Source organism: Astyanax mexicanus, chromosome 14, assembly GCF_023375975.1.
Source record: "Astyanax mexicanus isolate ESR-SI-001 chromosome 14, AstMex3_surface, whole genome shotgun sequence".
Lineage (NCBI taxonomy): Eukaryota > Metazoa > Chordata > Actinopteri > Characiformes > Acestrorhamphidae > Astyanax > Astyanax mexicanus.
In genome coordinates this window covers 20,500,585-20,644,763 of record NC_064421.1, presented here as the reverse complement: position 1 = coordinate 20,644,763, position 144,179 = coordinate 20,500,585, and the positions used below count along the sequence as shown (strand labels likewise).

General features: G+C 37.9%; 2 protein-coding genes and 1 long non-coding RNA gene across 8 annotated transcripts in view; 1 reads left to right on the top strand and 2 right to left on the bottom strand.

Annotated features, from left to right (window-relative positions):
• Positions 1–52,050: 52,050 nt before the first annotated feature.
• On the top strand, positions 52,051–53,009 carry LOC111188837 (uncharacterized). Its single transcript, XR_002648622.2, has 2 exons — positions 52,051–52,327; positions 52,912–53,009. It is a non-coding gene; the product is annotated as an uncharacterized LOC111188837 (long non-coding RNA).
• Positions 53,010–59,644: 6,635 nt separating this feature from the next.
• Positions 59,645–137,606, bottom strand: col12a1a (collagen, type XII, alpha 1a). 6 transcript variants are annotated; one of them, XM_007253820.4, is made up of 68 exons: positions 137,462–137,606; positions 135,868–135,973; positions 131,188–131,304; positions 130,947–131,087; positions 130,651–130,707; positions 128,909–129,172; positions 128,505–128,669; positions 128,185–128,358; positions 127,451–127,741; positions 126,215–126,817; positions 125,083–125,361; positions 124,287–124,559; positions 123,348–123,617; positions 115,720–115,989; positions 113,539–113,805; positions 112,875–113,067; positions 112,621–112,745; positions 108,335–108,484; positions 108,118–108,237; positions 107,698–107,862; positions 106,321–106,461; positions 105,569–105,711; positions 104,030–104,159; positions 102,223–102,368; positions 101,569–101,698; positions 101,323–101,459; positions 98,332–98,461; positions 97,970–98,109; positions 97,739–97,871; positions 97,496–97,519; positions 97,265–97,404; positions 95,011–95,140; positions 94,641–94,780; positions 94,376–94,505; positions 91,677–91,816; positions 91,303–91,432; positions 89,944–90,086; positions 88,538–88,667; positions 88,302–88,444; positions 87,988–88,117; positions 86,576–86,695; positions 86,329–86,475; positions 85,666–85,782; positions 85,370–85,522; positions 85,222–85,296; positions 84,927–85,066; positions 84,711–84,834; positions 84,259–84,402; positions 83,955–84,119; positions 83,809–83,847; positions 83,524–83,662; positions 81,807–81,949; positions 81,455–81,564; positions 77,465–77,623; positions 75,769–75,846; positions 72,210–72,296; positions 71,732–71,785; positions 71,394–71,489; positions 71,037–71,090; positions 70,310–70,363; positions 70,012–70,065; positions 69,460–69,531; positions 69,251–69,286; positions 69,077–69,143; positions 68,767–68,949; positions 67,141–67,218; positions 62,184–62,354; positions 59,645–61,461 (listed from the first exon to the last, which is right to left on the bottom strand). In XM_007253820.4, the coding sequence occupies exons 2-68, from the start codon at positions 135,935–135,937 to the stop codon at positions 61,451–61,453; spliced, it is 9,474 nt and encodes a 3,157-aa protein (XP_007253882.3). In that variant the 5' UTR covers positions 135,938–135,973; positions 137,462–137,606; the 3' UTR covers positions 59,645–61,450. The 6 variants fall into 6 exon arrangements, with proteins under 6 accessions (XP_007253882.3, XP_007253880.3, XP_015462505.3 ...); XM_007253818.4 differs by having other exon boundaries at positions 59,645–60,501; positions 137,462–137,605; XM_015607019.3 differs by lacking the exon at positions 97,496–97,519 and having other exon boundaries at positions 59,645–60,501; positions 137,462–137,605.
• Positions 137,607–140,655: 3,049 nt separating this feature from the next.
• LOC103047401 (cytochrome c oxidase subunit 7A2, mitochondrial) overlaps positions 140,656–144,179 on the bottom strand; it is a 4,046-nt gene continuing 522 nt past the window's right edge. The window contains exons 2-4 of the mRNA XM_007253823.4: positions 142,632–142,721; positions 141,326–141,410; positions 140,656–140,846 (exon numbers count right to left, since the gene is read on the bottom strand). Of these exons, the coding sequence (XP_007253885.2) occupies positions 140,788–140,846; positions 141,326–141,410; positions 142,632–142,721 (234 nt within the window). The 3' untranslated portion in view covers positions 140,656–140,787. The remainder of the gene's footprint in view (positions 140,847–141,325; positions 141,411–142,631; positions 142,722–144,179) is intronic.

Sequence of the window (144,179 nt, the reverse complement as noted above, 5' to 3'; positions counted from 1 at the left end):
GCACCATAGTAAACAGAAAGCTTTCTGTGTCTCACAATAATTGTATAACATGATTTGTGCATTTTAATCAGATGTTGTCATATGGCAATACAAAAATAAAAAAAAGGCAGTTTTGAAGCATAATTTCTCGGGGGTTTCTAATCAATTCAGCAATCTATACAACTGATTAACATCTGGAGTGGATTACTTATAAAAGATGACTGTACTTGCTATCCAAATTTATAGAAGGCCAGTGATTATTAATTTGGACTTGAAGCATGAACCTTCAGTCTGCTATGTCTAGTCTGGTGCATTCTGGTCTGAGTAACCTAGAATAAATGGAAAAAATATTAGCTTTCAGACTCCTCTGTCCCCAAGGTTTCAGAAAAATAATGGCAGATGAAGATCAGACATTCACCCAGTGACGTCCTGATTGTCCCTAGAACAGCATGAGACCATGGCTAGGGGGAAAACAGAAATGCCATTAACTGTTCTGCACGCAGAACTGAGACCTTCACAACTTTTCCAGAAATACCATCATTCATAGCTAATAAAACGGACATAGATGGATTGTTTCATGCTTCATTGACTTGACATATCAATCTTTTTTTCCCCCAGCAGACATATGGGCTTCTTCCCAAGTCTGCATGCTATTCCAACTGTTTGTTATTCAGCTTATTGCTTTTCAAGGCAGAAAATAGTGGGATGAGACAGTCTGTTTGATTGCAGGGTAAGTAATCACTTAATAGTCCTTGAATAATTGCCACTATTCATTCTGAGCCTTGTGAAAAGTTGAGGTAAGAAAGAAGTTTGCTCCATATGCACGTAGGGATAAAAAACATAATTATGCAATAGCCAGAGCGTTTGCATGGAAGGAATAGGATTTATTTTCTCTTATTTTGATCACCCAATTTATCTAATTCTATCTAACAACTACAGGGCTGAGGACCACACACATACACACGTATGCATGCACACACATGTACGCACATAGGCCATAATGGGTTCCTTGGCTTTTGTTTCAGTCCCTTCCAGGCCTTTAATATATAGAAGATATTCCCTGGAAGACCTAGTACAAATATGGATATATTTATCTACATCTGGCCTGCGTTAGAACCCAAGACACAGGAGATTCTGCATTCCATTAACAATTTTCTACTTAAAAAGAAAGAAAAAAGAAAATCTTCCATATTCAGTTCAAAAGTGAATTGGCAGTCCTATACCACTTACTGAAACCAAAATTTTGGAAGTGATTTGGGAATAAGATTAGACTCAACATCTATTTTGGGTGAGTGAAATGTAAGAGTTGGTTCTGCCTTTGTTAAACAGATTGCAGTTTAATAGAGGATCTCAGGGTTTTGGATTAAATTAGGGTATTTTATGACAGTATTAACATCAGAAAGCAACTCTGCCTCCATGAAATTCAAGCAGCTTGTAAAAAGAGGTAAAACAGTTTGGTTTGTCTTTTAAAAAAGAAATGCTGCATTCTTTTACAGCTGACCTGTCCTTGTTCTGCCTTGAAATTTTGTTTTCAGTAGATTATAGAAGTTTTATCCTACATAATCGTTATACCTAATGAGACTCCCTGGTCTGAATGGTCTAAACTGTGGGCTTGGGTCTGAATTAGACAGCTGGGCTCGGGATGAAAGGTCGATGATTTATCTTCTGCACCAGCAGGAAGTGGGGGTATTGATGGAACAGTGCATTCTTCTTCCTCCACTTCCATGGCTGTGGTCACCTTGAGAAAGGCACCTAACCCACAACTGCTCCCTGGACACTGAGACAATGGGTTTTCCATCCACCAAGTTTTTGCAAATTTTGAAAATGCACATAAAAAGCCTGAAAAAACAACTAAATTCTGAAAACACACAAATGTTACAAAGGAGTTTTACACTAAAACAAAGTGAAAAGAGTGATGGAAACAGTTTTTAGTTTAGTTTAGTTTAGAAGATTTATTCATTTCATTATAAACAAAATACAATTTTACAGAAAAAGAAATATACAAATCACAAATAAAATGAAAGGCAGCAGAAAGAAGAAAAAAAATATCTGCCCCTTTTATCCCAAAAATATTTAAGAACAATAGTAAATTTTGAAAAAACAAAACAAAAAACAAACAAACAAAAAAAATAGACAAAAAACATAAAATCCTTCTCAAACAATTTATATAGTTACACATTATACTATTTCAACTAGAAAAAAAAGACTGTCTCTATGAGCAATCTGATCAGGACACACAGCTTTTTAAGGTTGCTTTACACAAATTTCAGATTCTCACTGCTCTTTTCGAACTGTCCATTACATTTGCACTCCCAAATGTATAATAGGTGCTGTCACAGTGGCGTAAGGATTATAGAAATTATTTGGTGGGCCACTGCTTGTTCTATCTTTAATCTAATCTAATCCTTTCTGCTGAAATTCTGTAATTGAGTGTAATGTTTGCCAAATATTTGAATGAAAATTGGACCATAGCACACATTTACACACATGCAAAATGAATAATCTTTAAAATTGATGATAAACTCTGACTTTACGCATTTTGACACACAATGTGTTGTATACTACATGAGATAATGTTTTAGCCAAACATCTGTAAATCTTGTACAAAACATTATAAACACATTTGTGGCTACTAATAGGTAAACTGCATACAATCAGACAGTGGAAGGAGGCCAAAACCAACCAACCAACCAACCAAAGCGGCAGTAAAACACAGTTTGGCCAGGGTGCCATGTCTTATTTTTCATTTTTTGGACAGACAGCTGCAAACATCAGAATGTGTGCTTTGGCCCTTAGCTGTAATTACTTTTAAGCTTGAGCTGCCTTTCACTTTGAAATATTCCTCTCTCTCTCTCTCTCTCTCTTTTGAAGTGATCTAACAGGCACTCACTGGGTTTGCCACTGTGTGTCACTGTGGATCTGAAAACTGCCTCTCAGCTATGAGGGGTGTGGAAGGCAGAGATGCCAAGTTGTCCATTCACATGAAATCTCTCTCTTTCCCTCCCCCATTGTTCGTAACTCATATCTTAAGTCTTTCAGTCACAGGGTCAGTGCACGTGGTGAATGCTCTTTTTTCACTACTACACCTAAACATGTGGTAAACTCCACAAAACCTAATATCTCTCACAAGTGATCAATCAGACTAAGACTCTAATATTTGTACAATGAACAAGTTAAATGGAAGTAGAGGTGGGTGGATTACAGGAACAGGGCTTTCCTCTTTCTCTCTCAGCATTTACAGCTGAGGTACCCCAGAGTAAAGCACACAACCCCTAATTGCTCTCTGGGCTGCCCACTGCTACAGGTGTGAATTCTCTTAGGTTATTCTCCATTTGGGTGAAAGTTAGTGGGAGTGGGAAACCATATCACAAGAAAAATAATAATAATATTCTGCAAAGCTGCAAGAGTGGATATTTACATTTATGCAGAATAAGTAGGATGATAAACATTTTCCTTATGATTTTTTTTATTTCTCTTAAATATATAGAATAAAATATATAAAATATTTAGTTTTCTTAAAAGATCTCATTCCTTCGTTTTTCATTCATTTTAAAATGTGTAGTTGTGGTCTCTAGTATGAATTAATGCTATGTGAGTTTTTTGGGGGGAAAAAGTGCTCTGGTGTTTCTGTATAGCCCTGCTTTATTTTACTGAATTAGTAGTCTCTGAAGAAAGACAGGATTTCGGCTCTTGCTCATGAATATTCATACATGCAAACATATTGCCTCTGATTGGCTAACAGCAGTGCAGCAGAGAACGCTACTTACCTTACCCCCACAGTCAGTTTTACAGCTCTAAAACTCATAGAGATGTAAAGATATAGCACTGAGTGCTAGGTAAAATTAACCCTTAAACTCCCAGAGGCCGAGGGGCCCTTCACCCATGTCCCCCCTGCGCTGTTTGTGGGCGGTCCTGAGCTAAGGTAGGCGAGGCTATGAACTCACGAGTTGATGTTTACTGCAAACAATAGAGGCTGAAGAACAGTTTTCATGTGCAGCATCATATACAACTCAGAGAGACCTGTAGTATTTCACAAAGAACAAGAAAAAGTAGATTTTAGCAGAAGGAGACCTTTAAATGAGTCAAATGTTTTTTTGTTCTCCCCACTCATGTTTTATCCACCTGGATTCCCACTTTAAATGGGAAATGTGTGTGTGTTTGTGTGTTCTCACTGCTATGGATAGGTTAAATACTGAGGTCAAATTCAGTTTTACTGCTCTGTAATAGCTGCAAAAGTGTGTTTCTAATTTTGGGGCACACTAGCTAGTTTCTTCAGTTGCCTGTGTTTCTAGCCTTGAGAGGAAGAGTGTGAACTATCGATGCACAGAAAAATACATAAATAGGCAAGTTATTGAAAAAAAGCATGCAGAAATAAAATAGTCCCAGGCGTGTTATTCGATTACACGCATTCTTTATCATTCGCTCCCACAAGGCGGAAATAATAGCACAACTGTTGGAAAATGCTGGGTGTCTAAAAGCTATTTTGCTGTCTCATTCTATGGCCTGGAGAAAGTGATGTGAAGGTCTGAAATGCGTCCTTTCTGGCTCTGATAAACGTGCAGTGTCCAACTGCTTAACGAGACTTCATGACTCATATTTATGAGAGGCACTCTGTGATCTGTAGCCTAAGCTGTTGGGTCCATGTGTTGCTCTGTGGTACATGGTGTACAAGCATAATCATTTGGCCAACTTTTAAAGATGGTGATTGCACCTAGATCATCGGTCTGACACAAGTTAATCTTTGTCTCATTTGTCAAATGAGAGCATTTTTCCAGACTTTTGTTGACTCTTTTCAATAGTTTTCAGACAGATATTTTTGGATTTCTTTTTTAAGATTAGTGAGGATTAATCTGCGCTCAGCAGTGGAGGTCTATCAGTACATTTGCAACTGTTGAGTTCAACAGTGCAAAAGTTATTCCATACAGTTGAGGAGTATTAGAAATGAGCAATGGAGCAATGTGTCCCAGAGAAATGTGCCTGATCTCCAGAGAAATGATAAAACGGCTAGATGTTTTTGTCCTCAAGGTACTTACTTCTCGAAGATAACTCACTCAGAAGGAAGAACACTGTCATAACTGTCATATTTTCCACAATATATGAACAAAATGATGGGCTCAAGATTTAAATACTAGGCATACCACTGACATGGTATAGAGTCTGAACAAACTGTACACCAGCAAGGATGGTGTGTTTAACAGGGCTGTGTATTGATAGTGAAAGCAAAGTATAAGCAATATTTAATCAAATTTTAGAACAAGGGAATCTGAAGAGACAACGTAAGCCACTGTTTGCCACAAATCTGTATGTAATTGTTAAAGATGTATCTTGTGTTTTGGCACACAAGCACAACCGTTGTAACATTTAGACTCTGAATGGGTTGTATGATGTATATTTTATAAGGATATATTTTATAAGGATCTGGAGGAAAAAAATGTACTTCAGAAATAAACAGAATAATTATGGTAAAGTCTGCACATGTAGCAGACTGCACATCTAGTAAATTATCTAAATATTCTTGAGCTAAACAAGTTGTCTTTTCTCAGCGGGAGCCAATATGTCTCTGGCTTACGAATAAAAGAACTCTCAGTTCATTTATTAAAATCTGACAACTCTTACTTTCTACTATCTTCTGCTCCTTGTTTAATATTCAAATAATGATATGATACAATTTAACTCGTTACATAAACATTTCTTCACTTGCAATCCCCGAAAATAAGCCTGCTGTAAAAGGAAAAGGAGGAAAAAGAAGCAGAGAAGAACAAAAGCAGTTGCTTTTGGCTCCAGAGATCTGTTACAGTTCAATCAATCACTTCGCTTTAGGACTATTGAAAACCACAGACTCATTTTCTCTGGTTTGGAACTGAGAAACAAAGTGTTCATTGATGATCTCCCAGCATATTTATCCAAACTTCAAACTCCCCAAACATAACTGGCTCATTTAAAAGCAATAGAAAAATCAGACTTCTTATTAATTACGCTGTCAGTTGCTGTTTTTTCAGTTGCACAGGTACAGGTGATGGCACGGTGACAAGTTATCCAGCTATCTGGAAAGATATTTTATGCTTTAGTAATTGACATAAGAATTACACAAAAACTAAAAAAAAGAACTGATTCAGACTGAAAATCTTTTCAAACATAAATGCACTTCACGCGATAGAGAATTACAGTGGTGGATAGTTTAGCCTATCATGGAGTGACTCATTACATTACATTTGGAAGACGCTTTTGTCCAAAGTGAAGTACAAAAGTAATAGAAGTTAAAGGTAAAACATCTTCAGATAGGGCCGAAAGGAGGTCAAAGGGAAATAATGGGATAGAGGAGTGAAGGAGGGGAAGGAGGAAATGAGTTTAGAAGTAGTGTGTTAGTTAGAGGTGTTAAGAGAGTAAGTGCTCTTTGAAGAGCTCTGTCTTCAGGAGTTTCTTAAAGATAGCGAGAGATTCTCCTGATCTGGTAGTGGAAGGTAGTTTGTTCCACCATTGGGGAACTCTGTATGAGAACAGTCTGGATTGCTTTGTGTGAATGTTTGTTTGGTAAAGCGAGGCGACGTTCACTGGAGGAGCGCAGTGGCCGGGAGGTAGCATAAGCCTTTAGGAGTGATCAGTGCAGGTAGGAAGGAGCTGTTCTGTCATCACCTGTCATCACCACAGAACTGAACCCCCACCCCACCCACCACTCACCCAACACACTCACACAAAACTAAACTGTACACCCCCCCCCCTTTACACTCACAAGAACTGAACTTCACCCACACACACACCCAGTCAGCACACAGAGGCTGACATGACTTTATTTGCTGCACTCTTATAAACTATAACCTCAGTAACTGCTGTGATTATATATGTTCTATATGTTACAGTATGTCACACATCTCTGCACCTTATCCCCACTATACACTTATTATACCGTATCGGTACTGCACTGTCCTGTCTTTAAATTGTCTCGTCCTTTGTATTTATTGTATTTATTGTTATTTAGTGTTATAATTTTATAATTTTATGTTGCACTGTCGTCACTCCTGCACTTTATGTTGTCTATTGCTTGTTGTTCTATGTTGCACCATGGTTCCGGAGGAACGTAATTTCATCACACTGTGTACCTGTACTCAGATGTAATGACAATAAAAGCCTCTTGACTTGACTTGACTTGATATACACACACCTACCTCAGCTCCGGTGGGGCTTGTTAATGGACTGATTAGTCAGATGGTGTGTGTTAGAGGTCAGGGAAACGTTAAAATGTGCAGAGTAGGGGGTACTCCAGGACCAGGTATGGGAACCACTTAGATGGTCACAAGACATCACATCACATCACATATGGGACCATTTGAGACTTTAAGCTCCACCTTTAAATTACATCACTGGGACGCTTTTGTGTGTTAAATATTCTCAAAGTTGCTCCTAATTGGTGCATGTAAATAACTCCATCTCTAAAATCATGCTAATCTTAAAACATCAGCATAAAAAGGACCATGTGGAGTTGTGAGTAATTAAAACAAGACCTTAAATTTTGCAATAATCAAGGCAGAGAGAGAGGCCAGTAGACAAAAACTGCAATAATTGAAGGCAGGGTGGATCATTTGGGTAGGCTCAGAAAACAGAGTTAATGTACTATAAATTATCAAAACAACAACAACAGGCAAACACACATAATTCTTATAACTCTTGTTAGCGTGAGTGTGACAGCAATTGCTATATATCGTAGCTGTTTGGTTATCAACTAAGGAACAGGAGAGTATTTGTTTAAAGGATTAATATGTATTTAATTTTACTGAACTGTACTGTATTAAATTAAAGTGATCAGGATGTGTCATCAGATATTACGGAATCATGTTAAGTTACAGTGAGGAAATCGGTCTGTATTTTTGGCCTCTGATCCCACTCACTCCCTATGCAAGGTTTGTAACATAATATATGCTGCATTCTTCTAAAAACCTCTCCATTCCCAGACAAAGAGTAAAACACAAGTAAATACAGACAATGTGTTTTACACATGGAGATTGCTTGGAGCCCAGAAGGACTACAAGACAGATGCCTAATTGGTCATTTTCTCCTGAACAGTAAAACACTGAGCTTCAGATAGGGTTAGCGGACCTTAGCTTGATAATTCATCACAACCACAGGCAGGAACACATTTATTTTAACATTTGATTATCATATTATATTTAGTGAACAGGCCACACCACTCTATTACTGTATTGCCAGCGACCTGCATGAGTTCCTGAACTCATCTTGCACTGGTTCATGTTGGTTCAGTGTCCTCAATCTGGCAATGCTCCAAAATCATGTGGAATAAATGACACTTTATTTAGACTTCTACTGAAACTGAAGAAAGACTTTTCCTTCTCATGCAAAGCTGCCATTTTGGAGATGCATATATTTGCATGGCAGCGATGATATACTTGTAAATCTGCTCAGTCCAGTGGTGTAAACTAAACAGCCTGTTCTGTAATCTATGCAATAAAAGGCACTGTTTAGCGTGTGTAGTATATTTTCCTATAAACAGAAACTGTTTTGCTTTTATAAACAAATGTAAAGTTGTGCCTCGCTAGCGACAGATTTGTGGTTCATGTTGAATGCTGTACAAACTTAAAGTGGCCACATGATTGTGTTGTCACTGAGTTCATGCTGTAGAGAAATGCTGCCAAAATAATCCCTGGCTTTCAGGCTCCATATTTCATATTCTCCTTCATGATATGATGTGTTTCCCTCTATTGTTTTCCCTGTGGGGAAAGAATTAGCATCCAGGCTAACTCTGTTGAGTCTGGCTGTGGTTCAAGAACACGTGCAGAAAGAAACCTGTCTTTTGTAAGGTGTTAACGCTGTGACAGCTCATTCACCAGAGAGCGATTGGACATGCCAGTTACTCTACCGCTGCCAGAGGCTATTACAGAAGACAGTGCAGACAAATATTGACCCAAATTATTTACCCTCTTGATGTTTTTTTTTAACACATGGGTCATTATGACAGGAATTCTTTAGTGTTAAAGTAAAAGTGTCCAACAGGGAAATAATTTGATGCATTACAGTTATTCATTCACAGTTGGCTACTTCTTCTCTTTCTCCGCTGGGCCTTTGGTCATAGAATGTTTCTATTGGAGAGACAGCAAAGAAGGAGCAGAACCACAAATAAGCAGCAACACAAGAGGGACACATGGCTTACACTATATTTCATAATGTGACAAATTAAGCGTGAACAGATTCGTCCAACTATTTGGCAGAGCGGCCCAAAGAAGAATTTCCAGCCTGCTGTAAATATTCTTAAAATGTCTGGAAAGTTAACTTTTCATTGTAGCAAACTTGAATTATGTTTGTTTACTTTTCCTGTGGTCTGTAAAAACGTCCAGTCTGCTACCTGACTGTACCACTTAATACCGTTATAATTCCACAAATTCCCCAGTAATGTAATAAAACCAAGAAGTGTAATATAGTTATGCACTTAACTATCAGTAATCTAATACCTTATTATATATCATGTTTTAGGTTGATGTGTAATATATACACTACATATATTAGTGCTGGCGATATGGGAAAAATCATATATCACGGTATGTTTTTTTTTAATATCAAGATAACGATATATATGATTATATACCACATTTGAGTATGTTTTCAATTATTCTTTGAAAAATATGACAAAATAATATAATTGCTTACTTTTTTTTTCAACTTTATTTCAAAGTGCAATTAAACCAAACTTTCACAAATGAGAATTACTACCTTTTAGTGCAGCAATATATATATATATATATGTATTAAATGAAAAAGTTGATGCAGTAGTTTTTTTTTTTCAAAATAACAGGTATTTAAATTGAGTTATCAAAATAAACTATTAACAATTAACAATTTTTTTAAAGTGTCCGTCAAATAATGAAAAGCAGAGTCATGTTGCAAAACCACATTATAAATATATATATATATATATATATATATATATATATATATATATATATATATATATATATATATATCAATTATATGGAATGTATTATATTTTCTGAGGCTGTTCAATTTAATTACACTACTAGGTCTTTATTGGGAGTTAGAAAAAAAAAATCAAGGATGTAAATTTTCACAAATGCTCAGTAAACTGTGTGATATTTCAAAATGGCTAGGTATTGAGATTATAAATCTTCATATCCACTTTGTCCAGTGTAGGGTTACGTGGCAGTAGGGACAGCAAAGATGCCCAGACATTGCCGTCATCCCCAGGTGTTTCCAGTCTAGATATAAATAGGAGATTGTAGGTTATAGGAGATAATTACTACAACAGGTTGTGGATCTTCCCTGGGTTCTTTGGTTGCTGCCGGAACAGACACCAACAAGCATTTGGCCAAGGCTGCATACAGCTGCTTCCACAACGGAGGTCCTGAATAAGCTCCATTTGGACTTAATGTCCTCAAACTCCTTCGAAATATGGAAGAAGCTTTCTTGGAGATGAAATAATGTCAGACAGAGAGTCCTCAGCCAGCTATTCCCAGAAGGCTGATATTACTTATTTGGTCACTTGTCTGCAGTTATTACCCCACACCTGGCTCCAGGGGTAGGTACTGTCCTGTACTACCAGCATGCTTGGTGGCCGTTTATTGTTTCTTAAGGTTATTTGGGGAGGTTGTGTTGTTTTCTAGGGGATTTTATGTATTGTATGGGTTTATTTGCTTTGTGTGGTGTTGGTGATGAGGGTGCATAAGAGTCTCTATCAGTGGGCCTCCATTTTAAGAAAGAACCACTGCTCGGTGTGGTTATTCCTCTCTCTCTCTCTCTCCCTCTCTCTCTCTCTCTCTCTCTCTGTGTTAAAATAATGATTCTGAACAGGACTAAAGATTGGCCCAATTTGTCCACTCCCAGCAACACTGTATTAGTCTTTTTTGTAAGTATGTTTTTAGATTTTGTTAGTTAAGATCTTCACCCCAGGCCTGTTTGCTAGGGGATACTACCCCCCAGGAATGTATATATAGCTCCTGATATCCTAAAAATAGAGCAATCATTAGACCAATCAAGCCCTTCGCCAACATGACAAGGCCCATATCCATTTTCTGACAAAAACTAAATATACACCTATCTTACATTATTTAATCTCAGCCCAACTTTTTGTCATTATACCCTACAAAGGACATTCTGGTATTAATTCTTTGATTGTTTTATTGGCATGACCCATTGCTACGACCCCAAACTATTATTACAAAACAGCATATTGTATATGTTCCTGCTTGAGCAAGGCCAACAAAAAGTCATTAAATGTTATTATTTTTCCATTTACTGGCAAAAAGACAGTAAAGTAACCTTTGCACACAACAAAGAGAATAGTGTCCACTAAATAACGCCAGATTCAGTAAAAGCAACCCAAGACGCAAATTACAATTTGAAACCTAATTGAGGAGAACATCTTGCACAATCTATTCCACACAAAATCACAAAAATCCCTTGGATTGCTATGATCATTAAACAGAGCTTGGGTAAATGTGGAAACAGGAATCTCTGGCATATGCCGGCCGTAATAAATTCTCTTGCCACAAGCATAAACTATAATATCATTAGTCACATAAGGAGTGAGTGGGGACAGGGCACAATCAGCTAATGTTTACGCTCCGACAAAATGATAAGAATGAAGTTTGACACGTCGACAGAACCAGGCACAGACCTCAATCACGTTTCCAATTATGGCATAAAATCAGAAACAACACAGTCCCCTTCTCTTAATGCTTAATGCAAATACTGGCATTCTTGATTATAGAGCGGGCCTACATGAAAGACTGCCGTAGTAGAAGTAATTTTAATGCCCCTTGCATGTGTACTCCTAACAGTAGCCTACATAGTATAATCACACTCAAATCACTTGTTTAATCAATGGCTTTTTAAATCAAATACATATGTTGATACCATTAGGTTGGGAGGAAAAATCAGGCTGTGTTTGTATTGCATAGAATTCTACAACAGTTATTTAATCATATATTTGTTTTCTCTGGCCTGATTAAAAAAACTGCCAGGTCGCCGAGTGGTCCAGCGGTCTAAAGCGCTACCACCATAAGTGGGAGGTCACAGGTTCGAACCCCGCTTATGCAGCTTTGCCATCAAGCTGCCGGCGCTCAGAGGGAGCACAATTGACCTCGCTCCCTCTGGTGGGTAGATGGCGCTCTCTCCCCACATCACTTCTAAGGTGATGTCTGCAGCACAGGGCGTCTGTGAGCTGATGTATCGGAACCGAGTCACCGCGCTTTCCTCCGAGCGCGCTGTGATGCTGCTCGGCAATGCTGCATCAGCAGCAGCTCGAAAAGAAGCGGTGGCTGGCTTCACATGTGTCGGAGGAAGCATGTGTTAGTCTTCACCCTCCTGTTGTGTTGGGCCATTACTAGTGATAGGGAGAGTCCTAATGAGTGGTTTGGGTAATTGGCTGTGTAAATTAGGGAGAAAATTAGAAAAATTTGAAATAAAATTATATAAATAAAAAAAACTGCCAGACAAAGAGAAACACAAATAGACAACATAAAGCAACCCAGAGTACAAATTCAATAATCAAATACTGCATGTCCAAAAGTCCAAAAGGCAAAAAAACTGAGAGACAAAACAGGATCAAAAAACAGAGACAGGTTAACAATAAAAGACACTTGGCATGCAATGGGTGTAGTTGGCAATACTTCACAAAATCAGAATGATGCAACCTGGTTTATAAACACAGAAGGTAATTGAGACACAGAAAGAATTCTGCTCCAGAGACTTTGTTTAACTACATAAACTGGCTAATCTGATGTCTTGATGTCCATTATGCCAATAAAATAGAAGGCCAGACTACAAAACTCTCTTACCTTGGCAAGATTTCTTACGTTTCACAGCCATAAGCTGCTTCCTTAAAATTGTTTCTTTGAAAGAGAAAATGAAGATTCATAAAGAAGCCAGCATATTACAATTATCAACTAGAATCAGCATTATCTGATAACTGCTTAGATGTTGGAAAATATAAGAGGTATGTTTGCATGGATATCAAAACTTTACTTTTACTTTTTAAAAGTAGAATCTATTCAGGTATCTCAATTAAATCAGCTGCTTCAAGTTGACTAGATTTTAGATATGTTATTACTAGGTATTATAATTTCTCCATAAAAACACATACAAAGTTTAATAACCAATATTGTCCTATTTTTAGTATGAGCTCTTTATGTTAACGGCAGCACTGAATAATTCAGAAGTCACTTCCTTGCTGTGTGCTTGCAGTGTATTTTCACTCCAACAGAATAACACTGCTTCCATCTTTTTTCACAAATAACCAAGAGTACTCCGCTTGACACACACACACACACACACACACACACACAACTTTTCCAAAAGCTACAGCTCAGTGACGCTAGGAGTGGGTGGTGGAGCAGAGCAGAGGATGGACACTACGCTACGGGAGGAATGTCCTCTGAGAGAAGTGTGAAATGCAGACATCCAGACTTACATCTAATTTGACCTTCATTTCTCGTAACAGCGTCGTAGTCATGGAACTTACACATTGCCTAGGGAAAGACATTTGCATTTTTGAGGGGGAATGACTAAAGTGTCGAGCTATTCCCATTCATGAGGCCTGGTGGACAATTTGGACAAAGTCCATTCACTTTTATGGTCCTGCAGATGTGTCCAGTTCTGTCTGGGGGTGTTGTAAATATGTTCTTTGATGACGCCGTTGGGCTCCAGGGTCTAGTGACCTACCAATGATCTTTGAACATGAAACATGGGACATGAAAGGACTCAAAAAACAACTCCTGTGGTTTAAAAATTAAAGCAGCAGTTCCATATTTTCTTCAAGATTGAAACGTTTCTAAATTGGAAAAGGATCAAATATTAGAATTAATAGTATCAGTGTCCTGCCATGCCTATACCTGAAATGCCTTATATATTCAATATGAAAACAGTGTGATCTGGTACATTTGTTGGGTTGGCTCCGCCCCTGTCTCCAATGTACGACAGAATCTGCAGAGCCCAGATGTATCAAGTCCTGGGCCGATGACGAGGCCTACGCCAAATACTCTACCAGAAGAGACTGTCTCTATGTAACCTCTTTATAATATGTATCTTTGCTTTGCTAAAAAATGTTAAAACATTAAATAGTTCAACTAACAACATTTCTTCTGGAGTCGTAATAGTAAAATTACTGTTCCCCACAACCTGACTGGTAAAATTCATACATAAGGCACACCAGATTAAAAGGCACATAGACTATTTTAAGTGCGAGTTAAGTTAAGTGTGAAAAATACAGTATGTAAGTTTAAAATGTAACTGTTCACAGTTCTTATCTATGCTCGTGTTTCTACCCACTGATCATTCTTAAAGTAAGTCATTAAGTGTTAAGTGTTATTTTCTTTTCAAAGCAATTTACTGCAAACAGTGTAGAGACCCTTCGTTTGAAGTGAGATTTAAAACATTAACAGTGAAAGCAATTGGACAATATAGTATAACTTTATAAGGAAACCACACCAAAACAGATAATAAGCTGCTTTTACTTGCATTAAGGCAATATAAGAACAAAAGGCTGATAAATAATAAAACAAGCAGCACCTTTAAAGCTACAGACAAAATCATGAATGTACATATCTCCACAAGTTTGCCACAGGTGCGTACTACCAAAAATGTATGCTAATAATAAATGATAATTGGGCTGTGACTTTTTTCAGACGTCTTTAAATCTCATACGTCCATGAAGGAACAACAGCAAAGGCTAGTAAAGTGTTTACAGAGGCTCCAGAACACTGCTGTTAATTGTTTCCAGTGAAGACTACAATAAATTCCTAATTCCTTCCAGACTTTTGCTAGGATTTTTTATTACATGCTTTAAGCCGTTCCACTAAAAGTCCTAGGACGTATTTCTCAAAAAAGATTAAGCCTAGTCTTTGACTAAATTGAAATGACAAGCAGCAATCTCTATCAGAAGTCATGTTTAATATTTTCATGGCCAAACCATACCTTTGGGATTGTGGTAAGTTATCGGGCCAGATGATAGGCCACTGTGCAAAATAACAACAGCCCACAACTCACGCATACTTCATTAATCCATAATATGTCTGCATGGACTTTTTCAACTCGGAAAGCTAATTCCCGTCTGAATGATGTCATGCTTTGTGCCAGGAAACCCACTCAATCAAAGTGATAAAGAAATAAAGCTGTTTCTAAATTGAATCAGCTGTAATCCCCATCTGCCAGGATCATCAATGAAGGGTACAGGGGTGTCTGAACAGATGCAGCAGGATGATCTCAGCACAAATAAAAATGTGTGAACACAGCGAATCGGAGAAGAATCCAGTCTTGCCCACGTGCTCTCCCACTAGCAGGACTCTTGCTCTCTGGTGGATCTGTGGGAGTGTGGTGATGTGGTGAGCGGGACCACAGTGGTGTAGGCAATAGGTTAGATCTTTGCCAAAGGTGTAATCTATTTGGCAGATGGTCCCGCAGCCACACCACCACACACTTACTCATCACAGCCCAGAACTGAACCCTCTAATATACGTGGGTGCTTAGAGCATCTCAATGAAAGTGATTTCCAGCCTGCACAAGTCCGTCAGTGATTACTTTTGCAGCGAACAGCCGCTGGTGGCCCGATTAACCGAACTGAACAGAACTGAACAGAACAGGGAAGCCTGGAGGAAGTGATTTTAACATCTACTAGAGTCTAATCCTATTTAAGTGAAAGAATAGGTCAGCTGCCTTCAATTATGGTATCAGCGTGGATTTGATTGACACAATGTAGAAGCAGTGACACAATTCAGAAGCAGTGAATTTCCATCATGACATTTTTTCCGAACATGGAAAACTGAGGCCCTCAAAAATAATGAACACTTCCTGTACGTGAGAGTTTAGTTTCACTGAAATCAGTAGTGATTGTGCATTGTGCTCAGTTTTTGATTAAACTATGCTCACAGGGCTCAGAAGAGCAAATTTTAAAGCCATCAAGTGTATTCTCATGTCAATCACCACCATTACAAAGAACACTCCCAAACTGTCCCAGCACACTTCAAAAACAAGGAGCTGTGGTTAAACTAAAGCCAAGAGATTTTGCTGAAGACCAAATCAGGGGAAAAACATCTGTCAGAAAAATTTTCCTGTTTTTTGACCACTATTGTGTGAACAGATCTCTGGGTTCCTTTCAAGATTAAACACATATGCTGCTACAAAAGCATGCAGTGCTGTGAAAACAGCACCCTAGCTTTATAATTAGATAAATATGGATTCGGCTGTAAAAATGCCAATATAATAAAAAAATCAATACAAAACATTACTGTTATTTATGTGTTTATGTGTGTTCATACACAGTAAAATCAGTGTAAACATTTTTAACAACTCTCAGTGTTCTTACAGCTAAAATACAGCTCCCCGCAGAGTTCAAATTCAACTCCCAATAGTTTATTCTGTCTCTTTGTTTCAAGGAATTTCGGGGTTTATGTTGTTTGTGGAGTTATGACTCATTTGTAGCACTGATTGAACATTATTCACCTTCTTGTTGTTGCGCTAAAAGTCGAATAAGAGTCTCCACGAAAGTGCTGGTGTATTATATGTGTATTTACATTGTCTTGTCATTGTCTTCACGGTCTCTCTTGTTCTGAATAACGAATCCATATGGTGCTGAATTAACTGTACAATATTGCCTTTTGTGATACAGTTTAACACTGTAGTGACTGGAACCATTTAACACTGTCAGTTTTACTCTCTATCTAATACCTGGTATAGATAATGGCTGCTTTTTTTGTTGTTGTTAAATCAGGTGTGCTGCACAACTTGTTGTGGTACTTGCTAATTATAGTATACATATCTATCACAATACTGGAATTATCTGCTAAAAAAGCAATAAAAAACAGTCATTTTATTATTAGAAGTTCAAAGCATTACATGTATTGAAATTAAATAGGTTTAGATTTAGCTGCTTTTACAGGACATATGAGAAACTCCCTGTGAAATAAAAGAAAATACTGTCAGAACAGCCGCCTAGTAGTTAAGGATCCATGCTTGCCGAGCTTTCCATTATATTATTGATTATTTTAAGCACTAAAATATATCATTTTGATACACAATGATTCTGTTACTCCAGCAAAGCAATTTTATAACATCTGGGTGTAATTTTATATCAAATATATTCTTGTACATTCCATCCAAAATGCCTAAGGCACCATCTGGTGAAAATTATCACATGAGTAAAACTGAAATGACAACTTTAGTGCAAAGCAGACATGATTTATCTTTTTCGCTATTTCCATACAAGAGCGTACTGCACCTCTCTTTACTCCGAAAATGTTTGCAAAGCAACAGATGGACCCAGACAGTGCGTCTCCCCAGTTCTGTTTTCCCTCATGTTTCTATGCTTCTAGGTGATGCTGTTTTCACAACACAAAAATCACCTGGAAATCTCATCAGGGCATGTTGATCTTGGATATTTATTCATTTACCTTCCAGAACTTTCCTACCACTTTGGCACTCAGGCAATGGCAGACTCACCACAAGAGGAAATCTTTGATATAATAACTCATTTCCGTCCAGTTTTTTCTATATGAAGTAATAACTTGACATTACTTCAAATAAGATGTTTTCAACAGAAAGTAAAAAATATTACAAAACTGATGATTTATCTCTTTTAAAATGTTCAGAGACAGGAAATTAGACAATTATTTTAACATAATGACTGTGAAATTGAAAAAGACTGCTTCATAAAAGTATATAGTTGCCCCTAAACTTGGAAATATTGCAAACCTACATCATAAAGCAGATTCTGAGAATTATTTTGTTTTACTTAGGAATGAAAATCATCTCATAATGATTTATTACGCAATAGCAAATGGTTACAATTTTTTTTTGTCTAGTTGTAAGTAGTTCTTCCGAGTAAAGGTCACATGTGGAGATTCTAAACCATGTCTGGATATCAACCTTCTCCTAATGTGAATTAGAGTTACACTGATGAAATGTTATCACAGGGGATGATTTGGAACACCCACACCTGTATATGTTGTGAGGCGTTACCTTGTTAGTGAGGCTGAAGAGTTGCCAGTGTGCTCATGGCAAAGCAATGTGAAGAATTATTGGAATTTGAGCGAGGTCTGATAGTGGGTGCCATGGATAGATGGAACCTTCCATTTCTAAAGTTTTGTGGAAATTTTGCATTCTTTAAGTCCCACTTTCACGTGTGTACTTGTAATATATAATAGATGACCTAACGACCCACAGTATACAGCCCAATGATCAGAACTGTGTGTGAGAACAGACAAGCAGCTCTGGCAGAAATCAAATCCACATTTAATGCAGGTTTAATATCAGATTAGTGAATTGATCTTTATCTTCCAGGGGACGTAGCAAGTCACGCGATACGATATTAGCTCCTGTTCCACGACATCTGGCAAGTCAGAGTGTTCCTCTACTGGAGATCATCACATTTTAATTTTGGAATAATCTAAAACAGTAACTGCACATGCAGGCTATATCCTGTCTTATGCATGTTCCACTGAATACTTGCCCATCCCTCACCCAACCTCTATTCTTCTCTTTATTCTTCTCAGAGTTGATTTTTACAGGATGTTCTGTTTCTTATCATTCACATTTTATCCCATAGTAGGTTTAATCCCTGTCCCTTATATGTTTACAGTAGATTTATTTTTCTACTGCATAAAATTACAGACATAATCGGTGTTGATCTGTACATTTTAGGATGTCTTTGCTGTTATAATTGTTTGTGGATGAGTAGAGATCTTTATGATATGTTCTTAGCAGTCTTTTTATACTGAGTACAGCAGTAGTATGTAATTTTTTGCAGTTTATAGTGACATGATCTTAATTCTTTACAGATAATTAATGCATTTGGAACACTTTTGACTGTTAATTTAGGTTTTTAAGTTTTTCATAGCAGGGGTAACAGACAATTACTATTTGTTACAGATATTTTCATAACATTACTACTTTTTATGCACATTTTTAACAGTATTTGTGGTGTTTTGTTTGTTGGCCTTTGCATTTGAGATATTATTTATTTATTTTTTTTTTTTTTTTACAGTGTAACCCAATGGTCCTGGGAACTGGACCATTAACTTGCTCATAAAGTTCTTTGCTCTTTTCCCTTACACAGGGTACAGTCCACCTCGAAAAAAACCAAAACAAAAAACAAACACACACAAATGGCAGCTGATGCACAGATTTAAACATAACAGCACTATTAAACCCAATACATTAATTAGAACCACGTGAGCACAGTGAATGTAACTAGTGATGAAGTCAGGGCTGAGTGTGAGCAGATCCAAAATGGAGCAGGAAAGACCAGGCTGGAGGGAAGCCAAAGAGGATGGGAGTCTTGGGGATCGTAGCCAGACCGATGTGGTCATGATAATTGTGTACCAGACTTTTGGTTCAGAGACACGTTTTAAAATCAGACACCTTTGTACCGTGCTCTAAGCAACAGCAATTAAAACACTTCCTTTCTGGATAATTCGTCCCTCAGCTCCCAGCAAACAGTGGCTAATTTATGAGGTTCTAACAGAGCTTGTATAGTGTTTTATGTATTGTCTCTGTCTGCAATCTGTTGTTTCAGCAGGCCCTTAACCTAACATGGCCTTTCTGAGCAACAAATAAACAAGGGCACTTCTGCCTTTAATTTTCCCAATTATGTCGGAGGAAAGCACACCGGCAGTGTGATTCTCTCCAGACAAACAGTGGTAAATAATGACAAATATTTGCGTAATTACTTTAATGTCAGGAACAGAACCCCTAAACTGTCTCAGGTGTGCGCCACTTCACAAACCCATCCCACGTGCTCGTAACTGTGAGCGACTGTGAAATACGGGTTCTGACTTGAGTTCACTGGTAAAGTGAAGTATGACAAAGTCAAATCTCAGTCTACTGAGCACCACCAGGTGTTTCTGGATGTTCTTTGGCTAGGGTTTCAGGAATGACTCTCGCTTACATTCCTTACGGCTGAAAAAGGGGTCGGAAAAATAAGGGGGGTTAGGGGGGATGAGACCCCTGATACAGGAAAGCCAGTGGATTACTCACTGCTTGGAACACAGTGGGAGAACCAGGCTTTATTTTCCAGCACCCACATTTCAAAAGGACAATGTCAATCTAAAAATCATAGAACATGTTCTCAAAGGACTACTGTTTAGCTCTGTTTGGATCTATATTAAAAGGTGTAAAACTGTATAAGTAAGGTATATAGCATAACTTTAAATATCTAATTATTCATTAAAATGAGCTGATTCCTTTCATTTTTATTTGACTTCAGGTATATTGCAGCTAAGGACAATGACTCTATTGAGTGTTTTTTTTTTTTTTTGTTAAAAAGGATAAGCAGGAAAAAGGAAACGCTGGGCTCAGTTAATCAAGAACAGTACATACTGTTTTAAGGAAAATATGCTCTGTAATACTAAAAACGTTTAAAGTAACATTTTTAAAGCACGATAAACACTCAAAAAAGAAGACTTTATACTACTACTATATCATATTTTCCAGCTTAATCAGAGCAAGCAAGATATCAGACAGGATGGACAACGAAAAGGTAGACAATTCTAGTGAAAATTGGCATTGATGAAAACATGGTTGACCTAGCTGTCCTATTATAAAAACAGCTAACAGGCTATTGGCCTTGTACAAACAATATTTATCTCCACATATTTAGGATGGTCAGGACATGATCTTAGTCTGGCTATCAGCAGCATGCCATCAAGTTTTATTATCCTAACCCAATAAGAGTATTGGCACCGGGCTGAGGTGGGCCATGTAACTTAGGCTAAAGTTGCTGTCTCACTTCACCACAAACGCCCTGAGATTGTCTCCACAGGAAACAGTTCTTGTTGTTGGATTTATTGTCAAATGTCGGACGTTTACATTAACTTTTCACTTATCATGGATGTAAACGTCTAACAATCACACTGATATTGGGTTTTTATTGATTTTTTTTTAAACTGTTTTTTTTACAAAGCTGAATGAGTGAACACCACACACTCAATAAAATGTTTTTTTTTTTTTTTTTGAAGGCTTTCTGAAGTCGACACATGATCAAATTTGTACAAACTGGATCAAAAACTATATGCACACACTTATACTATTAATTTAATCAAAACTTGGATCCATGTGAAGAAGTAATTAGGCTAAAATCTATCACCTATCATCTATAATCTATTGACGGTTTGGCATCAGCAGCCAGAATCCGAGTGAGAGCAACTGACGTTGCTCTCTCTCAGGGTTTCTTTTGTAGAGGAAAGTCTTTTTTTTATTTTTTAATCTTTAAGATTTTTTCACAATTGGTTTAACTGAAGGCACATCGAGATTGCTCATTGCTATGTTACACCCCACCTAAAATACATTTTCATGCCTTACACTTGCATTGTTTAAAAAGCAACAGAGCTTGCAAACATGTCTAGGCAGATGGGTGTGGTGGTCTCGAAATGAGGTGTGTTCAGGTACATTTCAGGCTTATTCATATCTTGGCGCAACTGACTAAAGTAAACCTAGGCAGACGTTAACAGTCAGACGTTCATTGCTATCTTGGCAGTGGATTCTCGACAGCCATGTGCACAACCTGCATACACCCTAAACTTTTAGGCACACATGGACACACAGAAGTGCACAAACCCACTTTTACTTCAGCAATAAACAGAATGAACGAGCATGAACAAGCAGGTTTGTTTTCTCTGCTGGGAAGAATTGGACATGATCAGGTAGTTGCGCCACTCATATAGCAATGCGCACCTGGCACTTAAGAGAATGGCAATGGTGAATCAGCGTGTTACGCCCAAAACACACCTATGCATCAGCATGTTACACCCAAAACACACCTATGGTGAATTAAGAGAATTAGAACATGCCTTTTGCTTGTTTAGAGCCGATAGCAAATACACACCAACCTAAATCAAGATGAGCAGCAGTTCTTGGCTTATGGCTCGCCTATACATCGCTAAAATAGGGCCCATGGTGTGTGTTGTACATACATTATACCCCTAAAAAGAACATGTCAAATAAATGACTAAAAGTCCAGTATTGTCACAACATTCACTGCCAAAATGAGTGTGTTTAAACTTCTATCCGCAACTGTATTAAAGTATAGTTTTTTTTTCCACTGCCAGGTTTTGTTTTAATACTCACCACAGCTCACGAAGTGTAGAGTAATAATGTGTAAGCAGCACGTGTCTCATGTTATCACTCTCATTAATAATCTGTCCTCCTTCACATATCAGTCTGTGTCCACAGCCACTTTTCACTTCACTAAAAGGAGGATATGCTATATACTGATGAGGTGGAACAGATGGATGACTCGCTCTCGTGTGGTTAATCATCAAGCAGTCTTAACCCAATGGTTTCCCGATGCTCGTGTTCATCTGTTACTTCTGGCAACTGATTACCTTCCACAACAAAAGGTCTCATACTTTACACTCATGGCAGACTGTGTTCAGGACCAACTCTAACTGAGAGTAGAAAAGTGGGTGTTCTTAGGGCAGAGGTTTTGAGCTCAGTAAACCTAAATACTAAAACGTTTTTTATGTCCAATAAAATAATCTGTATAATACCACTTTAGAATGACCCTTTTCTAACATACAGTAGCTTATACTACGTGTGAGTATGTCTAACATATCTAACAACTGAGGCATCTTTCATCACGTGCTTTCATTCCCTCAGTTGAAAGGAAAAAATTTAAGAAAAAAAAAACTTCACTTGGATGGTCAATTGTAAATGCCTCACAGACATTTAACTAACATTCAACTAAATGTCTATTAAATGCAACTTAACTCTAAGCTGCATATAAACTATTATCTATCAAATGTAACTCTACACCTATTAGGATTAAGTTTAGTGTGAAATTCAAGGTTTAATTAAAGTCTACAGTTAGAGTAAGGTTTTAGGTAAGGTCAAGCTTAGGGTTAGGTAAAGAGTTCGATTCCATAGAGATTTTTTACATTTCAGCTGCCTATTTATATCTGGCATTAGCATGCATTTTATATCCAGATTAGAGCTGGGTGATATGACTAAAAGAAATGCCGATATATGATACAGTACGATTATGATAAAAACCTTAACACTATATTATTATAAAGAATTACACACATGACACATTCACATGTTGGAATTAAATCTAATATGAGCTCCAAAATAAGAGGCACATGTAAAGGATGCAAAGTACATGCCAGGTGTAAACAGGCCCAATATGAAAGTTAATAACTGCATGATGATTCGCTTTGTGTCTTAAGTGTGTATTTCAAACAGCAGTTTAATTGAGTAAAGGATTCTTTGAACTGAATTATTATTGCAATATCTTAACGCTGTTAATTTTTAACGGTACACTGAGACTTAAGACCAAAATGTGTTAATAAACAAAATCTGGTATTTGACAACAATCAGAAAACAGCCAGAAATTACTCAGAATCAGCCACCACTTTTTTACGCTTTGCTTCACTGCTTCTCTGAATGAGAAAATGAACTGTGTTAGACACGGCCACCCTGAAGGAAAGATTGCCACACGAGTCAAGTCTGTCTGGGCCATAATTCAAAGATCTTTGACTTTCCTCCAACCGCTGTTAATGAACATCTGCCTGCTGATACTGAAGGATTATCAATGGTGCATGTAGCCCAAGCACAGTGCTCCATGTGAAACAGCTCTCTAGCTAAATACTCAATTCAGTGTGCGCTAATGTTCTGGTTCAGGTTTCAATCATTCATGTTTCTCCACAAACTGGACATGCTAAATAAAGGCACAGTTTAACATGATATATTGGGACTAGATAAAAGGAAAGTCTATGTGTATCATCATCTTTGAATCAAAACCAAAAAAATATAGAAAAAAAATACAATCTTAGCAAGGAATATTCTCCTAAATAGTTTATAAAGTAGTAGTCAAAAGTGTTTATTTTTTTACTACATTGCATATGAATGTGAAGTCAGACTTTACAATAAGGAATAATGTAAGAACTTAAAATTGTAAAACAAACCAAAATACTCTGTGAAGCATTTAGGTGGCTCTTATCTGGGGTGCCGTTAACTTGTGTTTTTTGAAGGCTGGGAACTTATCCTGTGCAACATAGGTAACTCTTGGTCTTCCTTATGGCCGGTTTTGATGAGAGCCAGTTTCATCATAATGTTTTTGATGGTCTTTGTGACTGCAACTGAGGATACTCTTGAAGTTCTTGAATTTTTTTTTGTATTGACTGACCTTCATTTCATAATTTTTTGCCTTTAATTAGTAGTTCTTGCCAAAATAGGGATTAGAACATTACTCAAATAGCGTTATTCACTGTATTTACCAACTCTACTTCTTCACAACTTTACAACTAATGCTCTCAAACATATTAAGAGAGAATGAATGAAAGTAATTAACTCTTAACAGGTTCAGCACAGCTGTTAACTGAAAACCATTCCAGGAGACTCTACCTCATAAATCTTACTGGAAAAAAAAATACCAAGAAGTGCAAAGCTGTCCCCTAAGAAAGAGGTGCCTACTTTTATATTATAATTCCATGTTTTTCTTCATAGATTGGATGACTTTAATATTAATCTAAAAACATAAAAATAATGAGAAAATTTTAAATTTAAGGTGTGCCTAAACTTTGACTTGAACTGTATGTTTAATATTTCTCATGTTGAGATTATTAAAGAGATATTATAAGAATGCCGTCCTAACTAACTACCCTCCTCATACTTGTATAATTGAGTTGCTAAAAGTGTCTCAATGTAAAATAGTAGATAATTGTGTCACACATTTGTTTATAGTCATTTTTGTCAAGCTTTTGTCAAGTTTTAAAATATGAGGAATAATTGGTTTGATTGTAGATGCTACGCAACTTTAAGTTACAACAGAGACATCTAACAGTCTGTTAATTAGTTTGGGTACTTAAAACGTTAAGCGTGACATCACAGCGTCTCAGTCCTATTGGTTATTTGAAACCGCTGAACCTGTGGCAGACAGGGCTAACAATATTTTTCTCTAAAAACTGGTTTAATATTATTGAAAACAGTGGTTCTAAATTGTGAAAGGTGTATTATTTATGCCTTATATATTTAAGAGGCTTAAAAGCAGTAGCTGTCCTTCTCTCTCATGTTGTTCTTCCAGGCAGTAAGCTCCCCACCCCCAGGCACATGTGGTCTGAATTAAATTACTGGCAAGAGGGCTAATCTGGAATCTTCCTCTGCTGCCCAAGCAGACTTTCACTCATCCACTGCAGACTGATCTTTGTGGAAAATCTGTGTCCGTTTGTGCTGCTGAAATACTCAGACTGAAAGCTGCTCAATGCCATACTCAGAAAAATATCTTAGTAACATTATTTCTGTTAGGAGCTGTTAAGAGCTCAACTCATTCATTTGTGAAAGTGTTTTGAGCAGGAAGTTCTGATCCAGTCAAACACGATAAACATCTATTTAAATAAAATCCCACAGCACACAAGTGCACTCTGGCAATCCCTAAAAAGGCAGCATTCTGTGGAGCTCAGCGAACTTCATACTCATTCCCTATTACTGTCCTTGTTGCGTTGTTAAACAGCTCAGGTTTACTGTTTGACATCTTTCAGCAAACTGTGTATAATTATCACTGAAAAATGAGACAGAATCTGGCACAACCAGCAACATTTTATTACACTTAAACATCTAAAACATCTACTGTTCTACATTAAAAAAACGTAAATGCCATGCTTTTCTTGTGTGTATTTTAACGTCTTTTATAGATGTTGCAAGAAAAGACTGGGTTTGAACCTAGTAAATTGTATGTAAGTACACTACACAGAGAAAAAGAAATATACTAAAGTAACTGAGTGATAATTTTTCTCTTTTACACAAACAGTTGTGTAGGGGTGTATGGAAATGTCTTGAAAAAAGTATATTGCGCTTTTTAATGACCCCCCCACCCCAAACTGTGTTTGTACATATACTGTAAATTACTGCATACTTATATATTCACAATACATATATAACTATAGCACCTAACATTTTATACATTTATTTATTATTTATTTGGGCAATTATCTAACCAATTGTGTGGTGGCCCAGCAGTTGGAGCACCAGGCCATCAATGACAAGTTTGTGGGTTTGATATCTGGGTTTGTCAGGCTGTCACTGTTAGGCCCTTGATCAAATCCCTTTACCTTCAATGGCTCCCCACCACTCCAGGCATGTGTTCTTACAAAATCACTGTGTGTGTCTTCTAAGTGTACTCACTAGTGTATGTGTGTGTGTTTACAGCACAGATGGGTTAAAGGCAGAGGCCACATTATATCTGTGCCCAGCACAAGTACGCTGTATATGGTTGTATAGTTTATAAATATACTGACCAGCAGCTTCAGGGAAAGTTCAAATTAACCATCAGAGAGAGGAAAAACGTAATCTCAGTGATTTTGAGTGTGGCTATCGCATTGCTCAGCCGCCACAGTGCAGTATTAGCATCACAACCGAGCCAGTGACCTGTCTAACCCAGCACTGCTACTATTAGCCATTTGTCAACAGGCCATGTTCCTCGGGCCCCTTCACATCTAAACACTGGTAAATAATGGTCTACATGTTAAGGCTCTGAAGATCGAGAGTTGAGTGCTTTAACAGGCAGGGTCACATTAAATGCTACATGATACATAATAAAGTTAATATTTTATGATTCAAAATACACTCTAAAAACAGAGGTACGATAAGAGTACTTTTTTGTACTCAAAGGTACACTCTTCATAATTGTACCCTCAAAGGTATAATATTGGTCTTTTCAGGGTCAGATGTGTTTCCTCTGAAGAACAAAGTCATTCCTAACAGCAATAAGCACAGATTTGTACCATTTAACCAGCCAAAAGGTACATTCAGTATTCTGTATCACTGTACTAAAAAAAATATATTTTAATTGCACATTTTCTATTTAAAAGACAGACAATTTTGGATCATCAAGTTCTTGACACATATTCAGTTGATGATAATGTTTAGAATCTTCATAATCTTTATTGGTACAATATACATGGGTACAAAAAAGGACTTTCACTGAAAGGTACTTTTTTGTACCTCAATATAAGGTACAGCCCCAGCGACAAGCTTTGTACTCTTTTAATTACAAATCTGTACTTACCGTATTTTTCGGACTATAAGGCGCACTTAAAAACTTTTAATTTTCACAAAAATTGACAGTGCGTCTTATAATACGGTGCGCCTTTTGTATGGATTTTACTCGTCAGGTTGTAAGGAGCAGTAAACACACACTCCGTGCAGCGTTATAGAGAGTTTCAGTGCTATACAGAGTCCAGAGCCGTGCAGCTCCGAGGCTGAGCAGCAATAGCATTAGCTAGATGCTAACCGCTAAGCTAGTTAGCTTATTCACTGAGATCAGTATTATCTAAATTTTACTCGTCAGGTTGTAAGGAGCAGTAAACACACACTCCGTGCAGCGTTATACAGAGTTTCAGTACTATACAGAGTCCAGAGCCGTGCAGCTCCGAGGCTGGAGCAGCAAATAGCATTAGCTAGCTTATTCACTGTTCAGAGATCAGTATTATCTAAATTTTACCCGTCAGGTGTAAGGAGCAGTAAACACACACTCCGTGCAGAGCCGTGCTGCTCCGAGGCTGGAGCAGCAATAGCATTAGCTAGATGCTAACCGCTTAGCTAGCTAGCTTTTTCACTGTTCAGAGATCAGTATTTTCTAAATTTAGCACTTTTAATACTGCTGGAGCAGTATTATTAGAGTTAGATGCTAATCGCTAAGCGTTCACCGTTCAGAGGTGAGTTATCGGCCTGTAAGTCTGTGCTGCTTTGCCTGGCTAGCATTAGCTAGATGCTAAGCGCTAACTCTCTCAGAGGTGAGTTTTATCAGCCTGTAATCTGCTTGTTTACCGTGTTAAAACAAGCTACGGGGGACGAATCGCTAGCTAATATCTCACTGTCTTACCAGAACACGCAGGATTACTCAGTGTAACGCTGTCGTTTAAGTTTGGGTTAACTTTACTAGTTTAGGTGACTAGCTAGCGTGCTAGCGGATAGCTATGCTAACGCTGGTGCAGCAAGCCTTAGTGGACATCTGGAAATCTAAGCTTACTGTAAATAAACTGAAGCACGTTACTCACCCAAATAAACAGTTTTCAGGAGAGGAATCTGTGTAGATTAATATCCAGCACTCGTTTGACTTTGAAAGAGCTAGATTTGTATACGGAGACGCTCCACCGGCAAGCGACCACCCCCGGTGGGTGAAGGGAAACATGGCGCCACCCCTGTTCACTTTGATATAGGCACCCTTTCTAGTGTCACTTAACGCGCCTTATAATGCGATGCGCCCTATGTATGGAAAAATAGCAGAAAATAGGCGTTCTTTGATAGTGCGTCTTATAATACGGTGCGCCTTATAGTCCGAAAAATACGGTAATTTTCTTAGTGTGTAAAGAGCATGCATATTGTTGAAATGTTGTGGTAAGACTAGGCCTGCATGTGTTTTCTTTTCTTGTTTCCCAAGTATACTATCAGACTAATGAATTTTTGACCATTTGACACAAAGCCCACATACTGTAATGTACAAATGTGGTGCTTAAAAGTTTGTGAACCGTCTAGAATGTTCTATATTTCTGCATAAATATGAACTAAAACATAATCAGAATTGTAATATGAAATATTGCATCATTTTCTTCAATAAATAAATGAATAAATTACCAAAGTATAACATTTTGTCTCAATCATTTAACTGGGTTTTCTCTAACTATTTTTATCAGATATTTCTATGAATATCTGATAGTGTTTTAGGTTTATGCAGAAATATAGGAAATTATAAAGGGTTCTCAAACTTTCAAGCACCGCTGCATGTGTTCTCATCAGTGCTACATTTAATGTCATTTTCCTGGCCAGAATATATAAGCACTACTTTTGTAGATTTCTCCATGCCTGTAACCTTATACGTCCACTTTAGCAATCAGGGCTGAGACTAATTTAATCTGATGGAGCTCCTTCATTGGCTATGTTAGTTACTGTGTTTCCACTGTTAGCATTACTTTACATCTCCTTACATCTCCACAACATATGGCAGCATTTACTGTAGATATTTATGTCCTGTGGGTTAAAGATAAAAGTATCCTATCCAAATATTTACACAAAAACATTAAAATTATGTTAAAAACCTCACTAGCAATCATGGTGATAAAGTATGAACTTAGCACTGTTGCTGTGGGTTGTGGATATTTCAAGCAAATTCACACCAAATAATATCCCTGTTTCATATCAACAATCATTTTTGCTTCACTGACTTATCAGGATATTGTAAACTGAGCACCAAAAATAGACCTACTAAAGCTGGCTAGACTTATAAAGTTTGGATTTTACTGGGTTTTCATCAGAGAAGCTGGTTGGCACTAACCTATTTTTGAGGATTATGAGTTTCCCCTCTAAACATTATAAGAAAATCTGAATCAGGGGAGAAATAAAAGTCCCTTGTTTCTCACAGGATGGCATGGAATGAAGTAGTCAGCTGGCCATGAGCTGACCCAGCAATGCCATCTAAGGACATGGCTGCTTAACAGCCTCTTACACTCTCCTCTCTTCCCACAGAGTTCAAACTCATAAAAAAAAAAATAAAAAAAAAAAAACACTGCCAGATATTCACACTAATTTTAGAATAACTGATATGACTAAACATTTCCATGATGGGAAAAAGAGAGACAGAATTTTGATATCAGTGAGTAATAAATGTTCCTATTTAACTTTATAATTGACGTGAGTGGGCCATGTCCGACTATTTTGGTAGATGCAGTAAATAAATAAATAAAATAAATATTTTCACCCCTTTTTTAACATTTGTGTACTTATCTTATACATCACCATACATAACAGTTATTTAATTTGAATGAATTCACTCATGAAGATGTTTTTTATTAAATAACCACTCCTTGCAACTGTTCTAAGTAAGAGCCAGCTAATAGAGAATGTGCTGAAAAGGTTAACCTGGAACATTTTAGGAACATTCTGAAAATGTATGATGTAATAAAGGTCTGCTTCACATCATTATTAGAATGTTTCTGATATAATGTCCCCAGCTAGAGAAATAGTAACATTTAGGAAATGTTAAAAGAAGCAGTCCCAACACTAAATACACTAACAGAACATTCTAAAAATGTTAAATAAGAACAAGAACATCCAGAAAACCTGACAGATTGCATGTTCTAAAACTGTTAACCTTGTAAATAACCAAAAATAGTTAATTGGGAGTTTGTTAAATAATTGGGCAGGTCAACTATAGCCAGCCAAGGGTTTCCATTCAAGTGTTTCTAGAAAGCTTTGCACAATTATAAAAGTTTGGCAAGAAAAATGCAGTTATTTGAGGACACTTTATATGATGTTTTAAAAAAAGGAAATTGGAGAGATTTAACTCAGCCTTTGCTTTCAGAAAAAATATCTATACAGCCATTTGCAGAAGTTTTATAGCTGCAGATCCGAGATGCTGGACACCAATGATGTTCACTGCACATCTGGGAGCACAAACACACCAGACAGTTCTGAGACAGCAAAGAAGTGTAATGTTTAAAGTCATTTTTTGCATGTAGCAATATCCTTCACCTCGTTTTATGTTGATTTATATTTTTTTGAAAATTTGGGTGTTCTTTTTTTCAGTCTTTTTTTCTAAATTTACAGAACACTACTTTTACTAACGTTTTTGGTGCAACTAATAGTTATTTGGTGAACTGAGGCCGGGACTGATTGAAAAAATAAGTGAGAGAACCATAAACATCTAAATATGGTAACACATACTAAATCTGACTAAATCTGTATTACAGTTCTCAGAGATTGCACGCTGTCTCAAATTAAACTCAATTAAACACATCCACGGGTTTCTGGCAGCATTCATGTGCATCAACCCTTGAGCAACTTGTCCAATCTGGAGATGATTTATCATGTTTTAGATCTATACAGGAGAAACTGCAGACATTCTCATAGTCTGGGACTAAGTAACTAGGAATATGGAAAGGCCTGACCAAATCTAAGGGATTTTTTCTGGCCTTATAGTATAACATTGTGTGGAAAAGCATCAGGCCTGAGGAATGTGGACAGTCTGTGGAGCTTCAAAGAGATCTAAGCAGAAGTAAAGAGTGGAGCCCTGTGGTTTGTAAACAAATAGCATGAGGGTTTCCTATCCTCATCGCCTTTGCTCTTCAGAGGGTGGGCACTTTATTTTTCCACTGAAGGAAAACCTCACTTGTCAGAAGCACTGCCTGTTAGAGGAACAGGGTTTGAGCATAATTACTGCTGGAAAGTTCACAGGCTCCCTGAATTGGCGTTGTGTGTATATTCCGCAACCTCTAATTACATTATTAATCATGTATATGTTTGACTGAGGCCTGCTAAATTATCTACAGCTGAATAGTACTGTGCGTGGCCTACATTATGACATATTACAACAGCAATGATTGATCATTGGTTTTGATTAGATTCACAGGGGTCATAAACAGTTAAACCAATATGTGTATTGTTCAATAAGTGCATACTAAAAGAAAAAACTCAATAGTCTATAACAGAAGTACAAAAAAATGGAGGTGGCCATGCTGCTCTCTGGACCAGAAAGATGTTTCTTTCTCCTTTTCCATTCTCGCAACTCAGTGAAAAACAACACCAGAAAAGAGCAGGAGAGTTAGCACCTTTACTTCAGCTATTAAATTGTAGCCATAGTCCCGTTTAAACAAAGAGAGAAAGAAATGACTGCCTGATGAGCAGTGGTTCCCTCTTTAAATGGCAGCCCACCGGTTGAGACCAAACTAAACAAACAAATAAAAACCACCCAATATAACCACAACCAATATAAACCCCCCAATAACCATAACAAAGAGACAAAGGTGACTGGGAGATGCCTGAAAGCTAATAACCTCACCCCAGTTTTCCCTCATACTCGGAAGTGACACTACATGCCACTAACTGATGTGGACTATGTTTGCTGTGAGTTAAATTTAAAGAATCTGTGGAAAAAAAACTAAAAAAAAAAAAACTAATAAATTATATATATATATATATATATATATATACAAAATATTACTTAAAACTAAAACTAAAAAGTCCTAATAAACAGTATGAATATTTCATTACTAACTTAATTTTTTTCAACTTTATAATTATTCTATTAATATTTAATGCAATGGTGTTCATTACCTCTAACAGGTAGTGGTTTAGATAGGATAATTCACTTATTTTTCATAAACAAAATACATGTTCAAACTTTTTTCAATGGTTCACTACTTTATTACTTTAGAAAGACCAACATAAAAAAAATAGTTTTACATAACATTTAAAAAATAACATTGCAATTTTGTTTTAGTTTTTGTTTTTGCAGGGGGTGGTTGCAAATATGTAAAATGAATCATTTTTATATTAAGACAAGCAGAAGATTAAGGCAAGCAGAAGAAGTTTTGTACTGAAAAAATACTTTTAACTATTTTTCCTAGATCTTCAAACTTTAAAACAGGTCTATTTGACCCATAATATAACAGGAGGCTTAAGAAAGCACTGCACTTTTTCTATTTCAACACTGTTGCTTTTTCGTTTTTTGATACCTGGCTTAAAAATTTTAGGAAAGTTTTCCATACACTAATACACGACTTCAGTTTAGCTTTCTTCCATATATGGACATCAGTGTGACACTTTTATTTATAGCTAACTTTAGAAATTTTATAGATGCCACCAAAAGGTCATTGCATAACACTTTCATAACCTCTTTTTTAACGTTTAATAGAGCTACAAAAATGATCCAGTTACTGAAAAAACACACGGTGGACACATTCATAGCCATGCTGGGAAATGTTTTCTTTCATTGCTTCTGCTCTGCATTTCTTTGTGATGGACATGACAGAACAAAATAATAATTATAAAAATCACTTTACTTATTCAGAATGAATATCAGAATGATAAATATAAGAGCTTATAAAGGAGCCTATAAAGAAATAAAACCATAAAGAATTTTTTTTTTTTTAAATAATATTGTTTTTGTCATGGCATTTCTTTTTTTAACGGTTCTAAGATCTGATATGCCAGAAATGACCTCCAAAATATACTTTAATATAATAAACAATCACACTAACATGCCAAAAGTCATGGGACTAGTCTGGGGACACTAAGAATTACACCTCAATAGGAAACAATTTGTTTGGTGTTTGGTACTAATGTGTAATCTGCAATCTGGGAGTCTATATTGTTTTGTTTGTTAAATTAAAACACTAAATCCAATTAACTAAAATAAGTATATTTTATTTTTTAAGTCTATTGGATCTGAAGCCTCTGCTTAACAACTTTTTATTTTATATTTGATATTGACCTTTTTGTTCACACCCCTCCCTAAACACTAAAATAAACATGAAAAAAGGGTTCTAAATTACATACAATTAGTAAAACTAAGCTCTTCTAATTTGCCTCTCTGGCTCTAGTTTTTTTTCTTTCAGTGCAGTGGGCGGAGGCAAGGTATTGTTTTTTTGGCTTATAAACTTTTGGCTCTTTGGAGTCTATTCTGAATAAAAACAGGTCTCAATTAGTGTTATGTGCAACAAAAGATTTGAAAAAACAAGAAAATACATAATGTCCATTGTAATGGACGCAGGGTCTAAAAGGGTTAAAATGTATGACAATTTTTGACTCATCTGAAAATTTAAATATGTATTTTCTATATTTTGCAATATATAAAGACAGTTCTTTTGACCTTTTGGTCATAAGTATTAATATTTGTATGTATATTTGCCATCTGGTCATTCATACCACCAATCAGTCTGAAGTTTTGTACTCTTTCAGTTCCTGACCATTTCATCCTTGCAGAACGTGCAGTATCTGTGCTAGCTTGGATGGGTTCTTTTATGAATGACTTACTATACAGGTGTTTTCCCCTGGGTTTAGCTAGTCTTCGTTCCAAGTCTCTCCAATAACACTACTTTTAACTGAGCCCCTGGATATTGTATTAAAGTGAAAATACTTCTGGCTGTAGATAATGCAGCTCTGCAGGTGGTGCAGATGTTTAAATGCTGCTGAGAAAGGAAACACAGGGTTAGCACCATTAAAAGGTCATTGATTTTGTCAAATGTTATCTGCAACCTATTAGTTCACACTTCATAAAAAACAACATGTGAAGCAGCTGTACAGTGTTTCGGTTATACACTTCCACATATAGAAGTGAAAAAATAAAATAAAATGTAAAATATTTTAAAAAGAAAATACAGCAGGTACTATATATAATACTTTGCACCACTATGTTAAAATTATTCAGCGTAAATCAGTTTACCATCTGTTAAGCAAAAGGTCTGAGTGTAATCTAACTCTACCCTGAAATGAATCATCTTTACTGAAAGTGTGCGCTCATGTTTGTGCGTTTTGTTCCGTAGGAAAGTGCAGGGTTGTTGTCTGCACAGGGGCCACAATCTGTACTATTCCACTCAGCAATTCCAGGATAAAGGGACCATTTCTTAGACCTGTGCCAGAGTCATGATGACAAAAGCATTTGAGCATCTGTCTGATCCAGTACTGTGCAGGATAATTATCAATGTCATTTCTTAGTTATTTTTAGTTTCTTTAAAAAAGATTGATCATGGAATGGAATGATTATTATCTTAAACTATGTGACTGTTATTACATTCAGGATTCTTTAAGTAATAATACACTTCAAGCTATAATGTGAGATACTGACAATGATGCACTGCAAAGACCAGAACACCTGTTTCAACATCACATTATAGCATTCATTTCTAGTGCATTATTGCGATTATACCACAGTTCCAACGCTTATGATAGTTTTCTCTCCTTATTATCTTAAAATCTATTTGTTTATTAACTGGTAAAATAGTTCCAATATGTCATGCACACCACAGCTAAAACATCTTAACTAGAATCAGTAATTCAGTTGTAGTAGTTAAGGAACAGCAGGTAATTATCATTGTTACATGCAACAGCTGATTTTACAGATTTTTTTTTTTTAAAGTTCAGCTTTTAGCTGGCAATGATCGTAGAACAAAATGTTTTCTTTGTTAAAAATACTATACTATTTAAAAAAAAATAAAGTTTTTAACTGCAAGAAATGAACTGAAAAAAGTGATTTTTTGCAGGGCACTGAGTGGTCCAGTGGTCTAAAGCGCTGCCACTATGAGCGGGAGGTCGCATGTTCGAACCCTCGCTCATGAAGCTTTGCCATCAAGCTGCCGGCGCTCAGAGGGAGCACAATTGGCCCTGCTCCCTCCAGGTGGGTAGATGGCGCTCTCATCCCACATCACTCCTAAGGTGATGTCCGCAGCACAGGGCGTCTGTGAGCTGATCTACCGGAGACGAGCCGCTGCGCTTTCCTCCGAGCGCGCTGTGATCAGTAGGGGTGTCACGATCTCGATATTTTATCGAAATCGAATCGAAATGAGGTCATGGTCTCGAGTATCGAAGTCAAAAAGAGGATCGACGATCCCTCCCGCGCGCGCTACGCAAATGGCGCGGCACCAACACAGCGCATCCTATTCATTTAATAGCGCAGCCCCGCCCTCAGTTCTGCTGTGTGAGAGACAGCTGCCTTTCAACCACGGAGGAGAAACTGAAAACGGATTTATAGAAATATAGACAGGGCTCTCAAGTTTTGAGTGTCGGCGGGAGTGTGATCACTGTTTTTTATCTGTCCAACGGGGGAGGGGGGGCGGGGGTTGGGCGCGCAGGTTTTGTATCTGTATCTAACGGAGGGGTGGGTGCGCGCAGGTGAGAGCGTGTGAACTCGCTGAAATGCGTGTGTCAGTGTGACTTGAGAACACTGACTATAGATCACAGTGAGGTGGATTAAAAATCTTAAACTTATAATTGACTACACCTGTTGCTTTCCATTGAATTAAAAAAACATCTTTCTCTCAGATAAAGTAAACACAAGCGTGTTTCTGACTAAAATAAAAGCTTTTCAGGAGAGATATAAGTTATGTGTAAATATTTATAAGACAATACCTGACAAAATCTGTTTTAATGACGTTAATAAACATCACTGTGACAGCGCTAGTCACAGTTTCACATCACTTATCTAACCAGCCTGTACTGATTTCTGCCCCCCAATAATGCTTTCAATAACCTCTAATAGCCTTTAATAGTCTTCAGTAGCCTTTAAAAGACTTACCTGGCGGCCGTGGTGTGTCCACTAAACTCCGTAGTTATAAACATCCTGAGGTTAGCAGCGCGCTAACTGACCTGTTTATAATGTAATCCGAGCAGTGACTCCGTGTCGGCTGTTCTAACCTGCTGCTGTTAGCTGCTTGGGCTGAAAGATGAACTGTAGTGAGCTGTATTATCCGGTTAGTGGGGTTAAAACCTTTATTTGTTTACAGAAACAGTAAAAACGGACTGGCTGAGCTCTGTAGCCCGTGGCTGGGCTGTACTGAAGTAGTGAGCTGCGACTGCAGCTCCGACTAGTGGTTGGATGAAGAACTGCAGCTTCATGTAACGTTAAGTGAGCAGTTTCACCATCCATCCACACACAGCTCTGATAAACTGCTTGTTTTAATAGTGCACACTGTTGCTACCAAAATAAGTCACTAGATGGCATTACCATATATATCTTAATAAATAATAATAATATTTATAATATTTATAATAATAATAATAATAAATATATTTAAATTTTATGAGGCATAAAATAATAACAAGAAAAAAAAACAAGAAAATCGAGAATCGAATCGAATCGTGACCCTCAAATCGAAAATGAAATCGAATCGAGGATTTAGAGAATCGTGACACCCCTAGTGATCAGTAATGCTGCATCGGCAGCAGCTCGAAAAGAAATGGTGGCTGACTTCACATGTATCAGAGGAAGCATGTGTCAGTCATCACCCTCCTGGTGTGTTGGGGCATTACTAGTGATAGAGGGGGGGCCTAGTGAGTGGGTTGGGTAATTGGCCGTGTAAATTGGGTAGAAAATGGGAACATTTTGAAATAAAATTATTAAAAATAAATAAATAAATAAAAAAATCTTCTCTGCTGCCAAAAAGTTAACATCTTTTACTGAAATTTTCTAGCACCCTTCGAAAATGTATGCTATTTTAAAGTACATTGAAACAAAAATAAATGTAAAAACAAAATCTGGCACCCCTGTTTCTGTTTTTTAAACTGTGTTAAATATTAAAAGCTTTCTTTTATATGAAGCTGAATATTGTGTCGGTTGGACACAATTTGTATTGCTTTTATTTGAACCCCATCACCTCTATTTTGCTAGAAACAAAACTGAGTATGGGATCAGTGTCAATATGTCAATAGTAGAGAGTACTGGAAACTCCACTCAAGCAGAAGTAAAGAGGAAAAAAAGACGTATAACGATGAAAAACTATCCCAGGACAAATATAAATATTCAGAGTTCCATCTCAGTGATTTCTTACAATGCCTCTAGACTGGTTCCACACATAAATATACTCCAGTGGTTCCTGCAGTAGTTTGCAAAGCCTTGCCAATTTCTAGGCCTTCTGGCATTCCCTAACTATATTTCGAGCTTCCTGGTTTCTTCATGCTATTAATCCTCATAATTCTGTGTACTGCTTTGTCTGCTTGTTTTGCTTGGCTGTCTAGAGATAGGCTCTTGTTTACCCTGCCTGCTGGTAATACAAATTCAGCAAATATATACATGAACTATTGCTTAGAACAACAACTGTAGAAAAATATGAACATTGTTTAGAAGAGGAGCCACCAGAGATCTAGCTCCTCTGCTTGCTGGCTGCAGTATCGATGATGAAGTCACACTCATACAGCTTCTTTCTAGACATCCAAGGATGCTTTTCTATCACATTCCACACTTTATCAATTAAACTCAGCACTTAGACACCCGAGAACAGCATACTCAACCGACAACGAGCGTCCACCTGGAGGACAGCATTGGGCCCTAGAACATTGACCCAGGGTAGGATAGATAGATAGGCATTGACCTATTCCACATCTGGGCATACAGTCATACACATCCATACCTACACCCCACACACATCAGGGCAATGCAAAGTGTACAAAAAATCTTAGATCATTTATAGAATCCAAGTTACCATGTTTTTGGAAACTCATGCAGACACAGGGAGAACAAGACAACTCCACCTAGATTTGGCCTTGAACCCAGGACCCCAGCGCTGGGAAGAGAATGTGCTAATTTTTGCATTCTGGCTCCAGTTCTTATCATGGTGGAGTTAGATGTTACTCCCTTGGCTGAGACAACAACCAATGGCACAGTGGATATGATATACTTCTTATTGCTCAGTGTACCCCTGTTCTTTCTGCTGAATCAGCTGCAGTACCCATTTTGTTGTTCAGTAACTTTGACCCTGTTGTGCATTTAACTCTGAACTCTAAATTCTTCCCTATACATCAGTGCTAATTTTTGATAAATGTTCCCTTGTCAGACGTCTTAGTTACGCTTCCTAATTGTGTTCCTGTTCCAGACCATTTGGCTGTAGTTTCCATATACAGTCTGATCCAGTTCCTAGTCTGAGTTAAGCCATGTCTGGTTGTTGAGGGGTTGGATCTTCCCTTGGCTCAATATTTCTGTTGATTTTTTTTTCTACAGTTCCTATCATGGTTCCTCCAGTTCCTCCAACTGGCGTTACTTTAGCTCCTCGCTCTCAGCTGATCCGGTGCTCTAACCCCTAGTGCTCCCACATCTGAGGAATTCCTTGCAAAAAGACTTGCGTGTTAGCCTGCCAGTGCCAGTGGCACTGTTAGCATGTGAATGTCCTTAAAACACAAAATGTGAAAGAGCTGTTGTGTGTTTGTCTGTGCAAACTGATTCAGAAAAAAACGGAGCTAAACTTTTGCAGACAAATGGAGCAAATGGATTGCTGAAATTCAAAGGGCCAATTGGAATCCAGGCACCGGTTCATGTATGCTTTTAGGCTTTACTAAGAGCAGTGGTTCTCAAACATGGTCTTGGAGTAGCACTGCTCAGCAGGTTTCAACAAAATACAGTACAGCTGATTCATCTAACAAACTATCTGACTTTTTGAGATGACTTGGGTGAGTTACAGCAGTGAAACCACAATACATCTGCATTTACATTTGCAGGTCTCAAAGTGACAAGTAATCATTTATTTTTTATTGGAGGATGCGATATGTAGACAAGATTTTGCGGACAACAACATGGCGGCAGAGCAACAAGCAACTAATCGAGTAGTATTCCAGGATCAGGATTGAGAAGCTCTGAAATTAGGTACATATTCGATGTCCACTGACCATTAGATCTTTGTCCATTTTGATGGATTGCTGTCAGACCTGACTTTGAGCTTAAAATTACTTATTTCATTGCCGGTTTGGCTGTTTCCTCTAAGAAACACATATTGTGAATGTTTTGCCACTCTTTCAATTCCATTCCAATGCCTCTATGCAGTTATTTCAACATAGAACTCCCTGGGCCCCTATAGTTGTCCAACCCCTTGTTCCATTCCTCCAGTCTCTTTCACAACAATGTGGTTTTCTTCTGCTTCCTTCTTTTCCGTCCTAATTATTGCTACACATTCCTCTTTAAGGTCTTATTAAGTTATAGTATTAAAATCACAGCAATATTTTAGTATAACAGTTTATTGCTCTCACATTTTTTGTTTTCCTTTCGAAGACTTTGACCATTCTGTCCAGCTTAACCATCATTCCAAAAAAAGCCCAAATGGAGCAACTCTGAGATAAAATTTATTGCATCTGAGACAGATCTCAGTAAATACGCTCATGAAATGATTCATGTTAGCCCTAATCTCTCTGATTTTATTAGGCTACCTCAGGGTATGCTTACATGTTGGGTAAAAGAATGATTTACAGCCTTTTTTGGGAATCTTCCATACTGCCCCTTTTTGATCCAGACCTATGCAATTCACAGTTTTCCACTTCATCCCTTTTTTCAGAGAATGTTTGCTCTTTGAAATACACAACATGTGTAAATGGGGTTTTAAGCCCCTATAAAATAGATAAAGAAGAGTCTTTATTTGTTTACTAAGCTTAATCCAGTAATTTACATAATTCAGTGGTTTTGTTTAAATTGTAAGTGTTCTGACCATGCCTATTATGTACATGCATGTAAAACATCCAACAATATATTTTTTTTAAATATAAATTTAGCTAACCTGTGGCTAATTTACGATCATATTCCTAGCTTACTGATATGGATAGAAAAGTACCACAGAACTCATGGTAGCAGTTTTGCCAGTAGTTGAAGTGAAGCATGACTACTACAGTGTGAACACAGTTAAAAAGATACTTTGTCAGAAGAAAAAAATATGGTTGCACTTTTTAACACAATTTACACCACTGCCTTTTTCATCTTTTCTGTGGTAAGTATATAACCACAATCTCCTTCACTGTTGTCATGTTTGCAGTCAGAAACCTCTCTTGTGAATGTATTACTTAAAATGTATGCCCACATTAGGGACACACAGAAGAAAGTTTTGTGAAAACATTAGCTTTAAATATAGCCTGACTATATAACTGACACGGCCCTAAGAGCAATAATAGTTTGGAAACTTTAAATGGCCCAACCATTTGAATTATCTTCATTAACTCCAAACTTTTTTTAGTTTATAAATTCAGAAATTGTGTTAAAGTCAGTTAGTTAATATTTCTGTATTATATATATTGTCATATAAATTGTTTAAATAAATTGAGTAAGGGCTTGCTTAATGGTCAAACTGCAAACTATATACAAATTTGACATGACCGACATGATCCAAATAATAATAAACATAATGACATTTGTTTACAATATTTTATGCGCTTTGGGGTCAAAACAGAAATTATTACTCATGAAGAAAGGATGAGTTTTCTCTCACCATGTAAGTTGGGATCAGCACAACATTAAATAATGATTTGACACATTAATTTATGTTGTCACAATTGCTAACAAATTTTGATGTACATAACTGAATCAAACTATTTAAAGCTATACTGGATTAGGAAGGGTGCTACAAATTAAAAAATCAACCACATTATGTAAAAGCAGGGTCGTCTGAGCAAGAAACACAGGGAGGCAGCACAGCTCTTTTTTGTACTGCTCAGCTGCACTCAGAATTAGTCTTATTGTACACTTATGTAAGACGTACGGTCCAAACAGCATGGCCAGAGGCCAGGATAGCCCTTACATGGAAGCCCGGCTGCTGACTCACTGGATTACATTGAGAATGAACAGCTTGAGTCATGTGGCGGGAGAAGGGGAGAGATCTTTAACACTGATATCATCCAAATCAAGCATGTGCAGTAAAATAATCTAACCATCAATCTTTGTGGTCACGAACCTTTAGAAAGACATTTCCAAAGACTTACAGCTGCTTCCTGTCTTCAAAGCGAGACGGACATTTTCATCAATATTCAATCACCAGAATCAAGACTAACTTAGGCTGTGTTCAGACTGCCAGCCCAAATCCAAATTCTGCTGTATCCAAAGTGTATGGAATTTGGATGATTTGGATGAAACATTTGAAATGCGATTACCATCAGATTTGTAAAGATGTGTTTCAGTTCGAATGCTCTGGCTGCTGGTTAATTATTGGCGCCAGCCTCGCTGCCAAAGCAACCCACGCAGATAGGATTGCGATGTCCAGAAACACAAATCCAATTTGATCACTTTCAAATACCAGTACAGACAGTTCTCAACAGATCTGATTTGGAAGACAAATCTGATTTGCCTGCAGTCTGAACAAAGCCTAATACTACTGTGCTGAACCCCTGTAAGATGTTTAAACAGTAATACAACACAAGAGTCTGTCCTTCCATCTTCCAGTGGAAATACTTGACTAGTCAAACGTGTAATTTGTGGTATATATTTTTTTTTTTGGGTGCCTAGGAGGGTAACAGCTATATTGATATAATGGTGACTTCTAATTCCTTACACCTGAATATAAAAAGAGCACCGCTATGGTCGGACTGTTTTTACAGGTTTTCTTACTGCAGAGACCTTGCATGAACCTGGCAAAAAGGCTTCTGTTCAGTAGTTCAGTAGAATTTTTTGCATCATCATACAGAACCATGAATGAATCTGCATCTCAAGGGAAAACAGGATGATGGTGTGGGAGAGAAGTCTGCAGTTCATCATCATGACCACCTTGTACCACCTTGACCCACATTAAACAGCATAAATGTCAAAGAAATCATTATTATACAGTCCATGAGGCCAGATGTTCTACAGCATTTGCCAGCTAATGCTGACATTTTACAAACATGTCAGAGAAACACACGTGAGGATCAAGGTCACTTAGCATTATAAATTAAACAAAAAAAAGGTTTTAACTGGGGATTGTTTTGTTGAAGCACTTCTGCTAGAGCATATGGTGCTGCTGAGTACTGGGGGGAATTCACAGGGAAGCTCCCAGCATTCTCTGTGGCTCAACTATTCACGTTGTTGGGGTTATTGAGGGGGAGGGAAGTTATGAGTGTTTGTGTGTTTGCTTGGTCTTGTTGTCTGGTTGTGGAGATTCCACAGGTGGAGCGTTTTTTATCGTTCTGGTGTTAGTGTGGAGGGCAGATAAGGTCACCCACCTGCGTTCGCACCCCCAGCATTCCAAAATAAGAGTTTTAGCTGATTTCCCAAGAGGCTTACAATGCAAGCGAAATGGGCATAGCATTGCATAGCATGTAAAAAAAAAAAACATTTTAACACCATTAACAAGCTCAGAGTATCTCCATACTTCATAGGCACTGAGAACTTTCAAAGTGCACAGAAGGTCTTTATACACAGAGTACCTTGAGGTAGTTCTTTGAAAATCTTGAAATTAGGTCACGTAAAGTTCATTAAATAGGTCGGAGAGAAGAATTGATTGCAAAATTACGAAACACATTTTCTAAGTACTCAATATCTCGTTTTAAATGTCAGAGCCCTCAAAATTCTACAAATGAAGTGTGCAGCGATTATAAGCTTGTTAGGGGTTTAAAAACAACAATGTCTTTGCATGGGCAACGCTAAGCCCCTATCGCTAGAATTGTAAGCTTGCTGGGAGCACTGGCTAAAAGCGCTATATTTAGGAATGCTGGGTCAAACAGAGATGGGTTATTCAACAAACGTTTGTACTTGTTATCATGTTTCACTAAATCACAAGACCATTTCACACAGAATTTATTCTTTTTTTTTTTCTTAAATTTATTTCTAATTTTTCCCATTTTCTCCCCAATTTAGCCCAGCCAATTTCCCAACCCACTCATTAGGACTCTCACTAGTAAAGCCCCAACACACCAGGAGGGTGAAGACTAACACATGCTTCCACCGATACATGTGAAGTCAGCCACAGCTTCTTTTCGAGCTGCTGCTGATGCAGCATTGCCGAGCAGCATCACAGCGCGCTTGGAGGAAAGCGCAGAGGCTCGGTTCCGATACATCAGCTCATAGACGCCCTGTGCTGCGGACATCACCATAGGGGTGATATGGGAAGAGAGCGCCATCTATCCACCCAGAGGGAGTAGGGCCAATTGTGCTCCCTCTGAGCACCGGCAGCTGATGGCAAAGTTGCATGAGCGGCAGAATTTATCCTTTAAGAAAGAGGACAAAGTGCTTGTCGGTTGTCATTTCTGTCTCTCTCCCTGTTCTAATAAAGTTGCCAATGGAACTATAGAATGATCGTATTACTCCACCCCCGGCGATCCTTTTTAAAATAACCTGATCACTTTCCATTACTTCTTAAACAAACTGGCATCAGGTTTATTAAGGTACATTGTTCTCATTTTCTCACTCTATGTTTTCATATTATCAGGCTTTCTCAGTGTATAAGAGATCTCTAGAAATGATGTCAGAAAGAAATTGCTGATGTGGTTGGAACCGCTGCAGAGACACATTTGTCCTGGAAGAGCACTTTCAGCAGCACTCCCACGGACAAACCACCAGTAGGAGACTGCGGAGAATTTGGAAAAAAAAAAATTGTTTCCTGACAGTTACTTGAATATTTGCCATGGCCTACTTGTACAGCTCTCATTAAAATCTCAATTATATAACATTTACATCATGGTTCAGCCAGTTCAAGTGAAAGGACAGTGACCCTTCTGTACTCACTGACATACAGACGTTTCTCTTTGAATTACTGTACAGTACAGCATCCGAAAATAAAAGACTCTTCAGTATTCTGACTTTATGCAATGTTAAGTTCACAGGTAGGAGGTGTTCTTATACACTACACAAACTAGCCACCACAACTATAATACCAGTTGTAATGTGTTTGTTAGTAGCAAGCTAATGATTTTGTATATCCCTTTACCCACAGAATACATTAATACATAATTTTGACGTTTTCTCTGTTGTAAACTGTAAACAGTAGCTGCTGTATGTGACTTTGGAGTTATTTTTACAAGCCTTTTTTTATAACAGATTCATTTAAGAAAAACAACTCTATACTTTGGCTAAACACAATACTGAAACAATTCACAGTAGCCATGTAGAGTAGCATAACTTTTCCTAACTGTAAAAGAACATCATTATTCCTTTTCAACAATTGTTCAGCATTTTGTGCTGCAAGTTAGCTGACAAGATTGTAGTTGGTTTGCTGGATTAGTTTTTAGCCAAGCAACTGACTAGCACCTACGTGCTTCACCTGCTTCTCTAAACAGCAATGCACACATTTGGCTAGCTTTTAGATTTCTAGCCTCGCTTCCATATTCTCCCAAAGTAGCTTTCCTAAATGGGCTAAATGTAACTGTAGTTTCTAACAGTGTCCAACAGCAGCATTTATCAAAGTACTGAATGACATACAACCAAACTACCATGCTGTATGCCCACCCTCAGCCTCTGCTCTGCTTTTCCATGATTCACACATGATACCATGAACCAGGCCAGAAGAATTTTCCACAGAATTGGTTTGGTCAAAGCCAAAGGCTTGCAGTCTGAGCTCATCTGAGCTAAAAGTGCCTACTAAACTAAAATATCATAGGAAGCAGTGCCAGTCATCAGTATCTCAGTATTGTATGTGTGGCTACATCTTTTAAATGTTTTGACTGTAATAATAAAAACATTTCATTTGAATTGTTCCTTTGACTGTACTGTTTATATTATCATAAAGCTATGCCTAAAACTATACTACAGCATACTGTGCTACACTATATTACATATTACATCTCAAGAGGATCACATACCTTTAGTGTATCTTTACTCTCTTCATAGTTACTGGACACTTTCATGGCCTCATGTTAGTGTTTCATACCCACTGGCCCAGAAACTATGCAGTATAAAGTAGTTTTATTGCACTGCATACATCCATCCAGGCTTTAAAACATCATGCCCACAACCCATGGAATAAATCATTCCTTCTTAGGAAAAAAAAAAATCAACACCACAGATTACAGTGGGTTTCCGATCCATTGCATGAAAAATACCAAAGGCACACTATTAGCATTTTGTATTGGAGATGTAAATCAAATCCATAGCAACATAGAAAAAACTGGATCAGTATTTGATGTTTAAAATCACATCTGGTGGTTAAATGCGTAAAATGTAGCCTTCAATCATTTGACCTGTTTATTTTGGTTTTGCCTTTTTTTATTCAAAGCATATATTTTAGTTTAAGTTAGACCAGTGAAATAGTCACCACACAAAGCACTTTTTGGTAAGGTTTTTACAGCAGTAGGTGACTGTTTTGATTCTATTCAGATGCAACAGTCTTAACACTTCACCCTTTTCTTTGTTATGCTGGTAACTGTGATGTAAACCACCATTTCTTTTATCATTACATTGATTCAGTGTTTAAAGACATAAACTCTAAATTTTAGGAAAATGTTGAATATTGTAATACACAGAAGGTGATTCATTAACTCATTTTACAAACCTCAATTGATAGGGTTTGTATTGTACTAATAACATAATAAGAAAAAGAATGAGAAGAAGAATGAGAAAAGTATGAGAAGAAGAATGAGAAGAAGAAGAAGAAGAAGAAGAAGAATGAGAAAAGTATGAGAAGAAGAATGAGAAGAAGAAAAAGAAGAATGAGAAGAAGAGGTATGAGAAAAAGAATGAGAAGAAAATAACAATAAGAAGAAGACGAAGAAGTCGAAGAAGACAAAGACAAAGAAGTCGAAGAAGACAAAGACAAAGAAGTCGAAGAAGACAAAGACAAAGAAGTCGAAGAAGACGAAGACAAAGAAGTCGAAAGAGACGAAGAAGTTGACGAAGACAAAGAAGTCGAAGACAAAGAAGTCGAAGAAAACGAAGACAAAGAAGTCGAAGACAAAGAAGTCGAAGAAGACGAAGACAAAGAAGTCAAAGAAGACGAAGACAAAGAAGACAAAGAAGTCAAAGACGAAGAAGAAGAAGAAGAAGAAAAAGAAGAAAAAGAAGTCGTCAAAGAAGAACAAGAAGAAGAACAAGAACAAGAACTGTACTGAGGCACATGGGAATAGTTTGGTTTGGTTTAAAGTCATCTCAAAACAATGACCCCCTGGCAGAGACCCCATCCACCCTTCAACCCAACACCAAGAGCCTGAACAATGCTCCACTCCTGAAACCATCACATTCAAATCATATTTATCCAAATAAACAACATCAAGCCCCAGAACCAACCATAACCAAAAAGAAAGGGTGGCTGTGCTGAGAGCTTCCCTGTGAGCTCTAAAGCATCCCCAACCACCTCCATCCCCCACTTGACAGCATCACACTATGTTCCCATGTTAAGTTCATCTATGTTAAGTGTTCCTGTGTGTGATCTGTATATTTAGCCTACAGTCTCTGCAGTAATGGGGAAAGGAGAACTTTGACAGTGGGAAGTGTAATGGGGCAGTGTTTAATTTTACTTGTCACTCAGATACTCTGCACATCCATCTCACTTTTTATGCAAAAAAAACTAGGTGACTACATGGCAGTGTTGCAGTGTGCTTAGATAGAATAACAAATAGAGTATGCTATCCATTGCTACAAAATTATACCATGACTTGCTGTTTGGTTAACTAAATTTGCGGTTAAAAACTGATCAGGGAATGAAAACAAATAGGAACATGTGCATTTCTCAAGCACAAAGACATATACACAACAGTTTGCATTTGTTCTTTTTATTGTCCTCATGCAATGGACAGTAGGACTTACTAGCTCCCATTTAAAACCACTTACCATACTTCAGGAAGCAGGAAGAATTTTACTCAGAGTTGTGGAAGGGTGAGTCAGATTTAGAGCCAGACTGTAGAGCAGGAAGGTCAAAGGGTGAGGGAAAGACCCATAAGCTTTCTAGGAGTCTGGCTGGAGCAAAGTAATGTTAACACTGATTTACACTCTGTAGTAACGTGAGATCCAATGTCTACCAGAAGGAAATGTGCTGCTTAAAAATTGTATAATGAACATGTTTCTTTCAAACTTAAAATTATCCAAAAAAAAAAAAAAAAAAAACATGTCTCATCTTTTTGGATTCAAAATTCACTTTCTAGGGGAAAAAAAAACAACTTTTACACTTTTGAACGTGTCACTTTTATTCTTTTTTTATCCTTGCTGTCTGACACCTAAAACAGAATGCTATGTAATGGATTGTTGGACGGTTAGCTTGCTTGTGTCAGAGAGGGTAGAGAACAGAAAACAATATGAAACTCTCTGTCAAGCCCCCCAGCCCCCTACTACTGCCTTCCAACCACCGAAATAAAACACAAAACATATTAGAGTTAATTAGTTAAGCCACAAGCTATTGTTCCCTTTTCTATTGCTTTCAGAAAGTTCAGTTATTAGATTGTTCTATGTACACGGAACAAAAACACCAGGGGAGGCAAGATTAAATAACCGAACCACAAGGAAAGCTAAGGAAGTGATAAACCTAACAATAAAAGGAATGTCTTCACTCCCACTGTAATCAAACAAGAACATAATGTTAAATACACATTCTTAATACACATTATGTGTATACCATATATAACAATTAATGTCTATTATTTATTTAAAGAAAAAAACTAATATTTATTAGATTTGTGTGGTGCTGTACTACAAGATCTGTTTGACATTTACCACCATTAGAAATATTTGTATGTTTTAAATCACAGTTATTAATGCTGTAAACTTAAAAAGAATGCAAATACATTTTAATCTTATCTGAAAAATCTTGACTTAGGCCCCCATTGGTTTAGATTCTAGAAAAACAATATGTACTAAATGTCAGTAACCATGTATAATGCTCCTACATTTTTAGCATTAGCCAGCACTAGTCTGAATCATTTTACCTACCCCAAATACCTGCTGCCTTAATCCAGCTGAAGTCAGATTCCTAAGTATTAATGCACTCCCACACTTAAATAACTTTAAATGCATGCCTACTACTGGTTACATTTTAACCCTAATATTGAAAGTCAAATATGCCACCCACTCATTAGGACCCACCTATAACTAGCAATGCCTCCAACACTTGAAGGGTGAGTGCTAACACATGCCTCCTCCAACACATGTCGAAGCTAGACACTGCCTCTTTACGAACTGCCATTCATCCAGCGTCACTAAGTAGCCACAGAGTTCAGATATAATTGCTGGATCGGTAAAAGATACCTGTGCTGACCAACATCACACTTGGACAAATGTGGAGAAAGAGCTCAATCTACTCTACCTTTTGTCTCAAAAGAAAAGAGATAAAAAAACTACTACTTTCTTAGTAGTAGTAACATAGTTAAGTTATGTTAATTCCCTAATTACCTTTATACAAATATATTGACATTATTATTATTATTATTATTATTATTATTATTATTATTATTATTATTATTACGGTATGATAACAGGGGCATGATTTGAGAGTCATTTACCACATTCTTCCCTTTGCATGAAAAAAGGAGGGATACTCTTACGCATGCATGCAGGAATGTTATGATAGTTTAAGTGTTTATAGTAACTTCAAGATTTGAATGAAACTCCTTTTTCCAAACCTTCAAAGCATTCTTAACATGTTCTGACTGATGTCCCAGACTCAACATATGAAGAAATTAATAACAGACTTGCACATTAGGTTAAGACAAGATCAGCTGCCTTAGCTAAAAGTCAAATGTTTCATAACTCCCACAGAAGGATTTAATCTCTGGTCATTTTTCATTAATTCTGTTAAGTCACACATTTCTCAATGGCTCCTTTAAACGTTAGCCTCCCCCTCACGTGCTGTCATACGAGTACTGCTGACCGTTCAGGAACACTGACATATAAACAAGAGCATAAAGCATTTTTAAGATCCCGTTTTGAGAATGTGCGGGAGGCAGTGAACACTTTAATGGAAAATGTAATTTAAGTATGATGCAAGGTTTTAAGGACACACAGAAAGAGAGAGAAAGAGAGAGAGAGAGACTGAAGTGAAAGTGCAGAGTGTCAGTTTTAATTTGAGAGTTGGTATGTCCAGACTGGGTGAACTTGGTAGAAATTACAGCTTTTAGGGGACCAAATTTTAGGGCACAAAAAGCTTTTCGAGTTTACCTGTCTGGCTGTTTCTTTGCCAGCTCTGCGGCAGGCCCTCTATTGTTAGGTAAAAGGGTCTGGAGTTCTTCAAGATGTGATATTTACATCTAGGGTGTTCTGCTGTTGCCCCACATCTTGAAGAATAAATCTACAGAATCCCATATTTGCAAAATAAATCTTCATATCCTAAGCATTGCAAAAGCCCCTTCCTATTTCATGCTTGCATGCTCGCAGATGTTAACTATAATTGCATGAATGCATTTTAAATAAAACAGCATGGAGATACATTGGGTGTATCTGTGGATTTCCAAATGGCAGTCATTTAGCATTATCTGTGTTCCTTCTACTGGATGGGGGAGTGAGGATGTTCCCTACGTAAACACAGCAGCAGTCAAAACTTCAAACTTCTTTAAATATTTTTAAATATTCTGGGAGCACAAGGTACAGATTAGACAAATCACATCAGTATCCCAGTGTATTGGTGGGGTAGCATAGTTTTGCCTTTATCATAAATTTGTTTAAATGTTAAGATAAAATTTAAATGCCTTGATAAAAAACAGACCATGATTTAAAGACTCTGGCATAGAGAAATGTGGAATGTCTTTGTGAGCTTCCCACAGAATATACCACTGACTTAAATGCTCCACTTGATCTTTCCAGCAACACAGTGTGTGAACTCTGTCTTTCATCTAATGTGACCACACTTTTAAGATGTGTTCGCATGTAAAACACAAAGCCCTTTCTTGCTTGTCTACAAAATATATGCATTCATCTTTATCCTCCAGCAATGACACAAAACTTTTGTCTGACCATGCTGTTTATCTGACTTCATAGGGGATTTCCTGCTCAGAGGTTCTTGTATACTATTGTATACATGACTAAGGTCTGAGGAACAGCTCTAGTCTCATGAGAAAAATGAGGATTGTGGTCAAATCACCAGATAAGTTGAGAGAAGATACATGTTGAGTTTCAGGAAATGTTTTTTTAATGACTGTGTCTTTTACAACAGTATTCAATGTCTTTGACTATGACAATGAGAATTTCCTGGGAGTAATGGCTTTTTTAATGGTGACTTTATTTACTAAATAATAAATTATGCCAATTTATTCACTAAATTTGCAATTTTATTCTCAAATATGTTATGAAATAACTAAGATTTACAAGGAGGAACATGCCTGAAGTACATCTCTCCTTTCCAATCTAACATCATATCAGTTGCTGATAATCACGTGTGTTTACTACGCCTTACATTACAAAACTCTATATTTAAGGAATAGTTATTGTGAGCCGTGCAGAAAACATGCTTTTATAATCTTTGGAAAATTTAAAGCAGACTTGTGTGGATATGTGTGAAGGGGCCTGAACAAATACATTGTCTTTGGGGGCTTTTATTATTTGAACGAACTCCTGCATGTATTTTGTTCACTATTTTAATTATATGTAATGTAAAGCACAAGTTTCAGACCTAAAATCTTCTAAAAAATATGTTAAAAACTGTGAAAGGGTTTTTAGAGGTTCAGACAGATAGAAAATATTACAGTAGGCCTTACTTGTATTACATTTTCCTCCCATTTAACAAAGATTTTACTAATATATTACACATTTTAGCTGTAAAACAACAACAACAACAACAACAACAACGGAGCCCTAAAGATCAATCCTAGAATGAAAAAAGGTTATTTAAAACAAATAAATATTTTGTGTGATTTTATTTATATATTTTTTGTGGATGATAAATTGTTCCAGTAATTATTATGATACACAGTGTCATTGTCAATTTAAGATCATTAAAAGGCCACAGACATAATGATAATAGGGCATAACAAAGCATTTATACCCTTTTAATGACAACAACATTTTACATAATTAGTCCACCCTGTGTGTATGGAGTCACAGTTATTGAAGCATTGGTCATTGCGCCACTGGCTAAAATACTGTTCAATTAGCGCACCATTATAAAGTAAAGGGAACTAAAATGAGGCTGACTGCAGTACAGCGTGACCACTGGATACCAGTGTCAGGATAAAATCACAAGGGTCTTGCTAGAGTCGAGTTGTGGTCGTGTCATCTAGATGGTTCAGTGTAAAGCTGTTCATACACTACACGACTTTTAATAGGCTCTGAAAAGATTTTTAACAGACTAAAGTCTGACACCTTCTCACATCTAAAGACTATTAGACTTATTAGTCGCAGGCTAGTCACAGGCTACGATTTTGCAAAGACTGGGGGTCACTATTTACAAGACTGCAACTAAATTCTTTCAGAGATTATTTCCCATCATGCTTCTGGTGGAGTTTAACAGAAAAAGAAGCTATTTAACAGTGGAGCAGAAACAGAAGCACTTGGCCACAGCTGCCATGGTGCGTGAAGTTCAGAAAAAAAACTGATTTAAAAAAAAAAAAAAAAAAAAAAAAAAAAAAAGACATTGCAGAATGTGAACACGACCCTGGTTGAGTGAAGTGAACCGTTCCTGTGTTTGCCTTGCGGCTTCCTGTAGCTCTCCTATTGGTTCTTGATATTGTTCACGGCACTATTTGCTTGAGCCTCAAGACTTGCGATAATATTAAACAGGGTTGATTTTATTGGAGCACCTGGACGCGAACCCGACTGACTGAAACTTTCAATCGTAACCACCTTACACTGAACGATCGAGATGGCGTGACCGCGATTCAACTGCAGCTTAACTCTAGCCAGATTCTCGTGATTTTATCCTCAACAACGGCAGCAGAGAAAGAATAATAACCAACTACTACTGACTGAAGCCTGCGGGAAGGCGGAGATGGTCGTCCAGCGCGTCCAGTCCCACCCACTTTGTCCACGTCACGCTTTGTCAGTCTTGCAAGCTTGTAGTGTATACACTGGCTGCGTCCGAAATCGCGTACTTCCATACTAAACAGTATGCAAAAGCAGTATGCGAGATCGGGTAGTGTGTCCGAATGCGCAGTAGGCGAGTTTGAGTACGCGAAAAGTTCCCGGATGACGTACTGCACCGGGAGACATTTTTAAGTATACAAGCCCAGCACACTTCACCCGCTAATATTTCCCACAATCCACCGGGAGCCGCGCTGAGCTGAGTGACCCGTCAGTGAGCGGCGGAGCGGCGGAGGAGAGGAGTGGAGAGAGAGAGAAGTTTATGAGGTGAGGAGATTCAGATATATAAACTGTTTTGGTTGTTTGTGATATCAGGCTGTAAATGAAAGATTTATGAGGGTTAGTTTAAGTTAAAGTAGCGAGTTATAGGGGTGTGGGTTTGTTATTAATGCTGTTGCAGACAGAATATCTTTATTTTCGTATCTGAACTGCTTTACTGAGCAGCGTTAGCCCTGTGCTACTGAGATCAGTTAGCTTAGCTAGAGTTATTAAACTTATCACAACTCTTTATTAATCTTCTGTTCTGCAGCACCAGCGTTTACTAACTCACTACAGCCCTGTATACTGCTGCAGTTCTGAGGAGCTGGAGCAGTTTTAACTTAATACTGATCAGTCTGTATAAACTCATCTGAGAAAAAAGGCTGCTGATATCAGAGAGGCTTTTCAACAGACAGACAGACTGGTTGCCAAAAATCACATTAATAAATTATAACCAAAATCTGACCATTTTATTTAGTTTTATTAAATAGCTAGCTAACCAGCCAGGATGGTAAGACTTTTATGTTGTTCAGAATTTATATTATATTTGTTTAATGACCAAGCTAAACTGTTTTAATCTGTGTGTGTTTCAGATTCAACTATCCTTCCTACTCGAGAGGATGAAGATGAAGAGAGGGAGAAAAATGAACAATGAATAAAAAAAATAAATAAAGCTACTTTAAAGACTTGTCATTCTTGTATTTTGTGAGAAATGTATTTGTGTAAATATGCAAGTGAGGGAAAAATTATATTAAATAAAATAACTAAAATATTTTTTTAATTTACATTTTATTGCCAAATATGATCCCCAGTTTTCCCGAAACTGACTGGTTCTAGCATATTTTATTTACATCAGTAATGCATATATGTTGCCTTTATGTTTAATGCAGTCAGTAAAAGATAATGTATAACAATAAGGATCATGTGTTTAAATATTTAGGCTAGAAAAGGAAATTCTGAGGTGAAATGGAAAGGCAGGAATTAATTAACATTTTGGTATTTATCTTTGAAACTTTTTGATAATTGTTTTGTTGCATAAGCAAGTATTATTAATATACTTCATGAATATTAAACAGTCTGTTCATATTTATTATTAAATATTTCATATTTGAGGAAATATTAATTTTAAGTTTTATTTACAGTCAGTGTTTATTAAATAGGACAGTTTGGGGGTTTATTTATTAATAAGAGCTGATTAATGAGGGGATTTTAATGAAATTAATTAGGGTAAAGCTCTGTAAAGTGTGCCGCTGGTTAGGAGGGGTGAGAGGTGAAAGGGCGTCAGAGGTAAGATGGTGGATGTAGTGCGTCCGAGGCTGCGTGCGTACTGCGGTCTGGCGTACTGAAAAAGCGTACTGCTTTGCTCGACAAGCAGTGCGTACTCACCCCAATCCAGTACGTACTGCTTAAGTACGCGATTTCGGACGCAGCCACTGTATATAAGCCGGACGACACGGCACATTATATTTAAAGTCCGCTAACTGCCCGGTACATTGTTTACTTCCGTTCAGAGGCGGAGCTAAGACATGGTGCTGACAAAGTGGGCGGGACTGGACGGCATGACGCTAACAAAGTGGGCGGAGCCGGACGCACTGGACGTCCAACTCCGCCTTCCTGCAGGCAGCACTCAGTACCTTCTCAAAATAACCGGAAAAGCAGGAAAAATGATACAGTTGCTTCAGGACAAGCACGTTCGTTTGGCGAATCTGAACTAACCCAGAGTACTGTGCCTGAAGTTGCTGCTGCTGGTATAAAAAACACAATAGCAGCGCTACTATGGAGACGAAATGAATCTGTTCATTCATTTTATCCTGATCCTGGAAAGGCTTCCCGCCCAGTGAACCACCCGCTGAATTGTCAACACGCCAACGTCAGACGCAGGTCCTTCTAAAACCAATCAGCGTCAAGTTAAGGAAAACGCATCGATACGTAAGTGATGATTAAAGGATGTAGGAATATCACACAAGGTCTTTGGTGCGCTCCCTAAACTGCAGTGTGAAAACAAAAATAAGCAGACCAAATATATACAATGTAGCAAACACATGATCCTTGGTTCGGACCACGGTCCGGACTTTTAGGTGTGAAAGCACCCTTAGTCTGTGCCTAAAAAGTCTGTGACTTGTCTTTAGATGTGGGAGGGTGTCAGACTTTAGCCTATTAAAGTCTTTTCAGAGTCTTCTCGAATTTGTCTAATGTATGATTAACATTACGTGTCATGACTAGTTTTCGAACTAGCTACTATGGCGTCACATCAATGTCAAGAGCCAGGGGCGCAAAAACACCAGCTGAAAAAAAATAGCAAAACAAATGTAGCTATATGGGGCGCCATAGCTAAATTCTGTAACACTGCTTACCTCCGTCTCGTGTGTCGGTTTGCTCGTTTATCGCCGCGAAATGTTCGTCTGCGGTTTAAAAGCTGTTCTGCTCCCGAGGCCGCTGCCCGCGCACATCTTCCCCCGCCATAATCTCACTGCTCCTGAATGAGCCTGAATTCTCTGTAGAAATTCGCCGCTATTTTCCCGCCCGCTGTTTCACGTTTTCCGCGCCGTCGCGCGCTGAGGCCATGACGTTCTTGCCAACAGGCTGGGGTCGTTCCAAAGCGCTCCCCTGTTCCCTCGCTCCCTTCTCTCCTCGGCACCACTTAGTGATGTTAAATTCCAATCTCGGAATTTATCAACTGAATCGATTCATTTGCATCACAGTGTTTCGATATACTACTTTAAAAACGTATCAAAACGGAAAAAATGTTTAATTACGCCACAGCATTAAAACAGCATTACACATTTTGGTAATAGGTAATAGATCAGAATGTTTTGTCCTTAAATGTTTCTAAATGAAAGTTGAAAAAAAATGTTGTGAGGAGAAATTACACAAACTTTGCATTGTTTATTGTTTATTGCTCTTAATTTGTCAAACCATTTGTGCAGATGAAGGATTTCAAAAAAAAAAACTCATCTCTGCAGTGTGGGATCATTTTGAGTTCCTGATTGCCCACCAGATGCCACTGTGGTGGGTGATTATTCAAAAGTCTCACAAGATTAAATCTTTATCTGAAACAATTGGTTAAATTGATTAGAACATCCAAAAGCCCCACTTTTTGCAACTTAACACCCTTTATCTGGACTGAATCTTATTTAATTAGGATCCTTCAACTGATTTGACTGCCTAAATGATTCTGATCATTTTAAGCGATTCAGTGTATAATCTCATCACACACTGTATTTACATATATTCAGTTTGCATATATAAATAGCTATATGTGCCCCTGTATATTCAAAGCTTCTTTATTATATATATTATGTATGTGTCCACCTTATTCTACAAAACAACAAGATAGGGGCATCTGACTCTGAGCACTAGGCTAGTGTTGAAAAATTCAGAAAGTATGCTTTAGATAATCTTCATATTGAAGTGTGTATCTATTGTGAATTACCTACAGTTTGGAGTATTTAGGGCTTTAGTGCTGGCCTACTCCAAGAAATCTGGCAGGGAGGATCATAGTCACCTGTGGACATCAATTAAGTCATCAAAATGCTGAAAAATGCAATTTTAAGCTTTTGCTTTAAATTAAACAAGCAGTTTGCTTGTTTCTGGTTAAAGCGTCTACAAAGTGACAGGGGTTATCTTGTGAAGTTCAACCGTGTGTAGTAAACATCACCTCACATTTACGCTCTGTTTTTTTAGTAATGTGATGAGCTGTCTGCTTTTTCTCCATTCGATCCTGCGTGCAGGTTTAAACTGTTCCACAGGAGATTTAAATCTGCATACTTTCCTAATGTGTCCTCTTTTTTCCCCATATTTGTTACACGTTTCCTTTTTAAAAATGGCAGGTTTGTACTTACCTCTGCATCTGTAGCACATGCTTAAACGTTCCTTGTGGTTCTTGTGGGCTGCCTCTCAGCTACTTGGTTTAGCGGGCTGATCCCTCCAAGAAGCACTACTTATCAATTTGCTTTGTCCATGCAAATTACGCACATCTTAGGCACGATCTTTACTGCATGTACAACTTTCAAGGCTTTATAATAAGCTGGTTCAGGCTCAGTAATTAGTTTAATGTGGTTATACCACAAACTGTCTGTCTCACAGCCTTATGTTCATAATTGCAACCTTAAGCCACTTCAGAACTAGAACATACTGTACTTCAGTGTGTACTGCAGTTGAATTTATTGTACTGTTTTACTTGCAGATTATTCTTTTTATCTGCTTAACTCACAGTATAATTTGTCATAATCAGCATCTTTTCATGAACTAATGCTGTAGTCATTTCAGAGCTTCATTTACTTGGTGAAATTGTGCTGTCCTGTTGTGTGAACATTACACAATGGAGTGGGGTCATTCCAAACCACAGGGTAAGATTTTAGGATTCCTATCTGGAAAAAAAATTAATGCAGGAAATAACAAAGGGGTGTCAGATGGTATCTATTTGTAAGGTACAAATCATCACTTTTGTTTAGATATTGCTGGAACTGTTTATTTGCTCTCGAGATTTTCTTAAAGCTAAGCAAGGATGTTTCATTGTTTAAATAGCATTACTAAGGTTAGGTTTTCCGTCTTTTAAAGTAGCTAACATTAACATTTGGATTAGCCACGCTAGCTAGCTAACAGTAGAGCCCAATTAAATAAAGTAACATATTTTTAAACTTAAATATAAACTTTGCAAGTTTTTAAATTATAAATTATATGGGAGCATTCAAGAATTTTTCCAAAGACAGCCCCTAGAAAACACTTACAGCATACACTTTTGTAATGTAGCAGAAATTGATTAGCGTATGTGTGTAGTAAACTAACTAGCCATCTAACTTGATGCCCTGATGCCCTGAATATATTTATTTACCACAGACTGATAGATAGGAGACTTAACCATAGTTGTGGCCAAATACACAACTGAATTAAGATCAATTTATTTGCTCCAAAAAAAAAAATATGGTATTACTGTATGTCACATTATTTTCTATTTTACAATAGTTCAATTGTCAGTTTAATTTTATAGTACCATAGAAAATATAACATATTGAAATGCACTGTAGTGCAGGTAGCATTGCATTTTTGTACTATTGTGAAGGAAAGAGGAGATATGCTTATGTTAAAATGTTTACAAGGCCAACTGTGTTTATACATTCTGTTTCCAAATGGCATAAAAATAGTATTTTACTGTCCTTGTTTTGTCTTTTACAAAATGTTCTTGTTGTTCTTCCATTGCCCTCTCTAGTACTGAAGTGTTCCACCTAATTCACAAATTGCTTCTGTAGCCTTGTAGCCTGTAGCCTTGGGTAAAACAGCACACGCTTGTCAAAGACAGCTGCATCAATCAGAAGCGACAGTTCGGAGAGGACCCATTTCTCTAAGTCTGCACTTTAGAGGATGGTAAGATGTTGGAAAAAGCTAACATGAAACAGTCTTCACTAATTGAGAGCACATGTGTTTGAGGGAGGACTTAAAGAGAGACTATAAACACAGAGATTGTTATATCAAACAGATCCTTCCTTAGGACATTTTGTTATTAATTATTGGACTACCAAATTCAGCGTGCAGCCATCAGGATTTCCCAGATGAAATTAATGTTTTATGTATTTTATGTTATTTCACCACAGGTATTATATGCTTTATAAGGCTTTCAGTGGTCACATAAAGTCAAATAAAATTAAGGCACCAAATTCATTTGATTACCTGTAGGTCAAATAAAACGTATTCTAATAGGCCCTGAGACACTTAAGGACTGTAAAGTTGCAGACCAGGGTCAGTCCAGAGGACAAGAACTGATTCAGATCAGATTTCACTGAGTGGTTATAGATCAGGACTACGCCGGGTGCAGTCTGAATACAGTCTGACATGCTGGTACGCTTTACAAAGATCTTTAAGGCATTTATATATTATTGTGGCATCACAACTGTGGGGTTTTAAAGTTATTTGTGTTAATCAGATATAGTGGCTGTGTTATTTGTGGGCTCATGTGCCATGGGGCGGTGGCTCTCTAAATTGGTTTGTGGTCAGTAAATAAAAACTGGGGTTTAATACAGGTTATTCTGACTCTCAGGTCTTCCACTTTGTAGAATGTAAATGTGTTGCCTGTGTTGTCTGGAACACAACTGAAATTCTCGGGTGTTTCATTTTGTGGCCCAAAAATCTCAGTGCCCATTGTTAATTCTTTTCCCCTCAAAGGTTATTTCTTTTTCAATTCTATGAGAATGCTTTGAACATTGAAATGGATGAGAGAGGTGCATTCAACTGTATGGGTTTGACAATCAGCCTTGTGTGTTTGCATCAGATATCACATAATAGCTAATTATGGCTTTGATCTCAAAGAAACTGACCCCAGTAAATGCCAGTGGTTTGCATAGCTGCTCTTAAGCAGATCCTACACAGTATTGCAAAATGTCCAGCAAGAACTACCAATATGTGATTCTCTAAAACAAAATGAGACGTTTGAGGCTTTGGAAACTTGAAGCATAGATATCTGGGAGATACAGACTCTAAGATACATGAAGTCTTAATTAACCACATTCTTCACAAGGATGCATTTATAGAGATCAAGTTTAGACATTCTAGACTTGACGAAAATCCAATGCGAAGGAATTAAAATGAAATAAATGGAGCTAGAAACTCCCAGTTAATGTTATTTCTTTGAGTTTATTTTACATTAGCCAGCTAGGAGGGGGAAAATAATCAAAAGTACAAACTTAGGTATCTATCTTTAGGTATCCCCTTCAAGATTTTTTTCCTTCCACCCTGAGGATCATCAAAAGGGACTTTCCTTAGTCTTTAAACCAGAGAATTTTGCTCCAGGGACTGTTTTAGCACTGCTGTAAATTTTTCATTGCCCCCATAACAGATTTTACTGATCTACTGGATCTCACTGATCTCCTGGATGTTATAACTTTACCTATGGTACTTTTCAAATACATGGAACCTGCAACATTACGCTCCTTCTGAAATATGTCTGGTAACATCAGAAAACACTGTTAACATCTCATCTTTAGAGAAATGACTCAGAAACAGTGGAAACTGCTGAAAGGATAGTGTTCCAGATATCTGTATTGCATTGCATAGAGTATCAAATTTCTGGCTAATCAGTTCTCTGCAAGATTTACACAAAGTTTTATTCCCCACTTAGCTAGCTTAAAGAAAGCAGGCACTAAAACAATCACCTGGTTCTGGGTAACAGGTACCAAATTTGGCGAATGGAAAAGTAAACAGCAGAACAGAGTTGGTGCAAGTACTGTAGGTAATATGCAGTAGGAAAGTGCCAATATAAATGTTACAGAAGAAAAGTCTTATCTGTCATTTACGTAACTCAACACACTGCTCAAGACAGATAACAGACACGGGTTAAACATTTTCAGTAGTTTTATTGAAAAATGCCTCTTCTGATTCAGAAATAAATAAGAAAAAAATGCTGTGGAATTCACAATGTGCAGTTAAAACATAACGGAGCAATTCTATGACCATAGTCTTGCAACAAATTCCAACTGCTTTTGAGATTGATAAAACAAAAGGAAAAACTATATTCTGTTTTTAAAATGTACTTACTAAATATACAACACAGTCATGCAATTCCATCTTTGGTACAAATGAGCTGTGAGTTGGTATACAACAGATAAATATTTAGAATAATGAAACAAAAGCCAGATCTAACAAGGTCTTTAAAATGAGGATGGAATTACAACTAATAGCCTTCCCTGATGACAAGGAAGGCATAACAAAAGAACAAACTGCACTGATAGGAATAGGTTCGATTTAAAAAAATAAAAGGCCGTTGAATACTGATTTAGAGTTAGTGCACTGCACATGAGTCTCATATAAACATAAAAGGCAGTTATGTTACAAGCCAAAAAATAAATGAAAATAAAAATGTTTGGGGACAGTGAGAGAGCACACAGGTTTCTATACAGGAAATGAGGGTTGAATATCAGCCTTATTTCCACTTAACCTTGTTAAAGATTTGTGTATGCATGAATCCTGATCCAATAATGACATTCAGTTTCAGATGTTGTCCTTCATGCAAATGAAATTTAAAGATACTTCCTTCTTGGTTTCTGTTTATAACCTTTTAGCTTGCCGTGTTGATAGTGATCTCTTTCCGCGCTGGTTTCGTAAACCGGGGGACTGAATCTCTGTCACAGTATCTTCTGATGGTTCCGCCGGAATTGGCACTACGTAGGTTTCAGGCTCAGATGGGTAGCGGCCTGGTTGGAAATATTATTTGGCCAATTCAACATATGCAGTGTGCTTTTTAATAGCTGGCTGAGATATGGACAAAATTTCATTTGCACTACATGCAGCTGATAAGTGTTGACAGTCAATGATGGTTCTATATTATGAAACTAATCTATCACTTAGCATATCAAAGAAAGAGAAAAAAACTAGAACCAGTTTTCTAGTGTTCATGTCAAATTAAGACTATACCACCACTTTTCATAGAGCCAAAAGTGCTCTTTCTCATAACACACCGAGGTATTACAGTATAAGATAAATTACAATAACAACAAGAGCAAAATGTGACTTATTTTTAACACAGCATTTAGCAAAACATGTATCAAGAAAAGCATGGTTACATGTACAAATAGCACATGCTACATTTTTCACCTGAGCGGAGGCTTTAATCGTCAATGAAAGCAAAAAAAAAGAAAATAATAATGGAATTAAAGGTATAAAGGTTATGTTGGCAGTCAGCAAGAAGCAAGTTATGAGGCACAAGCTTGATGATGGATGTTAAACCATTTTAGTTGTCTGTTTAATTGAAACTCATTTACAAGGCACAATTAGTTTATTTACACCTCACCCCCCATCCACTGGTGAACTCAGTTATGAAATCTTCATGGTTAGTAGTTTACATGCTTCTTCAGCAAAGGAAGCTCACTCTTGCTGTTTGTTGCTTTGGAGTTCAAGATGCATCAGGCCACTGTACGTGGCCATCACTGTTGCCTGCCTGATAGAGTAGCGGTCAGCTGGTGTTAGTGGCAGTCCAGTCCTTTCTTTGGTTTGATTTGGTTTTAGAGTTGGTCAGCAAATGTTCATTAATGAAATCCATGATGGTTACCCTTAAAAGCTTATTAGCAAGTGTGCTGATCTCTCAGACACAGTTTTTTTTTTTGAGGATTTCAATGTTTAAGGGCAGGCAGCTTAGAAAGAATACTATGCCGAACCTGAAATGGGTTAAAGATGGTGTTAGTGCATTTGTTTTCCTTCATGTGTGAAATCAACTCCAAACATGCACTGGCAGTAAGTACCTAGTCGCTGTACTGTAACATCATTTTTATAAAGTTGGCAAGTGTTAAAAACTGTATCGAAATCTTATATCTCCAAAATGGTAACTCTGACCCTGTTTAGACCCGGTCACTTCATGTGACCAGTACCTGGATTAGACTGGATTGAAATCTGATTGCTGAGTGTGAGAGAATGTGCAATTTAGATTGTTACTGGTGTTTGAACTGGTTGTTGATTGTGTCTTGGCGAGACGAATGTGTTCACTCTGCCAAAATATGCGGTTTTAGACCACCTACTGAAGTGATTTGAGCATTTGGATTTGTATCTGTTTTAAATGAGTCTTATGTGCGTTTAAACATGCATTTTTTTTTTTGTGTATCTTATCCAGATATTATCCTGATATTAAGACTTAAGAAGTGACCAGGTGTAAACGGGCGATTTGTTGAAATAATGTAACAAGATTTTGTTCCAAGCCATTTTGGACCATTTCTGTTGGTCCGTTCATTAAGAAATGATTAAGCAATGTACAGAAAAGTAGATGTTTTCAAATGTTGGGGGAAAATGTGGAGTTACAAGGTTTCGATACAACAGTTTTTGATAAGCATTTAATCTTATAATGCATCTAAATGAGCTAAATTCCCTGATTCACTGATGTCCGTACCTGGGTATCCTTGCCCGTTGTAAGGAATGCCAACGCACTGAGAGGAATCACAGTAACCAGGAGGCCCGGGTGGCCCTCTAACTCCTGCACCACCCTGGCGTCCTGGTGGGCCACGGGGTCCAGCTGAGCCTGTAGGACCAGGGGGGCCAGTCTGGGACAGGCCTGGTGGCCCTGAAAGAAAGAAAGGGGAGGAGGGGGGGTTGCAAAACCATCAGAGATCTACTGACATCACTCTTAAATCTCAACTGGAAGTGGAAAGGAAAAACTGGTTTCTAGCACTGTAATTTAAATATTTTGACTGCTCAATTAAAAGGGAGTAGGGGGAGAAAAAAGCCCTCTTGCCCCCCTGCCCCTTTCTGTCTAGACAGCATAAACCAACTTTGGAATGATTTCACCCCTTTGCTCTCGGTCTCACACACTCTGCCGTCAGCACATGTGTTGTCAATGAGGCCCCTGGAAAGAAAACATTCTGCAACAGTCTGACCCCCCTACTACAAAAGGTGAGTCATCATCAGCTTCCTCTTACTGTACTCATACAATCTTTGTCTCAATTCATTCACAGTGAAGTGAGACACGAGGTTTTGGCTTGGTTTGCGCGAGACAGAACAGATTTAGTGGGTTGCCAGACGTTCGCCGTTCTTCTCATCTTTCACTGATAGGCAACCTCTGGGACTGGGAGTTTTCAGACTAGCATACTGAATAGTAATTAAATTTGGTGACTGTGTAGACTGCCTAAGAGCCAAAATGTTTTAGCTGAGCTTTGCTTGCTTTATATATTTCTGTACTGTAGAGCTAATCTTCCATTTTTAGCCCTTGTTCCTTGCCTACCCACAACAGCTACATCAGTGAGTGCACTCACACGCACTTTCATTATCATCATTTTCCAATGACTGCAAAACATCAGAGCTTGTCAGTAATCCAATCAATGAGTTTACATGCATCTGATTAATTTATATGAATTATATGAGTTTTAGATTTTAGAATTTATGAAATTAGATTTGTGCTTTGTAACAAGCCAAAATTCTTACAGAATAAGACATAATGTAAACATAATGTTAACCTCAAACTTGTTTTGATGGCATGTTATGGCTGTGTTAAAAGCTGCTCGCATTTTTTTTTGTTTTTTTTTGATACCATGATCTGTTTTCACACAAGCACAGACTAAAAAATCCAGAAAATATCCTTTCTCCGATCTAAAAATTGGCGTATGCTGATTACATAACTAGTTCAATCGTCAGATAACTGTAGAAATCTGATTATAATGTAACTGCACTCAGAGCCTACAAATTACAGACCACTCATAAGATAATTTTGTAAAATAACACAGCACACACACACATACAGCCTATAATAATATTGCAATAAGAGCAAAAACCCTTGAGTTCTAATAGTGAACTGATTTCATAATCTTCCTGTGTGTCCAGACTAGAGCCTACATTAATAATGAAGTCTACTCCAGAGATGTGTGCACACATCTGTATGAACCACGCAGAGGCAGAACTAACATAAATTTCCAAAAGAAAGTGTTTAGCTGGGAATACTTTGACTACATGAAGGAACAATTTATGAAGCGCAGCTGCCCAGGCTGAGGTTCATAAGATGCATCTAGGTAAATCTTTGGCCTTTAGGCCCACCACTGTGCCACTGTGAGTTAGAGTCTAGTCTTACCAACAGATGTCCTTAGCTTCTTAAATGGGGGTGGGTGTTGGGGGAGTAATGGTGCTTTTCACTGCATGGTACCTACACTACATGACTTCATGACGCTACTCATTTTCCACGAGGCCAATCTTGTACTTTGTACCTGGAACTGACTACTTTTTAAATACCATATGAGCCAAGTAGGGTCTAAAAAATATGTGTAAACCTGGCCACAGAGAATCTGGAAAACAATCCTTTCTGCAGCATTCACTGCTATGGTGTCACCATGCAGATACATTTTAGTGGGAGCTATGGTAGTTCAAGAAATGTAGAGCAGGGGCTAATAAACCATCAGGATTGTTTTAATAGAAATATTTAAGCTATCAGAGAACTAACTACCATAACATATATATGTTATATTGCCTTCTGATTAAATGTCGTTCAGAGGTACATCCACACAGCACTCTTGAGTGTATGCTTTTTTCCAGACAAACAATTAGTAGTAGCACAGTATCCTTGCACAGCTTTAGGTCAGGTTTGCTTTTTGGAGCTATCAGGTTGCATAGATAGTTCACTATATAACTAGTCAGTCCACTGACGTGAAGTAGCGTGAGAAAATCTACTGAAAAACATATTGTTCATTAGGGCTGCAATTAATGATTATTTTGGTAGTCAACTAATCTGTTGATTATTTTTTTTAGATTAGTCAATGATTATTTTTTGCTGTGGGTACGGCTCCTGTTTCTAATCTTCTCTGTCTTTCCTTCAAATCGATAGAAACAGCTAAACATGGGATTTAAATGTCTTTCAATGTCCAGAACATTGTCCTTTAAATGTGCTAAAATTTAGTGAGAAAATATGTAATTTGTAGTGTTTGGGCACTTCTGGAGACACAGACTCCTCAAAATTAACATGCAGTGATCCACAGTGTCATGTACATATTGATAATCAGTGTTGGGAAGGTTACTTTTAAAATGTAATCCCTTACAGATTACTGATTACATCACTCAAAATGTAATTTGTAACGTAATCAGTTACATTACTTCAAGTGAGTAACGTAATCTGATTACTTTGGATTACTTACAATATTGTCATTTTTTTAAGCCTGAATGAATGTAGCAACCACATATTGCATATTATCCTTTTATTTTTCTTTCCAGTTAACAAATAGATAAACAAATAAAACAGCCTTTTCAATCACTCTATAAAAATACTTATGAAACCATTTCATCAAACAATTTTATGAAACACTTCTATAAATTGATGATAAAACAATTTAAAACCAAACAATGTAACAACAACTGTAAGCTATCTACTTGCAGGTTTGCCACCAGTGTTAATTTTGACAACAAATTTTGATTTAGTCTTAGTCATAGTTTTGTGACGAAAATAGCATTTAGTTTTAGTCACAATTCAGTAATTTAGTCGACTTAGTTTTAGTCGACTTAATGTCATAAGAATATAGTCTACTAAAATTACAGTAAATTTAGTCGACTAAAATGTAAAGGGTGTAAATGTAAATGCTTTTTTCATCAGTTCCCTTAAATTATTAACTATACACGTATACGAAATGAAACGTTTAATAACCAATTGAGTAATATTGTTAATGTTTGAATGTGAAATATATTTATATATGATTTAATGTATATTATTATTATTATAGGCGTGTGACTATATATATTTTATATTTTAAAATTTTGCTCTAGAAATCAGGTCATAAAACAACTGAATAGTTAAATTATAGTTTAAACAGAGCTGTAGATGCAAAAACAGCTTTTAAATGATCTAGTTTTATCTCCAGCACTAACCCAGCACACCTACTGGAGCTACAGTCTATAAATGAGATCAAAAACACACACTCACACACTGTGCTGTAGAGATGCTCTCAGGATGTACTGAGAGACTTCATGAGTTAAAGTGAGAAACTTATGAGAAAGTGCTGTAAGAAACTGTACACAGACTTTTGGGTTCAGAGATTCACTTATTTTATTGTTTTATTTTGGATATATTATTGAGTTTCTTTCTGACCTGTTCCTGCTTTAACACTAGCTATATCTTTCCCACTGTGAGACTAAACAGATGATCTGATCTTAATGAGTTAGGGTTCTGTATCAGTTCTGTGTTTTAGTGCACTGCCGAGTTAAACACATCAGCTCATGAAATAACATCAGTATTAAAACGCGGGTCTCTGCATGGAGATCTGTGTGACTCTGGTCTGCAGAAGCTGAAAGATTAGTGGTGTTTTTACCGGAGATGGAGTCGCTCCACACGGTTTACACGTTATCTTGTTTTTTTGCGACGTCAAAGGAGAAATATATCGCCCCTCTCTCTCTCTCTCTCTCTCCTTGCTGAACACTGTCGAGTTAACTTCCAGTCGAGCTCCGTAAGTATCGACAGGTTAATTCCCGGGTTTGTAACTGAGCGCGCAGCGCTACTGCAGGAAAAAACAGGTACTGATTGGATGACTACCCCGCTTGTCCCGCCTCTCCACCTTCGCTAAAGTAGCAGTGATTGGATCTCTTCCTAACTGGTCACTACCTTTCACAGAACTGAATCAGTTCTGATTGGATTTCGTCCCTGCCAAACATTTTCGTCTCGTTTTTATTCGTTGACCAAAATGTCAGTTAATTTCGTCTCGTTGTGTGTGCGGAGCCGCTGTCTGCCCCTCCTCCCTGTGTGTGTGTGTGTGTGTGTGTGTGCAGCGAGATGGGAGGTGGGGCAGACAGTTCCCTGTCATATCAGAGCGATTTCACCGCAAAATGTTATTTGCGTTTTGTCAGTGTTGGAAGAGCAAAAATAGGAAAGTACCGCAATGTAATCCTTTAATTTTAGCAGAGTAACTGTAATCTGATTACCATTTATTGAAGCAGTAACTGTAACGGATTACAGTTACTTATAATTTGTAATCTGATTACGTAACGCCGTTACATGTAATCCGTTACTTCCCAACACTGTTGATAATACATCACAGCATACCACCCACAGTGGACAGTGTAGTTGTTGTTGTAAAAAAAAATCATCACTGGATGTGTCTGGCTAAAACAGTCCATGAGAACGACTCACATTCAAAACAGGAGGTCTCACACACTCAATGCAGCATTCTTTAGTTTCCATGTCATGGGACATGATATTAGTCCAGTGTAACATGACATTTAGCATGTCAGTGTATGCACAATATGCAGATCTACTACGTCATAAGCTTTAGATTTGGTCAAGCCTGTCTTTGTGTGTAGATGCAAATATTATGGAATGAAAAATGCTAATCCAAACAGTCAGTGAGATGCAGAGCAGAAAGCAAAGGATGTTGCTAAATACGCACCAGGTGGTCCAGGTAATCCTCTTTGTCCTCGATCGCCAATGCCTGGACTGCCTCTCTCACCCTTCTCTCCTGTCAACCCTGTAATGTTTAAAAATGTTAGATGACCAATCAGAGATTAGATATATCCAAAAAGCAAAAATCAGATATAATGCCTAAAGAATATTTAGTAATAACATTTGAATATATAAATATGTAGTAGTAGAAAGAAATGCTGATACACTATAGCTCTATCTGGGTGGGATTAGTCTCTCAGGAGGTACTGGTGTAATTTTCTCTTTTATGGGGGGGTCCTCTGTGTTTTTTTTTTTCAGTTCGGAATGCCCATGTATGTGATTTTCTTTGATATCCTCTGAGAACATTACAGGCTGAATTGCCTACTGTTTTTTACTGTACTCCCGTGGTCCTCCGGTAATTTTATTCCTGTCCAAAAGTTACCTCGCTTTTAATAAAATAGCTATTTGTCCACTGCTACACATCATATTTATACTTTAGGCGTGCGTTTACATGGAGATCAGCGTAAACACAACAGCGAGTGGAAATAGAGGAGCTACTGAACGTGATTTCACATGATCTAGAAAGCCAAAAAACTTGCTAGTCCTCCTGTTTTTTCAATTGCAGTCAGAATGCAAGTTTAATCACTGAGTAAAAGTGTGAAATATTTTTCAAAGATGCCCCCCTGAGAAAATAATCCCATCCGGATAGAGCTTATAACAATAACAAATGGCAATCAGTGATTCTCTAACTCATGACATCCACAATCATGAAAACTGGAAACAGAGGGTGATCAGAGCTCAAAGTATCTAGAATGTCACGTCTATTAATGCTAGCTTTAGATGTACCAAGTAAATAACTAACCGGTATGTAAGTCAAGTGTCTGCTAAATGCCATAAATCTGAATATTATAAATGTTAACTTATTATTATTAATATTTTACAGAGGATACATGCAAATGATATTATGGCAAAATGGGATGAAATTCTGGTTTTGAAATGGATTTTTATTGGGAATGGCTTTTTGATATATAAATACATTTCTCTATAAAACAGTTATTGGACTGCTTATGTACAGCATATTGCAGTTCCACTGCTATTATCATCCAAACAACATAATCCAAGCTGGGTATTGCCCAGAAGAGAGCAGATCTCTTAAAAGCACCATGTGTTATAGTTTAACATTCAGTTTTCAATAGACAAAGCTTTTTTTATTTTCTTTTACACTACATGCAGATAATAATTCACTCAACTATAAATCAATCATTGGCCAAATTCCAGTGTCTAGACTCATGGGCACTCGAAACTGCAGTTACACGTACAAAACCGGACTGCAATAAAATTACTTTTTGCACCAATAAAACCTATACATATTAAAATGTACTTTGCATAGTATAGCACTGTAACTTAATAGACCTTGCTCTTAATGTCCATAAGCTTATCATGTGCTGTAACTGTCAATGTAAACCGCACTCATCACTACTACTCTTCTAAATGCATGTGTAAAGAATCCACACCATAGTGTATATATCATCATAGTAGACACATCCATCAATCACATACACAGAGCTATGCAGGCTGCTATTTGGGAGCGGTAATAAAACCCACATTTTGGCAGTATTTAACAAGGTCTTACCTCTTTCTCCTTGAGGTCCTGGTAAACCAGGATTTCCAGGGAAACCATTGCGTCCAGTCTGTCCTGGTTCTCCACGAGGTCCTTGGTTTCCAGGAGGTCCTGGAGGCCCAGCAGGACCAGGATTGTTGTTACGGTATCCAGTGGGGATCTGGTTCAGCATCATGTCGATTCTGCTCATTTGTCCTGAAGGCGAAAAAGTGCACAGAATTAAGCTAAGAGGCTCTTATAATGGGTTTTTGTGTGTATATGTTTCACCATCTCTTTCTTTAGAATAAATGTGTTTAAAGATAATTTTAAGGTAATAACTTACTGTTAACTATTTGTTCACAGACTTGTCTCGCAATGGATCTCATCATGTTTTGAGAGGATGAATCTCCCTATAGAACAGGGACAATGCAAAATAATCAGAAATGTGAATTCCATTATTTAAAAGATCTTTGTGTTTTGTGTTAAGATAAATGTACAGTATATGAAATATACATACTCTTTCACCCTTTTCTCCTTTTATTCCAGCATTTCCCTATAAATGATACAGAAAAAGTATTACTTATTAAGTATAATTCATATAGAAACATGTATATGTATCACACTATCCTTTACATAATTCATGATGAATTATGTTTGTACATGCACACAAAGACAAAGTTAACTGGTCATAATCATAATCAATGTTTGACAAGAAATATTACATACTGGGAGTCCTGGTTCTCCAGCTTTACCAGGTTTTCCACTATTTCCTGGCATTCCAGGAGCTCCTGGGCTTCCCTATAACAATAAAAAAAGCCATCATATATAAATATATATATATTCATAGTCATGCACACATTTTTATTTTTACTGAATCACCCATTGTTCGTAAATCTGCTTCAGTTGTTTTACTAAATGTGAGAAAATAAGACATTTACACAAAATATGCTGTGCAGATCTATAAATCAGGCTTATAAGAGGAGGAGGACTCCCGCTTAGGACTGGAGAACACTCAATGTTTATAAGACATTAATGTATGTGAACAGAGATCTGGCACAATGCCCAAAAGCACCGTGGGGCCATTAACTGGAGTTATGCAGAAACCGCAGAACAGAAAATGAGATGCATTCAGAATGAGGGTCTGGCTTTTGTTGCTGATGGTGCACAGAAACCCCGGTGAAGATTATAGTTGTTTTACACGCATCACAGATACATGTAAATACACTCTTTGAATAGATAGATACTCAGTAGAAAAGACAATGCTTTCACATTACACACCATTTGTCCAGTTGGGCCTCTAGGTCCAGACGGGCCTTCTGGTCCTGGTGGTCCCTGTACAAATAACACAGATCAATGCAAACCGTGCAATATACACATAATAACAACTGTAGACCAACAAGTCATAAAGAATGTTTAAACAGTTCCAAGAAAAAAAGCTTCATACAATAGTAACTTGTGTAAACATAATGACGTTGGAGTCTATGTTGAACACTCAGGCCAGGATCTGAAAATGATGTGTGTGGGTGTGTGTGTATAGTATATGTTGTGTAACGTAAAACTGAAAAGCCAATCTCACCCTTGGTCCAGCTGGCCCAACAGGACCAAGTGGGCCAGAAGCGCCAACAGGGCCCTGAAAAAGAATAAAGAAAACACTGCAGTTAAAAAGTTTCGTAAGCTACTAGTTTTGATGTATTTAAATTCACCAGCACAATTGAAGTAACATATGAAAATATCAATTAACCAACTCTGGCATAGTATAATAACCACAGAGAACATTGGGCTTTTGTAGCAGATTTGGAAATGGTTCAACAAACACAGGGATAAAAAAAAAAAAATCACTACTTATTTTATTATTGTTTTTGTTTTTTACTGTAATTTATTGTTTTGTTGCAAACAAAAACATACTGCTTAGATATAAAGCATTTTAATTCTAATATTCAGAGGGGCCTAAAAGTGTTGCCTAGTACTGTACAGGTTTCTGTTTAACCATATTTGTTTTGGAACATCAGAACATGAAAATGAACTATCCTATAAATACCCTACTATATCCTATAAATTAATTTATGTACATTTAAGCACAGAATTCTTCAATAAATCAACATGCATTAACTATTATGAAACACCTATTGGTCTAATAAATATCAGAATACTATTCATATCTCAGTATTTACGCTGTGAAATCTATGTCATGTGGAGGATCTCCAGTATCCAGCATTGTTGCTGCAAATCTTTGAATTCTTTGGAACTCTTGATTCCTTATACAGGCTACGTTCAAAAACATCTGAGGAGAAAGACGCACTTACTCTCTGTCCAGGTATTCCTGAGTCACCAGGGTCTCCTTTAGGTCCAGGCCGTCCCTGTAAAATAGAGGAAACCAGTGAATTTGTACAGTGGAACCACAAATCTGCTCTAGTAAAACCGAAACGTTCTCCCCGGTTTAAAGAGAATGAAGAGGAGATGGATTTAGCTAAAATAAATGGGTCTATAGTTTTGTGATTCTGGCTGTAAATCAGGCTCATATCACAGCATGCAGCTCCCACTGAGGCAGAAATGAAAATTCTAATGAAGACAATCGGGAACAAGTGGAAAAGTTCAGGAAATAGGGGAACTGGCAAAGAGTGTGAAGAGATCAGCAGAACTGTGCAGAACGTTTAACTCACAGGTTCTCCGGGAAGAGAGAGTCCGTTGGGACCCTGCGGACCTGGTGGTCCCATTGGGCCTGGAAGACCTTGCTCTCCACGTGGGCCCATTGAACCCTGGAAAGAGAAAGGTGATGCAGTCACACAGCATGAACTCAGAATGAATCATTTCCACAGGGCATGATGAGATTGAGTGCAGGTGGTGATGTGTAAACAAGCTCTATACCTGCAGGAATTAAAGAGCATGGAGCTGGTTAGGGAATTAAGGAAATGGATATTGATTGCTTATCTTGCTCGGGATCAGTTCATAGGTCAGTACACACACAGCACTGAGACTAAACGCCAGTGGCTGAGCTTACCGTAGGGCCTGAATCTCCTCTATCACCACGTGGGCCTTTCGTACCAGGGTTACCCTGAAAGAAAAAGCACAATCAGGCTCAAGAGCTCAACAGCAAAGGATTCCAGCACTAAACCATACTGTCAAGAGGCCTCTCTGGGGATTAGAATTGGGCTCAGTTCTTTCAGGCCTCCGCACTTTTCTTCTGTTTGGCTCCTATAGCATCCGTACGCCGCTACCCACGCTCTACAGCGCATGCTTCTGAACATCACCAACACGCTGACTTGTGTCCAAGCATAATAATAAAGAGGTGTCCCCTCTTTCATAGGCCTGGACTTAATGCAAAGAGCAGAGCAGCAATTACAGCACAGGGAGGGGAAATGCCCCTCCATCCCTGAAACGCTACACCTCTCTGTCTTCATCATCAGAGGCGAGATTTGCAGCGCAAGCATAATGACTTTAGAGGCCGAGGGAAGACGATGAGATTCTAATGGGTTTACCTGAGGACCAGCAGGCCCTGGAGGGCCTACGCTATCCTGAGCACATGTGCAGGAGTGAGGGAGGGCTGGACATTTAGCTTCATCTCTCTGCAAAGAAAAGAAACACATTTGCTGACAACCGAACTTTTTAAGAAATGTTTCAAGAGAAAATGAAAAAAATGAAAAAGGAGCAGTAAAGGTAAACAAAGGCAGCTGCTATGTAATGGCTCCATATGGTCACCTTCCAGAGTATAGCACTATGGGCAGTTCACCCCGGGTATTAAAGGGTCAGGAGGCCTGTGGGTCAAGCCAGAAGTATGGAGGAGAAAAATGAAAGTGATCATAGAAAGCAGGAAATGAGGGCTCCTGACTTGCCTGTTAGCTTTTAAAGTTTCTCCATGATTCACCCGGTAAATCAAATCATTTAAGTCATTCAGAGTGTTTTAATGTGGAATGGTTAAGTAAATATGAAATGGAAAATTCTTAAAACAATGGCGACAACGTAACTTTTGTATTTTATGTTAATAGATACATTAAAAACTAACACTATTAAATTTACAATGTGATGTTTATTTTGCGAACTTTAAGTTGTCTGTTATTGTGCATATAATATTTTATGCTTATATATATATAAGACCGTTTTAATGCTTAAATTGAAATTATGAATCTTGGTTGAATATGGTTCCACTGTTGATGGAAGTCCATACTACAGAGAGACATTTTTGCTAAGAGTGTACAGCACCCTGCACATCCCTCTCAATCAGGAATTTAGGTTCTAAAAATATTTTGGCCAAATTTTTTTCTTTAAACCCAAGGATCAGGCAACATTTTATGTATTACCTTACTGTGACACAACTTTAAGAGGCTTTTGCTGTAATAAAAAGATTATTTATTCCAGATGTTCTTGACCAATTTTATGGCAGATTTAAGAAGCTTTATATTCTTAGCTTAACACAACTGTCAAGCCCTTAAGTAGAGTTATTATTGATTCTGGCTTAGCAACTTAGGAATTGAAAATATAAAGGATTTCCAAAACACATCAGCCAGATGGCATTTCTGGGCACAGAACTGTTTTGTACAGCTGACTAGTACACAATATGGACAGGAGTATTGGAGCACCTGCTCGTTTACTGGTTTTTGTTATCTAAATTTAATGGTATTAAAACATGACTGTTGCATTTGTTGCATAACTGACCCTACTGTCCATGTGAGGCTTTAGCTTTAGTGATTTCATTTGGTTGTACTCAGCTACAAGAGCATTAGTGAGGTCAGGATGTTGGATGACCACCAACCACCTCGTCCCAATGCCAAAAATCATCCCTAAAAGTACTAGATGGAGCACCATCATTCCAGAGAGGACAGATCTACTGCTCCACAGCTCAATCCTGGGGGAGTTTATTCCCCTCTTACCCACAACTGGCTTTAGTCATGGTGCCAGCATGTTCATGTTTATCTGCTCAAAAGAGTCCTACTGTATTGGCAATACTTCTTTATAGAATCTAGACAAGCTGTATGTGTACAGCTGTACATGAGTGCACCTTAAAGTAGTTGAAAATGTATACATTTATTAAAAGGAATATCCACAGACATTTGGTTGTATAATATATAATGCTCTGTCATCTATCTCTTTAGTAGGCATCAGTGGACATGGTGAAGATTCCACAAGCATGAAAATGTTCCACCATTATTCCTATTCCACAGAAAAGGGAAATTAATTCCCTTAATGACCCGAGGCTTACTGTTCTGACTTTACTGCTAATGAAGGTGTTTGAGAGGATTATGAAAGCCCATCTGTGTACTATCATTTCTGAGAAATGTGGTGTTCAGCAACTTGCTTACCAGCTGTGCAATAGTGTGGAAATCACAGCACTGGTTTTGATAGATAATGTTCATAAGCACTTAAAAGTCCCTAAAGTAGGTTTGTTTTTTTGCCTAGTTTTTTTTTGACTACTTCTCATCTTTTAATACTTTGCAGACTATTTTTTTAACAGAAATGAACTGGTGATAGGAATGTCATGATAACTAATGTTTTTGGACAGTATCATTTCCCAGAAGTTTTGTGACAAATTATATTATTACCATTTCATGCCACTGAAATAATGAGAAAATAATAGCAGAGGTAGTTACACACTTTTAAAGTGCAATAAAGAGTAAAAAAAAAAAAAAAAAAAAGTTGTAATATACCAAATGGCTAAATATCCTAAAAAATAAACCATTGTTTTAATAATGGCTCATTAACGTTAACGATTGCTTAATGAAACAATAGGTAATAAGGAGGTCAACAAAAATGACTGAGGTTATGTCCACATATTGCAAGATTAGTCGAGAGTGTAATTATCACGACAGGCCTAACTGTTGATTTTGGGCCTAAACAGTTAGTTTTATGGATTACAATTTCGTTAAAACACAGGTCACAGAAAGTTTTAATGAAAACTAAACTAAACTATGGGATCTCCACAAATGTGTGTGTTTTCTCTGTTGCTTTATATCCTGCAGAGTACACCTGTTTTTATGGTTGGCTACAAGTCTTTTAAATACAGGTGATTCTGATCAGATTTAGAGAAGAACTAATGAGGACTTGTGACTGACCATTGTAGAACGGTGTGTCCTGGCTATTTACTTTTTATGTCATCTATTTAAATCACCCCTTTAGGGATAAATAAAGTTTTTTAAAAAAATGTCTACACATAGACATGTGTTTCCACTGAAACGAATTGCTTTAGCACCAAATCGGCATGAATTTAGTTAAATCTTTAGTGTATAAACAGCTTTTGATCTGTTCATCCAACAGATGTTGACATTTTCAAGAAGGTTTGGGCAATGGCACGATGGTTTATAGTATGTAGCCTCTAGATGACCAGAGTGAATTCTTGCTGTCATGCAATAAAATACAATCGTATTAGTCAAGGTTTAAGAAAAGACCCTACAGTGAACCTTTCTGAAAGCATCACAATTCCACAAACATTTCATACATGAAGTTCATATGTGATCACGTTATTTCATAGACGTAAAGAAGACATGTGCTTTGCATTATGGGATCTTTATGCAGTGTACTATCGCTACAGGTCATAGAAACCAGATTCCACAGACCAAAAAAAAAAAAAATCATATGAAAATCTTGACGCCAGAATGTCTTCAAAAACAGGTGGCCTAAATCATGCACTCCAGCAATCAAAATGCATTATATTCCACAGACTAGTACCATGTACCAGAAAATGGTGTGCTGGACTCAAGAATGGTTTCCATATAGCTGCAGTTGATGTATCAACAGTGGCAACAGAACAGAAGCATTTCATTTAAGACGCTACGGCTCATTGCAAAGCCTCTCCATTCAAGCAATTCAACTGACAACTTGAACCTACACATCTGCAGCGGTTTATAGCTGTTGCACGATATGTAATTAAAGCTTTACGCTCTTAAAACGGAATCCACTATGTGTGTGAGTGTGTGAGTTATGAGCTATATTATATGAGAATATAATAACACTCAACCATATGCAAACAAAAACAAAAAGAAGCCAACTTAAGACCCAGGAAAGAAAAGCCTCCCCGTGGTCAGTCTATCCTGAATATCATCTTACCGTTGCTGGCAGGTCACAGCATTTGTCTCGACTTGTCCAGCCCAAGCTGCAGACAATATCAAACATCTGGAGCTGGAACTACAAGAGAGAAAAAAAGGGGAATAGAAACGGATGTTACAGATGGCTTCCATTGAGCCCCAGGATTTAGAAACAAAAAAACATGCCCACATGCACAGCACCCACAGCGTGCTGGAAAAGAACATAAACGAGAATGCTGATGGTTGAGCGGCTCCAACCATAAAGCATTGTCTAGCTTAAATAGCGAAAAAGTTCTGATACAGAGGAGTATTGAAAAAATGTTTAAAAATAATGAAAGATAGATGTTTTAATGAAGGTTGCATGTGTGTTTAGACTTTCACTCTAAAGGCAGATGGAAGAACAAAGACTAAAACCAAGACACATTCACAGCACTGGCATGTGAGCTCAGTTAATGCTACAAGCTTCAAGAATCTAAAGAATGAAAACAGACAGATTTTCCATCTTATGCTCATCTAAAATGTGGCTGTATGCCCATGAGCATTCACAAACTACAAAAGTAAATGGCAAAAAATAAAAGAAGCATTCCATAGTTTTTTCTATGTGTTTACAGAAATTATCATTCTGACTGCACTGGACATTGTTTGAAGGTTCTCATATTGTATTAAAGGTTCTTCACAAGCTCATATCAAATGTGTCCATTGATGCAAATGTGCTTCTGCTATGGAATCAGTTTAGAGCAAACTTTTTGACACTGTTATTATTAAAGCTAGAGCTATCTTTGCTGACAAATATGCATTCATGTACACCTAATGGCTGTGTTGTAGGCACTCAAATATATATATATCAAAATAGTAGAAGGTTTGAAATAAAGGCTGTAGCTGTTTTTCAGATCCTTGGCTGCATCGAAGCGGATCCTTGTTAAGACTCCCCTAAAAATACTGGTTCTTAGTAGCCTATTTGTCACTCAAATGGAAGACTACAACAATTCCACGAGGTGACATCATCAGAAATGTCCCACCTCTTGCAACTGTGGCAAAAACCTAGTGAGGGAACTTAGAGGGTAAAATCTTTTCTACCATTTCTATTATTTTTACAGGCTGTTTTTTTTCTTGTGGGTAAAAACGTCCTTAAAATCACTCTTTCGGCTCATTTCTAGGCTGCATACAAAGGGTCCTTCACTTAAAAAAAAGCCTTTTATGATTTAGTTGGTAATGAATTCAACCTAGCTTGACTGCAGGCTAGGCACTGGGACACCACATGTGTGACAAAAGGCTGATTATACTTCTGCATTGAGTCAATGCAGGGGCTATGACATAGATTGTGCAAGTGGCTTATGTTGTTGTGATTGCTTATACTTGTGCGTTGGTGCAGTTACACTGCAAAGAAGGAATATGTTGCTTAACAGACCAATCAGAGTTACTGTGATCTGCATCACCACAGTACTACGTTACATTTCTGTGGGTGTGTGTATAAGGCTAGGTCGTAAGGCTACACCATAGATGAACTGCAGAAGCATAATTCAGCCTTAAATCCGCAATTCCCCACACCTGTATACTACGTCCCTTACCTGTGGCAAATAAAAGCCTCTAGTGGAAGCTTCCAGTAACACTCACAGCAAATGCACTACACCAATTCATGGCCAAACTGCAAGTATAGATATCTCTAGTCTAAGCCTGGAATACAATGTGTGATGTGTGGTATGTGTGATGATACTTACTGTGGCTGACTGTTTCTTTCCACCACCAGACTTTGCCATTTTACCAAGGACTTCATAGCCATCCGTGGTGATGTTGTTAGCCTCTTTAATCGGCTTCTCTGCAACCTCTTGGCAGTCGATGTTCAGCTTGACGTTTTTCGGTGAGATGGAGATGTGAAGCTGCAAAGTAGGACGACATTAGTGAATATGCACTTGGTATTACAATTCAGCCACAACATCTAAAAGAGATAGACAGTGATTAAATATTCCATTTAAAAAAAATCCCTTGTGATCTCACACTAGAAATCTAATGAGCAATCACACGCGACCACATCTTTTCCTTTCATATCTGCATCCAATTTACTTACTGACTCAGCCACTTCAGCAAATGATCACATGCCAACGGTCTATTCAAAACCCACACTACCCTCAACATGCCAAAAAAAAAAAAAAAAAAAAACCTTGATGAACTTACATCCCCACTTATCTATATTTAGAAATAGGTTCAAGCTTAAGGATATTCCTGCCAAATGCAGTACTGCTGTTTCCTCCTTGTAATTATGTTAATTATAGATCACTGTTGTTACATGTAACACAGCACTAGTGGTAGAAAATGCATAAGGAAACTCTGTCAGCAACATTAATTATACTTTATAACTTACAACAACGGTTATTTTCCATGTACATGAGCTATACATAAGACTATTCATTTGGTCCAACCTTCCAGATGCCTTTTTCCATTCTGTTCCTGAAGTGTAGTTTTTTTTTTTCATTTACTGTCCATAGAAAGAGAACCACATCTTGATGTTATGTCATTTTGTCATTCTGTGGCTGGTCTTCAAAGGTACCCTTGTTTCCCAACTTTCCTGCGCCGTTGCATTTTTCAGCTAAAAAGCCTGGCGAGCAGCTGAAATTTTTACCGTGCATCAAACAACAGCAACCCACAGGCTTGGTTATACATCTTGGCAAACACGTGCTACATTACGGTCAACATCTTTGGCAAGCAAACCCACCATTTAACTGCCCACTGGGGGAAGGGTCTGAGGTTCTGGTTTGGAAACAGAAATCACATTGCACTTAGTGGCCTCTGAACACGACCAGTTTAATTATATATTAAGAGCTGAGACTGATTTCATCTAAAAAATAAGCTGGAAGACACACTAAAAATTATTGGACAATGTAAGTAGGTATAACAATATAACAATATAATTGTATATACCTTTAAAAGGAACAACAAAATGCTTTTTGATATGATACAACAATAAACAACGGCAACACTATGTAGCATTTTTTAGCTATAGCTTAAACATAAAAAATAGCTTCACATTCATTGTGATTCTACACTGACTTGTAAAAAATAACACAGTATCTAAATAGCTGCTAATCTGGGTTCAGAGGGCTACTAACTGCACTGTATAACTGTAAAAAATAAGGTTAGCTTAGTCTCAGAGTATAGCTAAATGCTGAACCTACTTTAGTGAGGACAGAATAATGTCCCATTCACAGACAAACAGCCTATTAGCAGAGTTTGCTGAATCCAAATCCAAGATTTTTGTGATATGTGGCACTGCACTGCTGCTCTACACTGGCCTGTCTGTCAGAGAACTGGCTGGGGTTGAGTGGGTGGGGTTGTTTAAGAGGTTGGCTGGACGCTGTGCTCAGTATGATGCTGGAATAAGCAGAAAATCCAAACAGCATGTAGAAGCACATGTCTTTTGTGAAAGGGTAATAAACCAAATCAAACAAAATGAAATTCATTGCGAGTTCAAGTTATATACACTGTAAGGTATATTAGACCTGTGATTTCAGTTGGGCTGTATCCTTACTGCTTCTTATATCAGTTTCATAATTCAAAATCTATCTTTATTTTATCTATACTGGCCAGGCAACTTTCCCCCACTATTTTCTGACTTGGGCATTGATGACAACTTGAACAAAACCCTTTGTGTCCATCACCTTTCATGAGGCGCACCCTTCTTCAACATTTACAGCCAAGAAAGTGCCTCAAGAAAGATCTCAGGAAAACATGTCTTCTTAATAACATGACAAAAAAAAAACAAATGTAAGGTACACAGGCAGCAGATTCAGCTTGGGCCTCAAATATGCCGTCAATCGAGGACAGTTGCAACAATAAAGCATATTATTCGCTTTTTTCTGTTTAAATGAAAGTGATGTCATGTGTCATCCCACCACTGTTAACTTCATATAAGCAGAGGGATTAATAAAAGGGCACTGAATGGAATACAATAAAGTTAGAGACGGGAAATGCTCTGTGCTATGGGGTATTGGGCTGGGTCAATCAAAGAGGGTCTTAAATATATATGAATGGAAATATGAATGGGACAAACTGAAAGTTTGAAACCTCACTGCAAATAATAATGGAGCAATTGTAATTGTCTCTGGTCTGGGAAAACATACTGAACATTGTAGTCAACTACTGAAAGTCCTTAATTCAAACGAGAAACAAAACCAGCAGTCCGGGTCAGCGCTATGTTAATGGAGATAATATCTGAGCTCCAAATTTTACTGGTTCTGTGGAAAATGTCAGGCCAGCATTAGCAGTGGAAGCAAAACCGTAGCCAACATCTACAGAGCTGCAGGGAAGCCTCCTGGCTTGAGAAAAAGAGGGACCCTAAAAAACTTCCCAGCAGATTTACTAGTAGGAAGCCTTAGAGAGTAAGAATGGTCCTGCAAAGATTATTTCCAAGAACTTGAGTCACACTGTTGATTTCTGTGTTACTCTTCCAAAGGAAAACACAAGGTAAAACAGTCTGGACTCCTACGCAGCCTGCACGTAATTTATGCTGTGCACCCTATACAGTTCACTAGCCTTGCCTTGGCATGACGAAAATCAAAACTGAGCATATAGTGCCTTAACATTACAGAAACATTCCCCACAGAGTTTTCAATGGAGCTTTATGTTACCTAGAAATGCATGTTCTTGGCATAGATGAATGAAGCTATAAAACGGGAAAAAGGCCACTTCTTTTAAAATGTACAGAAAAATGATGGTTTTGTATCAACTAGGTTTCCCTTACATTTAACCAACGTGCAATCTTTTGGCTGTGCTGGTTAACTAAATACATGAATCTCTCTAGGATATTTCTCACTGCTGTCCCCAGCAAAGCCTGCGGTGAGAGCAAAGGAAGTCACTGAATACACAGTAGACCACAGTAGCAAACCAAAGGACTCCGATTCCAAGGGCTGTCAGCTCCAGCACTGGACCACAGCCCGATGACCCAGAGCTAAGTCCCAATCCAGACTGCAATCAGTTACCACAAAAATCTTACTTCAGTAACCTCTCAAATCTAACAGGCAGCATATTGGACTTTAATTAATAAGCTCAGTGCTTAAGAATGTAATTAACCACTAAACACAGCCTTAAATCGTCAATTGAAGCATGTGTTCAATGACTTTTGCCATGTCCCTTGTAAGCAAATAAAAATGCTGCACTAACCTGCCGGATATACTTTCCAACAGATTTTGAAGAAAATTAATTTGTTCTGAAAATGTAAAAAAAACTAAACAAAGCTTGTTAGCTACATTAGCCTAGTATCTCCTATCAAAAAGTAAAGTAGCAATAAAGTAGTTCAATATATATTCCTCAAACTAGCTAAATAATTCTAAAATACACGTAAATTCTAATTCAGGCCTTCGAAAACAGCAATTATTAAGAGCAAATGGTACTGCACAATACATGTCTAACAACACCTCATTATAATTATAATCATTAATGACAAATTACAGTCTGCCACAGGCACACCTCTCCTTCACAAAGCAAAAAATGATGTATTTATGAATACAGTCCCCACTTTAAAGACCCAGTTTAGCTCCTAAAAAAACTCCCTATATTCCCATGAAATTCTGAGGAACATATAATGGTTTACCTTCCCCACCACATGTTCAAAAACTTGCGGTATGTTAGACATTGCTACCTGCCACATCATGTTGTACCTTGTGTTCAGCTCTGTTAAACACCGCCTTGTATGATATATTTACAACAGTTCTTACCTTGTGGAAGCTTCCGTGGAATATCTTCTTGACATGATTGTTGTCAAAGGTTACTTTCTGGATTTCGCCTCTAGTGTCCTTGTTGTAAAATGTAATGGTCCTGCTGGAAGCTGAAAACAAAAGTAAAGAAAGCACAGTTGCCAAGCTTTAGCAGTCAAAATAATAATAATAAAGATATTAGTGTATAAAAATACTGATATCAACTATTCTTAAGTCTGCCAATTAAAAATATAAATGTGCAAATTATCTGCTTGGCAATCAAATTCTAAGCAAATCCTCCGCAATATTTGAACCATGTCGAAAGTTCATAAATACATTTGTAATAATGCAGAACAAAGAAAACAGCTCTTACGGTTAAGAGTAAGCCCAACTTCAGGGTTGTCATTCTTATCGGAAATCTGCCACAGATCAAATGCATCTTTGGTGGTGTCAGGAAGGAGGCGGAAGAGAAGTATAAGGGTGTAGGACGGAGGTAGACCATCTGGATGTATTTCCCTAAAAAGGAAATGTTCATTAACATGGCTCCAATCTAAATAAGTAACAAAACCTTAAGACAAACAACATTAAGGGGAGCATACCCAAAAATGTTTAGAGGGAACACTACTGTTTTTTCTGTTAAGTAAACATTACTGAGGTGTTACCATTTATATACAATCTAGAGTGATGGGATGCCATCTTATTGCCTCTGCTGCTTTTTTTTGTAAAACATAATACAATTGCGATTACCAAAATTTGGAGAGGACTTTTAATTTGAAATGAAGGATCTAGAAAGTGCAACAAGAGGGAGATATAAATAATGCAGGAAGATGAAAGACAAAAGAAAGGCAGATTTCAATACGTCAGGTTTCATAAGCAGTTTCAATTTAACAGTACACCACAATGTGCAACACTGCATTTAGATAATAATGCACTAAATTAAATTTCACATATGACTGAAATTAATTTACATAGATAAATGGCTGCCTTAGTCTTTTGCTAAACACACAAATGCTAAGGCTAAGTTATTTCAGCTAACTCTACTATCGTAGCCCTATACAGCTCATATCTTTTAGCATGAAAACAGTCAGTTTATAAAAGAGGTGGTAAACTTAGGCAAATAATGCTGAATGCCTTATTTCATCTACTTTATGCAAATAGAGACTAAATATGAACTTAACCTTGACATTTATTGGCTCTCAAAGCAGCACTCTTTGAAACAATTTAGGTAACTTTTTGTTGTAATATCATAGGAACAATAAATAAAAAACAGTCCAAAATTGGCTCTTAGTTTCCACGCATCATATGGACAGAGGAGTTTTAATTTTAGAAACTTTTTAAAAGCTGCATCCAGTTGTTTCTACTTAACAGCATTTCCACTGTCAGGCTGATAACAGTGAACAGAGCACAAGAGACGTCTGCAGTGTAAACTACTAGGGAATGTTCCACATGTCTGCTGAATGTTAAGTGAGAAAAGGAGACCGCAAGTTGCCTAATCTCTTGAGGTAGTGAACCAGACAAGAAGCATAGAGCTGAGTGTGGAGAAAAGAGAAAAAGTCTCCCAAACTATCTTCCAACCAAGACACAGAAAAAAAGTTCTCAGCCTTAGGAAATTGCAACATATTGAAAGCATTTTCCCCTTCCACTGCTTGAAATGTTTCCATTTACACAGTCGTCTACCCACGCACAAATACCAATCATTATGGACAAATTAATGGATCATGCTTTTGCCTAAGACCTTTGGACAGAATTCTCAGATGGCTTCGCAACTGCCTGAAGACATTTTAACAGCCACGATAAACTACACTTCCTGACCTCAAAGTGCCTACAGTGCTTATACACTGATATACAGTACGTGGTATGGCTGGACCTCTTCTTTTTATAAGTACACAACAATCATTTTCACCATCTGGCACCTCATTTCTACAGGCTGCAAAAAAGACAAACAGGTCCTGTGCTGAATAATAAGAAAGAAGCCACAAACAGGTGAAACCTTTAAAGATCTTTGGAAATAATTGAGATCGTTCGGGAACCATTACAGTGTCCAGGGGAGGTAAATGCACAGAGAGGAGAGAATGCACACTCCAACCTACTTTGTGGGCTGTGAGATGAATGAATCCTTGTGAAGTCGATAGGTGATGAAACTGTTGAAGGAGCCAGATTCCATAGACACTCCATTCATACCAGCGAAGGTCCGGTCAGTGATGTTAAAGGCTTCAAGCATCCTAAAGCCTAGATACAAAAAGATTGAAAAAGATAGGATATAAGTTACGGCAATTATTAGAACTTCAGAGCATGAAACATAAATTAAAGAGCCAATTTTACACCTGGTGATTTAAGGTAAGTATTCCGAAATAAGGACTTTAAGCAACACTTACCTGGTGAGGTAAATCCATCCAGGTAGATCAGAGGACATGCTATAGGAGGTGAAAGAGAATACCACAGTAAAACACCATAGTCATTTCCAGTGTTATTTTAATATTAAAATAAAAGTAGGAACATAAAACATGCAATTATAGCATACTCGATGTTGCTGTTTCACAGATAAACGTAATGAGGTTGTCTTGTATCTTTGCAAACGCATCATAGTCGTCAACAATGAAGACATGTCTCTCGCTGGGCTTGCTGCCAATGTTCCTCAACTCCACCAGGTCCACATCGGCAACACCCACAACGAACACACTGTAACCTGAACAGAGAAGTTATAACACAATTTTTAGAAGCTTGCCATATCTCTGAATGTTAAAATGGCAGCTGACAGATTATATATGCTTTTAAAAATCCTACAAATAGACAAACAGACTTTTTTGGCTTGTTTTTGTAATCACCTGAATGCTGCAGTTTGGAGGCACTCTTCTTAACATCATCCTGAGCACGTCCATCAGTGACAACAACCAGAACCTTTGGAACATTCCTCCTCATACCACTGTCTGAGGTGAAGACCTTTTCTCCAACGTGCTTCAGAGCAGCACCTGAAATGTTTGAGTCCAGCAAAACAGTTATTCCTATTTTTTTTTTTACCGTAGCGAACATTATGAACACTCCAAGGGATAACTCATGGTCACCAGTACGCAATGTGATTACACTGTTGTTCAAATCAATACTTGAGATTGAATTGAAATAACATCACTCTCTGTATTTATGCTTCACAAAGTTCACAAAGCAAAATGATTACTAGGATCACAAGGACCAATTGCATTTGACCTCAGGACTCAATTTTTTTTTAATCCAATTCAATATGTTTAAATGAAGCTGATAAAATCGTTAATCTCCCATTAACCTGTTTTGGTGTTTCCTCCTCTGTAGTTGATCATCCGCACAGCAGACAGAGCCATTCCTTTGTCGTGGTATGTGTTCAATTTGAACTCGGTCTTGGCATCATCACTATACTGCACAAAGGACACCTGTTTCCAAAGAAAAAAGGTTAAGAGGTCTTCCACAGAGAACTTGGATAGCACTTAGCAAGCATCAAAATGAGTTCCGACAGCTCAATTACCTGCATGCCCTCATGGCTGACAACATCAAAAGCTCCAATCATGCTGAACACAAACTGAAGCACCTTACTGAAGCTCTCATCCCCAATACTCCAAGAGCCATCAATGAGGAACACCAGGTCAGCCTTAGCACCTTTGCACACTGTGTTAAATAAGAACATTCGGTGAAACTATTAACCTCTGGACGACCCGTTGAATAAGAATATTAAGTGCATTCCAGCAAAATCAAAGCTATGTCTCAGAACACAATGAACTCAACTCATCTAGAATATTGACAGGAATTTCGAGTTTTCTTACCCTCAAGGGCACCGGGGATGGTAGGAGGAGGAGGAGGCGTAGGAGGCAGCGTAGGGGCTACAGTGGGCTTCACCACTAAAAGAAGATAAAGCAGTCAATACAGCTTCTATAGATCAGCAAGGTTAAAAGCTAATTGAAGTTCACTTACAAGTGCGCTCTTTTACACTGACTCCGGGCCCTTCCTGGTTCGGAGTCTGCGTGTACACAGTGGCATTGTAGAGCGCATCAGGGGTCAGGCCATCAAAGCAGTATTGGCTTTCTGCAGCTGTGATGGTGACCTCCTGGGCTCCACTGTTAGAGGCTGGTAATGACAAGCATGATGAGAAAAGTGAGGCAATTAATGAAATGACAAGTGGTCCAAATGATGTACACAGCATTGCAATCACAAGCTTTCTTGCTTAATGTAACTTTGAAACTTGTTATAAAAAAACACATTCAACTTACGGATAAAAGGGTTGACTTTGAGTCTGTAGGAGGTAGCAGCTCGATGTGGAGTCCACTTAATGCAGAATGAGTCATAGCCAACGTTGTATGTTACGAGGTCAGTAACATTCAGGTACACTGAAAGGAAAGAATTCAGTCAAGAGTCAGCGTAAAGTGTTTATATTATTCTGTAGGAGTGAGAAAAAATTCCTTACAATCTAATAAATACTGTACAAAGGTGTAGAGGTGTACCAGATCTCATTATAATATTGATATTTTTTAACAATGTGATTAAAGCCCTATTTCTTTTTGAAAGCAGGGTATTTTGTAACTGTTATGTTATTTTTCTCTGAAGCTCTAAGGGTATTTTTGAATATTTTTGAATTATCAATATATTTAATTATTTATTTTGTTACATTAGCATTATTTTATACAAATCAGATTCTTGGTCCATTACTGTTGTTTACAAAAATAAGTTTTTACTGAATGTGAATGAAATTGTTAAACTTAATTAAATACAACTTTAACATTTACTTTGCTGCAGTGGAAAATCATGAAATTAATAAAATATTACCAACAATACCATTATTATAAAAATACCCTTAAATATGGGGATATTTTTGCCATTAGGGCCCTATCTTCAACTCCTAGTACAAACCACCAAAAGCAAAAATTTAAACTTACAGGTAGTTCCTTGGCCAACAAGAGGACCACTGGGGCCGGCATCATACTGAGCGAAGACCTTCAGATCGTATGTGGTGCCAGGCTGGAGCATATGCAGCATATGGGTGGTCACATCTCCAACAAATACCTCATTGAACTGGTCAGTACCTGTAATAAAGGTTCATATCATGTCTTAGATGCTACTGTAGAGATTATGAACGATCTGCGTGCATGAATCAACTGAGAACATGTACAAGATTTAGCTCACCCTCCACGGCATAGGCCAGCTTGTAGCCATTGACCCTGGCAGGTGCAGCATCCCAGGAAACACGGAAGCGAGTGTACCATTCATCGGACACGCGCAGGTTTCGTGGCCCCAAAAGCCCCACTGAGAATGAGACAGCAGTTACAGTTACAGATTAACACTGTGAATATAATTGTACAATTGACAGTTCAAATTAAAACACTGAATGGCTAAATAATGTTTAAATGTTTAAATTTCTAAATATTCAATATAAACAACTGAATCAACTGAATGAACTATATTCAGAACTGTATTAACATGGCAAGTTAATGGCTGTGCTTGGGCCCCATTCCAAAGCTCCTGAGCTCCAAAAACTCCTAGGGTGTCCCTTTTCACATGATATAAATGGTAAAAATTGTTTTATTGCTTTAAATATATATGTGTGATTAAAATGATGATGATGATGACGATGATGATGAAGTTAGCATATCCATGTTTTATTATCTCTCAGATGGCACTGCAGTCCATCTGAGTCCAACAAATTCCACTTAAAACTTCACAGGGAAAAACAGAAGCTTCATATTATTGATGTCCTGTTTCAAGTTTCAAACTAAAATAACAACTCTATACTGATGCACACCCTGAGCTGTATTTATAGGTCACAATAAGACATAAAACATTTTATCGCTTGGTATGATCAGTGTCAAAATGTCTTTTAATTGTTAGGATAAAGAATGATAAATGACAAAGTGGTAAATATTTTACATCCAAACTCTTTTTGGAAATGTTTTGAAAGCCTAAAATGCAGAAATGGATGTACTGTACATTAACAAATAAAATCAAGTTGACCAGACACAATATAAAACATCTCAGGTTTATTCTGAAGTCAAATAAAAGTTAAAAGCTAATGTATTTGTATTTTTTTGGATTGTACTTTCCATTCTGTTCCAACTTTCTCTGATTTGAGGTTGTATCTGTTGAGACTAGAATTCTAAGCCAAACATCTGCAAAGAAACGTCTGTGCCTTAAGGAGAGTGCTGAGTCTAAGGGAACATTGTTTTATTTGCTTCGGTTTTGTTTCTGGGATAGAGTGTAATTACTATATTTACATTGAAGCTCTATGTCCTTAGTTCAGGCAGAGGTCATGGCCGGATACTGAGACAATAAGAAGCTTCTTTGGAGAAGAGCCATTTCTGGCTGTCTCGCAGACAGTTGTCTTCCCAAGAGATGAGATTTTAGATTTTTTTCCTGTAATTCAGTCTGAAGTTCATAATTTAGTGTGACTATTCCAAATCTCATCTGGGACTTTCTAGCTCTTGTATTTATTTTTGTGTGTATTATATGTTTACATGTGCTCATAGCATGGCCTGGCTTGAATGCTTCTGCCTGTGTTGTGTCTGGAATGAGTGTGCATTTATGAATTTGAGTGTAATTACATGTGTGTCCATCCCCAGAAAGCTCTCCTCCAGCTCCATCAGGGTACATAGCCACCACATTGATTAGGTAAGGTGTCTCTGGCTGCAGATTCTGCAAGATGACGTTGTTTCTGTTGCCAGGAACACTTGTCTGTTAGAAATTAGAAACAGATATAAGAAAATTACTGTGAAACTCGTGGAAAAATATGTTAAAAAAATGTCAGTACATTAAAAAATTATAATCAGAACCCACATTACAGCTCAAATCACAAAGATCACAAATGTTTCTGAGTGGACTGCTTGCACTACTGCCAGATACATTTTTCCCAACTTACAAACTCCTCGATGGGATCCCCAGTGGTTGGTGCATAGCTGATTCGGTACTGCTGCACAGGCCCAGCTGCATGCTCCCAGCTAACAGTCAGAGTGTTGGTAGTGGGGTCATAGACGCGCATGTTTCTCGGGCCACTGCGGGGCACTACAGTGAGGAGCCATAAACAAAGTTATTTCATAAACAGCCTTTTTATGATTGATTATAATTTGACAGAATGAGTTTTAGATCACAACGTACGTGTTTTGCCATTATCCTTCACTGCTGCAACCTCTCCATCAGAATAGATAGCCACTACTCCAACATTATAATCCGTGTTCGACAATAACTGCTCCAACAGGGCAGTATTAGTATTCCCTGGTACAAGGACCTGAAGAGAAAAATATGAATAATAATAAACAAGTTTATACTGATAATCATACGCACTGATTTAAATCTGTTCTTTAATTTAATTTATTCAATATAATAATTTAAGTCGTCTTGCTATGAGCACAATGGCCAATGTTCAATCTCACTCACAAAATAACACACCACAACTGGGCATTCCAAAGCTGTCCCCTGACGTAACACTTCATAGTGAATTTACTTACACAGCTATTCCATGGCTATAAATGCAGTTACAGGTCCATCATCACACTCACATCATATTTCTCTCAAATTTGTAATCTGGTCTTTAAAATAGAAGGTTCATAAAATGTCAGATCTCACTTGCAAGAAAGAATTCAACTGAAAGATTATTTAGAGAAGCCAAAATGTTCTTCTATGGCTTTAATCCACAAGATCTTAACTGTAATTCTAAGGGATATTGGTAATCTTTGGCACGTTAGAATCAGCAGGTGTTGCTTTAACAGTGAGTGTGGCTCGGCCTCAGTTTCAGCTTCAGCTCTCAACTAAAATGTCCTTTTAGCAGTGCCTCTGAAATAAAGCTCAGTAGCAGTAACTCACCTCTCTGTTCTTTTCTTTGTCTGCTGAAATGTCACATATGAAATTAAAAACCTGAAGGCACATGATCAGCTGGGATCAACCTAAGCTAATCTTCCTCTCCAATGACTCATCAACCAGTTTTTATGACTGCTTACTATTTTGACAACTAATCGTTTTTCTTTAGTAAGCAGGATTTGGTGTTAAGAATAAAACAGCTCTTTTCGGCAGAAAGGAGGCTTCGGCGTGAGTGAAATGTCTAAAGGCTAAATCTGTCAGAATTATGTGACACTTGCCACATTCAATAGAAGTGGAAAACTGGCTAAAACACTGGAAAAACCAAATCCTACATGCATAACAATTCCCCCAGCAGGAAAAAGAACGCCACGGCCACAGATAAGAGAGTACTTATAACAATAAAAGTGTAACACCACCACTGTTCAAATCCTTCACTCTCAAATGCTCTAATAAAACAGGTTTGCACCAAATATTTCTCACAGATGTGGATGTTCATGTTCATGAGAGCACTGAAAAACTGTTAAATTAACATAGTGTTCAGCCTCATGTGGAAATGTGATGACCAGCCATAAACATTGGAAAAAGAAAGTGCAATTCTGGAGGTTCCCCAATTCAGTCTTGGAGGGCTATTGTCTTGCACGGTTTTCCATGGATTATCAGTCTCTATATATATATATAACAGTGTAAATGACACTATATGGACTCACTGATTGGGTTGGGCGAGTTCCGGTAAGTGGGGAATACTCGACTCTGTACTGCTGCACAGGACCTGAAGCGTGCTCCCAGCGCACATTCAGGGTGTTTGTTGTGGGGTTGAAAACCTGGATGTTCCTGGGAGGGCTGCGCACCACTGCAGGGAATGGGTATTGTAAAAAAAAAAAAAAAAAAAACGTAAAAGAGGGAAAAAAGAGAGGTTACAAAGTGCTGCGAAGGACAGAATGTTCTTCATCATTTAGTTGCACCTAAGCACAACTTCCATGATTTGGAAAAATACGAACACATGCCATTAAAGCTGGCATTAAGTATTCACAGCTGTGAACAAAAAAACATGAGTATCCTCAAAGTTGATTTGATTCAAATGAAAACCAAAAAAACTTGTCTGATCTTTCATTCTAAGCAAATGGGTCGCAAATGTTGTTTTGTGTTAGCTAATGAAAGCTCTGTTGCTGGGTATTCAGTTTGTGAGCTTTGTAAAACACTTGAGTTTAACCCTTAACCAAGATGAACAATTAAGTAGTTTATATATTTAGTACAATGTTATTTAGGTAACTCCTTAGCCCACATGAATGATTCCTTAAGTATTTTGATGGGACATCACTATCCCAATCCCATTTCTATTTGAATTCCTAACACTTATTTTCAAGTACCACCCTTCCTCTTGAAAATCCCACTTGAAGTTACAAGGGGTAGTGGTAGAGATCTTCCCCATAAGAAATGGGACAATATTTCAAGAACCTGATACATTGTCCAAATGAATAAAGGGAAAAAGAACATTGCGTTAGTAGCAGGCAGCTTGTGGTGCTATGTAGGTAACCTTGCCAGTCTGTTGTGAGAGGAGAGATAAAATTTAGCAAACTTTCTTTGGTCAATTCCACAGCTGTCTTGAAGGAGATTGAAAAATCAGAAAAATCTCTGGTTGGAGAGCCATGTAGCCCTAACACTTCACTCTACCACTCTATCCCAACAAAAATAGGGAGACCCTACCCCTAGATGTGAACATACAAAATGGAAGGATAAGGCTAAGTGGTCGGGGCAAGGGGTAAAATGGGATTGGTCCTAATTAAGCAGTTAACATAATGGTTATGATCATGACATGTAACATCTGGTTAGAATTGTCCATGCAAACAGAAAAGTGACATTTACATTTAGTGCAGGACACACATATTCCCCAGGATTTTTTTTTTAGCTTACATGGGACATGGCAAAAGTCACATGACACAATACTAGCCCCATGTACCATGACTTTTGGCATTTTAGTGTATGTATACCACATTACTGCAACTAATTGATATTTTAGGTATTGGTAAAATATGATCTAATACCCTCACAAATTCGTTTACACTTACAAGTCTTTCCGTTCTCAGTCAGGGCTTTGCCGTCTCCTGTGGCGTATACCGGCACTACAGTGACAGCATACACAGAGTCAGACTGAAGATTCTTCAGTACAGTGTTAAAAGTCTGTCCAGATACTTGAACCTGAACAAAAAGAGAAAACAAGGGCAATGAATATATGTTCACCTATTTCTTCAAGGTGCTAAAGCTATTAATGACAGTACATCTGGACATCTTGAAAAGATAATACACTAGCATACAACATATACAATATGCAACATACAATAACACACTGGCTGGAATGCAATAAGGTAAACATAATATCTTATTTGGACTTTTAAAAGGCTGTTATGCTACCTAAAGACAGATTATATTGGCAATATCTTACCATTTCTTCGGGGCCTCCCAGAGCCAGGCGATATAGGATCTTGTATTGGCGCACGTTGCCTGGAGCCGCCTCCCACTGCACATTCAGAGTGCTGGGTGTGGGGTCAGTGACTCGAAGATTCCTCACTCCTCCAAGAGGCACTGAGAATAAAAGTGTTCATAAGGGTCAACTCTACTTCAGCTTAAGTAAGCATGTCCATCATGATTAATATTTATTCTTTGTTCAAGATAGAAAATATGAGTGGCGGTCATTCAACGTCGGTGTTGTTATTCATAAAAATACACTATTGCTTGGTTGTTAAATTTCTACTGGTAGTTGGCAGACAAGAAACAAATGCTTATGCTATATATTAGACCATTTTCATTCAGTATATTTGAGAGTTGTTCAGAACTTACTGGAGGTCACAAAATTACACAGAATATACAATGATCAAAGTGGTTCCATCCTAATTAAACAAAGACATCACTGACACAAAGCAGCAGATTTTAGGACTATTTTAGGGCAGTTCCATGACCAAAAACTTAGGCAAACCCTTATAATCTGAAAAGTGTGTAAAATTACTGATACCAATAAAAAAAAAACTGGAAACTTTAAGAATCTTTAAGTATCATCATACAATATTTTTGCCCAACTTAAAATGCTACAAAGTGTTCGGACAGCCCACTTCTCCCCAGGGTTCCTATTCAGGTTTGTTTCAGACTTTCCGGAAACACTGCAAGGGAAAGAACTTTCTGCATCATTTAATAGGACCTAAGCACAGCTTTCTTGACTGAGAATAATACACAATGATGCCATTAGGGCTGGCATTCCGTGTCTGCAGCTGCGAATGAAACTACACTAAACTATGAGAAGACTCAAGGCTGATTCAAAACACCTCGCAGCCAAAGAAGCCACTGCTTTGATGGCAATTCCTTAGCAGACAGCGAAAATACTAAAAAGGGGAATAAAAAGGACATTTTAAATTGGAACCAGACAGTTTTCTGAACTTTTAATATAAACCAAATGAGTCACTACAGGTCCACTGCAGTAAGAAGAGAGTGATGAAATGCGTCAACCATACCACTGCTAGAAATGAACAGCTTAAGGGATAAAAGTTTAAGAATAGACTTATATATTGGCAATGAAATATAGTGAATACATTAAATATTACAATCTGAACATAGACAGGATTTCAGTGTAAATTAATTTAAGTGGATTATTTTTAGTGTAGGATAAATATATCTCAGCTGCTGATGTGAAAATATAAATAGTACTATTGTGCTGTACATTCACTGGAATGAAGTAATACAAATTATGGGAAACCCAAATCTGATGTGACTGAGCAACTGGAAAACAATATAATAATGGACACTAGCTTGTTAGCTGGAATGAGGGACATACGTCTGAAGGTCAGTGAAACAATGTCTTTTATGTCTTCACATCTCCCAGAGTTTTCCATTTAGGAATGGAGATTACTCATGGATCTGCTAAACCCCTGCAATGTCACTACCACTCATTACAGCCCATAAACTGGGTCTCGTTAACTCCAGTCTGTAGGCGCATTTGTAAAGTTGCCAAAACATCAGTAACCCTCCCCTACTGATCAGTCCAGTAAAAGCTGACTCACTGTGGAGTATAGCTTTAGAGCCTTTATTTATGACCTAAATGAACTGCTACCATAGAGACGGAATCCAGCCATGCACAGTGTTTAGGAGAAGCACTAGCTGTGAAAAAAACTCATTAGATAACAGAATGTAATGTGTGTATTAACATAGAATGCAAAAGTTTGACTACATATATTTGCAGAAACAATACAGAACACAGATATAAGATTAATCCATAGGATATGCTTCTTTTTCTCTTTCAGCAAAAGTAAGCTTTCCTCTTTTGTCAATTAGGGATGTTAATTGTTAATGGTTTTAGCATTAAATCATGTTAATTAAGGCCTTTTTTGTTTATACTGTTGCTATGGAGTGTTATAAAACACAGTAATGCTGCATTCTAACTGGGAAGTCAAAATTCGTAATTTTCGCTTGTTCGCTTGTTCACAGGTCAGAATTCCTACTTTGAAAGTCAGCATAGCCTCACCAACCCCAAATTCAGAATCCAAGATAGCTGCCCCCATATCAATAGTGGTAAAAGCTGCAGTTTTATATTGTTTATTAGCAAGTATATATCATTAAATCCATTATATACACAGTAATGTCCAACATCTGTCTGTAGACATGCTTACATGGGGTTTTTATGCACAAAATACTGGTAGAGCGCTGTTATCAACTTATTTAGCTAGCAGGGCTAACCAGGGGCAATGCTAACAATTATTATATATTATATTATTATAATAATATAATATATAATAATAGAATTATTATTATAGCTGTATAACTAAAACTCAGCAAACTGTGTGTAATGTCATTTCCAGTTCTGACCTCTGACATCTGAAGTAAATGGAATGCAGTATAAGTATAACCCTCAAACAAAGAGGTGTAATTGAGACATTAAATGCAATGCCCTTCAGTTTACCTCTTAGCCTCTTAGGTAAATTATCCCTTAAGTACCGATTTATATGCTCTGATGCTCCTGGAAGCTAGATTATCTGTGTATTGAATATTTCCCTATATAATGTATGTGTAACAGATCAGAACACATCAGAATTACGTAGGTTTAGCATCAATAAAATATACGTAACTACGGATATTCTCTAAAAAAAAATTACTCACATGTCTTTCCATTCTCAGTGATGCGATTCCCCTCTCCTGCAGCATATATTGGCACTACAGTGACAGCATAGACGGTGTCAGACTGAAGCTCCTTCAACACAGTACTGAAAGTCCTCCCAGAGACTTGCTCCTGAAAAAAATGAAAGGCACATAAGTGCTGTACTTATTTTTTTTATTCATTAGTAACACTATAAATACACAAAAAGCTCATTTTTTTTAATGGTGTGGAGATAACTGGCGACACATTCTTTAGGTTTTTTCATACCATGTCCTCCGGGCCTCCGGTAGCTGCCTGATATAGGATCCTGTACTGGCGCACATTGCCTTCAGCTGGCTCCCACTGTACGTTCAGAGTGCTGATGGTGGGATCAGTCACTCGCAGGTTCCTCACTCCTCCAAGAGGCACTGAGGGAAAAAAATGTTTAGAAAATCTTAATTAAATGTGTTAAGTAAGGTATTTGCCTTTTTTCATTTTGATTTAAGCAACTTAATACAAGAAGGAGTATGGCCTTGCCAATCAGATTGTGTAATTGGAACTAACTGTTGTATAACTACAATTAAGATCTAATTAAGATGACTGTATTACTGAAACAAGGAGCTCATAATGCTGGAAAGATGGAGGATACGATACATACACGTTTTTCCTTCCCCAGATATGTCCTTGGCATCTCCGTTTGCATATATGGCTGCCACAGTGATGGAGTAGGGGGTGTCAGGGGTCAGCTTCTGCAGATTGATTGTGTTCTTCTTCCCACCGATCATCGTCTGCATGGGAAAGGGTGACATTTGCATGAAAAAATGTGCTCTCAGTAGACACTGGGTTTGTTTTTGAGTGGGTTTGTCTGCTTAGATAATACTGGGATGAGTGAAGAGTAGGAGAGCTCTCGTACTCTCTTATCAGTCGTGGTCTAAAGCCAGCCATTACTCCTCCTCTGCATTTCTGATAGCTTAGCAGCAAATAAACCATCACAAGCAGCAAAGAGCTGCTTACATGCCAGTCACGAGAAATCAACCCTCAAATCATCCACAGCCTGTGTGACTCAATGACTGCCACAGCTTAAGCCAGCTCTGAGGTCAGTCTGCTGTTAAACTATGATGATAAAGTAATTAGTTGGATTTTCTATTAAAGCCTGATGAAAAATGGAGTGGGGGAAAAAGTCTTGTTTACACAGTATTTTAGGTGAAGGATACAGAACGCTTCCTGTTCAGATCTGGAGACATATGTTTAGTAATGAGTCAAAAAATAAACCACTGATAATACTTAAAATACAATAAAAATATATTATTTACTCTTTTTGAATTTAGCAATCATTTTCATTTGTCAATTGAATTATATTCACATTTCCTAAAATGCTACTGGGATTTTGGGGTTTTGCAAATGATGATATGTCCAAAAAGGTTTGACTGTTTTGCCAATTTGACTACTTACTTTGATTCATTTTATGTTAAGCAGAAGCAGAAAAGCTATCTGTCAATTTCATAACAAAACTCTGCATCTGCAAAATCTTAACTTAAGAAGCAAAGAAGGGGGTCTGCATTGATTTATTCATTATAGAACTGTGTAAAAAATGGCAAAATACGAAAAAAACAAAGCTTTGTTCTGTTAGAAACATTACAAAAATGGATCCATATTTATAAATCAAATTAAAAAAAATATGTCTGATCAGCGAACCTACTCAGACATGCTGTCAAATCTTTCCAGTTTGTGTTAACAAGACTTTCTTCACATGACGTGTGTTGTGTGTGTTGTGTGTGTGTGTGTGTTTGTATGTCCTCAACATCCTTGCTATTACAGAGAGAAGAAAGTATGGTTCCCAGTGGAACTCAAACTTGGTGAAAGACTAAAAGGACAAGAACTCTTGGCTGGCTTCTCCTTCTTTACTTCCAGATTTCTGGCAAAGCCTTAACCTTTAGCTGGTTTTGATTCCACTTGTTGACTTACTGCTATCTTGACAAAAATGACTTTCCTCTCATCTTAAAGGCCACTCTGTTCCAACCTCAAATTATAAATTGGAATTTCTGAATCACCGAATAAAGCCTTAAACAAAATAAAGTCTTAAACATGAATAAAGTATTACAGCACATATACAGTCATATTCAAAAGTTTAAATGGGACTTTTAAACATACAGTGCCAAAAGTGTCTGTCCAGTGTCTAAATGTTTTAATTTGTTTACATTTCAATCCTAAAACCAAAATGTAATAAAGCATAAAAAGACTCTGATTACACTTAATTTCCCTGTGTGAAATAAGTGACTGCCACTTTCTTATCAATAGCTGGTTACACCCCTGCAGTAACTGCAGTCAAACCCTTTCTGCAGTTGTTAATTAGGGTCTCACATGCTATGGAAAACTTTGAACCTCTTTCTCTTTGCATAAATGCTTCAGCTCAATTACATTTGTATTTCTTCAATCAAGCATTGTGCTTTCTATGTCCTGGCACAACAACTTTCAATAGAAAAATCTACATTTGTGGCTCACTGACAAATGTGACTTGGTTTTGTGAATGGTTGCATGACATTACTACTTTACATCTGTAATATCAAAATAAATACAATGTAAAAGATGTCACACTAATTTGGAATTTCTGACAGATGGTACACACTATTTTATGACACTGAAACACAAACTGTAGCATGTACAGTATGAAGGCTGTGGCACTTCTTATATGTGCTATTTATTTTTACCTCAATTTTTTACTTTTCATTTCACGTAAAGGATCTGTTAACTAATGCTCTCATGCAAACATAATGCTCTAATGCAAACATAATTTTAACAGGGATGCTGAAACATTTGATTACTGTATTTAGGAGTTTCCTATAGATTACTTATTTCATTCAAGCCAATCTTCAAGCAAGCATGTGGTTAAAACAATTCATCAGATCATTTACCGTCTGGGTCCTGCCTCCTGCTACGGGCACGTATGTGATCCTGTAGTTCTGCACTTTGCCTGGAGCATGGTCCCATTTTACTGTGAGTGAGGTGGTGGTGGCGTTGTACACCTGCAGGTTCTGAGGGGGGCCGTTGGGAGCTGTGGAGGATAAGAGTCAGATTTGTTCCTGCATGTCTTTTATAAGCACCACGACCTTGTATAATAAGGAGCGTGAGGTCCAAATACTCACGAGGTGTAATTACTACCTTGGATACTACGGAAGGCAGAGAAAAGAGAGAAATTGAATGCTTGTTACATTTCAAACTTAACTTTAAATGTAAGGTATAAAGGTTAGTGTGTTAGTTAGTACATAATTTCTATGTTAAAATGAATTAAGATGAAATGGAGGTCTAAGCATCACATGAGAAGTATTACTTGCATGCATTGATACATATTTAAATGTATCTGGGCTTCTGAACTCGAATTGTCTTACATGTCCGCTGGCTTCCAAGAAGGTCCTCGCTCTCTGACTCATCTGGATAAATAGCAGTGACAGAGACATCATACAGGGTATCTGGGTCTAGGTTCTCCAAGAGGTGAGTGGTATCTTCATTGCTTAGGATATCCTGAGAGCGACAGGTTAGAAAGGTGAAAAAAGGTTACGATGTCAAACAACATTTACAGAGCTACTATTCTGAAGCTTTCCTTATTTATGTCCACATACATATATCCAGTTGTTTTCTCCTGACTTTGTCCAGCCGATTCGGTAGAGAGCTACATCTGGGGCACCGTGCTCCCAATGTGCCCTGAAGCTTGTCTGTGTTACCTCAGAGAACCTCAGGTTCTTTGGCGCTGGGACAACATCTACAAAATTGATGACAAAAAAGAAAATATTTTAATATAATCAAAAGGAAACACTAAAAAAAATGCCTTAATGAAATAAGAATTTTCTAAAGACTAATTAACGTAGCATAGCATCATCTTTATAAAAATGGAGGCTGCACAGGCTGGGTAAAATTAACCTGAGACTGGTTTAAATTGTAAAAATAAATGGTATTATGTAAAGTTGAAGAGTCATTGTGATACCTGTGACAGCTTGGTTGAGCATTGAACTTCCGAGTCCAGAGTCATACACTGGAGTTACAGCCACGTCATATTCAGTCTGAGACCTGAGGTTTTCCAGTTTTGTCGTCGTCAGATCTCCATCTACTTCAAGCTACACATAAAAATACAATTTTTTTTTCATTCGCTTAAATAAGTTTCAGAAGTAGGGCACCCAAAGGTGGCCCAGCTGTCTAAGCGTCACTCTATCTAAGAAAGAGTACTAGCTTCTGGGTGAGAAGAATTTCCATTAGATAAGTAGAAGAACACGATTCATATCAGGATATTTGTAATGAAACTAAATAAATGTTTGGTGCAGTGTTTACACTGGGAAAATAAAAAAATACAAGGTAACACTTTATAATAAATTCTATTAATATATTTTTAACTTATGATCAGTAGATCAGAATTTGAATATTAACAAATACTCACACATGACACTTATTCATCAGCATGGATATTCATATTATAAATGTTAGCAAATCATTAGCTCATCAGAATTTGAACATTAATAAATCGCTAGTAAATACAGATTTTAAACCGGACAAATGTTTATCAATTGAAATTCATGTTGCAAATACGTTCATTAGTATTTACAAATGTGATAGCAACTTTTTAGTTTCTTAATATGTGACAAATAACAGTTATTAATTATTAGTTAATGGTATATTAATAAAAGTTATTATAAAGTGTTACCAAATACAATTTTATCACCATTCAAATAACATCGATATTTAGAAACAACTTAAATGAATTGTTTTTGCAATATTTAAAACTTCCAATTGAGCATACAGTGGTTTAGGCAATGAGTTTTTGAATGAGATAGATTTATATTATTGGCTTATTACTATTAATTACATATTTATTGCAGTAACACTTTTTTGAATATACTAAAACTAATTATTATGTAATTTGTATAGCAGCCTTTTTACAACATTCACAGGTCCCCCTATACAATACAGTACAGCAGCCTTTACTAGAAAATAAACTATGAAGAACAGGAAGAACGGAAGTCTTGTTTAAAGAGGAAAGTCTTCAGAAAAGATCTGAAGGAGGAAATAGACACACCGCCTTAAAGAGTCTGGGGTGGGAAATTCCAAAGGTTAGGAGTTACAACAGTGAACATCTGCTACCCACTGAGGGGAGTCTGATGTAGGGAACTGTGGATAGAGTGTTCACTATAATTCTGTAGCTTTGAGAGTCAGGAATGTAATTGTGAGCCCTTGTAGTTTAAGGATTTATAGCAATCTATGTCTTGACATGTACACATCATTGGTCATTCCATGCCTCTTCAGGTTCTGCAGTATTTCTCAGGACTCTGGTAAACAACTTGTTTTATGTAGAAAGTAAAAAATCTGAGATTGTAATCCATGCTTTTTGTTCTTGCATAACTAGACTAGACTTGAGTACATGAGTTGTGCTCTACCATCTATCAGGTAAGAGGAGCTGCTGCAGTTTGAAGGCTGATGGTGCTTTCGCAGGCCTTGGTCCACCTGTGATCCAGCCTGTGTGGGGGTGTTTACTTCATTTTTTTGTCCCAGCGCTAAGAGTTACGAGCAGCACAGTGCTCAGATTTATGCCTCAGGATGTAGCGCTCCTCTGGCCAGGGCGGACTCAGCCAGCTCCACGAAAAAAATGATCCAGCAATAAAACGTACATCCAAAAGCAGTGGTGCACTGAGACTGACATGGTTGCTGCATGCCACTCAAAAATCCACAAACTCTCTTCCTCATTCGGTGGCATCTGCTATCTCCATTTTCTGCTGGTAGCACGATCCCTTCTTTGTACCTGACTTCCACTCCAAAAACAAAGGCCATGGAGATCCGCTGCATAGCCCGTCTGCAGCTGCTGCTTCCATTGGGTTGTGTAACTCATTTGCTAGGGTGATAAGTTAAGGGACTCGTATCCATCAACAAATGTCTCCTTCTTTAGTTGGATGTCTGGTGTATTGCACAAAAACAGACAAGAAACTTTCCAGATGAGGCACTGATGAGCTCCTTGAGCTGATGACCCAGAGAGATGTGCTATGTCACTACATATGTTCAATGGTGACAATTCATGGCTTTGCCTCTATAAATGTGTTCCTGATATATAACCTGACCAAAAATCTAGCCAATTACAGCTAAGCACTGCTGAGAATGGTAACTAAACTTGCTTTGAGCTTCGGTATAGTGAATATTTCATATGTACCATTCAGAAAGCAAAGTGGTTACAGACAGGCCATTAATTTGATTAATTAGTGGTGTATGCCAATCTAATACTTAAGTAATGATACTGGTCTTTTTTTCCCCCCATTTTCTCTCTAATTACCCGGCCCAGTCATTAGGACTCCCACTATCACTAGTGATGCCCCAGCACCAGGAGAGTGAAGACTAGCACTTGCCTCCTCAGACACATGTGAAGTAAGCCACTGCCTCTTCTTGACCCGTTCCAATAAATCATCTTACAGATGCCTTGTGTTAAGTGACATCACACTTTGAAGTGATGTGAGGAGAGAGCACCATCTACCCACCCAGAGAGAGCAAGGCCAATTGGGCTCTCTCAGGGCTCCAGCAGCTGATGGCAGGCTACATGAACAGGATTCAAACCGGATGATACTGGTCTTTTATTGCCCAAAATCCCTGAATTGAATATGAGATAGAAAAAGTATAATCCATTTTGAGCTAATAGCCTACACTATCAACTATCATACTATCAACTGTTCAAGCCTACATGACAGTATTGCAAGGTTTATAAGGAAGTAGACATTTTGTTCAACAGTTTATTAATATTATTGAGATATCTATGTTAAGCAAAATATAATACTACCAGCTTAGTGTAAGTGTCAGCATCAGTATAATCCATGAAAAGGTAGTATTGTGCCACCTAGCTGTAAAAAAGCTAGTTTAATATAAATTAAAAATACTTAAAAACTAAAATAGTGCAGAAATCTAAAATACTTGGCTGTCTAGTTTATAAGTCAGAAGATAAGCCCACCTCTTTTAGCTCTCCTTCCTCCGGTTTGTAAGTAATGGTATACTTGCGCACAAGGCCAGGCGCAGCATCCCAGTGTAGCATCATGGAGCTGTGGGTGACATCTCTTATCCTCAGCTCACCAGCGGGAGGCAAGGGCACTGTGGAACAGGGAAAGATAAGCATAAACACAAAAACAAACCAACAGTAAGAACCTCGAGTCCATGGCAAGCATCCTTGCTTGGGGTAGCATGCTCTAGCACCACCTACGGGTCACCCCCTGATCTGTAAGAGGGTCGCTGGTCGCTGTGCCACGTAAGGTGTAGACAGTGATGGTGTAGGCTGTGTTGGGGATGAGCTCCTTCAGCTGGACATCTGTGATCTTGGCTTTCACACGAATCTGTGAAAGTTAACCATATCATCAGTCAAAGCCTGATGGTAAGAATCAAGCACTTGTGGGATCACGTCAGGAAAATCCACTTGGACAATGATGTCAAACTGCATTTCTGGTGGACCACAAATTAAACAAATGAAGAGTTGCTTGTTCCGTGAGTTTAACTAGCACATGGGTCCATTTAGGAGTGCTAAGCAGTGGACTCACAAAAAATGCAATTTGAGAAACTGTCTTGAATATCATTTTCAGTTCGTTTTTTAAAATGCATTTTATTCTTTGCCTCAGAAACGATTTGTAGTATCTACATAATCTTGTTACAAACACTGCTGACAACAGTTTAATATATGTCAAGTCTTCATTTCATTTATTTTTACTGAAGTCTTCCTTGTAGTGTAAACATGTCTATCTATTGTACTGAACTAAAGGCAGTGCCACAACAGCTTGTGTTGATGAAAGGATGCTGGGCAGCAGATGCAGCAGAACCGCAGTGTTTGCGGTACTGGAGTAGACAGCTAAAGCACTGATCGTACCTCTTGTTCGGTGGTAGGCTTAGTGGCATTTTTTGCGATGTAAAGCACCACATAGCCCGTTGCTCCTTCAGAGGGCTCCCATTTCACCCTCATGCTGGTGGTACGCTGTTTGTAGATGGTCATACTCCTCCCCGAACTTAAAGGCACTACAGAGGGGGAACAGGTCTTTTCTCTCCTTCTTTATTGCATATTATCCTGTCTATCTATCCGTACCATGAGCCTAGCAGAGGCGTGAATAAATGAATGATGCATACTGGCGTGGCATAATGGCAACATAGACAAGATGGACATATGGAAGCCAGTGAAGTGATGGGAATGGATTTTGCATATCCACAATGATGGATGATGAATGATGACGATGATGACAGACAAACACAACACACATAGAAACTAAACAGATCAACATGATCTCACATAGAAACGTCCATATAGGATGATTATTCCAGTATAAGTAATCAGCAAGTAGGTCATTTTTTCATCCATTGACTGTCAGCACTGTTAAGTGAAACAGATGCAAGTACTTGAAGAACAATTGATAAAACAGCAAGGTTTATATACATTTTGGAGCTTAATAAAGTTCAATTACAGAAATTAATAGATAAAGGGTAATAACTTATCATTTCAATGTGGTAAAGGTTAGATTTAACCATTTTTTCTACAGCCATCTTTAGTGATTTCCAGTCATTTCTAACTAGTGGCTGCAATTAATTTTTTAATACAAGTTACTTTACAAAACGATACAAATCAACCAATGTGGATGTTTTCACTGTGAGATCAGGCTGGAACAGACAGCCCAACAAAACTTCACAGGCCACAAAATTGGTGCAGGAAAACAACAGCAACAATATGAACGCTTAACGCATGGATAAAACAATGACACTTCGCTGTGCCATGCAGCATCATGCTGGTAACATACAGGGCTCTGTGAAGGGAACAATGATTGTTATGATTAGGACGGTGGTTGTCATGTACGCCAATAGCAATGGACACATTCCACACAGCATAGCTCTTTCAAAACTCTTTGCTAATCTAAACAGTTGTTGAAGTTGTTGTAGCAAACCTTTGTCTCGGCTCAAAATGAGCAAATGTACTTAAAATTCAATCAATTTACTTCATTTATGTAATGCATTTTTGACCATTTACAGTACAAAGACCATACATTTTTAGCATCTAAATAGAGACACATTTTATCACCTGTAAATGAATCCCTAGTTTTCAAATAAATCCTGTATTAAAGTTTAACAAATGTAGCATTAGAACAGAAAGTCAGGACTGGCGGTCCAGAAAACACTACCAACAAGGATTTGCTACATCAACACACAGTTGTTTACAATATTAATTCACAGGAATACACAATTCTGAGTCAAAGCCTCAAAAAATAATTATTTTAACTCTGATAACTAGATAATCTTCATGTATACTGAAATGCCAAATGTTATAGGATAGCAATATATAAACAAATAATAAAATTATGTGTTACCTCAGGGGGGTATGAGGTGTTTTATTGTGAGAACACTAGCCAGCATGCTCATGGCAAGACTATGTGAATTGTCAAGTGAAGTTTGAGAGAGGTCTGGTAATGGGTGCCACACCAATAAGACAAGTCCCTAGTCATAATACTAGTCCCTTATCCCATGATCACAGGCATGTCAGTGTATTTACTTTTAAGAATAAAAGTAAAAACTTTGCAAGCTGCTGTTATTTCCCATTAAATGAGAACCTATTGTATTTAATAGGAACATTACAAAGGCTTTGGCTCAGTTACTATAAGAAAAATACTTGCGGTAGACTTAAAATCAGTTCTTACGTGTGGTTTCTGCGCCCAAGAGTGGCTCACTGCTCTCCTCTCCAACCACAGAGAAAACGCTCACTGAGTACTCTGTCAATGGATCCAGTCCCTCTAGCACCACGGTGGTCACTGCCCCATCCACAAATAGCTGTAACAGTGCACAAAAAAGATGCATTATAAAGCATCAGAGTAATGTAGTACACACTGTAAGGGCAGACTTATTGGATGCTCTGGAGATAAGCATTAAAAAGGATTTATGAACCTTTACATTTTCAAATGAAATCTTTCCAATCTAATCACTTATTACACTTACTACATTATACAGTATAGAAAAAATACTGGGACACAAGCTTATTCAGTGTGTCTTCTGAAATTAATGCTATTAAAACGAGTCTATCCTGCCTTTGTTGGAGTAATTCTCTCTACTGTCCAGTGAAGGTTTGCTGTAAGTATTTGATTGCATTCAATTGAGCAATGGCGGGACCACCATCATTCCAGAGAACACAGTTCTCTTCCATTTTATACCTCTCTAGCCCACAGCTGGCAATAGGTATTGTGCCAATAGGCTCATGCATATTTGCTCCAGAAAGTTCTATTTTACTGGCAATAATTTTCTACATGGACCACACAAACTATATGTGTGTGTGTATTTGCACATCTGTTTTAGAAATAGTTACAATTTAAAGTAGCAAACATTGATACTGGATATGTAGTGTATCAGCACTAAAAAGAACCTACAATAACTCAGGCTCTAAAGCCATACATATGATGATATTTAGACATTTTTATGCATACCGCAAAAGCAAGATTAACTAGATTAAATCATATCAAACTAAAACCTGGCCCTGAACCACTGTTCTCCAGCTCATCAGGGTCTGTAGCCAAAGTTCTGCTGCTCATTTAAGAGCAATCTAATAGGGAAAAAAAACACAGGCCTAGCACTCATGTGGACAAGTGGAAACTCTTTTCCTTTTATCTATCTTATGTTTTTGGCCACAGAACAAATGTCCTGAACATACACTGCCATAGAGGTGGAGAGGTTTTACCATTATTCATATCATTTAGAACTGGATATAATGAGATGAACCATCATAAAACGATGAGATCACAACCAGTAACATGCGTATTTTTGGATCAAAGAAAGGCTAGACATCAAAGTCTAGATTCACTTGGTAGATTGAAATGTAACCAAGACAAAATCATGGAAACATAGTTGTGTGGTAGTGACCCGTGTCTAAAGACACTTTAATTCACATTTATAGCTTTTGGAGGACGAGTGCAGCCTACTGAAGGTCTTTAATATATAGAAGCATCACACGGCTTCTCCGCTGGAGGTAAACTTCAGTGAGCTAGAAGCACTTTCCCAATAAATAATCCCTTATAACAACAATCTGGGAATTCCCGGCTGTCTCTTGCAAAGTGGACTTATTAGTCTCCCTGCAGTAATACCAGCTCAAACCCATTGTGCAAAACCATGTTTAAAACTTATACTAAGAGGATTTAGAAAGTCATCCTCGGGGATTGTGGTTTCTTTGTCTGTAAAGATAAGAATAATACCTGCTCAGTTTCGCCTCCAGCTACCGGCACATACTCCACACGGTACTTTTCAACAGGGCCCTCAGGTCCGGTCCAGGTGGCGCGGAATGAGAAGTAGGTCACCTCAGAGGTCACCAGGTCAGTAGGTGATGCCACTCCTCCTCCTAAAGTGGATAATGGTGGCAGTTTAACATTTGACCTTTTTAAAGCCTTATTTACATTGAAAGCGGACTCCCTTGCACTTAGGTTTTTTAGGCACTATGCTTTCTGTTTTGCGTAAAAGCAACTTTCCTCTACACAGTTTCATGACCTTTCACTTCTTGCCTGGGACAGACTCCCACTAAAAGAAAGTGTGCAGCCACTGACAAATCCTAGCTCGATTACCCAAGAGGCTTTGACAGAAGAGGAATCCCTGCTTGTCTAATGGAAACGAATCCTCTCTTAATCCAAAGCTATTTCATCATGACATCGAAAATTATGAAGCATCTTTAAGAGATAGCAGCTTGGCTGCAGGTCAGCCTCTCAGATTTCCTCCTTCGGTGAGGAAGACAGATTTACTTAGCACTCACTGCTATTACGAAAACTAGTAAAAACTCAGGAAACATCTAAAGCTGATTATCTGACCCAGCCATTGAACGTTTTTTCATTAGCCTTTCTTAAAACATATGAAAAGGTTCTACTTAGTCCCATGGGCTTCACACCTGTGTGCCAAAACTAAGATTAATACACCACAGTCATTAAAGCATTAAATCAGTGCTTTGACTTTTCCTCACCTTTGACACTTTTGCAGAGATTGTCTGTCAGGTCGTCAACAATGTCCAGCAGGAAGGAGAAGTCCGCCACGTTATACATGTGAATTTCATCAGGATCAGAGGCAATGGAGCGCAGCTCGTTTTCATCAGCATTCTTCACACCTACATTCCACAGAGAGCAGACAAGAACATCACAGACTCATCCTCAATAAAAAAAAAGATGGGATGTTCAGATAAACCCAGGGCCAGGATGCTTGTATAGTTATATTAGATATGTTAGCTATCTAATTGCCACTAATGTTCTACTAATATGTTAATATTCACCTGGAAGTCAGTTTTATCACAGTCATCACATCTAATCTGATGAGTCCTAGTCATGATAATTAAAGGCGAGACCTAGTCAGTTTCAGGTTTTGCCCTGTCTTGCCCCCATGTCTGCTGTCTGCTTACTTGTCTGGTCAATGTATCTATGTTCGCCTGCAGTGTTCTTCTCATGATTCACGTCTCTGTCACCTCAGTGTGTCTCCACGTGTTTGTTGTTCTATTCCCCGACTCTCTTCTTACCTTTGTCAGGTGTCCGTAGTTTAATTCAGTGTATATATAATACCCCTGTTTGTCTCATTCCTGGAAGAATCTTGCTTGTGTTCATGCCATGCCCTCACTTTAGGGCCCCTGTTTTTCTCTTGCTTAATAGTCTGCATTCATGGTTTGTTCTGGCCAGTTTCTGTTCTACTGTTTCAACTTTTTGTCGATTTGTCCTTTGGGGTTTATATTATAGTTTTATTAATAACAAGCAAAAAAACATCCCCTCTTATATGAATTTAGCTTATCATCTCTCATGATTTAGCCCTCAAATGATCAAATCTGAGATTTATTTCACACATATAGATTTTATTTATGTGGGATGCTGTGGGTAGCATTATTTGTACTTCTATGCTAACCCAAGGTTTCTTTGTACCAGTAACCAGTAACAGCATGGCAGTAAAGTATATATATATATATATATATATATATATATATATATATATATATATATATATATACTAGTTGCTTGTGTGTGACATATATATCTTTTCTGGTCTTGCAATGCATACTAGCATCAAGTTTAACCTCTTAAAACCACTTGCAATTCCTTATCGTTATGACTTAGAAACGACTCAGCCAAATTGCACTGTTTTGCATGTAATTTCTAAGGTGTAATTAAAGTACAAGAATAGCTACATAGAATAGTACAAGAAGCACAAAAGGTGCTTTATTTTACAAAAAAAGGTAATTTGTGCACTCAGTTAGTTTTGAGTTTAAAGGTCAAGTCAAAAATAATGACCATATAATGACCATTCAGTATGTCTCAAGACTTAATCATTGCAACACTGGCTAGGAAAGTAAATGTTTTCTCACCGATCGCATAGAGCTCAATGCCCTGGTCACGCAGATTCTGAGAGTTTGCGATAATGTCATCCTGAGATTTGCCGTCAGTGACAAGAACACCAATTTTACGGGAGTTTGGACGCATGCCCACGTTAGCTTTAAAATTGTTCTGCAGGATATAATTCAAGGCAAGGCCTGTGGAGAAGAAAGAAAGAAAGAAAACAGGGTAATTAGTTCAGTCATGCATTCATAGCATGACTGTAACAGATTCCCAAAAAATCACAGTTAACTATCCTAAACATGGCTGCAGTCAGGTCTACATATACTTTACCAAACAGGGATAAATACATACAGCTCAGTTTCTGATACTGACATTGTGAAACCTAGATCATGACAGACCTTATCTAAGCACCTAAAAACCAGCATATTACACATACAGGTGTAAAATACCTGTCAGTGTGTTTCCTCCTTTGTACGGCAGGTTGGCCACAGCCTCCAGCAGCGAGTCCCTTGTTCTGTGTGCATTTAGATGCCATTCAGTCTTTGGATCTCCACTATACTGAGCCAAACCTGTTCACGAAAACAAAACACAGTCTCTGGTACTCTTTGGGCTCTGGGCACAGATCCAATGTGCACCTGGACTAAACAAAATAAAGTGCAGGCTTACCAATCTGAACACGATCTGGGCCAATGTCAAAAACGCCCACCATGCGAGCAATGAAGGCCCTGATGGTCTTGAAGTTCAGACGTCCGATACTCCAAGAGCCATCCACGAGCAGAACTATATCAGCCTGGGCAGTGGTTTTGCACACCACATCTGAGCAAGCAGAATTAAAATAGAAATAAGTCAGGATAGAAATAAACAGTGCTGCAGTTACTGCTTTCTATATTGAAGAAGATGAAGTGTCAAAGGTCAGAAGACACTTAGAGGAAAGAATCTGTGTTGTGAAGAAGATAAATAAAAAATTACACAAAATTATCTCAGGGGAAAAAATACCCGACAAGCCAAACACAAAGAGTAGTTTATTTAGTACATTTACATTCACACTTATTTACATTTATTATTTACAGGTAACAGCAATGCAAGGCAAATCATAAGATCAGTGGAAATTAATGTTGACTCTTCATCATGCGAAGAGAACCACTCCTCATTAGTCACAGCACATTCCCCAGTCTGCACTGCATTTCCACTTCTTTGCAGACACCTGTATGAAAGTGGATCCACCGACGTCCTTCTGCCCCTGCTCAGAAAAACGCAGCCGCAAGCAGCTCAAAAACAGGACAAGCTAACATTCAAAACATATTGTGACCCTTTTTTACTACCTCCAAAATCCCTCTGGTAAAATAAAAAGCCATAGTGAGTGGATGGGGAAAACTGGCATTCAAAAGTCTTGAGAAGATTTTAAGATCAAAGGTTCTTAGAGATTTTGTACACGTCAACATGTTTTCTAGACACGCCTGCCCGAGCTTTTCTGTTGTGAATAAAGAGAATTATCTAAGGCTGTCAAGAATCTGGAGAAGACATGCCAGCTAAACAGATGCTTTTTCCTCTGATTATATTCACAGCTTTCAAAATAAACATATTTCATTCTTTAAGTGCGACGTGGCACTTGAACAATGGGTGTAAATCATCTGATGAATTGCAGGTTATTTTGATCACTAATGCATGATAATAATTATGCTGCTGTCAACAACAGGCTGTATTTTAAGATCATTTTCCTTGACTGCTGACAGACACGCTCTCTTTATGCAACTGATGATAAATGATGCCGTGTAGGCAGTTGAGCAACACAGGTATGATGGACTCCACTGGGAGCTTCCAGGCTACTGGAAAAAAAAAATCAGAATGCGCCAACGCATGCTGTGCATTTATCTCTATCAGGCACATCTTTTATACAGCACACACACATGTGATGTGGTAGACAGAAGTGTACAGCACAAGTGAGAACCTGTAGGCAATTAAGTTCTCATTTTTTATGTTCCTTCTTATGTAATACTGTCGGCTAGGGGTGTGTCACCTCATACACGATATTGTTAACATTTATGAACCGATAAAGAAATCCATATTGTGATAACAGCTGCATTCTGTCTTGCATGCTGTATATTTTGTATTTGTTTTGCTATTTACTGGGAAGCTTTAGGGTATTTTTGGATAGTTGTTATCGTTTGCAGTTTAAATGCATGCACTAAATATACAGCTCTGGAAAAAAATAAGAGACCCCTTCAGTTTCTGAATCAGTTTCTCTGATTTTGCTTTTTATAGGTATATGTTTGAGTACAATGAACATTGTTGTTTTATTCTATAAACTAAAGACAAATTCCAAATATCTCACAAATTCCAAATATAAATATTGTAATTTATAGCAAGTATTTACAGAAAATGAGAAATCACTGAAATAACAAAAAAGATGCAGAGCTGTCAGACCTCAAATAATGCAAAGAAAACAAGTTCATATTAATAAAGTTTTAATAATTCAGAAATCAATATTTGGTGGAATAACCATGTTTTTTAATCACAGTTTTCATGCATCTTGGCATGTTTTCCTCCACCAGTCTTACACACTGCTTTTGGATAACTTTATGACACTCTTGGTGCCAGAATTCAAGCAGTTCAGCTTGGTTTGATGGCTTGTGATCATCCATCTTCCTCTTGATTATATTCCAGAGATTTTTGATTTGGAAATCAAAGAAACCCATCATTTTCAGTGGCCTCTTATTTTTTCCAGAGCTGTAGTGGAACATTTTTGTTACACTAAAATATTTAATGTTACATTGTTTACTGTGTGACACTATTATTTTAAACAAAATCATAGTCGATATGTTTTGTTCACAGCACTAATAGACAAAAGATTGCAGTTTTTTATTTTGTTTACGATGAACATTTGGGTAGCTATACTATAGAAAAACCTTACCATTCGTTTTTCAGTAGAAATAAACTGCCTTTACCTCTTAAAAATGCTTTTTAAACTTACTGCTTCTGCCACTGCTTCACACTCATCTTACACATTTCAACCTCATCACCCCTAAGGGCCCATATTTCATCCAACATGTTCCCCGTGCTCATAACTCACATATTAGTTTCACAGTAGTCACACTAGTGAATAATGTGTCCTAAGACTAATTACCAAGTAAAAAGCCTGGAGTTCAGGATGTTACACACATAGTTGCTATCCCACTGCACTCTCGGTTCAACTATGTAGCCATGATGAGCTACACGCTGTGAGCAATATCAGCCAAAGTGCGAGACAGCAGGATCTGCCTCAGTCCATCCTGTCTTCCTCCTCAGCTCATGCTGGCCAGTGAAGCCCAGTCACTGGATCTGCTCCCAATTAAGGAGCTGCATTCCAGACCAAGGTCACCATTCTGTGCTTAAAACTTTCACTGAACAAGTCAGATTTTCCCCTCCTCTCTCTCTCTCTCTCTCTCTCTCCCTTTCTCTCTCTCTCTCTCTCTCTTTCTCTTTCCCTGCCTTTCTCATACGCATACTCTCATGCACACACCAGGCTGTAAAACGGAGATAATTTTGAGTAGATAAGGTTTTTGTCACGCCTGCTCCTAAAACCCAAAAGCTGTTAGATGAAGTCACAGTTTAAGCAGTCTGAGGTGAAGTCACCGGGTGGAATATTCATTTCTTTCTAATCTTTCCTGACAAAATTATCCAGGTAAAAAAGCATAAGCTGTTCTAGGAACATGGTGACATGTTAGCTTGAGGAGATACTTATCTTGCAATTAACCAACATTCAACTAAAAATCTTTTAACGTTACTTTACTAATTGGATTCTAATCCTCATCTTAAACTAATCCCCAAGTATAAAGACAGACACAAACACTGCTAAGACTCAAATTAGGCTCACCAGACAGAGCTTAACAATGGGATCATTCGCAGACAATGTAAAAGAGACTATCCACAGCATGCACGCTCCTTTACTCACTAAACCCAAACTAAAGCTGTATGATAACATACACATCACATTTGTATTGTTTCTGTGATACAAGCACACTAAAAGAGCTGCAATTTAAAACCTTAAAGAAGCTTACATAAATTTCAGGATCTTCATTTATTGAGACCACATTGATATTGGGATATCCAATAATGTTATCACACATCACACACGTTTCTTGTCCAAACTGAAAAATGGCTTCAAAAACATATAGTTTATCAGTGTCTTACACTATAATAATAATAATAATAATAATAATAATAATAATAATAATAATAATAATAATAATAATAATAATAATAATAATAATAATAATAATAACTGGTCTGCATTCGCGGTTTAAATTCACCTTGATTAGCATTACAGATAAATTTAACATTTCTACAGGTTTACAAACACAGTCAAAAGAACAGATAATCAGCCTCACCTAAACTCTCTGCCCTTCCAGTGTACAGTAAATATGGCATCAAATATTGGTTTGAAATATCAGTCAAATGTACAAATGTATATTTGAATGTATCAGTGCCAGCAGAAAACTGCTTAAAATATACAGCCATTAGAAAATGTACAATTGGCTTCTATTTCAAACCAATATACGATGATTTTTTAAAAATTGTAATTTAACGTCTATATTTTATTCTAGATTATTTTCTTCTTTTTCCTACATTTGTAACAAACTACAAATACATTTGAGAAATTATTATTTCAGGTATCAGAATTGGTACACTGTAAATATATACTTTTTTGTTTAAATGGATTATGGATATTGGTTATAATATCTGGATATAAATCCCAACTCTAAAACCAAAATATCTGTTTTATGCTAATAATTTATCTTTCTATTCAAATACAAAGCCAGTATCAGTGTCTATCCCTAATGTCTAATACACTACTGTTTTTTATTGCATTTCACACATCAAACTGCTTCAGCATTTAACTCATTTAAATTTCCACTATCTCTGAACTTCTGCTCTCCTGCAAAACATTAGCAGACTAGGAGATGGAAAGTTACCTGAAGCCTCAATTACTGGAGTAGAAGGCTCATCAGAGAGAGTGGTCTTTTCCTCTCCAGCCAAGGGCATGCTCTCTCCACCATCAAACACTCCAAACACACTGACCGTGTACTTAGTTCCAGCTCTGTGGTGGAAGAGACAAGGTACTTAAATTTCTTTTTAGACAACACCTCTTCTACTAAACTATTTTATAGAAATGAAGAATAAAAGAAGAGTCAAACTAACAGAAAACACAAACTTGTGTATGACTTACCTGAGCTCCTCTAAAACCACAGTGTTGTCAAATGGACCGACGACCAGCTCTCCCAAATCCACCTCATTATCGATAGGATGGAAAGTCACTTTATAGCCCTTCACATCTCCAGGCGCATGGTCCCATGTGACCCTGAAACTGGTCTTAGTGGGTTCAGATGTTTGAAGGTTTCTTGGAGCTTTGTACAATGATACTGGAGGAAAGTTCAGAAGGAGAATATTTCAATAAAAACTGTGTACTATTATAATCAAAAGCATGATTAAAACCATTTCATTACTATTATTGTGACCATTTCCAAATTATTATAGTAAAGTGTGTTAAAATACTCAACTTGTTTGAACCAATGGGTTTTAAACAAGGCCTTAAGTAATATTACACTTAAGATATTGAATGTAAATCTGGGCCACATACATGGTCCTAAATACTACTTTAAAGACTAGTGTATTTAAGCAAAATAAACAACCACTGCAATCTGCTAAATTTGGATATCTACATGAGTATTGTGTTTTTCTAAAACACAACTTGAGATTGATTATAAAGACTTTAAAGTCACTTTCTACACAATAAATGTCATTCTTTAATCACACTGTTCCCAATAAAGAAACACCTGTAGAAATGAAAGAGAAAGAGAAATATTTCAGTGTTTAACTAAAGCCACACATACATGTGGTTCCCTCTCCTTGTCTTGCTCGTCCATCTCCATGCTTGTAGACAGGAACCACTACAATATCGTAGGTGGTAATGGGCTGAAGTCGCCGCAAGACAGCAGTGGTGGTGCCGGGCTGTGTTTTGGTGACCATTGGGCGTACGCCATCATGAGGCTTGTATGACACTCGGTAATTAACCACGTTGCCGGGTGCCGGTCGCCATGTGGCGCGCATGCTCCTCTCCGTCTCTTCAGTTACAGTAATGGCTTTGGCTGCAGCTGACACTGTGGAGAAAACGAAAAGAGAGCAAATAGTTGTGTTAAAATGCTATGATGACCTTTGCCAAATCAATTCCATGGCCATAATTCCACAAATAGTCAGCACAGTACATGACAACCTATTTATATAATGGGGAGAGATTTTGTCTTAAGCTGCTGGTAAACAACCACTGGAAAACCTAACTGTACTGCTGGTGAAAACACATCTGCCGAAGCGCTCTCCCTGCAGCTGAAAAGACTCTATCCAGACCTAGTGAGAACAGACGCTTTGGGTTGCACTTCAAGCCAAACATTCTGAGTCTGCCCACAATGTTCTCTTTCCATACCGTGACTCCAGGGTGTTTTTCGTGCGGGGAGAAGCCAAATGAATCGTCGGGGCCTTAAATGATCCACGGAACACTTTCAGACCCTGAAGCCTTTTTCAAAGTGGGGGTTTTATGGATGGAAAATACCACATCCAAGTTTCTGAAAATGTGGCCTGACCCAAGCGGACGCAGTATGTTACTGGGAAGGAGCTGGTTTATGAAAGGTGCTGTTGGGAATGAAGTGACCTTGGGAACAAAGCACACAGGCCCCCAGTGCTACCTGAGGCATTTTTTGACTCATATGGCACCTGGTAGAATCGCCAGAGTCAATAAACAATCGGGCAAACAGTGACGTTTTTCCATTCTGACATTTGGCCTTGGTAATCATGATTTAAAATCTTCGGAAATCAGGGTGAATTTTTCTCCATGAGCGTTTTTTTTTTATTTCATCCTGAGGTACAATGGGGAGACCCTGTCCATCTATGATGCATTTAATAGTTTTCCTTTTTTCCACATCTTCCTTTTCATTCAGAGCAGGTGTGACACATTACATCAACAGTTCACACGTCCTCACATCAATGCACATGCACAGTGGCATTTCAGAGGGAGTAGGCGTGCAGGCCAGCGACAATGACGCTATTCTTGAACTTGTGAAAGGAGTCATAAGTCACTTTCTCTTTTCTTCTTTTGGATCAGACTGGACAACTAGACAAAAAGTTCTATGTGAAATCTTTTGTGCACTGCAAATCACTGCACTAATGGTGCACGAAAAAGCAGATATATTACCTTTACTGACTTTTATAAACAGTATTAACAGAATAAAACAACGAAGATTATTATGTTAGAGTTAACATAAGTTAAGTTAGAGGTTCTAAATATCAGTTTCCATTCATTGTCAACTAATTGCCCAGCCCTACATTGAGGAGAAGTCAAACATGCATTTATTTAAATTAGAAATGCAGTAAAATATAAAATCGCCATACATCTAATACATATTGTGAGAATGAGTCTGTAATGTCATGCACGGCCAGCCATTTAAGAGTTATTGCTGTATTAAATTAGAAGACAATCAATGTGTCATTAAAAATGTATCTACAATGTCAGATGTATCCGAAGCCAAGCATACATTTCTCAAGTATATTGTTCTGCCAATATCATGGATAATGATTTGAGAAGTTTATTTTAAAGTATTCAGAATTCAGCCTCACGTCCTGCAGATTGTACAGTTTTATCTGTACATTATTAACAATTGTCTGACATTTATCTAAAAAAAATACATTTAAACTTTCATTCTAAAGCCCAAGGAGGGCCCCCAAAGATCTCAAAGAAAGCAGCAACAAGTTCAAATACATCAGATAAGTTTTCAATTACACACCTTACCACAGCAAGCACATCACATCACTGTCTAAGAATGAATCAGACAGTTCGAATCAGTAACTTCCCCACTGAGGTCATGGAATAGTTTCACATTATACACAGTTTTTCTTTATATCTTTCCTCCCTGTTGAAGCAGTGAGGTAAGCCCGGGACAAGGGGCCCCTCTCAGACAGGAGGAGAAAGGTAAAGAGGGTCCATTGGTCTGGTGGACACATTACACGGGTGAGAATGGACTTACCATCTGTGGTTTCCTCTCCCACCAGCGGCTCTCCTTCTCCACGGCCATAGGCTGCATACACAGAGACCTTGTAGCGTGTCTCCGGAGTCAGCCCATCCAACACTGTGGTGGTGACATCACCCGGGACCGTCTTCTCCCCAGCCTCCTCAGTGAATAGGGATTTCCAGGCGACCCGGTAAGAACGGACATTGCCAGGTGCCGGGGTCCAGGAGGCAACAAAGCTGGTTTCAGTGACATCCTTAGTGACCAAGTCTTTAGGAGAGCCAAGGACTGCGGAAAAGGAGAAAGTGAAAACGTTGAAAACAAATCAGCAGGTCAGATAGGTTTTTCATGAGGAAAATTTTATCACAGTGGTGAGTGATATGATATAAACAGAGTATCGCAATACTAAAAACTGTCATGATATATAATATATTATTGACATTTATTATAATGTCAAAAACAATGAATATAAATTCACACACACTGTGCCAAATCTAGTTTACAGGTAGGGTTGTAACATTATGTGAAATTCCCTCAAAACAATAGGATACAGCTGTCACAGTGCCTTACAGAAAACTGCATGAAGAATTTGTAGTATGATAAACCTAATGTGTAATGAAATTTCACAAACACAATTTTCCTTCAGAAACATTAAGCTATAGACAATTGACATGTAACGTTGGGGTTTACATGGTATTTTGGGTTTTGTTTTGTTTTTTATGAGCTAGCGTGTTTCGTAGAATAAGTTCCAGACATTATTTGGAGCTGCCCATTCACACAGGCGGTGTCCAGCTAGACATTTCCGTTCCCACTACAGGACATGTCCTGATGGGTTAGGCACGGGATGGAACCTGGATATAGTGTGCAGGATGCACAGCATGGCACACTGAGAATTGTACGAAAATGAGATATTTTGGTATACACCCCGATTACCAAGACTAATTATATTCCCTTTATTAAAAAATACACCATTAGTCAGTGTTCTGGAAATGCTGATAATATCTAGAAATGTGTATTTTTCATAAACTGAGAGTTTAATGTCCAGACTTTCCTCATAAAGTGTATAATTATTTACTACTATTTACACTGAACTTCTTGAAGTCCTAGTTGCAAAAGTTGTACAATTACAGTGCATGCTATTCCATTCACACCAACCAAAGTTTATATCCACTATGTGTGTATAAATCACAATAATTTGTCAGTTAGACATGTTCAGTCTGAAACAGTCTGTGTTATCTTTCGGAGAAAATGGCCAGTTATTCCGCGGACACGTCATTAAATCTAAACCAGTCTTCTGTCTCTTTCAGCTTAACCCTTTGGGTGCTTTTGATCAAAGTGATATGGTCGGTTAATAGCACGTAACCCCAGAGAAAGCTCTGCAGAACCGTTCACTCAGTGTGTGGATCTGAGCCTGTCACCACTTTTATTTTCCATCCAATAAGAAATTTGAACCATTAAATTCTGCTCGCTAAAATTGCAGATGCTGCTTTCTTTTCAACCTCACATCCTAACTCACCTCACTGTCTCGCTCTCTCTCTTAGCTGGAGCATGTGTTGAGAGGCCAGCAGGGGAGGGGAAAGAGGGAAAAGAGAAATGATGGGGGAGTGATTTGCGGCAGCGTTGACAGGTTGCCAGTGAATATTTGGCAGTGTGCAATGTCCTCACTGCGAAGGCCTTTGGCTCTGAAATCCATGAGCTTCACTGACCACACGGTGGCTACCTGAGTCCCACAGTCCCTCACAACCACCCACCAAGCTTTGCTTTGTTCACACTAGCCTTGCTTGCAAACTTTTGGGAAGGTTAATCAGTGGCTAAGATAAACTATTTATGGGCCTTTGTCTGAGAATGTGGAAATAGTTAGATGAACAGTATTCAGATAAAGCAAAATGACAATACTAAGGGTTCTGGAACCTCATGTCTGTCTAATTTGTTTAGCAAGTTCTTCCAAATCATAAGTGTATAAGTGACTAGTAGTGGGTGTGCCTGAAATCAAGGCAGCTCGGCAGAAAGTTGCTATTCAGCTTGAGGTTATTGCGCTCCCTGGGTGGTTTAGTTTACTGCGAGAGATAATCCAGGCATGAGTGGTAATGAATTCTACAAGGAACTGATGGAGAATTTCAGTCTTTTCAAATTAATGCACCATGGCAACTGCAGCTGCCAAGCTGACTAGACCCAAGCTAGGCCTCCTCCACATGCTAGCTCAGAAGTCCACCAGACCTCACCAGAGAACTGCAGGAACAGACCGCATGTTAATGGCTACAGCAGACAATGCTCCCCTTTTCATCATTAATATGTAGACAGAGCTAAAGAGCTAAAGCACATGACTGCTCAAGTTACATGTGCCGGAACTACTCTGGTTTCCCAGTTTCTTTCAGCATCTTCATTGTGGTGGAGTGCTCAAAAAAGAAACTAGATACTAAGGGAAGGCCCCAATCCCACTCACGTAACACATATTGATTCAACAAGCTACAATCCATCACTTTAGAAAAAGCAGACATTTACTTTTTACTTTTCAAAAAGTAGAAAATATATATATTTCCTTGCCAAACTCGAATGGGTGTCAGCTGAGAAGAAAAATTGAGTTGGCATTGATTATGAATGAGGTGATTCCTTTTGGAGCAGTTGGAGTGACCAGTGGGAAGGAGCATGGAGCATTTGTTTCCTCATCTGGCTCAATGCACCCACCCTACCCCCACAAAACAGTAAAAGCAGTCCACCTTAGCCTCATTAAAGCCCCCCTATTCACCTTGATTTATGAGAAACAATAACACTGACTGCACAGCATTCAACATGGCTAGTCCATGCTGCTGCATGGCCTAAGCCTCAAAGCTGTAAGCACAGCCGAACCTAAACAAGTAACTGATGTGTACATGAGCTTGCCAACAGTTCTGGATCTGCTGGAAGTTCATACTGGTGCACAATTCTCCATTCAATACTATCATGGATGAAGCCCAAACTTACACAACAATATCACGGCACATCAAAAAGCTGGGGCAAAATATTCAGTAGTAAACCAAAGACAGAAACTCTACAGATGACTGCCAGGCTTTTAGAGAACAGCTTACAGTTGTTGATCTGAACTCTATCAAACATATGCATTCTTGGCAAGCCCTGTTTCAACTTCTGAGAAAGCTGGAAATTTCCTTCCTACTGCAGGCAAAGATCCACGCAGAAGAGCACTGAGTTTGTGAGGTGAGTGAGAGGTAAAGTCGTTTCCTGGCTCACTTTCTCTGTCTATAGAAGAAACTCAGACAGAAAGATCTGGCCTGCAGGTACAGAGCCTGGCGAGGGCACCGCCCACACAAGCACAGCCCAGTTTCCACACAACAGGAGCATGAGGAGACAAAACGGAATTCAACCACAACCAAATGTACCTGGTGTTCAGCCATGTGCACACATTCACACACCTCTAGGTCTCCTCTAGAGGTTATTTCTGTCTTGTTTGCACTTTAAGAAAACAGACAAGCCTTCAGTGTAAATACTGCCACCATGTCCACTGATAAGAGCATACAGATTTTTCATTCATCTCTCATCACAATTTTTCATCCCTATTAATCATGTGCAGTCCACTGTGATAATGCCTTTTATAACTTGTGATGCTTTGGGTCAAGGATTTGCCATGAGCATGCTGTCCAGTGTTCAGCCTCACAACTTATACTTGTATGGGCATTCAAAAGCCATACTCTGAGGTAACACATCATTATCAATTTACATACAGGTTTATAGCATTGGATGTATAAGAATATTATAGCTAAAAGTAATGCTTATGCAAACTTGCTCAAATCATCACACAATTATTGCAAGTCATTAATTATCTTACATAATCCTACATAATTATGCTAAACTATGCTAAAGTGCATAGTTGTGGAACTGGAACTGAACATCAACTTAAAACAAGGACAAAAGCACATAAATAACAGTATTTGTAGCAGGGGTAAGACATAAACTTATGTAAAACAAGGACTAAAGTACAAAAAATAACAGTAATTGTAACCATATTAATCCCTTAATTCTCTCTGAATACTCTTGTTTTTTACCAGATTACCAGAAAATATTAAGTGTGTAATAAAATATTAATCCCTTAATATTAATTAATCCATTAATTCTCTCTGGATACTCTTGTTTTTTTTACCAGATTACCAGAAAATATTAAGTGTGTAATAAAATAAAACCAGATTACTGATTTAAAAAATGCAAAACTGTTGCCTGTTCATTTAAATTCATTTAAGGAATGTTAACAGTAAAATCCCCAACTGCACTGACCAGGTCATTTTCACAATTCCACAACACAATCTCACCATTGTGTAGCCTGCAACAAAACTATAAACAGAGGCACACTGATTCTAGAGCGTGACATATGTCCTGCTCTCAGGAAGAAACCAAGACTATTGAGACAACACAGCAGGCAGCTTTCAGCTTCACTCTGTTGAATAACTGCTTCCAAATGCCTTGGCTTTCCTTCGCATTTTAATACATCAACCATCTGAATATGCCCAAAGGCACTTTTCTTTTCTTCCTTTGTCTCTGACCACTGCCAACTGGTAACAGTCTTCATTTGTAAGAGCTGTCGGTGGTACTCAACGAAATTATGAGTTTTCCACAGGGGGCCACAGTGGAGGGAAAACTGCTCACTTTCGACCCATCCCAACCGGCCCCTGCAGGCCCTAACTCACGGCTCTTCCGAATTCCGAAAAGATTCCAGGAAGGCAATGCCGGCTAACACAAAGAGAGCTGTGTTTGCCACCATGACGTGCAGTTAAATGGAGCTTGGCCTGGAGACAGCGTGTCATCAGAGAGAAACTAGGCTTTTGACCTCGTCTGTGTGGGAGGCATCCGACACTGAGTCAGCATAAACATCTGCTGAAATAAGTTCCTTTCTCACCCAAACAAGGAGAGCGTAAAGTGCTTCAGAAAAAATTCCATGATCAATATAAAGAGTGAATAGGAGCCATTGAAGTAAGAAACTCCAACACTCATCATGTCGTCCTGTAGGAGAATATGCTTATTTTCCACTGTGTGGGAAAAGGGGTTGGTTTCTTAGACGAGCTTTTGGAGCTTGCATTAAAAAAGAAAAACCCACTAGTTAATGTCAACTCTAAATGCTGCTCTTTCTTCCAAAGCGCAAGCAGCAGACAAAAGTTTCAGACCTTCCACAGCAGCATAAAGACATTGCTTTTATGTAATTCTGTGTACATTTTGCTTTGAGTTGAAAAGGGCTTGGTTTCTGGCACTAAAGACCTGCGTTCAGACAAGTCTTTCATTTGAACTGAACTGGGTGGTATCTGTGGCAATGCCACGACTCCAAGTGCCATGTCAACGGTGAGGAGATCTCTCTGTAACTGACCAAGTAAATATCATTTTTGTGTGTTTTCAGAAATGCAAATGTTTACAGAAATGAAAACAATGGAAAACAATAAAAATGAAAAAAGGCTACAGGATAGGTATATGGTAAATGTCTGAGAACAATTGTCAAGGTTTTCCCAAAAAGTGTTCTATGCCTTTAAAAATGGTCTACCGAAGATACACTGCAAAAGTGGCAAGATAACTTATATGGGAAATGATTAGCCTTTGTAGGTCTGAGAGAAATGATCAAAAACGACTACAGCTTTTCTGAGGCAAAAATTATACTAACACACTAAAAGTCATGGGATAGCAGTATACATAAATAGATCATGAAAGGTTACCTCAGCTTATAGATTGGGAACACCCGCTCCTGTATATGTTATCAGGTGTTATCTTGCAAATGAGGATTACTCTGGGTGTGCTCATCAGATATCAAGCAATCAGATAGATGGAATATTCCATTTCCGTTTTGTAGTTAGTTAACATTTTTTTAAAACCACAGTTTAAAGTGTCTAATAGAAATATGTAATGAAAGGCATTACCACCCACATTGGACAGCAGTGAAAGTAGTAATGATTGTGACCTGCTGCTTCTGGCTTAAAATCACATCCACATTTAACGCAGGATAAAAGTCATGGGACATTATAAAAGTTCCTGTCCTGTAAGATTTGGCATTTGGATTTGTCAGTCAGTATGTGCTCTATATGGCAATAAAACATACTGGTTCTAATGGGGAAAATCGGATGAAAAGAAAAAAGGGGATCAAACGAGAATGAAAACATTAAACACTTTATCTTAAGTCAATAAACTAAAATAGAGAAAATGAAATTGTATAAAGCATTTTACGTCTAAAAGTCACTTTAATGGAAACTGCCAGCTTCTGGTGGTTTTTAATGCTTTTTCAACAAGTAGATTGAAATGTGTTGCGCATTTTTAAATCTCATTTCTTTAGCAATGGATAAAAGGCACTAACCCAAATTCCAGCAAATCCCAGCAGAACAGCACCATGCTTCCTGCTATCACTCACCTCCTCCACTACCAGCAGGCCAAACGACCTCAAACTGAGCATGCTAGTATCAATACGTAACTGAATGCCTGTACTGCCACTAGGGAGGTATCTGTCTGTGTAGTCACCTCTCCTAACACTCTCTCATTACCTTTTGGCCGTCTCCTCTCCAGCCACAGCCGGGCCATCTAATGACTTATATGAACACGAGTGTGCAACTCAACACCAGCAAAGCTCACTCTCTTCCTGCCCTTGCACCACGTTCACAGTGTGCCGTAGAACATAATCAAAGACCCAGCAGGGGGAATCCCAGGAGACACCCCAGGGGAAGTCCTCAGTCCGCCAGAGTGATTTAGCTCCTCATCAGCGAGAGCTGATTCAAGCATGACAAATCACGGGAGCTGACGCTTCACTGCGGGCTCAGACAGAGGAGCTGTTGTTACAAGATGACCAGGCAAGGACCTCGTTTAACCCTGGTCATAACCTAATGCCACCACGGGCTTTCCTTATAGCAGAAACAGATGTCCTCGCAACACTCTGTTTATTATTTCAGTCTTGAGGTTGTCCATTTGTGACTTCTCCAGTGCAAACAATCTGGATGAAGCTCACAGCGACATGGACAATTACAAATGTGTCATAAGTGGCCTTGCTGTTTGTATAGACCACAGCTGCCCAACTTTTAGGGTTTGGGGGCCCAAAGTGCTCAATGCTTGTGGTGGCTCAAAAGACAAACAAATGCACAAATAAAATGTTGCGTTTTCATATCCCACAAAACCCCAACTGTAAAAAAAAAGAGAAGAATTTATGTTGTGTAAAGCAGAAAAGTAAGTCTTTTCTTTTCAAGGCTTGGGTGGAGGGGCATAGGTTAATACTCACAGAAGCCATATCAAACATCCCGCATAGACACTGTTTGGACTGTTGTACAACAGTGAGGCACAAAAGAGTAAGAGCAATGAAAGCATGTGTTCTAGCAGAGCGCTCTCCCTTTTATGAGGCTTCTGTTTACTCCACCCATATTTCCTTTAACAACAGCATGTGTGCAAGACAGAAGCATCTGTTGTATATGCCTTACACAAAGCCTGTTACTCCAGTAACATGGGCTAAGGCTTTTCCATGGCTTTTGCACATGCCAGCTAAAAAGCAACTGCTGCAGTGAAGGGGTCACACAGCATCTTCTTCAGCTGCCTAATAGTAGTTCATTAGATGAGCTCAGCACAACATCCAACCAGGCAATTAAAAGTGTAACTCTCAAGCATTACTCACAGCCTTTAAAAGCAGACAGCAAGTCATCTCTTACCTTCTAATGTGGTGCCTTTTCCCAAGACAGGGTCTCCGAGGCCAGAGGAGTAGCGGGCACTAACGAAGAGCTCATATTCCGTGCCTGGTGACAGATTTTTGAGCATGGTCGCCGTGTTGTCTCCCTTAACAGCAATCTCTTTCCTCTCCCCGTCCTCAGGTTTGTAGGCTATGCGATACTGAAGCACATTTCCAGGAGCAGCTTGCCATGAGAGCTTCATGGTGGTCTCGGTCTCCTCAAACACCCTCAGATCGCGTGGAGAGCCCTTAGCTGAAAGTGGATTGTTTGTATGAGTCAATATGTCGGTAACTAAACATTTTGTAAGGCTAAATATGACTATGGCTTTCCATTACACAAGTAAACTTCACAGAGTCTTTTCAGAATTCAGGCATAATTAAGACCTAATTCAACTTGAATATGCTTAAAATTGACCTTTAACTTTCTAAGTTTATGTCCTTGGTCAGGCAAAGAAGAAAAATAATGAAGACAAAGGACTTGTTTTTCTGTTTCTAGCTAAATTTTATATGTTCATATGTTTAATTTGTCGATAATGTTGTATTACTGACTTTAAACTTGTTTTATTAAATCAATGGGCTTATTAGAAACCTTTAATTACACCCTAAGAATTACTAATCTGTAATTACTTACAAAGCAGTGCAAACTGGCTACGTTATGCTATCAGGAAACAAAAGTCACCTTATGATTCAAATTCTTGGCCTACTAACTTAATTACTAAAGAAAAGAAAGAAATTACTTCATTAGTTTGTTCAGTTTTACAAGTAAAACCTCTTGGTTTTTGTTTTTAAGTGCAGTGGGTTAATAGAAGTTTCAACTTCAGCTTTCCATGATACTTTAAAAAAGCTACATGATACGCTGGGAAATGCTTTGTAGGACAGTGATATCTGCAACATCACAAAAACAAACATTACATGTGCTGACCTTCTTTGGTGGTGCCAAGAGTGTTCATTGGGGGGCCCATTCCAGATGCATACTCAGCAACAACAGTCACACGGTAGGTGGTGATGGGAAACAGCTCCTGCAGCACGATGGTGGTCTGGCTGCCTTCAGTCTCTGCCTCTAGCTTGTCTCCACCACTCACAGGCTCGTAGAACAGCCTATAGCGCAGAACAGAGCCGGGAGCTGCTTGCCACGACACTCGGAAGCTGTCAGTGGTCTCCTCTGTTACTCTGAGGTTTCGAACACCTCCTGTCTCTGTTTGGGGGGAAAAATGATTTAGGATTCTGTACTAGAATCTTACATTGGTAGCAAAAACTGAAAATGTCAATTCAAAGACTAGACTTAATCCCCTATTCTTTGTGTGGGAAACTGTTAACTGCCCCTAAGTGTCCCCAAACAGTTCGGTCAGTGTACATTTTCTAATAATTAACGAATAATATGAGCCTCTCCCATGGAGAAATGCTGTCATGGAACTTTTTCATATTTTTGCACTGCTGTATGTACAGTGTCATTAACTCCACTACCGAGACCTGTAGCTGCTCTGCACACTGTGTAAATACTTCTGGACGAATAGACCAATAGAAATGCTCTAAAATATTTGGATTTGACCCATATTTTCATTGACTTCGATTCAAAGTAAAGAATAATTTTGCCTTCTCCTATGAAGTCACTATTTTGGTCATGTTTCTCATTGGACAGTGACGATATTCTAAATGTATTGCCAAAATTTTTCTCATAAATAAACAGAGTTTGCTTCATCTTGTTTATGGGCCCTTACCTTCTAAAGTGGTCTCCTCTCCCGTTAATGGAAAGCTGTCTCCCTTGTCGTACTGAGCAAAGACGTTAACCTCATAGGTGGTAAGTGGGGTGAGGTGCGGCAAGATGGCAGTCGTGGTGTCAGCGGGCACAGCCATAGAGACGTAGTCTCCGGTGACATCAGCAGCTGGGCGGAAACGCACCAGGAATGACAGAACATCTTGGGAATCAGAGACCCAAGTGGCCCTAAAGCTCCGGGATGTTATCTCTGAGAATGATAAGGACTTTGGTGGAAGCAAACCTGTGGGGAAAGAGGTGATATATTCAGACAACGAAAACCTGAAACATTCAGTTTAGTGATGGTTATATATAGAGATGTTATATGAGAAAGGTGTGTCCCTACTGAGGAAATGCTTATCTTTTATAATTTAACATTAATATATTTATTAAAAACTCTGTCATTACATCACCACTATGAAATATGAAGCTACTCTGGTACTAATAACTGATAAGCTAGGAACTAAGTGGTCCTACAAAAAGGGAAAAAGGTTATAAAAACACAGACCCTGCTGTTGCCATAGTGTTGAAATACTGTGAGTGACAACATATGCTATAACAGGGTCTTCTGAGATCCCAGCATATGGAGACATGCTCTGGTAGGAGACTTAAAACAATCAAAGCCTCTCTATGTTGAACTAGATTAAAAAAACACAGCTGGATGAAGTAAGAAATTTCCCAAACTCTCTTAAGGTCTCTGATATGAAATCTCCCCTCAGTCCTCAGTTTTTAAATGCATAAATCTAAGTATTACCATAAAAGCAAAACAACTAGTTGTTCTTAATTTTTTTTTTCTATTTGATGGCGTTTGTTTATTGAATTCATCTTGACTCCCTTGACCCTTTACCTTCTTAATTACTTAGTTCTTTGCGAAACATATTGACAGCACAATACAAACATTGCTACTTCATTTTTTGCCTTTTAAAAACATCAGCAAACAATTATATTGAGTGATTTTTTTCTAATAAATAGACTGACAGAAAAAAATTTTCTCAGCTGTAAAATATCACGTTGCTTTGATATGCTGCATTTTTGACTAACTGTACAGCTTGTTTTTATTACAAAACATAGCCAAAGGGACATGCGTGTTTTCGTACTTCTCTTTTTGATGTTGAGGAGCTCCTGTTCTATCCTGAGGCAGATGGACTGAGTCAGCTCCTTGGAAATCCTTGCGAAGGCATCAAAGTCTTCCACCTCAAACACATGGTTGTCAGCAGGGGGGTTGGCGATGGCCTCCAGCTCAGAGCGCACAGCATCCTTAACCCCCACAGCGAAGATCTCAACGTCTGAGTTCCTCAAGTTAGCTGCAGGGTCTTTGAAAGAGTCAGAGGACTTGCCGTCAGTGATGAGTACCATGACTCGCGGTACGTTGTCACGGGCGCCTCGGCTGTTTATAAAGATTTTCTCCCTCACGTAGGTCATGGCCTTGCCAGTGTTGGTGGAGCCTCCTCGGTAGGGGAAGGTGCGAATGGCCTTCACCACTGCAGCAATGTCGTGGTGCTTGTTGAGGGCAAACTCAGTGTGAGGGTCCCTACTGTACTGCACCAAGCTGAGCTGAACTTTATTGGGTGCAATGTCAAAGGAATTGACCAGCACTTCCAGGAAAGACCTCACTTTGGCAAAATTAGCCAGTCCTATGCTGTATGAACCGTCAACCAGCAGAACGACATCGGCCTGAACGTCCACTCCCAGAGAGCACTCTGTGGAAGATAATAAATACATTTGACAATCTACTAAGAGATCTCTATACTAGGGAACAAAATACTAGAACTACAGAGGAGGGTGGGTTAAGCATATTAAAGTCACAGTGAAACAGGACATAGATGACATAGAGTAAAATCTTGTGTAAAATAATGTACAAAAGTGAAAACAATTAACTGGCAAATCCTTAAAGAAGCTAAAGATCGTATTTACTTAAATTCTGGGTGTCCATCCAGAGAATACACATTTGGAGGTTCTGGAAAAGTTTAAATAAACAAACAGACCAAAGAAGCTAAGAAAGAGCAGGAGAGAGAGAAAGGTTTGTTCTGGTTGAGTTTGTTTTAGCCTGGTTGCTTCTTTCACTCACCAAGATTCTCTGATTTGAATGAAATGAAACAGTATTGTGCACAATTTTGTTATACAAATTGAACAAACAGGCCTCCCTCATTTTAAAAGAGTTTGAAATAAACAGCATTTTTGGAATTGGTGAGTTTACAGTTTGCAAAAGTGCCATTCAGGATTAGGACCACCCAGTCCATTGATTGATCACTTGAAAGCTACAAAATAACAAGCTACAAAAAAGCCTTTAAGATTGTGGATTTACATGTTGGCCTGGCAGAGCTTGACCTTACCTGTTGACACTTTGACGGGCTGAGTCTTCTCCATGGCCAGTACTGGCTCACTGGGGACAAGACCCTTAAGTGCAAACAAACTGATCTCGTACTCCGTCTCCGGGGACAGGTCCCTGACATTCACAGATGTGTGGCTGGGTCCAGTATACAGCTCCTGTCTCTTGCTGCCAGCAAGCATGGGTATGAGCTGCAGCTTGTAGCCGGTAATATCACCTGGGGATGCGTCCCACGTAACTCTCATGGACTTGGAAGAGATCTCTGTCACTTGGAGGTTTGAAGCTGGTTCAACAACTGTAGATATGATTGCATTGAGTTGTTAGATCAACTGAATATAGGAATGAGACATTACTATTATTGTTAATAATATAATAACACTGCACTGGCCTGCGGGATATACGTGTGGAGACTCCTGCATTGAATGTGCTTGTGTTTTTTGTTAAAATTGCTTGTATGTTTGCATAGACAATTGTAGCCAGATGCCGCTGGTCACAATCATTACCACCCACTGTGCTGTCCACTGTGAGTGGTAATGCCTTGTGCCACATTCCTCGTACACAGCCACCACACTGTGACCCGATATCTTATAACTTTTACCATGTCAGAGTATTTGCGCAAATAAACAAACTCAAATAATTATGTTCTTAATAGAATGAAAGCCAATACAGAAATTGATAAGTGAAGCAGACGAAAATGGATGGACTGAGGTGCTGCTACATTCTTCTGCAGGGTCATACCTTCTTCTCCACTCGCAAGGGAGCTGAGCTGGTCCTCCACACCAGAACACACCTCTCTGATGAGCCTCTGCTGTACTTCCTTAATTAAATCAAAGTCAGACACACTGTATATATGCTTGTTGTGAGGTGTAGAGGCTATTTCCCTTAGTTCCTCCTCATCAGCACCTTTGATGCCTGAACAAAAAAACAAAAAAGCTTAATGAATTACAGTACAATTGATAGCATATTAAAAATCTATTTTTCATTAGGAGTTTCTAATAACTGTGTAATTATACAGCGATTGTAAGAACACTTTGCACTTTTCAAACAGTGAGATTTACCCAAGACAAATATTTCAGCTCCTATGTTCCTCAGTCTTCTGGCATACTCATCCACAGGATCTTGAGATTTTCCATCTGTGATGATCATGGCCACTTTGGGGAAACTTTTCCTGGCTCCAGCAGCTTCAGTGAAAGTGTTTTTCACCAGATACTCCATGGCTTCACCTTGTATGAAAATTAAGATGAAAATGAATGTTGAGAGATTTGTTAAGTTGCTGAGACTGAAGTTCAAACCTTTCCTTCTTCAGATTTACATTAGGTACCAAAAGGAGTTCTGTAGACAACAGCAGAGGGCCATAAATACTGCTAGACTGTGAAAGATGGGGAGAGGGAAACTGAAACGAGTGTCTTTATCATACCAGACCATGGAGGTCAAAAAGAGAGACATGTACATAAACACACACCTGTCATGGTGTTGCCCCCTTTGTAAGGCAGGTTCTTGATGGCCCGGAGGAGATCTGCTCGTCTGAAATGCTGGTTAAGGTTGAACTCTGTCCTGGTGTCTGTGCTGTACTGCACCACAGCCACTCTGGTCTTATCCTCTCCAATGTCAAAAGCTCCCGCCATGGCCCCAATAAAACTCCGGATGAATTTGAAATTTTCCCTTCCCACACTCCAGGAACCATCCACCAGGAAAACCAGATCTGCTATAGCGCCCACTGAGCACTCTGCTCACAGAAGAGAGAAGGCAAAAGAGAAAAACAGAAGATGAGTGTACAACACTTTTATTAATAAAAATGATAAAAGCTTCTCCGCCTTGCATTATCTTAAACTACAATCAGGATAAATGTGACAAAACTGTGAATAATAGTTTGTTGTTTCCTTGATCTAAGGCATTAATCAGATAAAAATAGGGCATACACATTTTGCTCTTCCATAAAAGGCAACAATACAACTGAGAATTTATGTTTGTCTTAATGAACTTGTTGCTTTAGCAACGACTCTTTTCTCAGGGGCAAAAACAGATAGAGCACTCTCACAAAGTGATCGGATATGCAACTAAGTATCTTTTACCCTGAATGGTTCTATTGAGGTAATTGGCATGAGTCATTAGTAAATATGTTGAGGTCATTCCTTTGGGATCATTTCAACCCGAAATCCACAGCTGTCCATGGAAATGAGAACCTCCACTGAACATATTTCCATTTCTTTAGACAAGAATGCACAAGTGTCCCAAATTCAACTTGGAAATCCTCAAGTCTAGGTCCACAATGACTTTATCCAGACTTTTAAACCCATAAGAAAAATGGTTGCCTTCTCATCAGTTATAACTGTACACAATACAACCTTACTGGGAGCTTTAAGATACCTCTCCCTGTTCTAGAGCTTCTTGTTGGATTTAAACAAAGTTGAATGAAGGCCAATGTTTAAGCCTTCAAAAAAAATTTTTTTAAGATTTTTCTGGACTTATTTTGCACTTTCACATTTTATATCTCCTGGCTACCTGTATAGCAGTACACTGTAAACCCATACGTTGTTTGAACTCAAATGATTTAAGTCTGTTTTACATAAAATTGGATATTTCTAAACAATACTCAACTATTTTGAGTTAGTTGAACATTTGTGGGCACATATACATTCAAACTGAGATCTTTGAGTTGAACCAACTTATAATAACTGAGTTTAGTCTGTTGCCATTGGTAGCTTCTTTTCCATTGGCTTCTGTCACAATCTATTTGCATACTGGGTGTGTCCAACAGTTTCTGACACTCACCATCAGTGTGTAGTGACTCTCCCTGGGCTACCTTAGAAATAAATCAAGTTCCCCCTTTCATTAATCAATACTAAAACTAAATCAGCTTATTATGGAAAATATTACACAGAACATATATATGTTTTAATTGTTTAGAGGAATAACCTCTTCTCACAGTCTTTATTGAGGCCCTATATTAGCTCTAAGCTTGAATTTCATTTTTAAAAAAAAGGTTGTGTCAATTCCAAACTCACAGAACGTACATTAATTTCCAACCACACGAGAATGGATTCACTTTTCAGAAAATAACATCTGTATGCAGAGTGAAAAATATTCCAAAGGAAAATTGTAATATATCATTATATTTTTCCTTTTTCCTCTACATGAATCTACGCAGTGGGAAAGGAAAAAGTGTCAGGAGTTGTTTATAATTAAGAATCTGGGCATACTTACTGACAGCATCTGTAACCTGCGGTTGTCTGGCTGTTCCACTCGCATTACTGGACTGAACTGAAATGCAAAAGACAGGTTTTAGTGCAAAAACCACACAGTGATGTGTTACTATTTACTATAGCTCTCAATCACAAACAGCCATTATTATCACAGCATTTTGGAGGTAGGTAAAAAAAAAATATTTTTCTAATACTGTTAAACATTTTGATTAAAGTTTGAGATTAAAGTAAAATTTCTACCCTACATCTATTAGAAGTGGTGTAAAGCCTACTGAAGTTATCAGTTACAAGACTTACTTGTTATTTGACCAAATATGGGTATGCTTTCATCTGAGCCATAAAAGGAGTTGATTGATACTGAGTAATCAACGTCCGGAGTGAGCTTTGTAATTTCTGTGCTTGTGGCCGAGGCAGGCAGAGTCAGATCTTTAGTATCATCTGGAAGAAGCACCAAATAAAAGTGTCACATGATAAGATGATGAGAGATAAACCAGCATGAGCCATTATCCTACCACTGCAGGAAGATGTGGAGACCTACCTGTATCTGAAACAACTTGTATTCTGAAGCCTTGTATCAGAGATGATGGCCTCTTCCATGACATTTGCACTGTGTTTTCACTTAGGATGTTAAATTTCAAGTCTGAGGGAGGTTCCACTGCAAACAGAACAGGCATATGTTAGCACACACATCAAGCAACACTGTAGAATATGTCAAATAAGTGTATATTGTATATAAGAGAGTAAAAGGACAACTGGAACAGTCCCAACAACAAACACTTCAAGGCTGAAGTTGACTCGTTCGTTGTTGGGCAAGACACAGAAAACAACATAGTGGCGTGGGCAACAAACAGCAACACAATGACAGAAATGAGTGAGGGAAGCCATTTTTGGGCAAAAAATGGCCTTTGCTTGAGTTGACTGACCGAGAAATCCCTCAGCCAGCAGCTCAAGCAGGAAGATCAAAACATACTTCATTCAGACCCATTCTGAACAGTTCATCCGCCCAACCCCAGTGCAGACATTGAGTGAACCATCCAGTACATGCTGTATGCAGTCAATTCAAGGCATGCCCATTCAGCCACCATTGAATTCAAATCAAATCATTTAATTAATTCCAAACCCATGACAATGTCAAATTTTCATTCACAATATACTGATTATACAATGGAATTCCAAAAACAAAATGGCATGCCTAAAATGTGTCAAGATGAACCTTTTAGAAATCAAAACCATATGGTATATATACTGTCAGTGCAGGTATATATACACATATTTTAACAAGATTTTAATATTGTAATACTTTTTTTGCACACAGTATATCAATGCAGTGTATTATCCATTGCAAACCTCATAAAAAGAATACACAATCTGTCATGAAAGACTTGTGTACTTCCTTTTTTTATTGAGACACACACACACAACACAGGGCAAGGTGACAGGACAGTGCGTGATTGCTACAGAAGAGAGTGCACGTCATAACAAAAAAAAAAAAGATAGATAAGAGTCTCTTATCCAACCATATAAGGAGAAATGTGACAACAACAAAAAAACTAAGAAACTACCGTTCCTGTGACTGGATCTCACAGCATCATGCACATGTACATGAAAAAGTTGTTGAGAAACAACTTCATTCATTGGACAAAAGTTTCCATGTACATGAGGGACCACACATACAGACACCATAAAATATTTCACAATGATATTCTTCTGCAGAGGAGTTTTTACGTGCAGTCTAAACGTGCTGCTTCTAATGGAAAGTATTCTAACAGATGTATACCTCGGGTCTAACGTCCAAGGTGACATCTGTACAGAAGCTGGGCATGCTTTCGCATGCCCCAACAGAGCAGCATCAGGTGTGAGTGAAGAGAAAGGAAGGCGTACAGATAATATTTTATATAAGAGTAACTTTAGGGGATAAAAGAATACACACTTTACTGTTCAAAAGGTTGGAATCACAATAAATGACTCTATTATGACTCTACCATTGTATTGTTAAGATGTGTTCAGACTCATGAGTTGGGCTGGGTTTCCCAAAAAGAACCTTAGTGCAAAAATGAGTCATAAATGGATGAGCAAACACACCACAAAAGACTCTTTCTACCTGTTACAATGACCTTGGGTAAGAATCCTTTTGGAAAGCAGATTATTTTTTATTAACTGGTAAAATGAACCGTGCACCAATTAGAATTCAGTGAAAATAAAAATAACATCCAAACTTCCTTACATTTCAAATGTAGCCATCAAATGTCTGATTGCTACGTGACTATTTGATGGATTTCATGAATTATTAACTAATTACTTCATCATCAATCAAATTACAACATTACAGTATTATCCATCATTTATAATTTCCCAAATATACTCAACATCAATATATATATTTATTATCAATATATATAAGTGATTACAAACTTCTGAACAGCAGATGGTAAGGAAAGGTTATTAGAGGTTAAAAAGACCTGACAGTAGGTTAATGATCCATGAGCAAGCACAACTAATAGGTTAGTGACTGGCATAGCTGGTCTAACTATTCTACGTGCATAACCTCCAACTTGGCCAGTTACTGGAATTGTGGAAAAAGGAGTCAGTGGCCGTGACTTGTTGCATATTATACGACAGTTATGCTGAACATAATGTGATTGGCTAAAAATCATCTGATAACTTGATTATTTTTCTAACCACAGATACCTTTTTAACAACAATAGTTGCTTTACTCTATCCTACTGGAATTACAGTTTGGTAAACAAACTTCTAATATTCAGAACCAACCCTTGCTTTTATCCTTACTCTGCACAACTGTTGTATAAAAAGCAACAGAACACTTGAGTTTTATCGCGTGTTATCATGATGACATCTTCATATCTGCGATATTACTTGTGATAACACATTTACTCTCATATTCTGTTGCTTAGTTCCAGACATCCCTGCCTTCATCTTTTACATAATGTGCACATCTTCATTATGATGATATTATGCTATGTTCCATGCAATGCCAAGAGTGGGGGGATAGGTCAAGAGCATGCAGAGCATTGAAAGGTGGAAATAATATCAGAATATCATTCTAAAATACATGGTGAAGAAAGCCACAGCTTACATAACATCAAGTGCACGGGCAGGTGACAAAAATACACAACCTGAGCAAAAAGCTTGGGATCATGGAGGCTGGAAAGGTGGCTCACCAACTTGGCGCATCAACCTCACGAGGCCTGAGCAGATTCCCCTCGTGTCCGAACAGGCCCCATCTCCAAACCATGAGTTTTCACGGACTCTCAGAAATCAAAATGAGTGATCTTGCACGAGAGTTTGGAGGGACCAGCGTGGAAGAGTGATCCATAAACTTGCCTTAAAGGCAGTTAAACTAGTAATAAGTGTCACAAGTAACAATACCACAGAGAAAGGCTTTGGTTGGCCAATTTTAATAGTCATCTGCGAAAAGTGGTGTTTTTTTTTTGTTTGTTTTTTTCTTTAGATCTAGGTAGATTCATAAATAGGTAGGTACGCAGGCAGGTAGGTAGGCAGGTTAGTAAGGAACATCCCATCTGGAGCACACCTCTTAAATTCCTCAGTGGAACTCTGGCCAGTGTCAATCTTGTCCATTTCCACCCTGCCAGGCATTCTTCTTGGCTTGCACAGTTGCCAGGCAGCTCCAAAAACAGGCTGGAGACTCCCGGAGAAGCTGACCAGATGCCAAAGTAATTCCACAGCACGTGCTGACATTAAACATTACCGCATATTAACTTTCCATATGGATTGCAACTCAGCATTTTTGAAAATGGCCGCAAAGGAACCTAAAAGGGCTCTTTGTCTTTGTGCTGTCTGAGGTCTAATTTGGCCTTCTCCTATTACATCTTTCCATTCTGTTACCGAAGATACATGGGAGAAGACATCAGATGGCCACGAAAAAAAGGCTTTCAAAGGAAAGAATCAGAAGTTTCCATTCTGAAGTCCCAAATGCATCGAGCTCCACTTTATTTCCTTAAATATCATATAATTTTCCACTCAGAATGTTGTGAGTACATTTAAATGATGCTATGTGGTAACGAAAATCACACATTCATCTTTAGATAAAACAACTTGCAATTATTTCAGGGAAATTCTTTCATTTTTAGCAGATGTAACTGGTGGTGAAAAGAGAGCGAATGGTATTTTCATAGTATCATCAGACTAACCATTCTCTTGCATCTTAAAAAATAATGTATTAGACATTTTATATGCCACAATATGCCACAGTCTTTTTAACAGTGCCCTTTATGCAAACAAATAAATCTATGTGGTGAGATCAATCAAAATTTAATAGCACATTTATTTCTTTGAATTATCTTAATAGTAGACATTAAAAGAATTATCCTAAAGTAAAGAGAAGTGCACATTTAAAGTAGGCCAGAGGCTTAAGTTAATGGGCAAAATCTGGGCGTATTCATGTCTTAAATCTTACATTTAGCTTTTTTTAATCTCTCTGATCCATTAAGTCAAGTAAAGGTCCTCATGGGCAGCCAGAAGCAGTGAGCCCAGATTGTTCCACTAACTCATTAGACAAGAACCGACTTGTAAGTGGAGACAATTACCAGCCCAAAGAGATGACCTCATCTCTAAAGCATTTCATAAAACCATTGGTGACATGCTCTGCCTTACCCTAACAAAAAATTAACGTTCCCCTCTCTGTTTCTGAAAATCTACTTTAAACACTGGATACATTGTTTCAGTGATCTGTTATATAAGCATTTATTACACAGTTTGACCTCAATTTCAATTCTGTCAAAATTGTATTCGATACAGTAAGGCAAAAAGAAGAAGGAGAGAGCGAGAGAGAAGGAGAGAGAGAGAGAGAGAGAAGGAGAGAGAGAGAGAGAGAGAAGGAGAGAGAGAGGAGGGAGGGAGAGAGGGAGAGAAATATAACATTTTACATACCTTGTTATAAACCTGTGCCCCATATGTCCCCATATGGGGTTAATGTAGTCTGAGTTTAATAAGAATTAAACACTGAACATGAAAGTGTGTTATTCTCTTTACAGCAGCAACACAAGAGTACAATTCAACCTTTTCATCAGAGAAAATTAAAACCCACATAAAGGGGGAGAAAGAGAGAGAGAGAGAGACAGAAAGAGAGAGACAGAGAGAGAGAGAGACAGGCAGAGAGAGAGAGTGAGAGAGAGAGAGAGAGAGAGAGAGGGTAAGAAAGGTTGATAGTGAGAGAGGAGTGATGGTGTGATAGCCATACCTTGAGCCTGTGCTGTATTTAGTAATAGAGTGAGGAAGGCCGCAGCGGCCACTGACAGCCTGATCTTCATTTTTTTAGATGGAGAGTCAGCAGCACATGAATTAATCTAGAAAGACAAAACCCTCATTCAGTTTAGGAGATACATCAACAAGACTTCTCGCTGTCTAAACGTATTAGGAGAGTTATTTCAGCCCTTGGAAAATTGTAAGTCATCTCTAAATCCTTAGTCATCAGTCGTATCCACAAATGTCCAACTGATATACAGTTAATTAAGTACAGTATTTGATGTGCTCCTGTTTAGCTGGAATAAAAAAAACTAAAGCAACACACAATTTTTGGTAAAGATAAGGTTTAGAATAGACCTGGTCTAGATCAAATGTTAAAGTGAAAAGTCACATAAAGGAGTTAAAAAAACTAAATAATTTCCAGATTAATAATCCAGCCCTATACTGGCCTAAAGATCTGTGTTTGGGTTTTAATGGTCTAAACTGGTCAGACAGGAGAAAAACAGCTAATTAACCAGCTCTTGACCAGCAAAGTGTATGTTGCATTTGATTGTGGTCATGCTGGTCATCCAGCACGATCAAGCTTGGTTATACTGGTTACCATGCTTGGTCAGGTTTATCATGTTTGTAGACCAACTAAACCATTTAACCAAACTCAAACAAACACTCAAACATACCATATGCTGGTAAAAAAAAAAACTAAACAAATCTGTTCAACTAGATTAACCATCGTGAGCTGGCCATGCTTTTTTAAGCAGGGTTGTATGAATGAAATACTTGTGTCTTTCTACAGCTCTGGAAAAAAATATAAGATCACTTAAAAATGAATGAGTTTTTTTTTATTTTACCAAATTAAAAATCCTTTGGAATAAAATCAAGAGGAAGATGGAATTTTTGCACCAGTAATGCCATAAAGTTATCCAAAAGCAGTGTGTAAGACTGGTGGAGAAGAACATGCCAAGAAGCTTGAAAACTGTGATAAAAAACAGGGTTATACCACCAAATATTGATTTCTGAACTTTTAAAACTTTAAGAATATGAACTTGTTTTCTTTGCGTTATTTGAGGTCTGAAAGTGCTGCATCTTTTTTATTATTTCAGCCATTTCTCATTTTCTGCAAATAGATGCTCTAAATGACAATATTCTTATTTGGAATTTCTGAGAAATGTTGTCCGTAGTTTATAGAATAAAACAACAATGTTCATTTTTTTCAAACATATACCTATAAATAGCAAAATCAGAGAAACTGATTCAAAAACCGAAAGTGGTCTCTTACATTTTTCCAGAGCTGTATATAGCATTTCTACAGCAGCACTAGAGCGCCCCCTTGTGGATCATGTGAAAGGAACCAGAATACCAAAACTTCAGAGGGGAAATGCATATAAAAAACTTGAGAAAAAATACACTTACTATAAAGTCAATGTATTACAATCAATTATCCACAGTTCAGCATTTCTAATTTTGCTCTAAGCCCAAAAATACAACATTTGCACCATCCTGACGTCCAATTAGCACTTCAAAAACATTATTTTCTTTTTTTAAAGCGACAAAAAAGAAACTAGAGACAAAAGGAATAAAGTATATCTAACCTGTTGATGGTCAGAGGAGAGAGTGTGTGGTGAACAGGCGCCTCCCGGCTGCGCAGCTCTCTCTCTATCTCAGAGCAGAGCAGAAGAACTCAGACAGTGAGAGCTGCTCCTCTTTCCATGTCTTTAAGGGAAAGCCTCAGTGAAAGGGGGAGGTATCTGAGCAGAACCTGCTACTTAATAGGGGGCTGTTCCCAGCATACTTTTCCACCGGAGACCCTTACGAAAGTGCTCAAGAATGGCACCCCCAACTTTTAAGTGTCTTCAGAGACGCGGGGCTCCTGAAACCCCCAGAGCCAAATGGTCTGAGGGGACCTGACATATGACTCCTCCTGTCCCAGAAAGCAGTCGTTGGATAGATGTTAAATCAACGTTTAACTGTCAACATTATGATCACTGAATCAATGATTGATGTAATTTATCATCACTTCCTCCCCCTAATTTTCATTTAAAAAAACTAACATTTTAACAAAAAACATATAAAAGTATAATAAAATAAAAGAATATATATATATATATATATATATATATATATATATATATATATATATATATATATATAAATCATATTACTGCTGTATCCACATTAAACCAACCCAATTTTATGTACAGCAAGGATCATTTTATGAATAACAAAAACAAAACAAAAACAGAATAAGGGAAAAACAGAGAAAAAAGACTTTTCCAAATGTTTTGCTCTTCCACACAAATTTAGTAGCACTACCCAAGTAGCAGTAAATGCTTTCCCCAAAAAAAAGCCAGACAAGCTTAAATTGTAGTTTTGTTTATTAAAGATAAATAAAAATAGGTAGCAGCTAATTACATACTCACATAATGTTACAACATATTATTAGCTTCCCAAGGAAAAACTGAAGATATAGCTAGTTAGCTAGGTTAGCATTAGATATAGTTAGTTAGGTTAACTTAGCTAGTGCTAGGTAGCTAAACCTAGCTAGGTTAACATTTTTAGACATTTTAAGATGTGAAGCTTTTTTGCCACTGTAATGTAAAGGTTTAGTTAACCCTTCAAAATAATAATGTTAATTTAGACTCGATATATTACCCGTAGCGACAGCAGTCGCTTTACCTCAGAGGCAGCAGACTGTAACTGCACAACTCATATGGTTAATGTAGCTGCCAATGTTATAAATTGGCAACTTTCATTAATGTTTATTGTTGATTCGGCATAGTACTAATATCAAAAGTTCAACCACAACAAAAATTATTATTCTGATCAAAAATAAATGATGTATAAATACATACCTGTCAAGTTTTGGATTTAAAAATAAGGGATATTTTCATCCGTCCGCTTAAAGCCGTCCCACCAGCCCAACCGAGGTTCAGTATCCCTTACATTTTAAGACAGGTTTACAAAAAATCTAAAATAACCACATGTGAACCACTTACAGACTACAATTAGATTATCAGAATCTGATAGGTCTACCTCTGTTGACACCGAAATGTTGTGGACATTCCTACATATGTCATTCTTTTAATACAGCCAAATTAAAAACCCTTTAAATGGAACAAAGGGTGCACAAATTCTGCAAAATGACTGTTGGTGACCTAAAAATAGTATTATGAGGTTTTACTAAAAGGACAGCAAAAATTAGTCCTAAGGGGCCTACACAATTGCTAATCTTTAATTGATACTTCTTTCTTTTGATCACTCCACCTCTGATCAGTTCAGTTTGGGTCTTTCCCACACTGACCCTCCTCTGCGCTCCGCTGATTGGCTGTTTCTTCTGAAAGGCGGGACTTTCTCCTTGAACCGGCACTACGATTGGTTTAGAGGCACACCGCGGTCAGTGCCCCGTATCCTTAATAATAAAGTTTTTTAAATTTCAATATAATACGGGAAATTTACGGGAAAGTACTAATACGGGAGGACGGCGGGAACGTGGATTAAAATACGGTAGTTTCCCGGCCAAAACGGGAGACTTGACAGGTATGATAAATATTATCTTTCTATCTGCCTTTGTTTTCTTTGTTTATTTATTTGCTAAATGTTTCATTAGCCCAATAAACTCCAAGGCACTAATTTATTTCAAAGGTCATTTAGAATTGGGGCTACATTTTGCATCTCCCACATAAACCTTTTATTATTAAATCAATTAATTATTAAAACTGAAATGTTTTCATTTGAAGCTGTGAAACATACCAGTCCTGCATACATTTTTATAAACATTTCCTAAAAAAAAAAAAAACGCATTTATTGCGGTCAACCCTTTGCAGCACCATTGCAGGTTCAACTGTGCTATAGACCAGGATGATATTTTTCTGATATGCAGACACTCCATCCATAATACCCCGTCCCCCATCCAAATATCTGCGTCTCACCGGTTGCAGAGGCACACTGCTCAGCCTAATCAGCTCCCCTTTTCTGCCCTGCCCCTAAATCCTTACATCACCTAGTGCCACTCCCAAACTACCCCTTCTATTTGCTTTGAGCCCAACACATCAGGCTGTCACCAGCAGCATAAATTGTATTCAAGTATTATAAAAAATATATAATTTTTAATAATTAATAACTAGTTTTCTTGTGTAATTTTGCCTGTACAAATGGAGTGCAGCTTTAACTCAATCAATGCAACTTTACACAACTTCTTTAATTAAAGATAAATGTCAGTTACATACTGATTATTTCGTTTAAAATCAACTGCATTGGTGCAAAGAAGCAAAGCCAACCATCAGAGCCAAATTCCTGTTCAAATACTGTTCAGCCCATCTTTCAGGCCCAGCAAAATACATTTGTTAGCCTTTAAGGCCCCCTAGAGGACACATAGAATAAGTGCCTTTTCCCCTCCATGTGTGACTTATATTACATCTCATGATAAAAAGTATAGTTTTCATGCAAAAACCTATCAATTATTTGCCAAAACATGAATCTGATTGTTCTTTACAGTTTACTGTTTTTAAGACATCATGATAAACATACCAATAGAAATGCTACAAAATACTTTGAGATAAGGTTTGAGTGAAAGCAAAAAGTGATTTTACAAACAGGTGCAAATTGAGTTAGAAACATCGTATGCAGTTTAACATTCCTCAATCACTATATTCCTTTGACAGCCTGCTGCTGTCTTCTGTGCATTTTTTGTTTTTTTGAAGTGCAGTCCCACAATTGGCCACTAGCTCTATTAAAGGATCTGAAAACTAGACCACCATAAACAATGCACAAAAAAGTCAAGACAAACTTCAGATAAATTGGACACTTTATTACATATGAGTGATCCACAGATCAATCAATAAATATTGATCCCATGTATGCAAAAAGGCAATGTTCACAAGTGAATAAGGGAATTCTGACACATGGAAAAAAGAGCATTTTATTCCTTCTTCTTAGGCATGGCTGCTCCAAGCAATTCGTATATCACAAATCCACTTCCTGTAACAGAAAAACGAGGTCACTTAAATGTACACAAATAATGAAAGTGGTTTTAAAACACGTATGTGTGTTTATCGCCAGGGAAATACATATATTTCCAGAAATACTAAAAACACAAATTTGGTAGAAAACAAATGAAAACAAAACAGAAAAGTAAAATGAAGAGACATTTTAAAGAAAGTGGTTTATAAATATTTTAAGCATTTTATTGCAATTAAGTTCCACATGAATCTGTGAAACTGTGAATCTGTGGTATGTTGTGTGAACACTTAAATTGTATTTTTATTTGTGTAGGGTTAAAAAAAAAACAAGCAGGAATTAACCTACATATAGAGCAAGTAGGAACCAAGCATCACTTTATAATCTTATTTTAGCGCGGACTGAAAATCTCCGAAAGATAACTTGTAGACAATTTGTAGACAAATTGTACAACACAGATTACATGCAATATTAATAAATAAGTTAAATAAGCAACTCACCAAAGACTGTGAGGGCCATTGTCGCCCTATACAAGAGAGCATCTTTAGCACCCCCTTTCAAGTGAACAGGCAATCCATTGTCCTCCTAGAAAATTAAAGAGTTTTTATTCTCATACCTCATCTCAATCCTAAAGTACTAAACATTGTCCTCTGTGTACAGACACACACACAGACACACAGACAATGTTTAACTGTTAATGGCGGGAAAAGTAAAATCTGTCATTATTGCATAACAAACAACTACAAAATCCTTTAGACAGTAGTGTTTTAAACTTTATTTATTCATATTTATTGATTAAGCAGTCCAGGATTATAAATTCTGATTCATATTTAATTTTAACTTAAACTGCTTAGCAAAGGAAAAAAACTGACAGCCACCTTATTTATGCTCTGCCCCAACAGAAGCAAAATGTGACAGCATCTACTGCAGTGAAGGAGCAGTAAGTGAAGCATCTACCAGATTGTTTGATTTGCTTCACACCATCACATGCAATTAGTAAACCCAGCCCACTCTATAAGTGAAACACATACAAGCACATTTCAGCACTATACACTTATCTGGGTTTCTAAAAATAAGGAGAAGAAAAAACAAAAGTTGAGACACTTGCAACAAAGTACTTTAACATCTACATTTTAAAAACATCACCCTTATTAACATTTTCATGTAGTCACGTTTTTTTCCCCCATTTTCGGAGCAATTAGTAAAGAAAACCGCAGGTGGTCTCAATCTGGACTAGAGTGGTTTGTTTCAGTTTAAGTCTAAAAACATCTAAAAGATTATACCTAGCCCAGTTCTCTCCCCTATAACAGAACACAATGCTGAGCTGTACAATGGTGCTGCAATTAGAAAAAACAATGGGGTAGGTTTCTGATAGAAAGAAACCTAGGTTGAATGTGAAATTATTTTACTGGAAAGAAAACTGACTTACTGGCACGCATATTTATTTTAAATATTTACCAATGTAGCTTTAACATTATATATAAAGTTATAACATTATATAAAGCACATCCGGACCAGTGCAACTTGTTTTTGATACTTCATTCAGTCTGGAATTGTGTACATGTTTCCACAAGCAATCGGGAATAAGAACAAGCTGGGCAACATTTGCCTCACTGTAGAGACAAATTAACCTCCTTGTACGAATTGTATTAAACATCCTTAAATACAAAAGCCGAAGAAAGTTTTGTTGAGAAATGTCCATGTAGTCTCATATTTCAGTCTGATCAACAGATGTCTGATATTATTGTGCCTTCATAGTGCAAGATTTACTAGTAAGTCAGAAGATGATCAACCAGAAACACTCACCTGAAACATCTTCTGATTGGCTGGTACTTTGTTTTCAACCTGCCTGCGAACACTGCTGGAGAATGTTCTACTGAACACCTGCCTCAAAGCCTGATAACCAAAGAAACAAATAGATTAGTATGCAATGAAGTTTTATCGATCTCAATTTCTGAAAATGTACACATGTCCACGCCATATTTAGTCAGATTACATGGCAGACTGTAACATTATAAAGACACTTCATGACAACTAAAATTAGGCAATAGGTTCTTGCTTATCGGCTACAATCGGGCTCATATTCTATTGGAAATATTTTTCAGAGAAACTAAGCAAACTATGGGTGTGCATTTGCATATCTTTATCAACAATGGGAGCAGCTTAAAGTAGCTTTTGTTAGAAGGAGAGTCCTCAAACATGTGGATGTATGGTGTTACATAAGACTGGCCCTAGAGCACTAGATCATGTTAATAAATAAAACTGTTCTGAATGTTAAATTCACTAATCAACTAATCAATACATTGAGATTGATTAATGTAGACACTTTCTGCATTGAATCAAAACACCACTGGATCACACTAAATCTAATTAAATTCATATTTCTTTACACCCCAATGCAAACGAAATTTAATTTCTTACACTGAAACGGCTTGGTGCCAGTCACAGAAAGAAAACAAGATTAAGACAGAAGGGAAATATACAGGATTAAGAGGACTAGATACAATGAACAATGAAAATGTATCTAGAGAAAATAAGATAAGCAGACAGCAATTATACCTACAGTATCAATTAATGTTTTTCTTCCCTTACTAAATTATTTTCTACATTGTAGATTAAAAAATTAACAATTACGACACACGTAGAAATGAGTAGTTAAAAAAAAATCCCCCTGACCTAAACCCAACTGACATGGGCGATTTGGGATGAGCTGGAGCAGGTGACTCTACCCCATGAAGACACCGAGATTAAAATTCCAAGAGTGTGCAGATCTGTCATATAAGCTAAATGTGGCTACTTAGAAGAATCTAAAATAAACGTATAATGGTTTAACACATTTTGTTTACAAAATAATACAGCATGTGTTCCTGTATAGCTTTAATATAGTCTTCAATCTTAAATGTATAATGTAAAAAAAAACATACAGAGAAACTTTTGACTGGTACTGTAGATTAATCTATATAAAAACATAGAACACTGAATTGATAGGCAACGTTGCAATGTGGCTAGAGATCCTAGTAGATCCCAGTACCAACTTAAAAAGAAACATCTAAGACTAGCTAAATGACATATGAGGTAGGTTAGCTTACTAGCTAATGAAGGGAAATGGTCAAGGTGATTTGTTTTCATTCAACAACACAGTCCATTCTGGGTGTTTCAATTTGTCGCTGGGACAAAACAGGCGTCCCTCAGCAGTTTAACACTAATGTCAAACGTATTCACATATTAAAAATAAGTCTGGCTTTAACTTAACAATACTAAATTTGCTGTGGACGAATGTTAGCTAGCTACCTAGCCTAGCGTTAACGTACCCACTACACTAGCTAGATAAGCTTACAGATAACATTGGCCTGG

Coding starts and splice junctions, on each gene's coding strand:
- col12a1a (XM_007253818.4), bottom strand. CDS start 135,937: ATGAAGATCAGGCTGTCAGTGGCCGCTGCGGCCTTCCTCACTCTATTA. Junction 128,359..128,504: donor AGCTGAAATATTTGTCTTGG/GTAAATCTCACT, acceptor TTTTTTGTTCAG/GCATCAAAGGTGCTGATGAG. Junction 81,950..83,523: donor TTCATCTCACAGCCCACAAA/GTAGGTTGGAGT, acceptor TTTCCTTTTTAG/GGAAATACATCCAGATGGTC.